At 35.8% G+C, this 144,179-nt stretch overlaps 7 protein-coding genes, 1 non-coding gene and 1 pseudogene across 14 annotated transcripts; 6 read left to right on the top strand and 3 right to left on the bottom strand.

The window, feature by feature from the left end:
* Positions 1-3,338: 3,338 nt before the first annotated feature.
* Positions 3,339-4,904, top strand: LOC131182991 (uncharacterized). Its single transcript, XM_058152578.1, has 3 exons — positions 3,339-3,580; positions 4,157-4,287; positions 4,738-4,904. The coding sequence occupies exons 1-3, from the start codon at positions 3,339-3,341 to the stop codon at positions 4,902-4,904; spliced, it is 540 nt and encodes a 179-aa protein (XP_058008561.1).
* Positions 4,905-18,298: 13,394 nt separating this feature from the next.
* On the top strand, positions 18,299-22,349 carry LOC110644822 (leucine-rich repeat receptor-like protein kinase PEPR1). Its single transcript, XM_058154085.1, has 2 exons — positions 18,299-21,650; positions 21,755-22,349. Exons 1-2 carry the CDS (start codon positions 18,311-18,313, stop codon positions 22,075-22,077), a joined length of 3,663 nt encoding a protein of 1,220 aa, XP_058010068.1. The 5' UTR covers positions 18,299-18,310; the 3' UTR covers positions 22,078-22,349.
* A 24,907-nt stretch (positions 22,350-47,256) lies between these two features.
* Positions 47,257-49,880, bottom strand: LOC110644818 (uncharacterized). The gene is made up of 2 exons (XM_021797769.2): positions 49,687-49,880; positions 47,257-47,771 (listed from the first exon to the last, which is right to left on the bottom strand). Exons 1-2 carry the CDS (start codon positions 49,807-49,809, stop codon positions 47,676-47,678), a joined length of 219 nt encoding a protein of 72 aa, XP_021653461.1. The 5' UTR covers positions 49,810-49,880; the 3' UTR covers positions 47,257-47,675.
* A 182-nt stretch (positions 49,881-50,062) lies between these two features.
* LOC110644819 (GRF1-interacting factor 2) lies at positions 50,063-52,707 on the top strand. The gene is made up of 4 exons (XM_021797771.2): positions 50,063-50,288; positions 51,174-51,250; positions 52,105-52,189; positions 52,274-52,707. The coding sequence occupies exons 1-4, from the start codon at positions 50,220-50,222 to the stop codon at positions 52,457-52,459; spliced, it is 417 nt and encodes a 138-aa protein (XP_021653463.2). The 5' UTR covers positions 50,063-50,219; the 3' UTR covers positions 52,460-52,707.
* A 489-nt stretch (positions 52,708-53,196) lies between these two features.
* On the bottom strand, positions 53,197-62,409 carry LOC110644820 (uncharacterized). 7 transcript variants are annotated; one of them, XM_021797775.2, is made up of 17 exons: positions 62,278-62,409; positions 61,967-62,132; positions 61,701-61,751; positions 61,388-61,624; positions 60,934-61,032; positions 60,793-60,848; positions 60,258-60,369; positions 59,898-60,068; positions 59,365-59,604; positions 55,502-55,714; positions 55,134-55,337; positions 54,920-55,045; positions 54,512-54,808; positions 54,326-54,424; positions 53,869-54,248; positions 53,727-53,759; positions 53,197-53,484 (listed from the first exon to the last, which is right to left on the bottom strand). In XM_021797775.2, coding segments are annotated over exons 2-17 (2,439 nt in total). In that variant the 5' UTR covers positions 62,087-62,132; positions 62,278-62,409; the 3' UTR covers positions 53,197-53,483. The 7 variants fall into 7 exon arrangements, with proteins under 7 accessions (XP_021653467.2, XP_058010067.1, XP_058010065.1 ...); XM_058154084.1 differs by having other exon boundaries at positions 59,898-60,035; XM_058154082.1 differs by having other exon boundaries at positions 61,388-61,618.
* Positions 62,410-65,782: 3,373 nt separating this feature from the next.
* Positions 65,783-72,370, top strand: LOC110644821 (CDPK-related kinase 4). Its single transcript, XM_021797778.2, is given in 12 exon segments — positions 65,783-66,705; positions 66,707-66,767; positions 68,000-68,130; positions 68,353-68,394; positions 68,525-68,633; positions 68,828-68,906; positions 69,581-69,877; positions 70,086-70,195; positions 70,480-70,584; positions 70,705-70,767; positions 71,697-71,864; positions 71,943-72,370. Coding segments are annotated over 12 exon segments (1,749 nt in total). The 5' UTR covers positions 65,783-66,259; the 3' UTR covers positions 72,081-72,370.
* Positions 72,371-76,969: 4,599 nt separating this feature from the next.
* Positions 76,970-77,831, bottom strand: LOC131183326 (auxin-responsive protein SAUR32-like). Its single transcript, XM_058154078.1, has one exon. The coding sequence runs from the start codon at positions 77,521-77,523 to the stop codon at positions 77,146-77,148; it is 378 nt and encodes a 125-aa protein (XP_058010061.1). The 5' UTR covers positions 77,524-77,831; the 3' UTR covers positions 76,970-77,145.
* An 18,079-nt stretch (positions 77,832-95,910) lies between these two features.
* On the top strand, positions 95,911-95,997 carry LOC131183710 (small nucleolar RNA R24). The gene has a single exon (XR_009151747.1). It is a non-coding gene; the product is annotated as a small nucleolar RNA R24 (small nucleolar RNA).
* A 1,708-nt stretch (positions 95,998-97,705) lies between these two features.
* Positions 97,706-100,888, top strand: LOC110644817 (receptor-like protein EIX2; annotated as a pseudogene).
* The last annotated feature ends 43,291 nt before the right edge of the window (positions 100,889-144,179 follow it).

Genomic DNA, 144,179 nt, shown 5'->3' with positions numbered 1-144,179 from the left:
ACAATACTGAATGAAAATAGTTTACCAAAATATTTCAAGCGTGTCAGAATACAAAGATGCTACATTTTGAACAGAGTTTCCATTAGAGCTATTTTAAAGAAAACTCCTTATGAACTATGGAAAGGAAGAAAACCCAATATTGCATATTTTCATGTCTTTGGTTGTAAATGTTACATTTTAAATAACAAAGACAACAATCTCAAGAAATTTGATGCTAAATCTTGTGAAGGAATATTTCTAGGCTATTCAACAAATAGCAAAGCATATAGGATTTTCAATAGAAAAACATTGACCATGGAAGAATCAATGCATATACTTTTTGATGATGCTAACACTTCCTTGCAAAGGAAATATTCTTGTGATGATGAAATTGAGCAGATTCTAAATTCAAAGAATTCAAATAAAGATGAGCTTGATTCAAAACAACTAGTGGAGGATGATCAAAATGACAAAGAAGAAGAACTACCTTGCTCCACAAATGTTGAAATTCAAGAAGACTCCCAACCAAATGTGGAAGAACTACAAATTAAGGAACCTCAACATCAAGATATTCCACAAGAATGGAGGTACCATAGAAATCATTCCAAAGATGACATTCTTAATAGTCCATCACAAAGAATGATGACAAGAGCTCAACTTAGAAGATATTTTGGTAATATTGCTTTTGTTTCTCAATTTGAACCCCAAACATATGATGATGCTCAAAATGATGAAAATTGGCTTTGTGCTATGCAAGAGGAATTAAATCAATTTGAAAGACATAAAGTGTGGACACTTGTTCCTAAACCTAAAAAGCATTTTGTTATTGGAACTAAATGGGTATTTAGGAATAAGATGGATGAAAAAGGACATGTAATTAGAAATAAAGCTAGACTAGTAGCTCAAGGATACAACCAAGAGGAAGGTATTGATTTTGATGAAACCTTTGCTCCGGTTGCTAGAATTGAAGCTATTAGAATGTTATTTGCATTTGCATGTTTTAAGAATTTCATGCTTTATCAAATGGATGTTAAAAGTGCATTCTTAAATGGATATATTGATGAAGAAGTTTATGTGGCTCAACCTCTTGGTTTTGAAGACCCTCATTTTCCAAATCATGTTTATAAGCTTACTAAAGCTCTCTATGGATTAAAGCAAGCTCCTAGAGCATGGTATGAGAGACTTAGTAAATTTTTGCTTCAAAATGATTTTAAAAGAGGAAAAGTGGATACTACTCTTTTCATTAAGAAACTAGGAAAAGACATGCTTATTGTGCAAATCTATGTTGATGATATTATTTTTGGTGCTACTAACCATTCTCTTTGTAAGAAATTTTCCAACATGATGAAAAGTGAATTTGAAATGAGTATGATGGGTGAACTTACTTTCTTCCTTAGATTGAAAATTAAACAAATGAAAGATGGAATTTTTATAAATCAGTCCAAGTACATAAAGGATATGCTAAAGAAGTTCAAAATGGAAGATATGAAAAGTATCGGAACTCCCATGAGCTCAACAATTAAATTGGAGAGAGATGAAAAAGGTAAAGAGGTAGATAACAAACTTTATAGAGGTATGATTGGTTTTTTACTCTATTTGACAGCATCTAGACCAGACATTCATTTTAGTGTATGTTTATGTGCAAGATTTCAATCATGTCCAAAAGAATCTCATCTTATAGCTGTTAAAAGAATTTTTAAGTACCTCATTGGCACTCACAACATTGGCTTGTGGTATCCAAAATGTGAATCATTTGATCTTATTGGTTATAGTGATTCAGATTTTGCTAGTAGTAGACTGGACAGAAAAAGCACTTCTGGAACTTGTCAATTTCTAGGTCATGCATTAGTTTCATGGCACAGTAAAAAGCAAACTTCTGTTGCACTTTCTACTGCAGAAGCTGAATATATTGCAGCTGGAAGTTGTGTTGCACAGATTTTGTGGATGAAACAGCAGCTTGAAGATTTTGAAATTAAATTTGATCACATTCCCATAAGATGTGACAATACTAGTGCTATAAACCTATCAAAAAATCCTGTCCAACACTCTAGAAGCAAGCATATTGAAATTAGACATCATTTTATTAGGGATCATGTTCAAAATGGTGATATTCAAATTGAATTTGTCCCTTCTGAAAAACAGCTTGCGGACATTTTTACAAAGCCACTTAATGAGGAAATTTTCTGCAAAATAAGAAGAGAACTGGGTATGATTGATGCTCTTGATTAAGTTTTGATGCATTCTCATGTTTCTATATGAAAATAAAGTGATATATGTTGGTTTGTAGTGTTAAAAATGCATTCTGATATTTTTGGTGCAATTTGAAAAATTCTGGGTCTTATCAGATATGAGCAGTATTCTGCAGAATTTGATCACAGTGGCATACTAATTTGTTTGCTAATTTTCGTGATTACTAAATGCTTTACCACTGCTCCTAACTTTTCGTTGGCAAACTGGAAGTCAGGTTTGATTGTACTAAAACTCTAAAATTATTCTTACTTTTCGAGCGCCTATTCTGCATGTTTAAAGAGCATATTACTTAAATACCCCTCTATTTAGAGCATTGCATCTTTATGTGATTTAAGGGCAAAATAGACTTTTGACATATAAACTAGCGCGGGACTCAATTTTTCAGAACCATTAATCTTCTCTCTGCTTCTCCACTGGTACACGGTACCCGTCCTCTGCAAATGTCTCCATTTGTGTCTTTTCAGTTTTAAAATTCAAAATTTCTTCTCTTTTTGTTGCATCACCTCCCAAAACCCGAACGAACGCGTCTTCGCTCCATTTGCAAACCCATTTCGCTCGCAACCTTCCAAACCATCGTCTCCCTTCATCTTCCTTAAAAATTTCTGAAACCCATTGGCTGTGAATCAAATCGATTGTTTCAAGTTAGAAAATCCCCAAAATCATTTTATTCATTCCCCGTTATTTGTCTAAATCTGCCGAAAGAAACCACTTCTTGTTGGATTAAAATTTTCTGACGCATTTGGTATCGATTCGCATTCTTTGTTTCTACAAGTCAGGTATTGAATCTAAAACATTAATAGAATCGTGTTTTACATTTTTTTTGAGACTGTTCTATTTTTTTTGCTTTTGCAATGAGCTGTTAATTTTTTTTTTCGAATATTAGCATTACGTAAAAATGTGGTATATAACAAAATCATGAATCGGTTGCCATGGATTCTCAAAAACCCGAGTATCTCTTATTGTTTGTTCTATTTTTTATGACATTGTGCTAAGTTGTGATAGAAATATGTTGATGTGCTTCGAATGATTATATATTGGCTGCTCACATCATTAAATTTGTGAACCCAGTTTTCACTATTCCTACGGCCTAATTTTCTTCTGGGTTGGTCATGGCGCGGGCAAAAGGAAAAGGAAAAGCCAAAATTACTACACCCTCATCATCTTCGGATTCCACTGATGCAAGTGTTCCTGCATCTCCTCCTCCACAAAGAAAAGCTCCTCTGGTAATTGGAAAATCAAAAGAAACGCCCAAGAAAAGAACCAGAGAACCTGTCCAAGAAAAGGGAACCAAAAAGAAAAAGACTTCAAAACCTCCAGTTATGCATATGGAAAGGGCCATTCATGAACCAAGGTACATTCACTGGCCTGCTTTTACTGAAGTCTCTGTTCCTTTACAATCTTTGTTTAAATATCAAAAATAGGACAAATTGTGCTCTAACACTGAAGGAGTATATGTGGACTTAGTGCAAGAATTTTATAAGAATTTAAGAGTTGATGATTCTGAAAGAGATGAGTCTTTTAAGGTAAAAATGAAAGGAAAAGTCTATGAAGTGAAGGTAGATAGATTAGCCAATGCCCTAGGAATCCTAAACAGTGGGAATAAAATTTGTTCTCACAAAGAAGTTTTTGCTGTTGGTGGATTTAATAAAAGAGATTTTGAGACTGAAGTGTTCAAAGGGGAAGTAAAAGATAAGACTAGCATTGCCCATGCTCACCAGCACATCAAAATTTTTCATAGCTTTGTCATCTATGTGCTGAATCCTAGAACTGGCAGTCCAAATTATTTAAGTACTCTGGATCTCTGCATAATTTGGCATATTGTGAATCAAATTGAATTTAATCTTGTCTACTTTATGCTGAAGTAAATTATGAAATGGAAACCACCTTACAAGTTACCCTATGCCCATCTTCTTAATGGTCTGTTTAGAGACTTTGGGATACCTCTGGAAACTGAGAAACTTAGGACAAATATGATCCTAATTACAAGTCTGCAAAAAGATGATGATGGGAGAAAACTTAGATTTGAACAAGGTGCTAGTTCTAAAGATAGTGCAAGCGGTACTGTTAATGTTGAAGGAATTTTGGAAGAAGTAAACAACTTGAGGGAATTTGTTTAAATTGAACTTGGAGAAATACAGAAATTTAGAGGTTTTCAAACTGTTCTTATGAATGCTCTTGACTCTAAAATTGATGGCACTTTGATGTTGATGTATAAAATTATGGAAGAATTATTTAAAATCAAAGTTCATCTGGGTATTTCAAGCACTAAAGTTGGAGAAACCAGTAAGGCTGCTACTGGTTCTGTTCCTCAAAAAGAGAAAGAAGAAGAAGAAGAGGAAGAGGAAGAAAAGGAAACAGAAGAAGAAGAAGAAGAGAAAGAGGAAGAAAAGGAAGAAGAGAAAGAAGAGGAAACTGAAAAAGATGAAGATGATTCTGATGATGAAAATGGAATAGGAGGCAGCAAAGAAGGAAATGGGAAGGATATGAGTGACTCATAATCTGAGACAGAACCACAGACTCCTGCTCCTGTTGCTCCTGCAAAAGAAAAGGCAAAAACAGCTCAAAAGGAACAAAGAAGCAAGCAGAAAGAGGAAACTGGTAAACCATCTGGCAAAAAGGCTAAAACTGGTAAAAAGTTGACAGCAGAATCTGGTACTATCACAGAATCGAGTTAGCAAATGCCTCGTTGTTCCCTTAACACCCGGAACTGAAATGGCTGCTGAAATTCTTCAAACCTTGAGTGATAAACCTGTCAAGCCAAAAAAGGTGAAGATGGCTGCTCTAAGACCAATCAGACGAAGCTCTAGGCTGAAAGGATAAACAACCATACTGCATGTTTACTGATTGAATTTTGTCTAACAGTCTGTCTTTTAATTTGCTACTTAGTTTGCTACTTTTAGTTTTTCTGAACTTTAATAAGTTTGCTATATCAGTTACTGTTTTGACTGTTTATTCACTGCACTTAAACTGAATTTTGATTTATCCACATGTGCATGATTTCTCCCGTTATCTTTTGATGCTGACAAAAAGGGGGAGAAAATGAATGAGTAATCTTGATGGTATAACTTGTGGTTGATATAGTTTGTGATTAGTATATTGTTGATATAACTTTATAGTGTGCATATTGTTGATATGACTTGTGAATGATATATAGTTTGTGATTAGTGTGCATATTGTGCATATTTAGTTAGTATCTTTAGTCACACTTGACTCCTTAAGAAAATACTTATGAATATTTCGTTGAAATTATTAAGGGGGAGTTATTTGTGATTAATTGTTGATATAAGCACATACATAGGGGGAGTTATTCTCACATATACATTCATACATATACTCACACTTATTAATATTTACATGGTGATTCAATTGAGTTTTGTCATCATCAAAAAGGGAGAGATTGTTGACCCCACAAGCTCAAAGGAGCATAGATTTTGATGATACCAAAACTCAACTAGAATCAAACTAAAATTGTTTTAAGTGTTGTGCCTCTCAAAGAAAAAGACACAAGGATTTCATGATGGATTCGTGCTTTTGAAGAAAGGATGACATTCTAAAGATAACACAGGACGAATCAAATGAGATAAAAGAAGAAAAGGTTACCTTCCAAGGCTACATTGAAAATCAGATTTAAAGGTACATATAGTATAAAGAGTCAGTTTTATTTTTAGGATTACTTGTGAAAAGAATTGAGGAGTAAAAGTCAATGATGCTTACTTTTAATCTCTCAAAAGATTTTTTTCTTTTAAATATCATTATTGGCCTAAAAAGTATTTGATTATGATTTGGTGTAAAGTTTTATAGTTTTGAAAGTTATGCAGAAAAGTTTTCCTGGTATGCTAATTGGTTTGCTACTTATTTTAGTATACTAACTGGTTTGTTATTTTCTCCAGTATGGTAACTGTCTCAACTCTGCACAACATCGCAGAAAAAGACAAAATAACAGCTATTTTCTTGAAATTTGTAACTGTAACGTTCAAATGAGTTCTCAAATGGTCAAAAACGTTCCAAAGCTATAAATACACCTACCTTTGGCCATTTTGCACTTAATGAAAGTCTCTCCACTGTTCAAAATCATAAAAGCTTTCATTCAAAGTGCTTAAAGTGTTTTTATTGCTCATCATTGGCTTATTTACTCATCTCTTCTTTATAAATTCTGCTGTATTGAGTGAGAGTGAGTTTTAAACACATTATTATCATTTATGAGAGGTCATTCAAGCACCTATTGAAGCTTGATTGTGAAAAGTGTTTGAGATAACACTTGGTAGAAGTGTGAAGCTACTTGTAAAAGCTTTGGTGAGAAGATTTGTAAAATGTTTTTTGTCTCTTGCCTTTAAAAGAGAAGAATAGTGAAGTAAAGACTCAAAGTAGAATCTTTGAGAGAGTGGATGTAGGCTAGTTGAGCCGAACCACTATAAAATTTCAGTGTTCATTTTCTCAACCCTTGCTCTTTACATTTATGCATTTTAACTTTATGATTGATATGTTTTTGCTGACATGAAAGTTGAGGCCATTTGCTGTTAACCTTGCTGCAAACTGAGAAAATTAGTTTACTGCTAAATCTGCTGATATCTGATTTAATCTACTTGTTGTTTGATCTACTGTCAAGTAGTATATCTGGTATACTGCTCTGGTTACTGTGTTAAAAACTTATCCAGATTACTGATATCTTTACTGAATGCTAATATAATTTGTTAAATCAGTATACTGATTGCATATAGCCTAACTTTGAATCAACTTGTCAATAAAAGCTGTATTATTCATATTTCACATTAGTCAATTGAGTTGAACCTAGCTGCAATTTTTAAAGGTTTTGAGCAAGAACCGAAAATTGTTTTTAGAGTCCAATTCACCCCCCCTCTTGGACATATTTTGGGACATCAAAGTGGCTTGTGTAGTGGGAATTGAAGTAAGTGAAGCTACCCTTGGTGACCTGCAGGACTGAGCATGAGTCCAACAGGTTTGCGCAGCAATAACTAGAGTTGTAGAGGTTCAATTGGTGCAAGGTCAATTGGACATGAAACTAGATACATAATGGCACAGCTTTGGTGAAGAAACCATTCCCAAAAAACCAAACCAAATTGACCTAAAGATTGCCCTAATCCGAGTGACCTGCAATCTGCCTGGGTAAAATGACCAAATAAATAGTTTTTAGTCATTTGGTCATAACTCAGTGTAGAAAGGTCCAATTGACCTAAAATTTTACTAGCAATAAGATGAGATATAGACCTACAACTTTTATTAATAAACCTAACCCAAATTATGACCATAACATATTCAAAACGTGACCTGCAGCCACTGCTCAAAATACTGTAGATTTGGTCAGTCCAGAAAATCTGGAAAATTTGTAATTCGGCCAGTTGTGGTTTTTGGGCCATAACTTGAGTTACAAAACTCCAAATGAAGTGATTCAAAAAAATAAATGTAACTAGACAAAATAAGGAACAACTTTCATGTTGATCACTTTGCCAAATTCGCACTGCAAAAATGACTAATGGAACAGTAAACACAAAGCTTGAAATCTGAAAATTTTGAACAATTAACATTAAGCTTAGAAATGGTATTGGCAATCAATACCAATAATTTTAGAATGCAAAATGTGGTATGTTGGGAGTATTAAAACTAATGTACCTATTGTTTATGCAAAAGTCAACATTTTTTTTTACTAATGGAATGAATAGTAACACCTAAACTTAAATTTCAAGAATTGTATAAATTAAGAGTATAATAAGCCCTAGTACACCTAGTAAGATTGGTTTGGATATGTTGGCATGCCAATAGGGTTCTGTTAACAGTACTGCATATGGCTTCATGCCATTCTGTGTTTTATGGCCTCACGTGCCATTCTGTGACATAATAGCCTTTGGCTATGTTGATTGAGTTGTTATACTCAGGTCTTTATCCCTGATAATAATTACAGCTTATTAGCTGTTCTGTTGCACACCGGGAGACACAATGTGACCGATGGTGTGATGGTCTGAGGTACTTAGTACCTAATGCCAGTTTACCCATTTATCCAGTCTAGTCTACTAGTAGGGACTCGGGCAATGATAATGAATCTTACAAAATTTTAATCAAATGTCAGAAATTAAGTCTACCTACAGTGTGAACATACATTCTGCATATCTATATTATTTTAGTTATTTTATTTTATACTATCACCACTAAGCATAATTGTTTAGTGCGTCGCTTTTGCCACGTGCAGGTACTGGAGACATAGCTGGGGAGTCCAGCAAACCTCATACTAGGTGAGCTTTCAGATCTGCACATAGAGTTCAGAGTCACCTCACATTTGCAGTGCATTTGGTAGGATATTAGGCCACTTTTGGTATTTCGGTATTTTGTATTTTGTAAACTTCTGTAATGTATATTGTAAACTCATGTAATTATGCTTTTGATGTAATTATTTATGAACTATGTTCAGTAATAAATTTATCTTTTATTGAATTGAGTGTGATATGAAGTGAATTGAATTTTGAGATATTGAAGTCGATTGAGAAATTGTGGAAAGTATGTTGGTGGTTGACTGAGATTGAATTTATGATTATATTGGAAGTGTTTTCAACAGATTCATAAGAACTATTTTTCTAAATTACAGCAGGCACTCTGCCGGATTTTCTATAAAAATTGCGAAAAAAATTCAGATTTATCAAAAATTGTAAATAAATAAATAAAAAGGAATAAATTGAAATGGCAATATGAATTGGTGCTCCGGCACACTGAATGGCATATCTTGCTTGGCTACACTGTAGACAGGTAAGAGGTGTCACACATATTCATTTGTACAAATTCATTCATGCTCCATTCTTATAGCAAAATTCTCAAATTTGCATTAATTTACATAATTTGCAACTAATTACATAAGTTTGTCAAGTACAGGATATACAAATAATTTACAATATGCTTAGAATGAACAAAATACATAACATGTGTAATATGAGCCCTATCTACATGCATTGCTGAGGAGGTGACAACCTTGTATACTTCTGACACTTCCGCAGATCTAGACTCCAAAAACCCCAGTCTAATGTCCACTGGGTTGTTATCTTCAGTACCTACGCGAAGGAAACAATCCATCGCGCTAAGCATTGCTTCTTAGTGGTGCAATAATATAACAAGAAAATAATATACAAATAAAGGTAAAAATAAACCATAATTCGAATAATTTAGATCTATAATTAATTTAGTTTCTAATATTAACTATCCTCTATCCTGCCATGTTCTTCTTTGGAGGTGCTCAGTTCAGAAATTTGCATTAATAATGTACCAGATATGAATAATCTAAAATTTAAACTTATACTTATATTCTTATGTAAGTCACATTTGTAATGTTATTTAAGTTATAATTCTTCTACTAGTCTTTTTATCACTTCCTTAATACTTTCTAAATTGTTTACAATCATTTCGTAATATTTAGAATTTTTAGAACTAATCTAATTTACTTCAGACCCTTCTAAAAAACAAATTTTTGGAGCTAATCTAATTTATTTCATAACTTTTTACTAATTTATTTGCTTTCTAGCATTTTTAATTGCTAATATTAGTAACTTATTTTAATAAATTAAACTGCCCAAGTAACCTATGACAGGCTGACTAAACTGGATAACGGGTCGTTGGCACTGGACACCGCAGTGCCTCAGGCCGTCATACCATGGGATGCAGAACGTCAACCACGTATGCAGTTAATATGGCTAAAAAGCCATGATAATACATAATCGAGTATAAAAGCTATGAATGTTGGCATAAAGCCATGAATGCGGGCATAAGCCATGAATATAGGCATAAAGCCTTTCGCAGTACTGCTAAAATAATACCCTATTGGCAGGCCAAACTATCCAATCTGACACACGTGTCTAGGCAATACAAGGGCACATAATATCATTAAATATTAATATATTGTATTTTATGACTTCATTATTTCATGATAAATTTCAATTATAATTTATACATTCATTTGATCATTTATATGATCACAATTCACATCAATTATCCTTTTATACCATTGTACTCAAAGTATTTTTCCTTTCTACAATAATGAGAACTAATGTCTCATTCATACATTAATATGGTTCATTTATTCATTTATTATGTTATTCATATTGATCACAATTCTAAACAATGGTTCACATGTACTATTGTATTCAAAATATTTTTTTCCTTTCTCTCTTGATGGGAACTTAAATCCCAAATAGCACTTTTATCTCATTTATACATTCAACAATCCATTCATGTAAAGAACATTTCATACTTCAAGTTGTTTTGATAATATATCATGAATTCCACTGGTATTGGGAGTATAAATCTCAATTACCTATTCCAAGTAATCCATGAACATTTCATGGATTCCAAATTTCATGCCTTAATTTCCTTTACCAATTTAGTTCTTACACTTTGTATCTTTGTATTACTATTCACCTTACTATTCACTCAAATTGTTGACTTTTTTATACATAATAAATTTATTAAACCTAAATTCACCAAGATACGAAATTTTTCATTATAAAGTTGTTGGTATTTGTTGCCAATACTATTTCAAAGCTTAGTGTTAGTTATTCACAATTTTCAGATTTCAAGCACTAAGTTTACTGTTCCATTGGTCATTTGTACAATAGGAATTTGGCAAAATTGTCTTCATGAAAGTTGTTCCTTTATGTGTCTTCTTTAATTTCCTTTTTGAATCACTCTAATTAGAGTTTTGTAGCTCAAGTTATAGTCATTTTATCATAACTGGTCGGATTGACCTGTACCCAGAATTTCTAGGCAAATTGGTTCTGCTAGATTTGCTGACCTAAGTTTGGTTGGCAATTTGACTAGGTTATGTTTAGAATTTGGATTTGTGTTCTTCATGAAAGTTATAGGTCTATATCTCAGCTTTCTTTTGATAAAATTTTACGTCAATTGGACCTTTCTACACTGAGTTATGATTAAATGAATAAACACTGTTTATTTGGTCATTTTGCCCAGACAGAATGCAAGTCACTCAGATTAGGGTAATTTTTAGGTCAACTTGGCTTGGTTTTCTGAGCAAGGTTTCTTCACCAAAGTTGTGCCATTATATGTCTAGTTTCATGTCCAATTGGCCTTGCACCAATTGAAACCTATACAACTCCATTTATGGCTGCTCAAACCTACTGGACTCACAACCAGTCCTGCAGGTTACCAAGGGCAGCATGCCTAAGTTTAACTCCAACATCCTTACTCACTTCAATTCCTCCTCACACACATTCAAATGGTCACTAATTGACCATTACAATGTTAATATACCATTACATAAGTAAAACTCTAATTTTTCACAAACCCTAATTTTCAAAGTGTCCATTTCATGCTATCCATGCCATCTAACACATCCAATCACAAATACCTACTAAGCAACTCCAATAAACACATTTTATTTCATTTAAATTCATCAATTCCCATAGGTACACATGCTGACCAAAATTCTTCTTCCATCAAACATGAATAATTTCTCAATTTTTTTCTTGTAATTCTTTCCATTTTCATGCTCAAATTTAAGTTTACTAAAAGAATATGGAAGAAAATAGCATTAACCTCTTTTAGCCACTTTCTTGGCTTGTTAAAACTTCAATCTCTGTTCAATTTTCTACTACTTAAAGCTTCCTCAAGGTTTAGGGATAATTTTTTTGTGAAGGAAGCTTAGGGTTTTGGGGTGGAAAGCTTAGGGAAAATTAAGCTTGAGCAAGAGCTTTCATGAAGGTCTTTTGTTCTCTCTCTCTCTCTCTCTCTCTCTTGGTTCAGCTCGTATGAAGAAGAAACTACTAGTTTCTTTTGTTTTTTTTTTTATCTCATTTTAAGTTCATTTTTATCTCTTTTTATTAGTTTGTCAAATGGTGATTGGGTGGGGGCATGTTAATGACATCATGTGATGTCATAATTCATAATTTCTTTCATTTTTCTTTTCTTTTTTTTTCTACTCATTTTTAATTAATTTTTTAGCAATATTTATTAATATTTTATGTCATAATAATTATTTACTTAATTGGACAAGTCGGTCAAAAAGCATCTCTGAAGACGAATGACCAAAATGCCCTCCGTTTGACTTATTGAGCTAAAATCGTCTGTACCAATCGAAAAATTTTTCTAAGCCTTTTCTTGGCATTCTAATGCCATAGAAACCTCAATGACTCTTCTCTGAAGTCCCAGAAATTATTTTATGAATTTTCTCTCAGGTTTAGGGCTTCTAGTTGTGAAGACCGCAACTTCCCACTGGGTTATCCATCACCAGGGCACCGACTCATTTAACTTGGTTGTATTTTATTTCAAAAATTTTTCCTAAATTTTTCTTATTATTATTTGAGTTATTTATGATTGCTTACTCTAGTCTAAATATTTTTCCAAACGTTCTAGCTGTCCAGACCGACATCGGTCACCAGAACAGTAGAATGTACGGAATTGCTACAGTGAGGGTGTTACATACTGTACCTTTGAATTCTGTAGCCCCATATTTCAGTAGTTTGTCATATTGTCTAACTGGAGCCTGAGGTTGCACCACAGGTGACTAAAGTGAAGCTTGAGCAAGCATACTTCCAGCCATCTGTTGGAACATTGCAGCCATCTGCTGGGCAAATTGTGCAGGAAACTGCAGTATTAATGGGGCTGGTGCCACTGATCCACTTACATTTTGAAGAGCTGGGGCTTCCTCTTGTGCCTCAGCCTCTACAGATTGCTCAACTGAGCGGTCCCCTTCTTCCATTTCAAATTGGGGGTAGGATATCACCTGAACAAATAACACAACGAGATTTCTCTCCGTTAATTCATATTTATAATGTAATGCACTCTATGTAACAAATAAGGACATTGAGCAGTTGTAATAATCAAAGAAATAGACAAATTCACAGGTCAAAACAAACTTTAAAAATTTGCTCTGATACCACTAAAACATGTCACACCTTACCCTTCTGTAAGACATAACATAATGCCATAGTATACCTAATGAATTACCGACTCCGTCTACCAATAACCCATTAAATACATTACAAGGGATTTTAAAACAATTTTCTTACTTTTTGAAAGTGGTGAGCTTTTCTAACAGGTATTAAAAATATTTACTTGAAGTTTAAAGATTTGATAAAATTTTTATCCATTTTTATTTTTCCGCAAATTTTAGAAAAATTTCGGCAGAGTGCCAGCTGTATTTGAGAAAACCGAAAATTTTACCTGTAGAAAACACTTCCAATATAACACTTCATCAATTCACAACCACCTTTATAACTCAAATCAACACAATTTCCTCCAAACTCCACAATTCAATCAATATTTCACAACTCAAAATTTAAATTCAATTATTTCCAAAAATAGTAATAATTAATTTCATATGCATTGCATTAAAGAAAAATTAATTTGCATTTATCAGTCTAAAATTTACATCAGAAAATCTAAAATAATATTATTGTAAAATCTGTACAACTGCTCATGACCACTTTACAAATGTACATATAGTCAATTGCATCAAAATAAACATGTACAATCAGGGTATAAAATTATATTCGAGAAAAAGTCCAGAAGTAGCTCTGAAATCTTCAGCAACTAACTCTACTGCTCTACTAGTCTCTCTATCTGCGATAGCAATAAACAGCTATCGCTGAGTACTATGACTCAGTGGTGCACAACATACTAAAATAAAATCTTATGCATAAATCAATTCACGTTTATTCACATATGGTATTGAAAATGAAAAACAAATACAAAACACAATTTATAATTTTAGTTAAAACAGTCTCATTTCGGAAGTCCCAAAACAGATTTCATAAAAACACACAGTTATATCATGCCATCAGTACAATGTTCATCTCAATAGCCGGAGACTTATGAGGAATCTCAAGGCTAGCTAGCTCAAACTATGGGTACCCATTCAATTTCTTCCTCTATTGGCACACACCTCAACACTTCAGCCAGAGAAGGAATTCAAAATTCAAAACTAATTCCTCCCATTAGGCATGCTAGTGAGGCATTCAGATATATGGTTATGACACTGTGGTTTCAAAACTATCTTAACATTTTACTAACCATTTATTGACAATTCAAACATATACAATTAAATTCCAATAATTTAGGTCAAAAGCATGATATTCATTTCATTCACAAATTTGCAATAAAAATAAATCACAATTTATTCATAAAAACAAATTGTTAAGAGAATTTACAGAAAAATTTTATGTTTTGCATAAACCTTATGCGAGTCGCCTCTAGGCCTTGACTTGATGTCTCGAGTTCTTTTCTGGTATTCTTTTCAACTGAAACACATAATTTTATAGTGTTTCAGTATTATAACATATAATAAATTCAATAATAAATTCACAATTACTTATGCCTAGCTCTAATATGCTTAATTTAACGTTCTTTGAATTTTGTATTTTGGGTTTACTATTTACGATACTATTCAAGTCAAATTGTTGACTTTCTTATGTTTAATAGTTATGGGAATTTCAATTTCACCCACATACCACATTTTGGTTGCTTAATTTGTTGATTTTGGTTGCCCCTTCAATTTTTAGGTCTCCTAGGCACAATTTCAAATTTTCAGTTTTAATGTCCTGTTTTGCACTGTTCCATTGATCATGTTGCTGTGGGAATTTGACTAAGTGTTCCTTATAGAAGTTGTTCCTTATTATCTTAGCTTTATTCTCCTTTTTGAATCACTCCATTCGGAGTTTTTTAGCCCAAGATATGGCCATTTGAACATAACTGGCCGGATTGGTTTAACCCAAATTTCTGGGCACCTAATTTGTTTCTGATAATTTTGGACCACTAATTTTAAGTGGCAAAATGATTGGGTTATGGGCAGAATTTGGGTTGGTGTTCTTCATGAAAGTTGTAGTGCTATGTCATACCTTTCCAATGCCACAAAAATCAGGTTATTTGGACCTGTATAGCCCAAGTTATGGCTAAATGAATAAATACTATTCATTTGATCATTTTGGTATAGTGGCAGTGCACAACACTTGGGTTTGACCTAATTGTTCACTATGTTAATGTTATTTTATGGGCATGGTTCCCAAATGAAAAATATGCCATTATGTGTCTATTTTCATTTCCAATTAGCCTCATATCAATTGAGTTGGTAAATTTTCAGTTTTAGTTCCTAAAAGAGACCTAGGTCAAGCTACCAGAATAGTGACCCTAACCAATCTGAATTGCACTTGGTTTCTACCAATTCAAATATACCACAAATGGTCTCAATTGACTATTTCTCACTTCAATTAGGGTCATTTGCACCAATTGACCATTTCCTCAATTTTTCAAGAGGCTTAAGAACCCTAATTACATAATTATGTAATCTAATGCAATTAAAGTGTACAAGTCTTGTTTACATGCTTAATTACACTCAATTACCTCTTTAATTTCATCAAACTCATACCCTTCTAACTCCCTTAAATGCTGGCCGAAAATTCCATTTATCCCTCAATAATTATTTTTGTTTGATTTATCATTAATTCTAAGTTAAATTAACCTAAAACATATGCTTCAACTAAAAATTTCAATTTAAATTACTTACCTCTACCCTTGATTTCTAAGTCTCCAAATCTTCACTTTTCTCATTCCTTTTTCTTCTTCAATCTTCTTTTCTAGTTGAGATAACAAGGTTTTATAGAGAATTTTGGGGGAATTTAGGGTTAATTGATGGAATCAAAAGCTTGAGACCAAGCTTTCATGGAAGAAATAATGGAGGAGGAAGAGAGAGTTTCGGCCAAATTGGGTGGAGAAGAAGAAGTGAATTTCCTTTTTAATTTTTTTATGTATTTTAGGTGTAATTATGTGTATTTGACTTAGGAAAAAAATGTCAGAAAATTAAAATTAATTTCGACATCATATGTGATGTCATCACATGATGTAATAAATCAACTTTGTAATTCTTTTTCTTTTTTCTTTACTTTTTCTTGTTTCTTTAATTTAATTTCCGATTCCGAAATTTTCGTTTCTCCGATTTTATTGGACAGTTAGGTCAGGAGTCCTCTCTAGGGGTGATTTGACTAATTTACCCCTCGCCAGTCTGATCCGGTTTGCAAGTAATTCGATATTTCTTTAGGATCCCTTACCTAATTATTTGACCTGTTTAACAACTCTTTTCTGTGATTTTCTCTTTTCCACTGTGTTCGCAATAGTCCTAAGGACAGCGCGGCATCACATTTTCCGATTCAAAATTCGGGTTAAAACTGACCTCGTAGTCACTTCTTGGGAAAGTCACCCATCGCTGTGACTCCGGCTCATTTAACCTTTTATGTTCTGTTTTTCTTATTTATACTTAACTATCTAGCAATCACTAATTATTTGCATTCAGGGCTTATCTAGATGTTTTAGATGTGGTTCTAATTCTCTTAATTGTCCGGACTGACACCGGTAACCGGAACAGTGAAATATACCAGGTTATACAAATAGGGTTGTTATATAATGTTATACAATTATGCAATAAATATTATTTTTATATTTTAATAAATAATTATAAAATTACTTTAATTAATAAAAATGAAAATTTTTTTTTATCAATTATAGAATAATTTTACCTGAAATATTTTAAAATTATTTATTTACAATTTACTATGCTGATAGGAAGGAACACACCATTAAAATGGCTTGAGTAAAACACTTAATTTCTGTGCATAAAAATTAACCAGAGTATATAATTAATAGTAAATATAAAAAAAAATACTCAATTATTTTAATACTTGATAAAAAGGTTTTTAGACACTTCAAAGTTATTTTTTAAATACTCAATTATAAATATTTTCACACTTTTATTATTAATAACATTATTTTTATTAATTTCCATATATGTCTTCTTCTCATTTTTATGAAACAAAATTTTTTAATTATTTTAATTTTAAAGCATATTAATTTTGCTTCATTTACAAAGTTTTTTTATTTTATTAATATAATTTTCTAACAAAAATACAATATATGAAAAATATTAAAACTTAAAAACTTTTTGGAAAATTTTTTAAAATTTTTTTATAATTAATTGAATACAAAAATTTTATAATTACAGGAGGATATTACAGATAACTTCAAGAATAAAAATTATAACTAAAGAGTCAAAAAAATTTTCGGAGAGAGTCATTATTATTATTATTATTATTATTATTATTATTATTATTAAGAGTATTATATCAAATTAATAGATAAGTGTCAAATATAAGTGAGTATATATGATTTATGTTATATAACAATTATTTATCTATTAAGTGTAACACTCTCAAACTATTTAACACTCCAGCTGATTTAATGCACTCTTATTTTAGGATAAATAAATTTGTGGAAATTTAATTATTTTTTTAAATATTTTTCTCAAAAAGTATTGGAAATATTGTTTGTATCATCCATGTGTCAATGCGAATCTATTAGACTTAAAATTAAAATTAAGAATAATTGTATAAAAAATCATATACATTGCTAAAAATTGATAAAAATATAAAAGTCATGTAAATTGATTAAAAAATATAATTACATGAAAAGATATAACTCTTCTTAATAGTTACATATATGAAGTGATGCAACCATTAGATCAAAAAGTGCCATAACTTATAAAATAGTCAAAATTTTGTTTTTATTAGTGACATAAGAAAAAAAATATAAAACATAAATGTAAGTGAAGTATATGCACTGAGTGGTGGCACATATATTTTTGGTCTTGACATAAAAGACTATTTTTCTATTCATTTATAAAGCAGTTGATTTTTATAAATAAGGTACTGTGAATAAATCTACGTAGTTTATGATATTATATGTAATTACATAGTTAATTAATAAAATAAATATAATAAAAATATTAAGATTGAACATAGATTAGAATCTATATATTTGAATTCATATATTAGGTATTTATATATTTTCTTCATAAATTTTTTTTATTATGACCCTAATGAATTCTAAACACACCAACAAATCAAATGCTCATTGGCAATGGCCCATATGCATATGATTAACCCTTCAACACTCATCAGTGAGTTGTGAGAAACATCACTTCTTCCTCCAGCTTGTAGCAATTCTTGTATCTCAAAAGCTGGACCCATTTTAGTATCTTTTCTTTGAATCCAAGTGACATTTTTTTTTTTCATTATTCAAATCTAAAATGTTTCAGAAAATGACCAAAACTGACCCCTTGGAACTATTCTTTTATTTTATACATCTGGTGCTCAGTACCGTACTGCCATGTCTAAATCCAAAGCACCGCTTCATCAAAAGCAGCAAAAGAAAACAATCAAAATGCAATAGTAGAAAGCAGAAGCAGCACCCAGAAAACCTTCATTTAGAGAATTCAAGTTCAACCCTCAAATGGCAGATGCAAGAAATGATTTCTAAATCAATCAAGAAAAGGAAAACAACATGTCACAGTTTTCTTGCCACTTTTAGCTATATGGCTCTTACCATGTTCTTGCTGTGTCCATATTTTGTTCTCATCTCTCGTATCCCTTTTCTAGCTTCATCACTCTCGTTACCTCCGTCTGCAATTTACCTTCTGCAGTTTCGTGACAGTCTTCCACCAGTTTCTCAGCAGCTCTTGCCATGGAATCTTTCAAATTCAACTTCTTCTCCTTGCAACTGGCCAGGAGTTTCTTGCTATTCCGTCAAGAACTTTCAAGTTAAGGCTTTGAATCTTTCAGGATTCGGTCTATCTGGGATCTTGAACAACTCCATTTCCTATCTCTGCCTCCATAAACATTTGGTCTCTCTTGACCTCAGTGGCAATAATTTCACTGGTGTTATTCCCCAGCTGCTTGGAAATTGTGGCCATCTCAATACCATTCTTCTAAATGACAATGGTTTTGAAGGTTTGATCCCTACTGAGCTTTTTCAATCAAAACTTCTTTTACTGGTGGACTTGGGCTATAATTCTCTCTCTGGTAATATTCCTCCTGAGGTAAGCTTTTGCCCCAATCTTGAATACATAGGATTGTATAACAATTATTTAAGTGGTGAGGTTCCAAGTGAAGTATTTTCACTATCAAAATTGAAGTTCCTGTATCTGAACACAAATAACTTAACTGGGTCATTACCAAATTTCTCACCTTCTTGTGCAATCTATGATCTTTGGATTCATGAGAATGCATTTTCTGGATCTTTGCCTCTTTCTCTTAGTAACTGCCAAAACCTTACCATGTTTATGGCATCTAAAAACAAATTTGAAGGGGTCATTGCACCAGAGATTTTCAAGGGTCTTCAGCAACTTCAAGTTCTTTATCTTGATGAAAACAAACTTAAAGGGGAAATTCCAGAAACTTTGTGGGGTCTTGAAAATTTACAAGAACTTGTTCTTTCGGGGAATAAGCTCAATGGTACCATATCTGAGAGGATAGCTCAGTGCTCTCAGTTAATGGTTATTGCTCTTTCTAGTAATAATCTAGTTGGCCAGATTCCTCAGTCAATTGGAAATCTCAAATATCTGAACAGTCTAATTCTCTTTGATAACAAGCTAAATGGCTCACTGCCTCCTGAGCTTGGAAATTGCAGTTCACTTGCTGAACTTAGGATTCAGAATAACTTTATTCGTGGGCGTATCCCTCCTGAAATTTGTAATCTTGAGAATGTTGAGGTTCTTTTTATGTTCAATAATCGTTTTGGAGGCGAAATTCCCTGGCAGATAGGAAGAATGAGTAACCTTGTCCAATTGGCCATGTATGACAATAATTTATCTGGCAGAATCCCTTCCACAATTACCCATTTGAAAAAAATCAACTTTCTTTCATTAGCTCATAATAACCTTACGGGAGAGTTACCTTCTGACCTTGGGAGAAATTCTCCAGGTCTAGTCAAACTGGATCTAACTGGTAACCACCTCCGTGGATCAATTCCTTCTAGCATATGCAATGGCAATAATCTTTCAGTTCTGGCCCTTGGGAACAACAAGTTTAATGGGAGTTTTCCAACCTTTATTGGAAAATGTTTGTCCCTTAGGAGGGTGATTATTAGTAACAATCTTCTGAAAGGGAGAATACCAGATGATTTGGAAAGGAATTCTGGGATTTCGTTTCTAGAGGTTCGCAGAAACTTGCTTGAAGGGAAGATACCTCCAGTATTTGGTTTTTGGAGCAATCTAACAATGATTGATTTTTCAGAAAATAGACTATCTAGTGCTATACCTCCTGAGCTTGGAAAGCTTACAAATCTTCAAATCTTAAGAGTTGCTTCTAATAGACTAACTGGGAACATTCCCTCTGACCTTGGTCATTGCAGAAAGTTGATTAAAGTGGATCTAAGTAAGAATGATCTCTCAGGGAAAATTCCTACTGAGATCACTTCATTGGTAAAATTGCAAAGCCTTCTCCTTCAAGAGAACAAACTTAGTGGAGTAATTCCCAACATTTTTTCTCCCCTTCAAAATCTCTTTGAGTTACAGCTTTCTAATAACAAGCTTGAAGGTCCTATTCCCTGTAGTTTGAGTAATCTTAACCATTTTAGTTCAGTTCTTAATTTGAGCTATAACAAGCTCTCTGGTCAAATCCCAGGATGCCTTGGCAATCTAGACAAGTTACAGATTCTTGATCTCTCAAGCAACGGTTTCTCTGGTGAGATACCAACAGAACTAAACAACATGATCTCCCTTTACTTTGTGAACATATCGTTCAATCAACTCTCAGGAAAACTCCCAGCTTCATGGATGAAAATAATGGTTTCATATCCAGGGTCTTTTCTTGGAAACCCAGAACTTTGTTTGCTAGGTAGTGATGCAAGATACTGTGGAGAAGTTAGAGATGGCCGTACAAGAAGGTATCACCTGGCTGGTATAGTTGTTGGTGCAGTTGTCTCCGTATCATTGCTTTGTGTTGTGATTTATATTACAGCGGTTCGAGGCCTTCAGCAGAAATACTCCCGCGATCAATCACTTCTTCGTGAATGTCAATCGGTAACAGAAGATTTACCAGAGGATTTGAAATTTGAAGATATAATGCGTGCTACTGAAGGCTGGAGTGACAAGTATGTTATTGGGAGAGGTAAGCATGGGACAGTATACCGGACAAAATCTATGAACTCCAGGAAGCATTGGGCTGTCAAGAAGGTGAATTTATCTGAGACAAACTTTAGCCTTGAAATGAAAACCCTGAGCTTGGTTAGGCACCGGAATGTAATTAGATTGGCAGGTTACTGCATCAAAGATGGATATGGGTTCATTGTTACCGAGTACATGCCTGAAGGGACACTTTTTGATGTCCTGCACAGACAGGAACCTCGCTTGGTTTTGAACTGGGACACTAGATATCGCATTGCTTTTGGAATTGCTCAAGGCCTTTCATACCTTCACCATGACTGTGTGCCACAAATTATTCACAGAGATATCAAGTCAGATAACATTTTGATGGATTGTGAATTGGAACCAAAGATTGGAGATTTTGGGATGGCAAAATTGCTCCTTGGTTCTGATTTGAGCACAACAAGGTCTTCAGTTGTTGGAACATTGGGTTACATAGCACCAGGTATGCAGCATTCTACCATATTGAACTATGCTTTTACTTCATTATGATATATCATGGTAGAAGCTCGAGTTCTAAATTACTTTCCTCTTGCTTCCACAATTCAGAAAACGCATATGCCATCCGATTGACAGAGAAAGTTGATGTGTACAGCTATGGAGTCATTTTATTTGAGCTCCTTAGTAGAAAATTGCCAGTAGACCCCAGCTTTGAGGAAGGTCAGGATATTGCCTCCTGGATGCGGAAGAAACTGCAAGACAATGATGAGTACATTTGCTTCCTCGATGAGCAAATCAGTTTCTGGGAAATAGATGAGCAAAAAAGGGCTTTGAGATTGCTTGAATTGGGGCTTGAATGCACTGAACCACTGCCTGATGTGAGACCCTCCATGAGAAAAGTGGTTGTTTCTCTTATCAAGTTGAACAATTAACATGAAAGAGGTGTAAATAATAGAGAAAAACCAAAGTTTTGGCGGTCACTTAGATGACTCCACTGCAAAACAGGAAGATGAAAGATGACAAATGATGCATTGGTGTAAATAACAGGCCTGGAGATTTTGTAACGGTTGTGTTCTCTTTCTTGATTATTTCAGTTGCCATCTATATAGAAATTTTAGGTTTTTTTTTAATGATTTTTTTTACTCCGATGTGTTTGAACTCGTAATTTCACAGTACTTTGAATGAATAAGCAAGCCTCGCCTAATCTTATGACCTCGGGGATGAATGAGGTATTTGCATGGCTGTGATCTTAGACTTGATGCTTAATCTGTATCAAAATTCAAAGAGAAATGTATTCAGGCTAACTTGAGGCTCCCATTCTTACTTTACAGGATCTTTAAATAATCATGAATGTTTTCTGGGGGTTTGGCACAAGTTACAATTGAATCCATACAATTTCTAAATTTTGCATTTTAATTCTCACACTGCTATAAGCACAACTTAGAATTTAAGAGACTTCTGTGTTTTGTGACATTGAAACCTAAACATACCCATTGCTGTCGACACCATATTTTGGCCGATCACCGAAGTCAATGAACTTTGAAAATCGACCCCCAACTGATATTCTTCAGTTACAAGTAACTTGATTAGGAAATAAACCGATCCCGCATCTAGTCAAATGCTTTCCAATCTCTCAACAAAGGAGATCACACCAATATCAGGTCCCCATGCCATCCAATCTCATTTCCGATCTCTCCTTTATAAATATTGTGGAAAATCGTTTAATAAAGTTAAGGTTTCAGTCTGACTTAATGGTGTTTCCGATCTTAAGTGTTCAAATCAAGTTTCCAGTTTTAATGATCTCAAGTTCTATCCGGTGTTTGGTCTCAGCTTAGGCCGATCTTATGGTTACAATGTTCTTCCGACCTCTTATACCTAGATTAATAATCGCTGTTAAGTTTGATGTCCTAATACGTTCAAACAATCAAGCACTCATATAATTTGGATACTTTCCGATATCATCAAGGAATTGAACAAAAGGGATTTCATTTCATATCAAAATAAAGGTTACAAGTCATTCGGTTGGAGGGTCACCCCCAGCCTGTTCTCCAGGTACAATGACATTTCGCTCAGTCTCTCTCTCTCTCGCGGTTTCCTCCTCACTCTCCTCTTCGTCTTGAGGAGCCAGATCCACCATCCACGAGAAGTCTTCCACTGGGTAATGCCTCTTAAGCTCAGCCAGAAGATCGCTGTGAGCATTCACATAGGCACCAGCTTCTCTCGTCACAGCCTCTTCTTCTTTCGCTCTGATCTCTTCGGTAAGGCGAGCAACGTCAGCAGTTCGAAGCGCCCGAGCTTCCCCAAGTTCACGAGCCTGATCGGCCAACTTATCCTTATAGGATTTCATCCGACCTTCAATTTCAGCAATGTAGTCATGGGCGGATGAAAGTTGGGCTTAGGCAAAAGCTGCGTCCTGGACCGCTTTTAGAATTTCTTGCCTCAGAAGACGAGCCTTTTCCCTGATTATATGCTGGTTCACCAGGCTCTCTACACTCAAACTCATTGTTTGGGCCAGGAGATCGTCAATGCTACTCGGGACCAGCCTGTTCAGATCCTCCTGGAGGCAGATGAAAGCTCTCAGAACCTTGGCTAAGCCCGGATTCTCTCGAACTGATCGGTTCTTCTCTAAGGAATGAATAAGGACCTGGGCACCTCGAGACAAGGTCCTCATAGTAGGTTGGGAAGGCCCACCTTCCGCACTAGAAGGAACAGGTGGAGGTGGTGGCTCTTCTTGTCAAGGGGGAGGAGCTACTTCTACTTCTGAGACCGGTTGCCTCGAAGGTCGGGACGAGTCTCTCGGCACTTCTCCCAAATCTCGCCCTAGCATCTGTGATGCCGTGGCTATCTTCATTTCTCGTACCTTTCGGGAGACTTCTCTTTTCCGCTTGCGGCTCTCCTTTGCGCCTTTGCCTCCAGCCATTTCTGTACAGAAAAACAGTTAGTGAGATTATCTAAACTGGGAGACTAAAGATTTAGGTTATACCGATCCCGGGTCCAAGGTCAGAGAGTTGCAGTTCATAGTTTTCATTGGCGATCATCCGCATCAGCCACCATCTCAGTTCGGCCATAACAGCGTATAGGCACCAATACTTTTGAGTGGCCGCTTGATCCTTTAATTCCATTACCATGGCAACCTCATCCCTACTCAGGGCAATCTTCTTGGGAATTGATGGGCTCATATGCTGCCAGCTATGTGGGAAGCCCTCAAAACCATTTGAAATCTTGCTCCTCAACAATTTTCGGTGAAGAGGGGAGATCGGTAAAAAGCCCACAGTGTGGTTTGGCTTGGAATAACCAATGCTCGTTGTCCTTTCGATGAGTAAGTCTATGCAGCTCAGCAAAAATCTTTGCTGTAGGCTCGAGCTTCTTGGCTTGGCATAAGCCTCTGAAAGCCACCAGAATTCGACATGAGTTCGGATGTACTTGGGCTATACATACGTGGTGGAACTTCAGAACATCCTTGAAGAAGTTGTCAAGAGGAAACTGGAGCCCAGCTTTTAATTGCTCTTCATATATCATGATCGCATCATTTTCTTCAAAGAAATGATCAGCTCGGAGATCGCCATGGCATCTGATAAGCTCGTATGAGTCGATCCGAAGGTTGTACTCTTGACTGATCGACTGCAGATTGGTTTCTTGGAGGATCGACGGTAACTCATCCACGGGAAGATTTTCTCTCCCAGAGGAATGTGTTCGTCTTGATTGTGCCGCTTGACCACGGGCTAAAACAGAGGTCGTATGAGGCTCAGGGCGCCCACTCGACCTAATCACCTCGACTTCATCCAATGACCACGAGACATGGACGGAAGGAGGGCTCGCCGCTCTCTGGCCCTCGGCGCCGCTCATTTTCAAAGAAATGAAAGAAGTTTGACTAAGAGAAAGATTAAAACCCTTACCAAAATGTGATCGGTGTCGAAAAAACTTGAAGAAATGAGAGAATTTTGGAATCGCTCGCAAAGTACTGAAAATGACATAAGGGAGCAACTGACTGACCCTTTCCCTATTTATACCTGTCTGAGCATTCAATGCTCACAGTGTCCCAAGTGACGCATCGGTTAGCAGAATCCGCTCGCTTCCCTGACACGTCGCACGAAGATTCCAGAAACACCATATATAAAATAAAAGGAGATCGGCTGGCTAAGATCGTCAGATTAAGGCGGATGTTCAGAGTTACAGATCGGCTAAGGGTGATTTAGTTAGGAACCAGATCGGATATGCACATCAGAGATCGAAAAATAACCAATGCAATAATTAAATGACAACTGTCAAATAAAATTTCATTTCATTTCCAAAAGGTCAGATTACATCATTTGGGCGGTCTCAAGAGATCGGATTACATCATTAAGAACCTTTAAAGAACAGATTACATCATTTGGGAGATCTCTAAAGATTGGCATTACATCCTACCTAGTAGGGACCTATGTCAAAGCCTAGTCTTGTGGCTGAATCAAAATATGTGTTTGATCAGAAAGCCAGCCATAGGCATCGGCTAGATGTGCAGCTCAGATGGAGTGACTATGACTTTCATGATGATGAGAGGAGTCATCGTCGATGTCATCGACCAGAACCGAGCCGCAGTCGGGACGCCCGATGTGGTGAGGAGCCAAATGAACTTCAAAAGGCGGTCACCAATATTTAGAGGGAAATTAGCAGTCCTCTCGCCTGAAATCAGTTCACCAATTATATCGGTAAACCGATTCGAGATCGGCACGATCGACATTTTCGATCTGGATCGATAAATTAGTCCGGTTCTCTCACTGTCATCAAATGTGGTTCTCATGATTCTCCGATCACCGGGATCATAAATTTTCAGTCGAGGAACAAAGAGAACAATCGGAAAAAGAACAAAAGCGGTCATCATAGCCGGAATTGTTACCGGGGAAACTTGGATAGGAGAAGTGAAAAATGGGAAGAGGAGAAATGGAATGTGGGAGAAATTCCTCGCTGAGGCATATATATAGGGGGTCTGAGCACTTATTACTTGCGGAAACCGAAGCGGATGCATCGGTAACCGAAGAATTAAATGCTTTGACTGAGGCAGCTCGGATAGAGGGAAAGGTTCTAAAATGGGAAAGATCGGGAGAAGGGCCCGATATGAGAGATTAGAAAAGGGTCATAATAGATCGGAAGAAATAAGAGATCGGAATGCACGAAGAGGATAAGATAACTTCCAATAACTCTCAACACAATCAGAGCCGAGGTAGTTAAAGCGTTGCAGGTGTGATCAAATCTTCACCGCACGCCTCATTTGCAGAATCGCCCACATTGCTGACAGACGCCAAAAACAGTTATGACAGTCCTGTACATCACAATCCCCACCGTTGATTATACTTGCAAGGACGAACTCAGAGCCTTGGATAAAAAACAAACGACAGGTCTGGCGCTTTTTATTCCCAGCCCTCAGATCCATCTTGTAAGGCAGGATCCTGAGCCGTTGGATTGGGAAGAGAAAGGACGGATATTTTGGGTAGGATCCCAGCCGTCTGTTTTGATTCCCTTTAATTTTCAAACGTCGGATTATGTCCTTTTAAATCCAAACCTTCCATCTCCCCAAAGGGAGATCTTGACCCCTCATTAGCAGCACCCGTTCCCTATAAATACCTGCATGCAATACTGTAGAGGGGACGGACAAAAAAAAGGTGGTGGTGATTATAGTGGAAAGGCTCTGAAATCTAATTCAGCCTTTCTGCTTTGCCATTCTAAGCTTGCATGAAAATTGAGAAACTTCAGAAACTAGTTTTCTCGATTATCTCCATTGGTAGAGAGTTTTCGAACCCTGAAATCCTTCATTTTCAGTTTGTTCATCACTCTGCTATACCATTTCTGTTCAGTCTTGTCTTCATTACCCTATCACTTACATATTCTTCTCTCAGCTTGACCCCATTCTGACCAGGTAGCCGTAGGTTCGAATTAACTGCATTTCAGCCTGGTTCTCACAATCTCAAAGTAAGCATTGGTCCCGGAACCATTAGCCTTCAATGCAATGATATTTGTGATCTCCAAAGTCAATTTGATAACTTCGATCTCACACAGGTAAGTATCTAGACTGTCACCTTTCCGAACGCTCTCGTTTTACGTTCTCTGCTTTTATTCTCAAAATTCTCATTAAGTTCAGTTATACTAAAAATCTCCATGCGGATCCTTTAGGCCAATAATTACTCTCTTGAGTTTACTCTTTCTATTCTCCAGTTCACGTTATTTATTTGTTTTTAGTTTTTTATTCCCTTCGAATATAGGTGTTCTAGTTACAAGTAGCTTCTAGGTAATTTAGCGAAGTGTTGGTAACAATATCCTAACGTGATAGGGTCTTTTGAAATAAGTAAAATAATCAAAGAATGAATAGGGAATCAGGAACAAAAGTCATGAGGTTGGGCTATTAAGCAAGTCTAGGAAATAGCATAATAAAGCGGGAACCGAAATAAGGTTGGACCTCAGATTAGTAACCGAGAGAGATCGGATGTAGCTACTCAAAGAGTTCGGACAAGGTAGTCATATACGAGATCGGTGAAAGACTCAGTCTTAAGCTGAATACTTTAAAAGGTCGAGAGGAGAGTTCTTACCCAATCCTCATTTAAACAAAAACACGAAGATCGGAGGAGAGTTCTTATTTGAGATCCTTCATTAAAAACCTTAAACCAAATATTTTTAAGATGTCGGGGGAGAGTTCTTACCCAATCCTCATTCAAACAAAACACAGAGATCGGAGGAGAGTTCTTATCCAAGATCCTTCATTAAAAACCTTAAACCAAATATTTTAAGAGGTCGGGGGAGAGTTCTTACCCGATCCTCATTCAAACAAAAACACGGAGATCGGAGGAGAGTTCTTATCCGAGATCCTTCATTAAAAACCTTAAACCAAAAATTTTAAGAGGTCGGGGGAGAGTTCTTACCCGATCCTCATTCAAACAAAAACACGGAGATTGGAGTAGAGTTCTTATCCGAGATCCTTCATTAAAAACCTTAAACCAAATATTTTAAGAGGTCGGGGGAGAGTTCTTACCTGATCCTCATTCAAACAAAAACACGGAGATCGAAGAAGAGTTCTTATCCGAGATCCTTCATCAAAAACCTCAAACCAAATATTTTAAGAGGTCGGAGGAGAGTTCTTACCCGATCCTCATTTAAATAAAAACTCGGAGATCGGAGGAGAGTCCTTATCCGAGATCCTTCATCAAATTTTAAACCAAACACCTTAAGAGATCGAGGGAGAGTTCTTACCTGATTCTCGCTTAAATTAAAACAGGGAGATCGGAGGAGAGTTCTTATCCGAAATGTCCCAACTCTTAATAAATATATCTAAAGATCGGGAGAAGTTCCCCGTCTGAGCTCCCTTAACAAAATTCAAACTAAATGACATAACCCCAATACATAAGACAAAATCACTCAAACACTTATTCACTAAAGGGCCATCTCACGAACTTGTATTCCTGGGCAACCCAAGATAGGTGAAATATCAAATATCCCTTTATTTTGCACAAAGGATTAACATTATCACTATCCTAACCCCCTAATTACCCTTTTGATTTATAAAAGAGCATAACATTAAATCTGTTTACCTTCATTGAGAGACGAGGCGGGGTGCCTAATACCTTTCCCGCCTGTATATGGACCTCGAACCTAGAATCTCTATTTTCGAAGTGGTTTCTTTTAAATTTATTTTCATGAATGGTTTTCTTTAATTTCCCTCAAATTTAAAGTGGCTACTCCTTACTCTTTCTTACTTCGGTGAAGATCTTTCATCTAGGCGACCGCAAAATACCTTGCGACAGCTTAGCGACTCCACTGGGGAATTGTTTTTTTTACCCTGGTTTAGAGGTCCAAGAATAGATTTAGTTATACGCTCATATAAATTGAATTCGTAATTAGGGGGGGTTTAATTTGCAAAATTTGAAATCTCGATATGTTGATTTGTTATTGTTCTAACCATTTTTGCTTGTCTTATTTCCCATAGCAACTTTCGTCCTCACAAAGGGAAGAGGTAAATATGTCCCTTCACACACTGAGTACTGACACAATATCCTCACACACACTTCAGCCCTATACCCAGACTTTCTCACCCTTTAGGAAAGTAGGAGGGAGTCATGTAGCGGTACCCGTGGGTTTTACCCCGTTAGTATCCGTGAAGGCTTCTGCTCAGATTGAAACTCGTTCTATTTACTGTGATACCCGTGGAACTCTCCCGTTAGTATCATGATGATGGAATGGGGCTCTACTGTTTACAGTAGGGGCAATTTGGGAACCTGTGACTTTTAGAAAATTAGACCTTAAGCTAAACTATCACAATAGCTAGAAGCCGTAGCAATCTATGTCATAAGATAGAAATATTCGATTAGATAGCACTTACCCGGTACTAGGATTTTCTCTATTTTAGGACAAAAGGAACATACTTGCTCTCACCCTACTCTTTTTGTGTTTTCTCATATTCTATTTTTAAGGGCAATTTTGAATCATACCGTTAGGAGGATCTGCACATTTTTCTACTTTGATAAATGTGTAGGTATCACCCTACAATATAATTCAAAATTGCCTGAACTTATCCTGCTAACAAGTTTTCTCCACAGGCATCACAGAATCAAGGTCTGTAAAAGAATAATCATCAATTTTGACATGGCATCCTCGAGTCAGTCGGCGGAAAAAGTTCCTAGACCAGAATAGAATGCTAAACCATGGTCTGGACCGCCTCATAGTTCAGTGCCCCCGCAAAGTGATGTCACCAGGGCAGATACTAGCCTGTTACCTCTATTAGACCTAAAGAAAGTTGAGGTCAGAATGACCGGTCTCGAGGTTTTATCTAGTAGTTGGAGGTCGCTTCCCGATCACGTCAAGGCAAAGTTCGAGGAAAAATACGGAAGGATTGCAACCTTGATACGGGTCAAAATCCAAGTTCTGGCACTAAAGGTGATGCTGTCAATTTGGAATCCTAGGTATGGGGTGTTCTCCTTCAATGACATCGATACAACCCCTACTATGAAAGAATATCAGGCGCTGCTAGAAATTCCTTATGTGGCATAGAATCGGATCTACTTACACCTCGAGCATAGGAAGACCTAGAAACGGTTCGCACATATGTTGGGGATTCCCCCGGAAGAAGCAAAGGCAAGAGAAACTATCAAAGGGAACACACACGGGTGATATTGCACCTACCTCAAGAAGCAGTTGGACCTATACATCCGAGATGAACAATGGGAGCAAGCTTCATTAGCACTAGCTTTGGGGATCTATGGCCTGATCTTATTTCCCGGGCCTTTGGGAATTATAACCTGCAGTGTCACGGAGATATTCTGGGTAGTAAAAAAGTTGAAGGTCAACCCAATACCGGCAATCCTTGCGAAGACTCTGTTGACTCTTACTTACTGTAGACAACAAGGCAAGGGATCCATTAAGTGCTGTTCTCAATTGTTACACCTATGGATCATCAGTCACATGTGCCCTATAAAGACAAAGGGGTTGACTTGGTACCCAGACCAGCCTCTTATTGAGAAAATGACCAAATTAGTAATCAATCCAAAGGACGAGCTGCAGTGGCAAGAACGGATTCTAAGCTTCAGTAGTCACAACTACCACTGGAGGAAATTGTGGGCGCTAGGTCTACCTATTTTGTTCAGCACGGGGATTAATTGTTCAGTATCTTTAATCGGAGTAACCGGATATACGAGTTACGTCCCAGCATTGGTAATGAGGCAGTTCGGCTCAACTCAGTCCGCACTCAGTATTGAAGAATACCATCAAGGTCACTTCTACCATGAGCTCGGTAGTGAGGAGGAATTGAAAGTTGCCCGCAAATCCTGGGAGAGCATCACTATGATGGAGAGATTGCCTAAAGGTCCGAGTGCTACGGAAGATTATCTTAAATGGAGGGCCAGCAGGGATCAAGGACACCCAGCTGCCGAGCCAACGGAACTCAAAGGTAACATCCCCCATCGGAACTTCCTTTCAGAAGAAGCTAACGCTCGTTTGGTCGACTCTCTACAAAAGGCAGATACCGAGAACCAGCAATTACAAGAACGGGTAAAGCAGTTGGAGTACCAACAGCAGGTCCTCAAAAGAGAGGTAAAAAGGCTCAGGACTGAAAAAGTAGGGTTTGAGGAGCAGGAAATGCAATGGGAAAGAGAAAAGATCTTTCTCCAAGACACAATAAAGGAAGCAGGAGTTCGGAGTAACGAATTACAAGAAAAAATGAAGTATCAAGAGATACTCATGGAAGAGTATAAACAAGAGGGTAAACAGAAGAAGCTCGAACTGAAGGAGCAAGCACAGCTTATCAATGATATTCTGAAAGAATATGCTAAAGAAAGAAAGGAAAAAGAAAGACAAGCTACTCTCCATCAAGTGCTAAGAGAAAATGTTGGCCAGCTGGAGAAAATGATAGCACAAGGGAAACAAGAGCTCTTGCCAAAATCCGAGTATGCCCTGAAGATATTCGACCCCGCCAGACAAGAAGAAAGGCTTTATGAGTATCTCAAAAGATGTCATTATATTATAAAGAGTCTCCCTGAGCCTAGGCCAATGTAAAGAGTGCTATGTATGAACTATTCGATTAATGAAATAACTTTGGCCCATTGTTTAGCAAAATTGTGAATGAATAGTATGACTCCCGTAGGAACTATCCTCGTTAGGGTTATGCGAAAAGTTGAATGCGCCATATGAACAAGTATCATAGACACGCATTCAATCCAGTCATTCACCGTCAGACTATCGAGCGATGCCATGATAAAATTAATACAATTATCCTTCTACAGATCTCATTCCTGGCTTTCAGATGCCACCGTATCCTTTGTCCAAATCAGGACCTTTAGATTTTAACAAAATTCGAAATTCATTAAAAGACTTTTTTTCTCACACAGGAAATCAACATTGCTTCAAGCAAAGCAAGCCTGACCAAACAAGCAGTTCAACCAAGACGAGTGTACTTAACAAGATCACAAACGAAGAAGCTAATGGAAGACCAGGAACAAGTCCAGAACCTACAGGGATAAGTTTTTGAATTAAGAGACCAAGTCTCAGAGCTCATGAAACTGATGAGGGAAATATGCCAAAATAAACCTGCATCAGAGCCAAACTTGCCACTACCTCCCCCACCTCCTACAACGGTTGATTCTCACCAAGCTTTAACCTCTTTTACTTTTCAACCACTTATTAACCGACAATCACTGTCAATCTGACTCCCCTGAATAATGACCTACCCTTCCCCTACTACCCGGCTGTCTCAAATACCGAGCCATACCCTTCAATCCCAATCCCTTTAGTTCACCTTGCCCCTTATTTCCCAACTGGGAGAATAGCTCATGCAGTAGGAGGAAAAAGTAAAATAAGAGAGAATGAGAAGTTATCTATTCTAGAAGAGAGATTAAGAGCAATAGAGGGACTGAATATGTATGATTCAGTAGATGTATCGTCGCTGAGACTGGTACCAGATGTGGTAGTACCACCCAAGTTCAAGGTTCCGGACTTCGACAAATACATCGAAAACTCAGACCCTCGCATTCACTTAGCTACTTACATTGCCAAGATGTCCGCCCTAACAGAAGATGATAGACTCCTGGTCCACTTCTTCCGTGAGAGTCTCTTCGGAGCAGCCCTGAGATGGTGTATTCAGTTAGACAGGAGCAAACTACACTCCTGGAAAGATTTGGCCGACGCCTTTCTGAAATAGTACAAATTTAACTGTGACGTCGCCCCCACGAGGAGAGACCTCTAAAATCTGATGCAGAGAGAAAGGGAAGGCTTCAAGGAGTATGCCCAGAGGTGGAGAGAGAAAGCAGCGGAGGTCTATCCTCCGGTTACTGACAATGAACTTTGCTCCTTGTTCATTGAGACATTAAAGGCTCTGTATTTCAATCTGATAATTGGAAACACCTCCAACAGCTTCTCAGACATCATTCAAGCTGGCGAGAGAATTGAAGCTAACCTCAGGTTAGGACGATTACAGGAGTTGACTAAGAATCCTGCAAAGAAGACTACCTGTTTTGGCAAAAAGAAAGAAGGTGATGTGCATTCCATCACCCGACAAACCCAACCTTTATTCCCTTAGAATAATTTTCGGCCATGTCCTCCTTCTCATGGCCCGACAATTGCAAACATTCTACCCCCTTTCCCAAGTTATCCTCATCCACGCCCACAATACACAAACAGCTTACCAACCCCGACCACCTCCTCAACCTATTCAATCAAGACCACCTCGAAATAATCCTAGACCATAGAGAAACCCTGATCCACCTCTTCCCCTCCCACTCATCGAAATATACCGATACCTCGTCGGTATAAATCAAATAGTGCCAATCCCCCTTGATCCAATTCAGCCATCATACCCCAGGTGGTATGATGCCAGTGCCCGATGTGAGTATTATGGAAGGGCACTCGAACACTCAACTGATAACTGAGGGCCCTTAGGGGAAGGGTACAGGCCCTGATTAGAAATGAGTGGTTGAAGATTGAAGGGAATGGCTCTCTCCCCAACGTCACTTCAAACCCTCTACCTAATCATGATACAAGCAGTGGTGTGAACATGATAGAGTCCGGGGATGAAAAGTCAACCGCAGAGATGGATCGACTGATTCCTCACTTTGAGGAAATTTTTGTTATGGCAGTGAGGGAAGGCTACCTTTTCCCTTAGGCATCAGGATCATAAAGGGGTACGGGATGTCCTTACCATGGAGGAGCAGCTGACCATGAGCTGCGCGACTGTGAGGGATTCCGGCAAGAGGTCCAGAACTTCCTGTCCCTTAAAATTTTGAGATACCAAACAAGGTCGAAAGTGGAAAATGAAATAAATGCGGCCAAATTCAGCCAGAATGCCTCCACCTCCAATCCCAGATTAACCTTCTCCGCCACCAATCCACCAACACCACCACCACCAGTAACAGTCATCCGAACCCCACCTCAGCTCCCTGTCACAAATACTCATGCTGTACCTTGGAACTACAATTTCCAAGTCTTCACTCAAGAAGCATCTAGCAGTACATCAGCTCCTAACCTTACCTATGCTCCACCCTTGACACCTCCTAAACCGTGCTTCGCCCCTCACGAGCACTTCAGAATGACTTATACCGGACCCTCTGGCAATGCTACTCCTCAATCAAAACCCGAACCTGTCACTACCAGTAACTTCTCCCCACCTGAGCAAGAGGTAGAATTTATAACACGGAGTGGGAGATGTTACGGGAATGACAAGAAGGAAAAGAAAAGAGGAAAAGTAAAAATGGGAGAGCCACAAGAGAGCACAGAAGAGGAGGTTGAGAAAGTTGAGAAAGGGGAACCTGCTGGATCGAGTGGAGAAGAGGAGTTGTTGCTTCAAATAATGAAGCAAAGTGAATATAATATTGTCGATCAACTGAGGAAGACGCCTGCCTGGATTTCATTGTTGTCATTGATCTTAAGCTCGAAAGTAAGCTCGAAAGTACATCGCCAAGCCCTACAAAAGATTCTGGATCAGGCCTTTGTAAACCCTGATATCACACCGGAGTAATTCGAGAAAATAGTGGGACAAATTCAGGCATCCAGTTTCGTCACTTTCTCGGAAGAGGAGATAGACCCGACTGGTTTGAAGCACACCAAGGCTTTGCACGTGACAGTCAAATGCAAGGGGTGCATAGTCACCAAGGTTCTGATTGACAATGGATCTGCGCTTAACGTCTTGCCCAATGCCACCTTGGCAAGGCTACCTGTCAACCGATCAAACATACATCAAAGTGCCATGGTGGTAAGAGCCTTTGACGGCACAAGGAGGGAGGTACTGGGAGACATTGACTTGCTGCTTCAAATCAGGGCATGCACATTCAACGTCACATTCCAAGTGATGGACATTGAACCTACATACACCATGCTGCTAGGGAGACCTTAGATCCATTCAGCAAATGCCGTACCTTCGACCTTGCATTAGAAAATTAAATACATCATGGACAGCAGAATCATCACTGTGAAGGGCGAGGAAGCCATGCTGGTCACCAAGCCGCAATCACTCCCTTATGTGGAAGCAGCTGAAAAGTCCTTGAAAGTCCTTTCCAGGCTCTAGAGTTGCAAGAAACTATCCTGAGGGATGAAGGGGCTACAACTATGGTTGCAAAGGTGATGCTTAAGAGCGGATATGAGATAGGCAAGGGGTTAAGCGCCACATTACAGGGGATTGTTGAACCCATACAGGCTATCCAGAAGATTGGCCGTTTCGGCCTGGGATTTGAGGAAGATGCTCTTATGGATGGGCGATTTTGGAGGAGGAACATCCTTCGGGATTAGAGATTTGACCAGAGAGTCGGGAAAATGAAGGTTGTCTCCAAAATCACAGATGTCTTCACCAAACCAATCCTCGAGAATCCCGAGAAGGGTAAAGAATCACCCGAATAACCATCTATTAATGTCATACAACTGGACTCCCTATATGAAGCCCTGATCTCACCAATTGATGAGGGGCAAGAACTGGATAATTGGGAAGCAGAGGACCTTCCTGTGCTTAATCTCGAGTAAAGTACATTTTGTTATCTTCACTTGATCATTTTGTCCATGGTGACAAGTGCAATGCTGTAAATGGACCATTTTCTTATAATTCAAATATTAATGAATTAATAGCGCATTTTGCATCCTATTCTCATTTCCTTTTTTGAAATCCATTCTTATAATATATTCCACTTTCGTTTCTTCAGGACCATTCATCAATTAACGCCTAATAATTCAATAGACTCAGAAATTCCTCTTGTTAATTTTGAAATTCCCATAACTGCCATTACTTCAAGTGCTTCTGAAGAGGAACTTATAGAAGAAAGGGGTGAAAGAGACGAATCTTCCCTAGTGCCCTGTGGGGACGAAACGCACACCATAAATCTAGGCACAGAAGAAATAAAGAGGAAACTAAAGTTGTGGGAAGTAAAGAATTAGAAGATATGGTCAGTTTGCTCAAAGAATTCCTGGACGTATTTTCATGGAGCTATGACGATATGACCGACTTAGACCCTCACATAGTGACGCACAAAATTCCCCTAATCCCTGGGATAATTGCGATAAAACAGAAGTTAAGAAGAATGAATCCCGACACCCTCCTCAAGGTTAGGGATGAAGTCAAAAAGCAGTATGATGCCGGATTTTTGGAAGTGGTCAAGTACCCTCAGTGGATAGCTAATGTGGTCTCTGTAATGAAGAAGGACGGGAGAGTCAGGGTGTGTATTGATTACAGGGATCTCAATAAAGCAAGCTTGAAGGATGATTTCCCTCTCCCACACATAGACGTGCTAGTAGACAATGCTGCAAGATTAGGTAGATTGTTCGTGTATTGATGGGGCATCCGGATACAACCAGATCCCCATGGATGAAGAAGACAAAGAGAAAACCGCTTTCATCACTCAGTGGGGGGTATTCTGTTATTGGGTCATGCTATTTGGGTTAAAGAATGCTGGGGCTACCTACCAACGCGCTATGGTCACGTTATTCCACGATATAATGCACAAAGAAGTGGAGGTGTACATGGATAACATAATTATCAAATCCAAGGAGGGCGAAAGTCATGTACAAGTGCTGAGGAAAGTATTCGAAAGGCTCATAAAGTATCAACTGAAGTTGAACCAGCCAAATGTGTGTTTGGAGCTAGATCTGGAAAGCTGTTGGGATTCATAGTGAGTGAGAAGGGAATAGAAGTAGATCCAGACAAAGTTCGAGCCATTCAAGAAATGCCATCCCCAAAAATAGAAAGGGAGGTGCGCAGTTTTCTGGGGAAGCTGAACTACATTTCAAGATTTATTTCCAACCTCACTGCTAAAGCTGAACCCATCTTTAGACTACTCAGAAAGAACAACACCTCTCAATGGGATTTAGTTTGTCAAAAGGCTTTCGAGAAAATTAAGTGATACCTGTCAAACCCGCCGATATTGGTCCCTCCAGTAGCGGGAAGGCCGTTGATTCTATACATGGCAGTCTAACAGAATTCAATGGGATGTGTTTTGGGGAAGCATGATGATACAGGGCGAAAGGAGAGGGCCATTTATTACCTAAGCAAGAAATTCAATGATTGCGAGTTAAGGTACTCTTTCCTAGAGAAAACTTGTTGCGCATTGGCCTGGACAGCAAATCGACTTAAACACTACATGTTGAATCATAAGACATGGCTCATCTCCTGGATGGATCCCATCAAGTATGTATTTGAAAGCTCATTTTTGCCAAGTAGGATAGCAAAATGGCAAGTCATACTTTCACAATATGACATTGTCTATATGACCAGGAAAGCAGTAAAAGGTAACGTAATCGCTGATCTCCTAGCAGAAAACCCTATCCAAGATTATGAAGCCCTGGATTTCGAGTTCCCTAATGAGCATGTTAACGAAGTCAACGGTGAGGAAAAAGAACCAGCAGATGTATGGGAAATGTATTTTGACGGAGCTGTCAATTTGTCTGGTAGTGGGATTGGAACGGTGCTGGTATCCCTAACGGAAAACACTTCCCAATAGCTATCAAGTTAAGATTTGACTGCACCAACAACGTCGCAGAATACGAAGCCTGTGTGATGGGTTGACAGGCTGCCATCGAAATGAAAGTCAGGAAGTTGGAGGTATATGGAGATTTGGCCTTGATCATTTATCAAGTCAAAGGAGAATGGCAAACCAAGGACCCGAAGTTGATCCCATATCAGAAGTACCTGATGGAATTGATCAAAAAATTTGAAGAGATTTCTTTCACTCACCTCAGTCGGGACAAGAATCAATTCGCAGATGCTTTAGCCACCCTGGCTGTCATGGCTCAAATAGAAGAGGGGCAGACGACTCAAGTATTGCAGATCAAAGCAAGGGGTGAGCCAGCTTACTGTTTCATGGCCGAGAAAGAAATTGATGGCAAACCCTGGTACCATGATATCCAGGTCTATGTCAAAACCAGGGAATACCCTCCAGGGGCAAGCAGAAACGAAAAGAGAATGATCAGGAGACTAGCTTTGGGATACTTCTCCAGTGGTGAAATTCTGTACAAAAAGAGCTCCAATGGCGAACTGTTGAGATGCGTGGATGCAAAAGAAGCAAAGAAGATCCTTTTTGAGACTCATGAGGGGAATTGTGCAACCCATGCTAATGAACATATGATGGCCAAGCAAATCATGAGACGAGGATACTTCTGGACACCTATGGAGAAAGATTGCATCGAGTACTTTCGGAAATGTCATAAATGTCAAATCTATGCGGATCCGATAAATGTTCCGCCTCACCAATTGTTCAACCTCATCTCGCCATGGCCTTTTGCAATGTAGGGAATCGACGTGATTGGTCTCATTAACCCCAAGGCATCCAATGGGCATAGGTTTGTCCTGGTAGCTATTGACTATTTTTCTAAATGGGTCGAAGCGACGTCATATGCCCACATCACGCAGAACACATTCCTCAAATTCCTCCGAAATAATATCATCTGCCGACACGGCCTCTCCAGTGAAATCATCACTGACAACGCCAAGAATTTGAACGGTTCGAAGGTCCAAAGTTTATGTGACTAATACAAGATCCGACATCTCAATTCTTCACCATACCGTCCCCAGATGAATGGAGAGGTGGAAGCCGCTAACAAAAATCTCAAGAGGATCATCCGAAAAATGACCATTACCTATAGAGATTGGCATGATATGCTTCCCTACGCCCTTCACGCATACCGGACTTCCGTAAGGACATCAACTGGGGCAACTCCATACTCGCTGGTTTATGGAATGAAAGTTGTTTTGCCTATTGAAGTAGAAATTCCTTCCCTGAGGATTCTAAAAGAATCAGGAATTGATGAGTCAGAGTGGATCCAATCAAGGTTGGACCAATTGAATTTACTGGATGAGAAAAGGCTAGCAGCAGCATGTCATGGGCAACTATACCAGAGGAGAATGACTAGGGCATTTAACAAAGGCATTCGCCTGCGTGAATTTCAACCAAGAGATCTGGTCCTGAAAAAGGTGCTCCCGAATCAAAACGATGCCCGGGGTAAATGGTCGCCAACTTATGAAGGACCTTACGTGATTAAAAAGGCATTTTCTGGTGGGGCCTTGATCTTGACCCATATGGACAGAGAAGAATTTCCAAGACCCATGAATGCCGACACTGTCAAAAGGTATTGTACCTAAAAATAAAAAAAAATAAAAAAAGAGGGGGTAGGGGTGAAAACTCGAAAGGGCGCTCCTAGCAAAATATGCAAAAGAAGGCGAAAACCCGGAAGGGCGCTTTCTGTAAAATGAGTGAAGGGTGAAAACTCGAAAAGGCACCCTGAAAAAGCAATAAAAAAACTAGGGGTGAAAACCCGAAAGGGCGCCTTTAGAACCAAAATGGAGAAATAGGAAGGGATACTGGACCAGGGAAGGAAATAAATCGACATGGTATGAATGTTCGTCAATAGAGTACTTAAAATAATGGCAGTTAAGGGACTTCAAAGTCGATTACAAGAAATCTGTGAGATCCATTCTTGTACCTTTTTTTCTTTGAAACTGTACCTTTTTCTCTCAAGCTATAATAAAGTCATCCTTTTACTTTAATCTATCTTCTTCACACATTTGCATTTTAATTTATTGTTTTGCTTACACTCAGATTTATCTTTCTCGTATACTCACACTCTAATGCTGTCTTTTGCACGCTATTAATCTATTAAAATTTTGTCATAAGATTAGGATTTGGATATTGATAACCTCATGTACTTTGCTAAGAGATTTGCAGGGACTGATCGATAGCAAAAAAAAAAAAAAAACTAAGGGTGAAAACCCGCAAGGGCGCTTCTAGTCAAATACGCAGAGGGAAAGTGAAAATCTGCAGGGGCACTTTCTGCAAAATAAGAAGAAAATCGAGAACAGGAAAGTGATCCAAGGAAGTGAATAAAAAGGGGAAGTCGTAGGTCAAGTCTTGAGACTTGTCCTCCATTAATCATTTATCTTCGGGATCCTGTTAAGTACACTTCGTCGCGGAAGAACTTCTCATGTCAGGTTAGGCTTACTTTGTAAGTATTTTAATTTTCAGCATTTAAATTTCCTGTCATCAACCTCTGGTTCCTTGATCCAAGTTGATTTTAATTTTCGCAATTTAAATTCCTGTCATCAACCTCTGGTTCCTTGATCCAAGTTGATTTTAATTTTCGCATTTCAAATTCCTGTCATCAACCTCTGGTTCCTTGATCCAAGTTGATTTTAATTTTCGCATTTTAAATTTCTTGTCATCAACCTCTTGTTCCTTGATCCAAGTTGATTTTAATTTTCGCATTTTAAATTCCTGTCATCAACCTCTAGTTCCTTAATCCAAGTTAATTTTAATTTTCGCATTTCAAATTCTTGTAATCAACCTCTGGTTTCTTGATCCAAGTTGATTTTAATTTTCGCATTTTAAATCTCTGTCATCAACCTCTGGTTCCTTGATCCAAGTTGATTTTAGTTTTCGTGCATTTAAATTTCCGAGTTGATTTTAATTTTCGCATTTAAATTCCTGTATCAACCTCTGGTTCCTTGATCTAAGTTGATTTTAATTCCTAACTTTAACTTCCAAGTCAAATTTAGAGTCTCAACATTTTAATTTTTGATACCCAATCACCCAAAATATGGGTCTGAATCTTTACATAATTCCTATACGGGAAAATTTTAATCCCTTCAATAGAAATTATGTAAAGAGGGGGCAGCTGTCGACACCATATTTTGCCCGATCACCGAAGTCAATGAACTTTGAAAATTGACCCCCAACTGACATTCTTCGGTTACAAGTACCTTGATTAGGAAATAAACCGATCCCGCATCTAGTCAAATGCTTTCCGATCTCTCAACAAAGAAGATCACACCAATATCAGGTCCCCATGCCATCCAATCTCATTTCCGATCTCTCCTTTATAAATATTGTGGAAAATCGTTTAATAAAGTTAATGTTTCAGTCCGACTTAATGGTGTTTTCGATCTTAAGTGTTCAAATCAAGTTTCCAATTTTAATGATCTCAAGTTCTATCCGATGTTTGGTCTCGGCTTAGGCCGATCTCTTGGTTACAATATTCTTCCGACCTCTTATACCTAGATTAATAATCGCTGTTAAGTTTGATGTCCTAATACGTTCGAACAATCAAGTACTCATACAATTTGGATACTTTCCGATCTCATCAAGGAATTGAACAAAAGGGATTTCATTTCATATCAAAATAAAGGTTACAAGTCATTCGACTGGAGGGTCACCCCCAGCCTGTTCTCCAGGTATAATGAAATTTCACTCAGTCTCTCTCTCTCTCTCTCTCTCTCGGTTTCCTCCTCGCTCTCCTCTTCGTCTTGAGGAGCCAGATCCACCATCCACGAGAAGTCTTCCCCGGGGTAACGCCTCTTAAGCTCAGCCAGAAGATCGCTGTGAGCATTCATATAGGCACCAGCTTCCCTCATCACAGCCTCTTCTTCTTTCGCTCTGATCTCTTCGGTAAGGCGAGCAACGTCAGCAGTTCGGAGCGCCCGAGCTTCCCCAAGTTCACAAGCCTGATCGGCCAACTTATCCTCATAGGATTTCATCCGACCTTCGATTTCAGCAATGTAGCCATGGGCAGATGAAAGTTGGGCTTGGGCAGAAGCTGCATCCTGGATTGCTTTTAGAATTTCTTGCCTCAGAAGAAGAGCCTTTTCCCTGATTATATGCTGGTTCACCAGGCTCTTTACACTCAAACTCATCGTCTGGGCCAGGAGATCATCAATGCTACTCAGGAGCAGCCTGTTCCAATCCTCCTGGAGGCAAATGGAAGCTCCCAGAACCTTGGCCAAGCCCGGATTCTCCCAAACTGATCGGTTCTTCTCTAAGGAATGAATAAGGACCTGGGCACCTCGAGACAGGGTCCTCACAGTAAGTTGGGAAGGCCCACCTTCCGCACTAGAAGGAACAGGTGGAGGTGGTGGCTCTTCTTGTCAAGGGAGAGAAGGAGCTACTTTTAATTCTGAGATTGGTTGCCTCGAAGGTCGGGACGAGTCTCCCGAATCCCGCCTTGGCGTCTGTGATGCCGCAGCGATCTTCATTTCTCGTACCTTTCAGGAGACTTCTCTTTTCCGCTTGTGGCTCTCCTTTGCGCCTTCGCCTCCAGCCATTTCTGCATAGAAAAACAGTTAGTGAGATTACCTAAACCGGGAGACTAAAGATTTAGGTTATACCGGTCCCGGGTCCGAGGCCAGAGAGTTGCAGTTCATAGTTTTCATTAGCAATCATCCGCATCAGCCACCATTTCAGTTCAGCCATAACAGCGTATAGGCACTAATACTTTTAAGTGGCCGCCTGATCCTTTAATTCCATTACCATAGCACCCACATCCCTGCTCAGGGCGATCTTCTTGGGAATTGATGGGCCCAGATGCTGCCAGCTACGTGGGAAACTCTCAAAACCATTCGGAATCTTGCTCCTCAATATAAAGAAGCGATTCTTCTAATTTTTTTGTGAAGAGGAGAGATCGGTAAAAAACCCACAGTGCGATTTGGCTTGGAAGAACCAATGCTCATCGTCCTTTCGACGAGTAAGTCTATGCAGCTCAGCAAAAACCTTTGCTATAGGCTCGAGCTTCTTGGCTCGGCATAAGCCTCTGAAAGCCACCAGAATTCGCCATGAGGTCGAATGTACTTGGGCTATACATACGTGGTGGAACTTCAGAATGTCCTTGAAGAAGTTGTCAAGAAGAAACCAGAGCTCGGCTTTTAATTGCTCTTCATATATCATGATCGCATCATTTTCTTCAAAGAAGTGATCGGCTCGGAGATCGCCATGGCATCTGATAAGCTCATATGAGTCGGTCCAAAGGTTGTACTCTTGACTGAACGACTGCAGATTGGTTTCTTGGAGGATCGACGACAACTGATCCACGGGAAGATTTTCTCTCCCAGAGGAATGTGTTCGTCTTGATTGTGCCGCTTGACCACGGGCTGAAACAGAGGTCGTAGGAGGCTCAGGGAGCCCACTCGACCTAATCACCTCGACTTCATCCGATGACCACGAGACATGAACGGAAGGAGGGTTCGCCGCTCTCTGACCCTCGGCGCCGCTCATTTTCAAAGAAATGAAAGAAGTTTGACTAAGAGAAAGATCAAAACCCTTACCGGAATGTGATCAGCGTTGGAAAAACTTGAAGAAATGAGAGAATTTTGGAATCGCTCACAAAGTGCTGAAAATGACATAAGGGAGCAACTGACTGACCCTTCCCCTATTTATACCCATCTGAGCATTCAATGCTCACAGTGTCCCAAGCGACGCATCGGTTACGGAATCCACCCGCTTCCCTAACACGTCGCAGGAAGATTCCAGAAACACCATAAATAAAATAAAAGGAAATCGGCTGGTTAAGATCGTCGGATTAAGGCTGATGTTCAGAGTTACAGATCGGCTAAGGGTGATTTAATTAGGAACTAGATCGGATATGCACATCAGAGATCGAAAAATAACCAATGCAATAATTAAATGACAACTGTCAAATAAAATTTCATTTCATTTCCAAAAGGTCAAATTAAATCATTTAGGCGGTCTCAAGAGATCGGATTACATCATTAAGAACCTTTAAAGAACAGATTACATCATTTGGGCGATCTCTAAAGATCGGCATTACATCCTACCTAGTAGGGACCTATGTCAAAGCCTAGTCTTGTGGCTGAATCAAAAGATGTGTTTGATCAGAAAGCCAGCCATAGGCATCGGATAGATGTGCAACTCAGATGGAGTGACTATGACTCTCATGATGATGAGAGGAGTCATCGTCGATGTCATCGATCAGAACCAAGCCGCAGTCGGGATGCCTGATGTGGTGAGGAGCCAAATGAACTTTAAAAGGCGGTTACCTATATTTAGAGGGAAATTAGCAGTTCTCTCACCCGAAATCAGTTCACCGATTATATCGGTAGATCGATTCGAGATCGGCACGATCGATATTTTTGATCTGGATTGGTAAATTTGTCCGGTTCTCTCACTGTCATCAGATGTTGTTCTCATGATTCTCCGATCACCGGGATCATAAATTTTCAGTCAAGGAACAAAGAGAACAATCGGAAAAAGATCAAAAGCGGTCACCATAGCCGGAATTATTACCGGAGAAACTTGGACAGGAGAAGTGAAAAATGGGAAGAGGAGAAATGGAATGTGGGAGAAATTCCTCGCTAAGGCATATATATAGAGAGTCTGAGCATTTATTACTTGCGGAAACCGAAGCGGATGCATCGGTAACCGAAGAATTAAATGCATTGACTGAGGCAACTCGAATAGAGGGGAAGGTTCTAGAATGGGAAAGATCGGGAGAAGGGCCCGGTAGAAGAGATCGGAAAAGAGTCATTATAGATCGGAAGAAATAAGAGATCGGAATGCACGAAGAGGATAAGATAACTTCCAATAACTCTCCACACAATCAGAGCAGAGGTAGTTAAAGTGTTGCAGGCGTGATCAAATCTTCACCGCACGCCTCATTTGCAGAATCGCCCACATTGCTGACAGACGCCAAAAATAGTTATGACAGTCCTGTACATCACAATCCCCACCGTTGATTATACTTGCAAGGATGAACTCGGAGCCCTTGGATCAAAAACAAACGACAGGTCCGGCGCCTTTTATTCGTAGCCCTCAGATCCATCTTGTAAGGAAGGATCCTAAGCCGTTGGATTGGGAAGAGAAAGGACGGATATTCTGGGTAGGATCCCAGCCGTCCATTTTGATTCCCTTTAATTTTCAAACATCGTATTATGTCCTTTTAAATCCAAACCTTCCGTCTCCCCAAAAGGAGATCTTGACCCTTCATTAGCAGCACCCGTTCCCTATAAATACCTGCATGCAATACTGTAGAGGGGACGGACAAAAAAAAGGTGGTGATTATAGTGGAAAGGCTCTGAAATCTAATTTAGCTTTGCTGCTTTGCCATTCTAAGCTTGCATGAAAATTGAGAAACTTCAGACACTAGTTTTCTCGAGTATCTCCATTGGTAGAGAGTTTTCGAACCATGAAATCCTTCATTTTCAGTTTATTCATCACTCTGCTATACCATTTCTGTTCAGTCTTGTCTTCATTACCCTATCACTTACATATTCTTCTCTCAGCTTGGCCCCATTCTGACCAGGTAGCCGTAGCTTCGACTTAACTGCATTTCAGCCTGGTTCTCGCAATCTCAAAGTAAGCATTGGTCCTGGAACCATCAGCCTTCAACGCAATGATATTTGTGATCTTCAAAGTCAGTTTGATAACTTCGACCTCACACAGGTAAGTATCTAGACTGTCACCTTTCCGAACGCTCTCGTTTTCTTCTCAAAATTCTCGTTAAGTTCAGTTATACTAAAAATCTCCATGCGGATCCTTTAGGCCAATAATTACTCTCTTGAGTTTACTCTTTCTATTCTCCAGTTCACGTTATTTATTTGTTCTTAGTTTTTTATTCCCTTCGAATATAGGTGATCCGGTTACAAGTAGCTTCTAGGTAATTTAGCGAAGTGTTGGTAACAATATCCTAACGTGATAGGGGGTCTTTTGAAATAAGTAAAATAATCAAAGAATGAATAGGAAATCAGGAAAAAAAAGTCATGAGGTTGGGCTATTAAGCAAGTCTAGGAAATAGCATAATAAAGCGGGAACCGAAATAAGGTTGGACCTCAGATTAGTAACCGAGAGAGATCGGATGTAGCTAGCCAAAGAGTTCGGACAAGGTAGTCATATACGAGATCGGTGAAAGACTCAGTCTTAAGCCGAATACTTTAAAAGGTCGGGGGGAGAGTTCTTACCTGATCCTCATTCAAATAAAACACGGAGATCGGAGGGGAGTTCTTATCCGAGATCCTTCATTAAAAACCTTAAACAAAATATTTTAAGAGGTCGGGGGAGAGTTCTTACCCGATTCTCATTCAAACAAAAACACGGAGATTGGAGGAGAGTTCTTATCCGAGATCCTTCATTAAAAACTTTAAACCAAATATTTTAAGAGGTCGGGGGGAGAGTTCTTACTCGATCCTCATTCAAACAAAACACGGAGATTGGAGGAGAGTTCTTATCCAAGATCCTTCATTAAAAACTTTAAATCAAATATTTTAAGAGGTCAGGGGAGAGTTCTTACCCGATCCTCATTCAAACAAAAACACGAAGATCAGAGGAGAGTTCTTATCCGAGATCCTTCATTAAAAACCTTAAACCAAATATTTTAAGAGGTCGGGGGAGAGTTCTTACACGATCCTCATTCAAACAAAAACACGGAGATCGGAGGAGAGTTCTTATCCGAGATCCTTCATTAAAAACCTTAAACCAAATATTTTAAGAGGTCGGGGGAGAGTTCTTACCCGATCCTCATTCAAATAAAAACTCAGAGATCGGAGGAGAGTTTTTATCCGAGATCCTTCATCAAATTTTAAACCAAACACCTTAAGAGATCGGGGGAGAATTCTTACCTGATTCTCGCTTCAATTAAAACAGGGAGATCAGAGGAGAGTTCTTATCCGAAATCTCTCAACTCTTAATAAATATATCTAGAGATCGGGAGAAGTTCCTCTTCCGGGCTCCCTTAACAAAATTCAAACTAAATGACATGACCCCAATACACAAGACAAATTCACTCAAATACTTATTCACTAAAGGGTCATCTCACGAACTTGTGTTCCTAGGCAACCCAAGATAGGTGAAATATCAAATATCCATTTATTTTGCACAAAGGATTAACATTATCACTATCCCAACCCCCTAATTACCCTTTTAATTTATAAAAGAGCATAACATTAAATCTATTTACCTTCATTCAGAGACGAGGCGAGGTGCCTAACACCTTCCCTGCCCGTATATGAACTCCGAACCTAGAATCTCTGTTTTCGAAGTGATTTCTTTTAAATTTATTTTCATGAATGGTTTTTTTTACTTTCACTCAAAATTAAAGTGGCGACTCCTCACTCTTTCCCACTTCGGTGAAGAGTTTTCGTCCAGGCAACCGCAAAATACCTTGCGACAATTGTTAACATGCTTTCCTTTTTTGTTTTAGAGTAATTTGCCATCCATTTCTAAAATTAACTAAAGTATGGTAAAAACTAATGAAAGTGCTGTGTTATTAATAAAACATAAACTCGATTATTAAGACATACTTCCATGGAACAATCATCAGCACAAGTCTCTCAATTTTCCTATTTCCTCTGAAGATTGGAATTAATGGGTGACATATTTTCATGGTTCATCACAAATGAAAGCTCTTGGCTGTGGCACTTGAAAGGATCGTTTAATTAACATTCCTGGCTGTTCCATGTTTCTACAATCACAATAGCATCCAATTGACTGTTCCTTCAGATGCTATATACGCCAAACTACGAACCAGCCATGGCTAAAAATAACTCTTCAATGACATAGTGCATAACTCCTCCCAACTCCAAGGTAATAGCACCAATAACAAACAAATTTGAAAATCATCACATTCTGAATGCAATGTCAGCATTCATCCAACAGAAAATGCAAACTCGGATTTTCAGGTAGATTTGGAGTATATCATTACAGAGAAGTTCAGGTAAAAATTATTTTTTAAAATTGGCTGTGGGGGAGCGGGGGGTAAAACTACATAGAAATTGATTGCATAACTAGAAAAACATGTTTGAAGTGAGAACTAGTAGAATGCCCCAAGACACCTACTCTGTTGCCTGCACAGGTTGAGAAGCTTCAGTTTGTTTCAGCGTTTCCAAAGCAGAGATCCTTGTATCCAGGGACTCATGAAGGCCTTTCACCTGATCAAAGGCACAATAATACAAAATAAATTCCATATTAATACTTCTCCATGCACACAAAAAGACCATCCAGGTCTTCTGACCCGCTAAAATACCTAACCCTATAGCCCTAAGAATGTGGGAACCCCTGAAGGACAGATCAAGGTCCTTGAGAAACATGGTTCAGGTTATGTCAACAGTATGGCATGCTCATAATTCAATTGATCAATGGAAAATCCTGTTCACTAAAGATAACAATAATGTTCTCATAGTTGTTAAAAAAGAAAAAACTAACAAAATTAACGTTTAAACAATAACGGGCTTCCCTTCTCAGTCAATTATCTCACTTTTCATGTAGCATGGAGACATTAAATACTTAGATGCAGTATATTTTGGGGGGCAAGGCTTAAAAACTGCCATCTGGATCAAAAATGTTATATGAATGTTAAACATATAAGGACATGCATTTAAAATTGTAGCATCCACTAGACAGCAGACACGGTTAAAAAAAAAAATTGCAAATAACATTTGGGTACTAATCTAAATGTGCAGCATATAATTCTCATCAAAGAATGCCAGCACTCCATCCTACTAAAGATGTCATATAACTTTGAATGAGCAACATCAAGAGATAAACACTCACATGATTATGGATGGATATATAAGAAATAAAAGAGATGCAACTTTGGATCTGTCACCCTAAATAAATAAAGCTACCTTGTAAAATTATGCAATGGGATTACAGTTATACTGTTCTGTGAGTCTTCCATGTGCTTCTTTTCAACAAGTGTTGCTGCTTGTTTTAAATGCAATCTCAATAATGAAAAAAGATTGACCATGGAAAGAGGCAAATTTTCTTACACAATCACTAGGAAAGCAATAAAACTGGTCCACATTTTCATTGCTAACCTCACAAGCACAAAGAAACCGGTATTGCTAAATTCGTCCCGGTCACAATGCCACATTCAAATTGATTTGTCAAAGATAAAGTATACTCATGTGTCTTTGCCTATAACTAACTCTAAAAATTTTATGATGAAAAAGAATTAGAGACAAACCAAATTGTCCCATAAAAGATTCAGGGTTACATTTGTAGTAATTAAACCAAGCAAAAGATGGATTATAACTATAAGAATTTTTGTAAGCCGCGGTAAGGAACACCATGGGACATTTAAGTCAGAAAACAAGATTGCAGCAAGAAGAAGAACCGCAACTTAGGTGTATGAACTCCACAGAAAAAAAGGGGGAAAAATAAACTTAAAAATCATTGGCAAGCATCCCAAACGCAAATAACGCAAAGCAGGATTTGAGCATAGATATTTCACATTTAATTTAACTTGAAAGCTATGGATTTTCTATTCAGACCTAAAAAGCAAAGAAGATCAAGCAATGTGGCTTACAAAAATTCCACAAAACAGTCCATTTTAGTTGAGGCTTCTCAAATCTCCACATTCCTTCACCAAATCCATCAAATTCCTCCAATCCAAATAATAAAGAGCTCCCTAACCTAAAGCCAAGCCTCTCATTTCAGCTGGCTAGACGTGCATAAGGCAAGGATCACTCCAAATAGGAATAACTCAAATGTCTATACCATACTATTAGGGGAAAAATTAACTAAAAAAGAAAAAGAAAAACTACCATTATAATTCTGGGTTTACCTTAACTTGTTGAATCAATACAAATGAAGCCTTCTAGCGAATTAAATGGCTCTCCAGAAATTGAAAATCCATAGATAACCCAACAAAATTGACAAGTTAATTTCAGATTACAAGGCAAAATTACTGTCTTTTGTTCTCAAACGCGAAACTAAAAACAAAAATCCTAAAACCCCACATCTTAAATATCAATCTATTAATGTTTTCAATGCAAGATGTTTGAGGCTTCAAAAAATGCAGAGAGAACATGGATTTTTCCGTTTTTCTTCTTGGGTACTAACCTGTTGAGAAATGGATTCATGGGCAACCTTGTAATCCTTATAAAGAACGTAGAATCCCAGAAGCGACGCCGTCGCTGCTCCGGCGAAGAATGACGCCAATCTCACCCTCAATACGTAACCCATCTCTCTCGACACTCCCTCTGTCTCTGTCTCTCTTCTCTTCGATTAAGAAATGGTTAAGCTTCCGCATGGTTTCACTATTACTTTACTTCTTCCAAATACGACGTCGCACAAGTTCAAAAATGTGTAATAGCTCCTGACAAACGGTGTCGTTCTACCTTTCTTTCATTTGTTTCCTTAACTGAAACGGTGTCGTTTTAAACCATCTGGCATGCATTTCTGATCTTTTGTTAACTTGCGCCAGTCTTGCTAGTATCGCATATAGTCACAGTGTACTAGTCTCTATCTGATTCTATCTATCCATACGTTTCTTTTCCTCTCTGTGTAGTCTTTCTTCTTCCTCATTCGCAGAACAGAGAAGGGTAGGGTTAGGGTTTTAGTGGGTTTTGAGTTTTAGTTTGTGAAGGTTAAGAATGCAACAGACACCACAGCCAGAGATGATGAACCCTTCACTCAACATTACAACTGAGCAGATTCAAAAGGTAACATTCACGTTTCTCATTTGCTGTGTAATGGGTTTTATCTTATACACATAGAGAGATTTTGTGTTTGGTTATATTGTATAATGGGTTTCGCTTTTGCATGCATTGTAGTGGGATCCCTTTATTGTGTTTAGATTTTGTTTTTAAATCAGTGGACTTTTTATTTTTTTAACCTTGATTATCTTCTGATTGGAACTTTCAATGCCTTTAATCCACTAAATTCCTGATTCTTTGTTGTTGAACGTTTAGATTTTTTTTTTTTAAAGGAATAACTTTTATTGTAATCCAATTTGCAAAGGAAAAAAAATCTGTTTAGACTTGTGAAAAACAAATATCAATTATGTTCTTCTGATTAAGGGTTTGTTTGATTGAAATGGAGCATCTGAATCTGATGGTAATACTCTTTGAATATTGTTAAAAATGTAGGAAGCAAGTTTTGCCTAGGAATGTAGGTTCCCATGGATTCAATATTTCTTATTCCTTTGTTAGGGGGCTGGCTTCTCAACTTTTGGTTTTGGGTTTTAATTTAATTGTGTGGTGTGCCCTTATTACATATGATGAGGAATGGGTCTCAATTACATTTTACTAATATGTCACACCACTGCTTACAAGCTGTTGGTGTTTGCCAAATTGTTTTGCTTTTTGAATAGCTTGAATTATGAACTGGCTTTATCATGAAAACAGTGATTCAGTTCTAAAAGCTAAAATTTTCTCTTAGTATGATTTTGTTAATTCATTTATTCAAGAAAGTAGTTGATTTTGAACGCTTTGAACAGTGCCACTCTAATATTGGAGATAATGTAAATCACAATTTTTTTGAGAAGTGTATATCACAAATTTGATTATTACTTTAAGATGATGATGTTTTATTTATGATTTATGCAGTACCTGGACGAGAATAAGCAGTTAATTATGGCTATACTGGAGAATCAAAATATGGGAAAGTTTGCTGAATGTGCTTCGTGAGTGACGAACCAACTAGAATGCTCACTTTTCTTTGTTTCCATTATGGTACCCAATGGTGTGATTTGCATAATGACTTTATTTTATGTGAAGTTGATGTTTGTAGTTTTGTTTCCATTATTAAAAATGTTAATTAGTTTATTTTTAATATTTCTCCTGTTTTCCATCACGTCTGATATTTTTCATCATCTTCTCCTTTGTGCATGAGAAAACAATTCCCTAATCATATGAGCCTTTCAATACGTGCTTTAATTAACTTAGCAAGTGATTTGCATGACTTATCCATCAAGCATGAGGAACTTCATACAACAGATCAGTCACTAGTTAGTGTTCATCCTATATGCTTCCTGATTTAGTCACTTCTCTCTCTCTCTCTCTCTCTCTCTCTCTCTATGTATAGGGGGAATAATCAGGGATTGTATTCCAAAAATGGCATATGGTAGATTGTGCAAGAACATGCGTTAAACTCATTAGTTCAGTGATTGTTTGCAGTATTCTCGTATTTTGAAGATAATATTATTTTGGGTTTGAAATGATGACTTGCTCATGATATGATATGAGCAAAAGTGCTTATTTGAGATATTCAATTTAGGTATTATATCAATATTCATTTAGTTGTTCCAAAACAAAAATACTAAGGGGAAGAGTAGTTGAATGAATAATATGTAAGAGACGGCAATTCTACAGAATCTGTCAGCTGCAAGCTCATGAAATTAAGCATGCTAACATTCTTTCTTGCTTAGAAAGATCTAAAGTCCATTTTAAAATCAGAAAAATATTGTTAGCATTTATTCTGCAATTTCATTGTACCTTTACATGGTTTTTGGCCATATGACATTGCAAAATGATTCAGTTATCAAGCGCAGCTACAGCAGAACCTGATGTACCTAGCTAGAATAGCTGATGCCCAACCACAAGGGACACCAATGCCTTCACAGGTGAAAATGCTGACAAATGTACCCCAAAAACTCTTTTTTCTTTCTTTTTGATGTTGGAACATTTGCTTCTGTTGAAAATTGCAGACATCCCCTCAGTCCACAGTGCAACAAGAGCATTACATTCAACCATCTCAAGTTGCAATGTCTCAGCAACCAATATATTTCACTCCAAAACTACCTTTCCAGATTAATGATCAGCAGCAGCTGCCACTGCACCTCCAGCAGCAGCACCTCACCCAGCGGCAAATGAGAGAGACCCAGCATGAATAATGGATGTACTGACGGGTGAAAACAGATGATACCAACTCATGTAGCCATTTAGGCCATTGGACTTAAAGTACTGATACATCTTTGTAGGCTAGTTGTTTTCTGTTCATGTGAAAAGGCAGCTTATTTTTACCCCTAATGTCCAAGCATGATCTCACTGGAGACATGCTTAAGCTGCCATATTGTAAGCAACAAACCTAAATATAGTTGCCGTCCATAATCCTACTTTTCTGGACAAGGCATTAGTTTTCTATGTGCTTTTTCATTTTTTTTTTTTTTATTAAAAAGAAAAAGAAAAATTCAAGTTCTTGCCTGTGCAAGTCAATTTTTTGTTCATCCAATAATTAGAAAATAAAATATTAACTCAAATAGTGAAAATTATATTTGATTTTGTAATTAAAATAGTTTTATTGCCTTTATACGTATAAATTATTTTAAATTATTAAATAGATTAAAATCGTTATTAATACATAAAATTGATAAAATCAAAAGAAAAGGATACATTTGCAGAAAACGCAATTTTCTTTTTCATTTAAGCCTAATAATTTTGTTCAATAAACATAAATATTTTGTATTTACGATGAATTAAGTCTAAATGAGAGAAAAATCATATGAAATGCTATTTGCTAGGCGCTTCAAGGAAAAAGAATAAGAAAAGCTACGCCAGTTCAGCAGAAAATCACTTCCATTGAACAATCGGCCAAAATTAAAAAAAAAAAAAAAAAAAAAAAAAAAAGAGCTATCAGATGCACAGATGCAATTTTGTGCATGAATATCACTGCAGAGAGTCCAATGTTCCATTTTGGATCACAAAACACACTAAACAAATGTTTTCTTTTTCCCAAAAAAACATAAAATTAAAAGAGAATCAACTGAGCAGTCCAATAGATAATTTCTATAAGCAAAAGCTGACTGGCGATTTCGATCAGCAATAAACACATTCCATCGCGGATTATCCCTATATATGCTCCATCACAACCCCTGTTAACATCCATTTTATATTTATCTATATGATTCCACATTTCCTCCTGTCGCACAAATTACACAGTTGATTAGTTCTAATCGATTGAGCTGAGAAATCCATAACAACAAAAAAAAAAAAAAAAAAAAAAAAAAAAAAAAAAAGCAGCTACTAGCAACAGACGCATTTACAGCTACCCTAAATGATGAATGACGCAAAAATTGGAAAATATGTTTAATTATTGATTAGATAACGAGAAATATAATGAAAATGCCAAATTCATGCGTGCAAGTAATTTAATAAACTTACTATCTTCCAGATGTTAATGCAGCTCCAGTTGTCCTGCAATAATTCAATAGCGTTAAGCTCAATAATCCCTTTAGCCACTGCTACATGAAACTACATGCCCATTCAATAACAGTTCCAGTATTTGGAAAGAATGAAACCATACCTGCCCTGCTGCTTTCCAGCAAAATTCAAGTTAGACCTCCCATGCATTGACCCCTTGCTCTGGTTGCTAGATATGCTTGATCTATCAAAATCTGCTCCATTCATTTCCTGAGAATCTTTCAATTTACTCAAAATTTTTACATTTGAGATACCCCCAGCAGTATCAAAACTAACACCATTAGGCTGTTTTGAATCAATTGATGGAACTTTCTTGAGTCGGTGAGACTGTGCCATTGGAGTAACAGCCACAGAAGGAAAAAATGATGAGTATGGAGGAGATGCTGCTGCTGCTGCTGCAACTTTAGCAACCGCTGCTGTAGCAGCTATCATTTCTTGAGCTCCTTCTCGAAGTTGAATGTAGTCGCCCTCAATAAAAAATAACTGAAATCACATGGAATTCTCAGATATGACAATGAGAAAATCTATGTAACATACAATTGCAAATTCCAGAAACTCACTTCTGGGTGACCAGCCACAAACTCATCAAGCTTTCCATACTTTTTCTTGTAATCATGCCAGTGTAAAGGTGCAAGCATCTTGCCCAGCCTATTAGGTAGCTGTATTTAGACACCAAGTAACTACTTCAATTCTTGAAGGATATGAAAAGGGTTAGGATGGACAATTTATTATTTACAGACACAAACCGTTGAATTGATCCGAATTCTACCGCCAGCTGGAATTGTGCGAACCATGCAAGCCAACAGAGATCTTTCATCAAGAAGGGCAGTCTCTGAAGTTTTCCCTACGGTCACCATATTTGTCTGCCCAGTTGAGATCAATGATTCAGATAATACTACAGTACCATTATTGATAGTGCCTTCACTGGCATTAACTGAATGCATTGATGTTTCGGACAATGATGCACTGACAGAACTTTGTTGTTCGTCTGTCAAAACTTGGCCATCTAATCCCTGATCACTAAAGCTCAAAACATTTTGCTCCTGCAACATTTCAAGTTCATCCTGAGTTAGGTCTCCGAGCAACTCACAAGCTGCTTTCTAATTAGACAAGCAACCAATGGTATCAGAAAAGCAGAAGGATATTGAGCAAACCTTTGCTTCACTGTTTTGATCAAGAGAATTCAGTCTTAAGGAATCACTAAATTGGGAAGAAATCTGTTGCAAGCTCTGCTCAGGTTGGGAGGAAACCACGTAACTTCTATCCATCGACTCAAGGACCTGCAAAAGAAAGCATTTTAGTATACCCCGTCAATGATGATTGCAAAAATATATCACAGGTAGATAGCAACATGTAAATATGCAAAACCTGTGCTTCCCCAGTAGACGATGAAATTACAGGATCAGGCTCCGTCCCTTGACTGTTGTGAATGTCCAGATAACCAGGATGAAATCCTTGTCCATTAACAGACACTTCATACTCATACTTTGCATCTGATCTCATAAGGTTGTGATCAGTTTGGGATGAAGTCAGTTGATTCGGTGTAGATAATTGAGCACCCTCTGATGCAGCCTGAGAAAGATGAGAAACGAAAAATATTCTTAACATTACCACAGATGGACAACTTACTTGAGATTGCATATTCATCAGATAAGAAATGGAAAAGAATACATATTATGATACCACAAAGTCATATATAAAAGGTGGACACAAAGGATATTTCAATCTGGTAATACCTGCTGGTTCTGCCACTGTGGAAGGGATGACATTGCTGGTATCGAGTTAAAATGCCCAACATGAGATTGAGGAACATGTGATGGCATAGAATGAGGAATCCCCTGTTGATGCAGAATGAATGGATGCAGTGCAGTCACCTGTCCAGGCGGAAGGTAGGTAGGCATCCCAAGTAAAGACGACGGTGCAATGGGGACTCCGGCAACATGGTTGGTCTAATGAAGAACACAACAATATTGGAAATCATTAATACAGCATTAGAATAGGGATTTTCTTTGCTACTCAAAAATTAGTCTATCAAATAATAAAACAATGCTTTTCACTTGTCCATGTAATATTGTTTGCTGATCGTCCAGGACTTAAGCAAACAAGCATTACAAGAAGCCACTCAGAATATGCTAAGTTGTCACCTAACAAATTTCTTGATTGGATTCTCCACTTAATAATTTCAGTTTGTATTTTCTACTTAAGAAACAATAAAATGCCCCTACATATTCTTTTTAACCAAAAGGTCACCAGAAACAATAGCTACATCCTAAGAACCACCCTATGGAAAAGTAGGATACTTTAATGTGATAAATTAGTAACATTTCTTACGTTTCCTAATCACTTTGTCCCTCTATTATTTAAAATTTAGATAAGCCATTATCCAAATTTATATTGCCCATCTCCTCCCTCCTCCCTCCCACAACCAACCCCCCCCCCCCTCTCTCTCTCTCTCTCTCTCTCTCTCTCTCTCTTCACACTTGCATTCCTCATATTTGACCAATTAACTCCCTGCATGTCTTTCTATTTATCTACGGCCCATCTCTCTCTATCTCCAACTTGCAACCCTCATATTTTGATCAAATTAACCCCTTCATATCTATCATCCATCTATCAATTGGTTTACAAAAAGAACGTGCAAACACAAAAGTGTCGGAAACAAGGCGTTAGTTTAACAGATTTAAAGAAGTTAACACCACTACAACAACTAAGCCTTAATCCCAAACTAGTTGGGATCGGCTATATGGATCCTTTTTCACCATTCAACTTTATTTGAGACCAATTCCACATTAATATTAAAAAATTATAAATATTTTGATACTACTTCCCTATAACGTCATTTTAGGTCTCCCCCTTTTTTTCTCTCTCCTTCTACCACTAATTTATCACATGTATATACTGAAGCATTTGATTTTCTACATGGGACATAATAAGTTAACACCATGACTCATTAATTATTTCCCATCATCCACACTCACAACCATGCCATAATTCATAACTTGTAGAACTCTTCCAACCCATCACCAATCTCTTCCTAAAGCTGTGTTGCATGTACACTAGATTAACCATTAGTTCCACTTCTTGTATACCAGATAGCCTACTCAACTCAACTAAGCCTTTATCCCAAAAATTTAGAGTCGGCTATATGGATTCGCTTTCTCCACTCTAAACGATTTTGAGTTAATCCTCATAAATGTGTAATGTTTCTAGGTCATGTTGTACTACTCTCTTCCAAGTCAATTTAGGTCTACCCCTTTTTTTCTTTCTATCCTCTAACCTAATATGCTCTACTTGTCTAATTGCAGTCTCCGTATGTCTACGCTTCACATGACCAAACCACCTCAATCTCCCTTCTCTCAACTTATCTTCAATTGGCATCACTCCTACCTTTTCTCTAATACTCTCATTACGGACTTTATCTAGTCTAGTATGGCCACTCATCCACCATAACATTCTCATCTCTGCAACTCTTATCATAGACTCATACGACTCTTTCAGTGCCAACACTCACTACCAAATAACATAGCTGGTCGTATGGCTGTACAGTAAAATTTTCCTTTCATCTTATTAGGAATCTTACGATCACATAAAACTCCCGTGGCACGTCTCCACTTCAACCATCCGGCTTTAATCTTATAACTAACATCCTCCTCACATCCCCCATCTACTTGAAGGATTGAGCCTAGATATTTAAAGTGATTACTTTGGGACAGTACCACTCCATTCAAACTAACTCCTTCCCTATCACCAGATTGGCCTTCACTGAACTTGCAATGCATGAAGCATGTATAATAAAGCAAAAACAACTAAGTTTACAATTTAAACTATGTCTACCTCACATTAAGCTATCCAAAAATCTCATTAAAGTATATTAAATCACTAAGGCTCCGTTTGTTTCACGGAAAATAAAAATTGTTTGTGGAGAATATTTTCCAAGATAACATTTTTTGAGAAAATAACTTATCTTCTATTGTTTGGTCACAATCCTAAAAAATGTCTTAGTGTTCCCTTTGATCAGTAAAATATTTTCCCAATTTTCCTAAATAACCCAAGTGCCAAAACATGCAACAAATTTTTTCTAATAAATATTTTGTCAAACAAACAAAGCTTAAAACATAATAAAATTCAAATACTCTAATATACAAGTAATATTTGTGCAATCACCCATTCATATACATAAGTATAGAAGTTCTAGACTTGTTATCCATAAAAACTTGAAACATGAGGCACCATGTGACACTTGCCTGAGAATAAGCCTCATGCACAATGTGACCGTACTTAAAACTATCAAAGGTTTGAGCTAAAACAGAAATGAGGAAACTAATCTCCATGTTTAAAAAGCCCAACCAAACTTATAATATTTCACGAAGCAACAACAATTACATATTCATTTCTATGGCTTAGCTTATGGGTTGGAGGCAACTAATATGAGTGAATGGTCTAAGAAGGTAAGGCAACTATTTTATTTTATTTTATTTTTTTTTTTGGGGGGGAGAGAGAGAGAGAGAGAGAGAGAGAGAGAGAGAGACATGTAGTAATGCAATTTGCTTGAGTGAAGATAAAATAACAAGATTTGATATTGTTCACAAGCCCCGACATACAATAAGTGATGGCAAATCATGGGAAGGTTAATTTATGCTCAAATGAGGAACAACCATGAACCTCATTAAAAGCAATTATGGAAGACTTAAAAACCAATGTCACAAGGCATAACAAGAAGAAATTAAACTAGAAAAACTACTCTAAAATTATTCATTATTGAAAAATAGCAAGTGGCACAAAATTTTATAATGAGCAATTAACCGCTAGACATAAAATAAGTGTCATTAGACAAATCCTTTGGAATATTCATTACCATTATAGTTATTACCACAGATGATTTGAACTTAGTGAACCCAACACAAGAACAAGTGAGAACCCCACCCACTCCAACAGCTAAGCAAAACCACATGAGGTCAGTGATTTGTTGCAATGTGGGGAACATAACTTTAATGTAGAGTGTACTTAAGGTACTGTTGCAATTGAATTTGGAAGTTCCCCACCAAAAGTTTTCTCCTTCAATGGTCAATAAGACACCCAAAGCATCCAAAGTACAATCTTCCTGGAAGACAACTAAAGCGTCTTTTGGCCTGCAGTCCAAGCCCAGCCCCAGTCATTCAATCAACTGGACTAATATTGGTGATGCTCTTTTTGTCACTTTATCTGGTTTTCGTATCAATTATTGTAACACCTCACTAATCTTATCCACCATTCTCTCTCTCTCTCTCTCTCTCTCTCTCTCTCTCTCTCTCTCTCTTTGACATTTTGCCAAAATCCACAAATTAAATAGCACCCATAACAAATTTATTAAGAGGCTAAAGTTATAGTTGAGCAACACAACATGCATGGCAAGGCAACCAGCTAATAAAAAAATCTATGGAATGCATTGAAATGTTGCCAATATATCATAATCATGTTTAGTAGAAGAGGAGAGCTATTCACAGTGTATATCCATAATAAATGGCAATGATTATTAAAATTTTCACAGAAGCTCATACTGACATTGATATCAGATACTTCTTTTCAGTGATAAAATAACCACAATGAAAAGCAATCCTACCTGGTTTGAAGCATTATCTGCATTCCCATTTGGAAGTGGTCCATTGTCAGCACTTGTTGCACCATTTGCATTAACATCTAATTGGTTTACATTGCTTTGACCAAACTTTGATATATCCTTTGAGCTTGTCTGGGATATGCGCGACTCTTCAGGGTAGGTTCCACTCCTTTCTTTTGCATCAGCTAGCTCAAGATGAAGCTGTTGTACAGTATGCAAATGAAGTCTCTCCATTTCTGCTAACTGACATCAATAACCCAAAGGGGCAAATAAATCAAACTTTGGCAAGAAGACTAGCAGCATCACATTGTTTATCAAGTAGCAAGTACTAATCAGATCTATACTGCATGAGTTTAAGTATACCAAGGATTAAAACAAATATCAGAAGCAAAATGAAGAAACTGATTTGCCAGCCAAGAAAAAGATGAAACCGTTGCCACTTATAGACATACAGATTGAAGCAAGCATACAGGGCACACAAATGTAATATAAAGCCAACATCTGATTAATGCCAAAAGAATCCATTGCAAATCAACCTGTCTTTGACAACCGAGCCATAGTTGATTATATTGCTCTGTGCGTTCTCGTAATTCAACTTGTAATGAGTGGTTTGTAGTAGATTGCAAGGCATCCATCTCCTGAACGCGTGCAATCCATACTTTCAATTGTTCATCCTTCAAAAATATGGCCTCCTGATTAGCTCTATGCTGAAAGATGAGATCAATATCAGACCTCCTGATTCTCACATTGATAAATAATTTAATTGATCAGCAATTTGATAAAGGAAGAATCTAAGAAGAATACAAATTGCTATTCTATTAGTTAAAATTTTCAATAAACACCACAAATTATACTCTTAATGGAGAACCAGATATGTAAACTTCCAATCAATAGACCTGTTCCTGCAATTCAAGAATCTGCCTCTCTTTATCTTGAACAAGTTCTTGAAGGTCACGTATTTGCTGTATATGCTGTGCCCTTTCAGCTTCAGAATGATCCCGCTCTCTTCTGCAGAAAAAACAGTCCCAGTTGATTCATACAAGATTAAAACAAGTTTATTACCAGATTGGCTATTAACGACCCCTATTCGCTGCCTTTGTGACCATATGAAAGTAATGCAGTAACAAAATAATGGGGGGCCTCCATAATCCATATGTGAGAATTTAGAAAATTGAAATTTTATTGTGTAGCTTTGAACCAAGTAGACAATAAAAATAAAAATAAAATGCAACCAACGATAGAAGACATAAAAGCATAAAATAACAGCGCCTAAATATAGAGATGCATGGCCTTCTTGGGAACCTTTGTTTTGGCCATATTGTTTCTATATTAGGATCTCTAACAGAAGATGGGGATTGCATCAATCATAAAAAATGAAGTAGTGTTACTTTAATAGAAACAACTTGAAGTTGGAATTCCACTTACGCATACCTAAATGTTGCCAATTCTTTATTTTGCTCTCTGAGAAGATCTTCCTTGGCCCAGGCCTGCAAAAAATAAGACAAGAGACAATAGTGCACATAGTTCACCAAAAACACTTTCTCTAAAATCACAACAAACCCATGAACAAACCGCTTCATTATCCAATTTAATGGCATGCAATTCTCTATCTTTCTCTTCCATTCTGCTTTCTAATTCATGTATGGCTTGTTCCCTTTCAAGAAGTTGTTCCTGCAAAAAAAAAAAAAAACACAACTGTAGGGTGAATGTCATATGAAACAGAAACAATCAAGTTGTCACAAAATTTCATGCATAATGTACCTCATTGGCATGATGCTACAAAATTACATGCAGCAAACCATACAGATTTAGTGGATATGGAGCCAAATTCACACATCTGATCTAAGGGTTTATGTCAATACAGCATTATTACTTTAATTTAATACCTTATTATTACTTTAATTTAATACCTTTCTCCTCAAGTAAAAATTACTCCAATTAACTCCACAAAATGACAGGTTTTAATTGCTCAATACAATTTTGTATGAACATACAACTTGGAAATTGAAACTCAAAAAGTTTCAACCTTATGTTTTGCAGCAGCATCTTCATACTCTTTGATTTGAGCATCAAATCTGTTCCGCATTTCCATGATCTCAGATCTTGAGATCAGCTGAGCTTTAAGTTCAATCTCCATATGTTGTAACTCTTCTCTTTGCCTGGTAATACTATGAATTCGCTGCTGCATAATGTCATTGTCCAAACTACCATCCACATTGATCGAACAGAAGTCAACATCAGCAGGGGCTCTTCCATGCTGCACCTTGATAAACATAAAAATCAAGTTCACTTTCCATTACCATCAAACCAAAATCCTGTTGAAAGCAACAATATATTACCTCATATATTGTTCTCTCATCCGATTGCCCCAAATTTGGCCGTTCCAATTCCTGTAATTAACCAGTCATTAAGTTAATGACCAAGAAATCAACACATGTTACACATCCTAACATTGTTATTAGTTACCCAGAAAATGCCAAAAAAAATAAAGAAATCGAACTAAAGATTTGAATATCAATTTTATTGGCTAGTTGATCATAAATACAAAAGGAGAACATTCACTAAAATGAATTTAAAACATTACGTAGCAAAATTAGTAAAGTACCACCTCATCACCGGCGTTCCGAACGGAATGGTGGTCGGAAACGACACGCCACTCCTTCCTAGACGATGGCATCGACAGAGAAGCACCGCGTGGGGCGACGACACCGGTCGCAGCCTCCATTAAATCGACAGAAGTCTACGATAATGCTCCAATTCTCCTCCAGTATCTAAGCACGCAGCAGAAAAAAGAAAAAACCCTAGGTTGTATGAAAAGATCAAACGAAACCCTAAAATTATAGAAATTTACAATAAAAGGAGCAATGGAGAGAAATAGAAATTAAAATGGGATATAGAAGGAGGCATAGACAGTACCGTAGGTGAAAATTTGGGGGTTTTGTATAATTGGAGGGTTTTGCAGGGGCTGGGAGTGTAAATGGTTAAAAGTTGACGATAGAGAGAGAGAAAATGAGAGATGAATGGGAGAGAAATTTCGATGCATGGGAGGCTCCCGCCATTTATAGGGCAACTTCATCTCTAAGACATGATAGTTTCACGCGCTGTACTTCCGCGTTTATCTCACATTTTCTGTTTTCAGTTTCGCTTGCTCGCCGGTCCTGGGTCAAACTTAAGTCTTTCTACTTGAGCTTGATTTTGTTTTGGAAAGTACCAAATACATGATTTGATTATTATTTACAGGCACCATTGCTAAAATAGTACCTTAATAATAGATCATGAAAATTTATCTTTTTAATTTTAAAAATTAAAAAAATATTTTAATTATAATCAATCAAATGATATAATTATTTTATATTTAATATTTAATTTAATAATTATTTTTATTAAATATTTTTACTTTAATTCATTATATAAATAATTAATTATTAATGGTTAATATCTAATAATTAATTATTAATAAAATAATTAATAATTATTAAAATAACTCTATTAAAATAATTAATGACTATTAAAATAATTAATATTATTTAATAAAGTTATTAATAAAAATATATTTATTTATATAGATTGCTAATTAAAATATATAAATCTAAACATACTCAGAAATTATTTGAATAATAATAATTATTATATTTGAGATCAATTTGATTAAATTATAATGAATTTTAATTGAGTTTGGAGTTAATATGAGTATTATAAATATCAATATGTTCATATACGTGATTTTTATAGATATTTACTTATTGTAATTTAATATGTTTTTTAATAAATTAATTTTTAATTGATGAAGAAAATACTTATTTGAAATAAAAAAAAAAAAACTTATTTAAAAAATTATTATGCTATTTTAAAAGTGTTATGATTAAGGAGTTCCCAAAACGTAGCAAACACCGCAATAACAAGGTAAGACTAACCGTGGTATAGGTCTTTCATGTATGTCCTCATTCTCGCTTAACTTCGATACTCGCGAGCCACGTGCAACGACCACAATTTATCTCACAAAAAAATAACAATTTATATTTTTTTTTATTTAATTTTTCTTCATCATAGAGCTTCCAATCACGGCTAGGATGTCTCTCATTGACAATAAATTCTTACAACATGAGCATGCTGTAATTGAGACGTATCTTACTACTTTACATACTGATAATGTAGTATTGATATTTTTCTCAAATTATAATTTCTTTTCTTGAGAGATCCTCATCATAGCACACAGCTTTAAAGGTTAAAATCTAATTCATAGACGTAACATAAGTAACATCATTTATGATGACGGTAAATCTAGATTTAAATATTTTTTATTTTATATAATAAAAATTTTATTTTTTAATAAAATAATTTTTTGTAATAGTTCATAATAAAATAAAAAATTTACATGTGTTGAAAATACGGATAACCTTTTTTTAATTGTGAACTGAATTACGAACATATCAATAACACATATGATTTCAATATAAAATAATTGTATACTGATATGGTTTATCTTCTTAAACGATTGGCAAAAAAAAAAAGAAAAAAACTTATAAAATAAAATAATTGGTGAAAAAAAAAAACTTAATTTTTTATTGGATTTCCTAACTCTAATATCATGCGCTTCGTTAGAATCTCTACTCGTTCAACTTTTGTGAAATTAAAAAAGAACTTAACCACTTGAGAATATTTGAAAGGAAACTTTTGTATTAAAAGATAAATTCGTGCTTGAAAAGTAAATTAATTATTATAAAAATATAAATATTATATTGAAAAGATAAATAGAGCATTTTGTTGAAAATTAAATATATGTATTAAAAAATAAATTAATCATTTTATAGAAAAATAATTTGATCACTTAAAAAATATAAATATGTCTCGTAAGAGAATTAAATTATTATTTATAAAGTAAATTATGCCATGAAAATCAAATGAAATGATTATTTGAATAGCAAATATGTGCAGAAATTATAAACTAACATTGGAAACTAAAAGTAAATTCGCAAGAATTAAAATATTGGCAAGAAAGCTATAAATGGTATTGAAAATAAAAAAGATTAATCACATGAATTAATGTTTACACAAAACATATAAATTATTTGCTTAAATTAAAAATAAAATATTAAAATTGAAACTGCTACTACACTGAAACATAAAAAATTATTTAAAAATTATATAAAAATTATTGAAATTAGAGAAAATTTGAACTGTCTATTAAATATTGATCAATTTATTATTATTTTTTGAAAGTTAGCACGTCAATTTATAAATAATAGCATGTTTGATAGCTAAGTTTGATCGTTATCGCTTCCACCACTTGCCACACTTTTATCTCTACTAACCCACTTCTTGAAATCTCCTATAACCACCAACAACCATCCATTATCTCTTACAACCATCTACTAACATCACTTTGCCACTTTCTCACAACTCCATTTTATACTTATTTTATTCGGTAGATGTTTTAAATATTAAATATCTATAATTATTAATAAATAATACCTATCTATATGAATAATTATTTAATTAATCTAATTGTACATAATTAATATTCGTTGATGTAATCTTTTACCGGCTTAAATTATGGGGAAAGTTACATTAAACAGATAATTTAATTTAATATTTTAAATGCATAAATCAATTGTGGCTTAAAAATATTAAATAAAATTATAGTGTAAACATACTAAAACAAATTATTTTCTCATAAAATATTTTTCGCATTTAAGTTATTTCTTGAGATACAGACAAACCAGAGAAACAAAATTGAGAAGGCTTTTTTTTTTTTTTTTGGTTAGATTTTGACATGGATTGGCAGATATGGCCGGTCCGATTTTGATCAAAATAAAACTGATTAAAATTAAATTATAATCGATTAAATTTAAATTTAACATTTATTTCATGAAAAAAAAATTCGTGATAATATTTTTTATATTTTCTAATATTTTGAATACTTATGAAAGTGATTAACAAAAAATATTTTATTGATTAAAGAAAAATTAAGTCAAATATTTTTAAAAGAATGAATCATTTTTTAATTTATAAAATTTAATAATCTCATTAAAATGTAAAATATTTATACATATATAATGTAAATACATACTATAACTTAATGTTATAACTTTTTTTTTAGGGGAGAGAGGGGATCGAACCAAGTATATAACTCCAGGTTCATAATGTCCTTACTATTGGCCAAAAGCCAAGCAGGCTTTTAACGCTATAATTAAACAATAAAAATATATTTTTTATATATAACTCATTTTTCATAAAATAAATGAAATCCATTGAAATTGAATTAAATCGATTTTGATTAATTCAACTTCAATTTGGATTAAAAATCAGATTTTTTTTTTACTTTTAAATTTAATTATAAGATTTGTCAAACTAGATAATGTTGAAGGCATGCCAATTTGGACATTGTTGTACCAAAGCATTTTCTAGGCTTTCGAATGTGAATATGTGATTATCGATCGCAATACGGCTAGAATAATTAGTCAAATATTGGGATTCCTTTCATTTCAGCAAACAATGGATGAGGATGACCCACCCATCCTCTACCACCAGCGATGACTTCAAAGAGGAATGTGGCCACCTTCAACGGCAATCTCTGTGTCGTTTCTTGCTTAAAAGATCCCAAGCGATTGGGGTTTCCCTTGGCCAGTCAATGTGCGTTATTCCTTGTAACGCTAGCTTTATTTCCTTCTCAAGCTTAGCGAAGCGAACCAGCCCGCGTCTTCAAATATTTCTCTCATCTTCTGCTTCTCTCTTCTCTATGGCTATTGATTTTTTCGCCGGTACAAATACTTGGATTGTAAAATGTGTCTAAGCTAAATTCTTCACCGTCCGATGATCTTACTTTTTTTAATTTACTCGATCAAACTAACTAACTAATTAACTAACATTACCACCACCTCCGTCTCCATATCCGACGATGGGCCTTTGCTGTAGCAAAGACGTATCCGCAGTCAAAAATGATGGAATCACACCCGCCACCCACTTTAAACCGCCGTCGTCTTCACCTCCAACTGAACGTCCGGTGGAGACACCGTCTTCCACTGATTGTAACCCATTCGCGGCTAGCCCATTCCAAAGTCCTCTTCCGGCTGGAGTTCCGCCGTCTCCTTCCGAGGCGGGTACTCCAGGAAGAAAGTTCAGGTGGCCTTTGCCGCCTCCGTCTCCGGCTAAGCCGATCATGGCGATTATGAGGCGGCGAGGGCAGACTAAGCCGCCCAAGGAGGTGCCAATACCAGAGGATGGAGAGGGAGGTGAGGGCGAGAGGCAGCTGGATAAGAGTTTTGGCTACGCGAATAATTTTCCGGCCAAGTTCGAGTTGGGGAGGGAGGTTGGGCGAGGGCATTTTGGTTACACTTGCTGGGCTATGGGAAGAGAGGGAGCTCAGGGGACAGCCAGTCGCCGTCAAGATCATTTCCAAAGCCAAGGTGCATGTGCTACTATTTGCTATTACTACACCTTTTCCCCCTAGTTTGCGGAATTGAACGAGCTAGTCAATGGAGTGTTACGTAGTTTCTAGTTAATTTCAATGATTTCTAGCCAAAATGATTGACCTTACATTGGGATTTATTTTCTCACACTACCACTAAAAATTCCTGTTTTGTTAAATTCTCAAGAATATTGAGAAGTTTCGCTTGTTGCAACTTGTTGGAAATTGACGTTGGTGACAAATCGTCGAAGGGTTGTCTTGTAGAGTATTAAAGCACATGGCTTGTGGTGGAGCTTTCCATAATTGTTGGGTAGTGTTACTGTAATTTATTCTGCTGAAGATAATGCGCACTACCCGAATGCAGAGTTTGCTGAAACTGTATAACTTAGCATAGTGGATTCCACAGAGAATGACAAATGACAGGAATACCTAATAATTCATTCCTAAGTAATATTAGTTTTTAAAGAAAGCTAAAAAAATCACCAATTATTATGGACACTTAGATACTTCCGTGTTGATTGGGGAAATTGTTACATGTGAGACAATTATTATGATGATATTTAGGCTCCATTTATTTTATGGAAATAAATTATCAGGATTTTTTTTGCTGTTTTTGAGAAAATTAACTTGTAATTTTTTTTTTGACAAAAATGAATTATATTTTCTTGTTTGATTGGAATATTGAAGTCAATGGTAAATTATTTTTTTGGTGTTCGATATATACAAAAAAATAATTTTCTATTGAACAATTTTATACACTTCAAACGCTAGTCCATGAAACAAATGAAACCTGAGATCAGAATGCGGGTATGGAATTTTCTATCTCTATTGAATGTTTTTTGTGAAGAAAATGTTGTTACTCCTCTAATGCAGTCCAAAAATTTTAATAAGGTTGCTTGTGAACTTGTAACTTCATTCCTAAGATATAAGGGAAATGTGATGGCTGTTGAATAGAATGCACTAATTGATATCATATCTGCTTGCCAGAATGATGCAGTGTCCTACAAGCATGGACTGACATTTTAATGCAAAATGCTTTTTGGCAATGCTGATTATGTTGTTGAAGTTTGCATCGTACTGTGATAAAGCTTCCAAGTATTCTTTATCTTAGTGGAGCTAACTGTATTTTTTTACTGCCTCATTAATACCAGTAATTGGCTATCTCAATAAGTGGATTGCCATGAGTTTCACTTTATGGTGTTTTGGTAATTAAATGAGTGTGAAATGCAGATGACAACAGCAATATCCATTGAAGATGTTCGTCGGGAGATAAAAATAATGAAAGCTCTATCGGGGCATAAGCATATGATCAAATTTCATGATGCTTTTGAGGATGCCAATAATGTCTACATGGTCATGGAGTATGTATATATTTATTGGACTTATTTTTATCAGTAACTTCTTGTGTTCTTTTCCTCATTTTAACATCTTAGAATGGTTTTGTTTAGATTTTTGTTGTTATTTTATATTTTCTACAGATGAAGTTGATAGTGATAATGAGCTCTCCATTATATGCTTGCTTTCTACATCATAAGAAAACATGAAAATATATTCTGAAGTATTACAAATCTTGTTATTTGCAGATTGTGCGAAGGTGGAGAACTACTAGACAGAATTTTATCAAGGTAATACAGGAATATGTAGCGTCACCTCCCTGAGAACAGGAATATATTTATTCTCTAATACTGGCGTGATTTATCATTTAACTGTTGAATTGTGTGTTTGATACTAATCTCGGTGACTTACTTGTTGTAGAGGTGGAAGATACACAGAGGAAGATGCTAAATCTATTGTTGTGCAAATCCTAAGTGTAGTTGCCTTTTGTCATCTTCAAGGTGTTGTGCACCGGGATCTTAAGCCTGAGGTATAGCAGAATAAACATGTGCACACATATGTATGCTCGTACATAATCATATTCACATATGTGCATATGCTGTTACGTTTAGAAATTATATGTTATGGAATGATAAAGCCAGATTTATGTCTTCTTCAAGTTGCCATGATTGTGTCTCCAACTTTGATTCTAACTTTTAACAAGTAACCTGTGCCTACTTGCAGAATTTCCTTTTTACCACAAGAGATGACGATGCTCCCATGAAGATTATTGATTTTGGGTTATCAGATTTTATTAGGCCAGGTAATGTGTGTTATTCATAAGCCTGTTTTTGGGTCTGGTGGTTATGAATAATGTGATGTCTAAAAATCCCATTAAACCAGTTAGATTTTCATCTTTTATATGGGTTGACCAAGTACTTCATACGCTGTATATGGTTTTACTCTGGCTTATCATTATGACATTCAAATGTATGTTGAATTTGATCATTGGATAATGAGGTTGAATTTTCTTTAGAATATTGTTGTCATATATTGTGCTTGTGGCATAATATATGCACAGTACGCACATGCATTTGGACACACATATGTAGATATATTTGTTAAAACATGGATTTTTGTTTCTGATATGCACATTTGCTAACTGAAGAATTTTTAACAACCAGGTTTTAGAACTCCATGATGCCAAAACGTTTCAATATTAGCCTTATTATTTACTCTCTTTGTCTAGATTTAGCCATCAGTTGGCTGATGGTTAACCCTTGCAGTCTACCATTCATGCGAACACACAAAAAGATTTGGTTGTTGCTTTAGGGAAACAAGGAAATGATAATTTTTTTAGTCCAATTTCTATTGAAAATTTGCAACAATTCATTTTTAATTATGTACTCCTTGACATTCAATTTTCTTTAATTCATGATTGCTGTATATTCAACTGTATGTTTGTGAACAATATATTCAGCTATTTTATATGTGCAGATCAACGTCTCAATGATATTGTTGGCAGTGCATATTATGTTGCACCAGAAGTGCTCCATAGATCATACAGTGTTGAAGCTGATATGTGGAGTATTGGTGTCATAACATATATATTGTTATGTGGAAGTAGACCTTTTTGGGCTCAGACTGAATCAGGAATTTTTCATTCTGTGTTAAGAGCTGATCCTAATTTTGATGACTCACCTTGGCCTGTGGTATCGGCAGAAGCTAAAGCTTTTGTGAAAAGGCTTCTGAGCAAGGACCACAGGAAGAGAATGACTGCTGCCCAAGCTTTGAGTAAGTTACTTATAAATATTTCAGATACATCATTTCTTCAACATTCAACTATTGAAAGTTTGAATGCTCTCTCCCTTTCTCTCTCTCTCTCTCTCTCTCTCTCTCTCTCTCTCTGGAATTTACAAATAAATAAAATGGTACATCCTATTTGCTGATGATGATACTTTATAGCTGTTGTTGGTGATGATAATTACATGTATATCTGCAGCTCACCCATGGTTGCGAGATGAAAATCGACCTGTGCCTTTGGATATTTTGATATACAAGTCGGTTAAGTCATATGTTCGTGCCACACCATTGAAGCGTGCAGCACTGAAGGTATACACAAATATACTTGTAAAAATAGGTGTCTTTTCCCACCCTTCCAAAATAGAAAGGGAAAAGAAATGAAATTCATCGTGACAATCTACTTCATTGGCTGATATGTGCAAAGTATTAATTAATAGATATGGGTTGGCGTACCTTTTTTGGGCATTCATTCATTGAGCAAAATGATGGATATGGTGATTGAGACTAGTTAGCTTTCCACATGATAATAATTATGTAGGACTGAGGATAATCCTCTGTAATATTATTCTTTGATATTTTTATTATGGTTGCAGGCTCTTTCAAAAGCTATTCCAGAAGATGAGTTTTTCTATCTCAAGGCTCAATTTAGTCTTTTGGAACCAAAAGATGGATTTCTTTCTCTTAATAGTTTTAAAGCGGTTAGTGAATATAATTTTTTGAACATTTATTTTTCTCTACAAATTTTCTAAAGAACTGCCTATCATTTGTCATGTGATATAACATCTCTTGACCTTCAAATGTGTGGTAAATAAGTGCAGGTGTTAACGAGACATTTTACTGATGCCATGAAGGAGTCAAGGGTTATTGACATTTTCAATGTGGTGAGGTTTCTTGATCTATCTTATGGATAGGATATCTTTAGCAATGTAATTTGACAAATTTGGTACTCAATTGCGAACCAAAAAAGAAAAAAAGAAGTGATAATTCCATAATTCAGCATTTCAGTTTGGATTATCTTTAGTACATAATTCTTTCCTTATTAAGCTCTTGTGAGTGTTCCTGTTCTTTGTGGTGTTGAACAAGTCAGTTTAATTGTCACTTAAGGGGAACATTTAACCAACCTGTTTCTTTTGAAGGAGTTAACTTTTCTATTATTGTTTATTCTTTGTGAAGATAGGAATACAAAGTACAAATAGAAGATATACATTATAATCAATTACAATGCCAAACTATATTTGTATAATGCAAAGTAATCAAATAAACAACCAGATAACCTCTTGATTCCCTATATCTTATCCTTGAATAATGCATCCTTTGCCACACCACAAGACCAAGGCCTTAATAGTAGTTGCTTCAACTCTTCACTATACCTTAAGTTCCAGTATTAGAGAAGGATATTTGGAAATGGATGACACTTGGACACTTAAAAATAGTGAGAATATCTGTAAAAATATACCCTACTCAATATACTTGCATGTGAGTCCAAGAAACATTGGAAGTTAGATTAGATTGTTGACTATTCTCAGACTTCTAGATATTGTCCTAATATTTTTCACCATCACTCAATTAGCTGCTCTAATAACTTTAATTGCTTTGCTGCTTGAAGTTGGCATGTAATATGAGATAATGGAGATCTTATCTTTTTTTGTTTTGGAGGACCATAAAACATACTTGTATTTACCTTTACTATTCTCTTGTTTCCTCTGCTGATGGCTTTGATATCAAATTGGATGATTTAAGAGCTGCAAATGATATGATTTGCATGAGGCATTGTGATACTTTAGCCCCTAAAAGTTAATGCTATTTTCAGATGGAACCGCTCTCCTATGAAAAAATGGGGTTTGAGGAGTTCTGTGCTGCTTCAATAAATACATATCAACTTGAGGTCCTTGAAGACTGGGAAGATATTGCACATACAGCGTTTGAGTACTTTGAAGAAGAAGGAAACCGGGTCATTTCAGTGCAGGAATTGGCTCTGGTATGTGCATCTACTGTTTGGAAATTAACCTATGGTTAAGTTCAGTTTCTAATAACCTCATCATGATGATCTGTGTAGGAAATGAATTTGGGTCCTACAGCCCATTCTTTAGTCAATGATTGGATTAGAAGTTCTGATGGAAAATTGAGCTTCCTTGGATATATCAAATTTTTACATGGTGTGACTCTTCGTAGTTGTAATACAAGACAACGATAGCATAGTCAGAGATACAGAATAGTGGACAATATCTTTTTATTTTTTGGGTTAATGTTACAATTTTTTTCCCTTCCAAAATCTGATTAGCAGTGTAAAATGGAAGGTCTAGACGGTATACATTGTTGAGAGTCTGATATTCACTTCAATATGTTGACCTTTTATGTTAATATGTCAGCTTGATCATTGAACACATGTGAAAGAAGATCACCATAACCTTATTTGGAAAGATGTATGTGTATACTTTACATGTTCAAATCTTCAATACAAAATGCAAGTTAGATTCTTGATTTCTTTCTAGCTTAATTTCTGCTCAAAGTTGTTATATAATATTATTCTAATAATTTTATGGCCTATAATTTATCCAAAGCTTGGCTTTGACTTGCTGGATATTAATTTAGTGGAGTTTGTTAAATCTGCAATCTCAGAAGATCATGATTGGGGGTTTTAATGTATCATAATTTTTTGAACTCTCATCTCATAGATGGCATTTGAACTTGAAAACCCTTTGCTCGTTACTCTCTTTACACTCTGTTTGGAAGGAGTTTGAGGAGGTATTTTTTAAAGATAATGGAAGGTATGGTGTGATAATCTACTCAATCCACCAAAAAAGTAGGAATTTCTAAAGTTTTGAAACCACAAAAAAAAAATCTTAACACTCCTAGAAAATTTTGCTCCCAAACAAGTCTCTCATATACAAATTATTTTAAAAATCAATGCCTTATTTCCAAAAACTCTATGAGTGGTAAGGTGTGAACTAAACTTGACCAATGGCCGGTTTGGTTGGTTTCAGGTTAAAACCATCAGTTTTGATCCCTGAAACCAGATCGTAGAGTCCATTGAGTCACATATTTTGATTTTAATTTGATCTGATTTGATGAGCCAAATCAGCTTGATTTAAGAGATTAAAAAAATCAATTTCAGTTCGATTTGGACCCTTGAAGTTTCGGTTCCATTTTTAGTTAGGTTTGAATCAATTTCTTAGTGATTGAGCCCCATAGTGGACTATGGCCGTGTCTAGTGTGAGCAGACCAATCCAATTACGGTTGATTGGCAGGTCATTGTAAAATTGTTTAATGGTTGAGTCACATAGCAAAAGTAGTTAGTTTCATTTAAAGATGGGACTTTGAAGCCGCAGTTTGAAAGAAAGTAAGATTGTTTCCACTAGCCAAGTTGATAATATCATACGTATGAATGGATTAGTCAAAGCAATTTTCTATTGTGTTTTGGTAATGTGGATGAGAAGCACGCTTAATTAATACCAGTTAATTTCCCTTGCAAATTGCCCTTTCAGGATAGGGGAAGATGTGTAAATATATACATCTGTTTGAATAATGAAATTTGAATAACTGTTTTTTTAATATATATTATTGTAATGATGTTGAGAGATTCGAGGATGGTCCCCTTAACAGCCCAATTTGCATACCAATTGCCATGTCCAATGCCTTGGTACATGGTGTTCCCTCATAGAGCTTTGCACTATTCAATTCATCTGATAGTAAATTATAAGTCTAATTTACTTTGTTTTATAATTAAGATTAGAAATAGCAACGGTTGGATTTAGGGCTGAGCAGAATTCGGTTCAAACCGAAAAATCGAATCTAATTGAGTCAATTTGGTTCAATCGGTTCGGTTTTAAAATTTAATCGGTTCGGTTCGGTTTAATTTATTAAAATTTCGGTTATTTCGGTTCGGTTCGATTTTAAAGAGAAAAAAATCAGTTAAACCGAACCGAACCGAATAGTGATTTATATAATCAAATCGAACCGAATCGATTTTTGAATTAATTTATTTTTATGGAAAATTTATGAATTATATTTAATTTTATATATATTAATTGTTTAATTTCATTGATTAATGGTTATTAGGTTCAAACCAAAGTTAAAATTAGACCAAATAACTTGAAAATCAAATCTAAATTAAAAAATCAATCAAAAATCAAATCGATAGGTTTAAACCTAATCGAACCGAAATAAAGCGATTCGGTTCGATTCTGTTTTTCACCAATTTCGATTCGATTTCTAAAAATGACGATTTGATTTTTATAATTTAATTTGGTTCGATTCGATTTGAACCGATTGCTCACCCCTAGATTGAATTAGTGGCAGGATTGCTCTCCCGTCCCATTCCATAAGAGTTTGGATTCAGGATGTAAATTTTTTCATCAGAGAATAGAGTGGGATGAGGCAAATTTTTTTTGAAATTTGGTTTAATTTTTTATTTTAATTTATTATTATATAATATAAATTTATTTATTAAAAATAAATTAGAAATTAAAAATATAAGGTTTAAATATAACTTTAATAATATATTTATTTTTTAATTATAATATTTAAATACATAAAATATATAAATAAATTATTTTTTAATAAAAAATAGTAACATATTATTATGTGAGACGGATTATGGAGATTCAGGTTGGAGAGAAGGTTTTTCCGTATCTGCTTTGCTTAATATCAAGATTAGAGCGAAATTAAGAAAAATTAATTGAGTTCAAAGCAGATCAAATCAAGTTCAGAAAATAATTACTATTTTAATTAAGATTTATTTTTCAAATAAATAACAATCTATTTTTCCGTTGACCATCATCTGGATATTAATATTATTATGAGAAAACCTTCTTAATTTTAATAATATAATTTTTATTAGAAAATTATTTTAACCATTTCAAAATTAAATCAACTCTAATTATCACAAACTAATTGTTAATTGAAATTCGAAAAATGAACCATTAATCTGGACTTGAATAAAACTGAATGGTCAATAATTGAGATCCTTTTGTCAAATTTAAGTATTTTTTTTTTATAAATCAAAATTATTAATTTCAATTAAAAACTCAAAATCCAACCAAAGAGAGAGTGGAGAATGTGAGGGACACATTTTCTCAAACAATATGATTACTTTTAATAGTGAGGACCCCGTGTGGTTCTTGTGGCTTTTGCCTTTCACATTTAAGATCTAATCGAAACCAAAATCTAATGAGAATTTTACATTTTTCCTTTTATCAAATTAAATTATTTAATGTGTATTTGATATTATGTAATTGAAATAGTATAATCAAATAAGATTTCAGAAGAAAAATAAAATAAATATTCATAATATTATATTATATACATTGTGAATTTAAAATTGATTGAAAATGTATGTTATTTATTAGGTAGATTATTATATAAAATCAGACTTATATATGTATAGTAAGGTATTTTAGACTAAGTTATTGTGATTGTTGCTATTTGCCCTAATAACGAATCATTCGTTTAATTGAATAATAAAATGAACAGTTAAATAAAATATATGGACTCTTTTGTTGGCCCCTTTCTAAAGGATTCGAGCCATAGTGAGATATCACTATGAAAGAGCTAGAATTATGACCTTTAAAGCCCTACATACCCTACATTTGGAGGATTTGTGAATCCTTCCTAGTCCCAAGGGATAGAAGAAGCTAAGTTAGTCGAAAGATGATTATCTCAACATGATATACATGTATTTTATTTCTATTACTATGAAAGTTATAAATAAAGTAGTTAATAAATGAAATAATTAATAATAGATTACTATTATCCCTTTTATAGTGACAAATATAGAGGGACCATTTCATTTTTGTATGTTGGTCCGATCTATTTCTCTTCTTTTTTGCCTATTTTGCTATAGGGGTTCGTTCACAGGTACAACCATTGTAATCTTATGCTATACCCTTGGATATTCAGCAAAACTCCATTTATTTTATGAAAAATATTTTATAATTTTATATTTTTTAATATTTGGAGCGCTCAAGAAATAAGTTAATAAAAAATATTTTTCTAATCGAAGAAAAAATTAAGTCATTTTAAAAGTAAATGACTTTTAAAAAAAAATTATTTTCATTATTTAAATTTTAATAATCTTAATAAAATATAAAAACACTTATGTGTGTGATATAAATACATATTATTAATTTAATATTATAAATAAATAATAAAAAATATTTTTATAAAATTTTTTTAAAAAATATTTTTCATATATAAATTATTTTCTGCAAAATAGAGTTCAAAGTTAAGTTTTTTTCTCAAGTTGTTTTAACAATGTACTCCTTGAATCATTCTAGTGTATAAAAAATATATAATCTTGAAGTACTCTTATTGTAAAATTAAATCTTAGATTGATAAAGAATGTAATTTCATCCTTATCAACTGAATTAGACTCACGTCTTTTAATAAAATGAGCAATTAATAAATATAATTTTTTTTTAAATTTCCCTTTAAGGGCTCAAAATTTTGAATATAATGTATAGCCTATCTAACAACAATGAAATTAATAACTAGATAAAATGAGATTAGAGTAGAACTAAACCACTCCACTTCGCATGGTTAATTAAAATTCATAGAAATCGATGTGGAAAATGAAGATCTAATAAATGAAAGCATTTTATTAATTACTTAAATTAAGAAGAAAGTTTCCAAGAATTTAGGAAGAAACTATTTTAAGTCCACCAAACAAGAACCACTTCGTTGGTGTAGCTAAAACATCCACACCCCACCTAACCATATATAGCCTTCCACATTCACCCAACACAAAAAAAAAAAAAAAAAAAAAAAAAATATATATATATATATATATATATATATATATATATATATTTACATAAAATTTATTTATTAATTTTTTTATAAAATAAATATTCAATAAATTCATTCTAATCAAAATTTCTTTCAGACAGAATAGAATTAAATAACGCCCAAAAAATCTAAAATTGAGGCAATCCCTGTACTCGTGATGGTTCATAACAGTTCATATCATTACCTCTAGAGTAAGGAAACGCTTTGCCTCCTTCCATGTTCCAAACGTGTTCTACACGTTCACAGCTTCACACACTACTTTATTATGTTCGCATTACAAGAAAGTTGGAGAACAAGTAAACACAATGATAATCTTTTCTTTTCTTTTCTTTTCTTTTTCCCATTCAATCATTCTTCGTTATCATTTACAATATAATATTAAAAGAAAAAATTTAACAAACAATTTAAAAAAAAAAAAAAGAAGAATAAAGGGATGAATTAACAGCAAACTTTACACAATCACATGATAAACATCAAATCCTAAAGCATAAAAGATGGTGATGGTGGTGGTGGTGGGTGTTTTCCCTGTCGATCATGCCTTGAACGTTGCGAAACTCCTCGACATGACAAGGAATAGTGATGGGGCCTTTTTGATCAAATCCATACTCTTCTTCAGCTTCTTTGAGGAGCTGAATGAAAAGTGGATGATTTATGTAAATCACAGGGATAACAAACCTCTGTTGCTCCTCACCTTGTCCCACCAAGATCGCCAAGCACCCTTTTGGAATATCTTTCAAATCTTTCTTGCTTCCTCCGTGGTGATGATGATGATGATTATGAAAGTGAAGAAGATGTGGCAAATTAGCATTGGAATTCAAGTGATGGTTGTTTCTATCTCCAGTACTCCCCATATCTACAACTATCAATACAAAACAAGAAAATCAAGAATCAAGAAACAAGAAAATCAAGAAAAGGTGGGTTTTGTTGTGAAATATTAGAGAAGAAGAGGGAAAGGCCAAGGGTCAGAGGCAGAAATGGCTAGAGAGAAGAGGGCAAAGGAAGAATCTGTGAGAGAAGTGGGTATATTGCTCATTTTATTAGAAGATAAACAAACACAAACAACATAAGCACAAGAAGAAGATCAAGAAATGAAAGAATGAGAGATCGTTGGGTCGAGGAAATTGGGGTATATATAGGGAGATTTCAGAGGTTGGATCTAAGACCTAAGCTGGGTTTGCTTAGTTAAAACTCAAAAGGAGGTTTTAGTTTTGGTTTTGGTTTTGTCCTTGACCCAGAAGAAACAGTCATATCTTGGCTCGGCTTCTTTATATATATATATATATATATAAATTAATTCATTAATTGAATTTTTTGATTGGTTTAGTATTTAATTACTTATTCAGAATTGGCTGAGATATATAGTAAAATAAGATAAGCTTTCTATTTTTATTAATATTTATTTTCAATTTTGGATTAAATGGAAATTTTTTTTATATCTTGGAAGTGGTTATTACCATAATTAGTGAAGATTAATGTAAATGAGAATTTCAACATTATTTATCATTAAAAAAAAGAAAATTCTTGGTCAAATTAATAAATATGTGAATGGATTTATATGTTATTTTTTTATAATTTTTAATAAAATGTGTTTTTTTTTTTTAATTTAAGAGAAGAATCCAAATATCAAATTTGCGAACTGAATATCCAATTTTGACAAAATTATATATATTTATTTTTTAGTATTTATTGTCAGAGATATTTTAGATTTATTTTCACATATCAAAATTAAATTTTTTATTTCTATATTGATTTTGTATATTTAAAATAAATAAATTTATAATAATTTTTAGCAAAATTAATTTATGATTTTTATCATTTAAATTAATTTAATTAAATATTTTAATGATATTATATTTCTCTAAATATATATTAACAATAATCTTGATTAAAGAGAATAATTAAAAAATTTAGAACTTATATTTAATTATATATAATTAATCCATTTCAAATTGATCGATTTTTAATTATTTATTTAGGGTATTTAATTATTTATTTTATTAGAAAAATTCAATATCACGCATTTGAAAAAAAAAAATTTATGAGCAAATTTGGAAGAAGATAAAGATGAATTAATCGTTGATAAAAAAAAAAATTGAATTGCTCAAAGTAAAATCGCACGAGGAAATTACGATTCAAAGTTTGCTTATCGGTTAAGACACGTGGGTAACGAGTGGTAAAACGCTCGTACACGTGGGCGGACGTGGGTCCCATGAGTGATTAACCGGACCGATAAAAAGGAGATGTCACGATGACGCCATCATACGGTCGATCAATAGAGAAAACAGTCACAATTTTTAAGAAAATAAAAATCGGTAATATTAATAAAACAATCTAAATGGGGAATCAAAGAGGAAAATTGTAAATCAAGATCAGGGCAAGAGAGAGAAAAGATGAGGTGGTATACCGATTTTGCCCTTAAATTTTGTTTGTAATTGCGGATGGGACCCATGGCTTGGCTGGCCGAGTCGAGGTCCGATTCAAGGGCGGATCTTGTGGCACACGAGAAATGAAATGAAATGAAAATGTGAGGAACGTGTTTCCACTCTTGTTTGAGCTGTTCAAGTCATGGAATTCCCATTTTTTTGGATATAATAAGGTAAAGGTTGGGATTTGAATTCCTTAATGCTGTGTGGATTTTGAATTATCAATTAATTGATCATGATTTATTATTTTTTTTTTATGAAAGTTTAATATATTAAATAATAATTAATAAATTACATAATAAGAAAGAATATTTTTTATTATAAAATAATTAATTTAGTATTGAATAAATGATCTATTTAAAATTAAAATCTTTTAACTTTCTGCATCATATATATGATAAGTACTTTACTCTTTTAGTTAATAAAATTTATTTTTTAATTAGTGAATAATATATTTCTTTTTTATATATAAATAGTGGTACAATATTTATAATAAAATTGAAATAGGGCAAGACTCCCTGTAATGAAAGAATGAAGCTTGCTTAGAAATTCAAATGTCACTTGCCAATGGGACCATAACAATACTTTCCAGAAAGAAATTTTGTAGAGAATCTCCTTCCATAATTTAACGTTACATTTTGGGGTCCAATGGATTCCTACAAATTAGCTTTTTTTTTTTTCAAATTAAATTAGAAAATGAAAAGGAGTGGGTCCCACATGTTTTGTTTTTTTTTTTTCAAATAGCCCAAGGAATTCCCATTCAAAACGACACACCATCATGACACGACTTAGCATCAGAATGCCACTTATTTCCTACTAACTATAGCAAACTATTTCTCTCATGGAATCTCTTCCAAGTTTTCTTGAGAGAAGAAAAGTTTAAGCTAACTGATCAACCCATATGTGTCCTTAAGATCCTGAAATATCAATTTAGATTATTGATTGCTTTATAATGAAGCTTACTTTAAGCTTTTAATAATAATAATAATAATAATAATAATAATAATAATAATAATAGTGAACATTTCAATTGTTTTATTGATGTGAGGTTTTTGGGTGGTCGGTGGTAATCTTTGCTTTTATTTTTTATCTTTCTTCATAATTTTTAGATTTATATTCTTTTGAAATGATTTGTATTTATCATTAGTCTATTCTTATTAATGAATATAAGTTTTGGCACCTTATTTAAAAGAATTTGATGTCTTCTTTTCTATAATGATTTGTTATTTTCTTATGTTATTTTCTTCATTATAGGATTTTTATTTTTATATCATGGAATTAGGTATTTTATTTTATTATTTAAGTAAAAGTGAAATAATAAAAAATATAAATTTTATCTTCACGAGAATATCAAAATTTAATGATTTTTAAATCAGATTTATAAAAATACTGTAAAGTCGAATAGTGATAGATTATCATTGAATAGAGTGTATTTCCCACTGAACGGTCAAATTAAATTCTCTGGCAATGCAATTAAAATTTTCAAATAAAGATAATTGTTATCATATTTTGTATAAGTGATTTAACTTAAATTTTCTTATGTAAAATTGTAATAATATGAAATTTTGTATTTCAGAATTATATTATGTTTCTATTTAATAAAAGTTTTATCTTTTTTTTTTAAATATTATTTTATTTATTAACTTTAATATAATTTAGATTAACATACATGATACAACATCTAATTAACTTTGAAATTAAATTAAAAATAAAGAATAAAATATCCCAAAGTTTTTATGAGATTTCTGTAACTTTTTATTTTCATTATTTTTTCAATAAAAAATTGAAAAAATGTGTTCTTTGAGGGATGCATTTTTTTTGCCCTTCACTTATTATATGTCTTTATTTTTTTCCAATACACAAAATTAACATGTAAAAGGAAATCATAAAAGTGGATTTTATTTTCTTCATTTCATTTTTAATCAATCATTTCTCTTCTTTAATTTATAAATCTCACCAAAAACATATTCCTTACATCGCTCTATTTGTCTTTACCTTTGGCCAATCTCATGAGAATAATTTTAATTTTCTAGACAATTACAATATCACTTATATATTTTTTATCCTTCTTTATATACAAAATATTGCTTAATTTAATTTCAATTGAGTTCGAATTAAAAATTTTATGATTTTAAAAATGATTTTGATATTATTAATTTATATAAAAAAAACTTATGACTAATAAAAACGCTACATTAAATAAGAAAATTAGTTGATAAAAAAATAACATTTTTCTTTTGTAAATTATGTAAAAATTTGGAATTTTAATTCGAAATACATGACTTAAGTATATCATTCATTTGATAAATCTATGTTGGAGTTTTATTTTTCATTCCTTCTATATAAAAAGAAAAAAAGAATTTGAATTAAAAAAAATGAGTGAGATAAAATCATATATGATTAATTAATATATGTAATAAATTAATGGTGTAGACAACATAATGAATGGAAGGTTGGGGTTGTGATATGTGGAAATTAATGGATGCTATTTAATATAAGTTTCAATTTATATAAAATTAATTTTAATAGTTATTAAATTAAATATTTATATTGAGATTTTTTTTATTATTCAAATTATATTTATTTTAATTAATTTTATATACATTTTAATATAAAATATTTAATTTAAAAATTATTAAATTTATTTTTATTGATACTATCATATGAATCTCAATAAGTATAAATCTGTAAAATAAGAGATTATCGGGTATGTTAGTTAATCACTACTAATATGGGAATCAAGAATGAGAGAAGACTTGAGAGAATAAGGTTATTTGCCGCGTACTTGTCAATCCCCTTATCCATTAGTTAGACTCTTATTGAAATAATGACTGTTACATTGTGATAGGGAATTAATCTCCTGATATCTCAGACTATATTGTTTATAGAGTCTATATTAATCTAGTAATTATCTTCGTATTAGAACTCTAAATCATCAAGGGAATACTTCAGAGTCATGTCTGAAGAGAGAAAGATCTCTTATTTCTTAATTATATGTCCGAATGCCCATTTCAACTGTTAGGCAATGGGTGGATCACTTATTGGGGGGAATGTAGTTGGATGAACGTTACCTAAGCGAGTATCATTACCTGAGCGAGTATCATTCATTCAAGTGAGTAGCATCACTTATATAAAATTAAATTTAATTAATTTTATATTAATTTTTTTAAATATAATTGATCATATTTATGAATCATAAAATTTAGCCAGACAAATTTTAATTACTGAATGTATATTGCTCATATGATATATTTAATTTGAGTTTCACAACTTTATGTTAAAAAAAATAAAATTTATGATTCATAAAACTATATATAACCGTTAATTGTGGCCCACAAGATTGGAATTAATGGTTTCAAATGGGTCCTTTTTAATTTTGGTCAGAAAAAGAAAGGTATCTAATGGTAATATCCCATTTGGAAACCAACACTACCTGCCTCCTTCTCCTCCTCCTCCTTCTTCTTATATATATATATATATATATATATATATATATATATATATATATCTTATTTTCTATTTTGGCCTTTTCTTATCTTTACTTTCCAGATAAGGGTCTGCTCATGAGTGACACCTTCCCCGGGTAGTAGGTAACGTAAACAAAATTATTTCCCAAGAAAATTTCAGAAAATATCATGTATTTTTTTAGCTTCAAAATATCATATGATTTAGATTTTTGATAATGCTTGATTACTTCTCTTTTTCATTTTATTTTGAATGTCAATGACAAATCTTTATAAATATATAAATTTAAAAGTAAAATTAAATCTTTAATTAATATAAATTTAAATTTTAATAGAATAAAATATTATTAAAGTGAAATATTTAAAATCCAAGTGGATCTAGCGTAACGGTAAACAAGCGTTACACTCCATAAATTGATTAAGTGTTCAATTTGTAAACAATCTAAGAATGTCTCACTTTGCACGTTGAGGGGTTAGCCTTCTATTAAAAGAAATATGAAAATTACTTTTGAAAATGTCTTAGGGTAGAAATTTTCTTTTGAGGTAAATTTAAAAATTCATCATGTATTTACCAATATTAATTGCTATTAAATTTAAGATTTCACATTTTTAAATATTATTCATTTAAAGTTTATATATTTGATATTAAATATTAATGAGCTTGATATTAGTTGTAAGAGTGTAATATTGAACTTTTGGAAACCACATATCATGATTTCCATTTTATGGTTGCTATTTTTAAGTTGGTTTCTATTTTTTTCTTGTCCCTCATTTTAAACATTTATTATTTTTTATTCCATTTGTTATTTTTTAATTTTTTTTGTCAAGACTTTATTTCTTAATTTTTAATTTAAAAATTTTATATTTATGTGATTGTAAAATCTCTTCAAAGAAATTACGAGATTAATATCTTATAATTATTAATTGATTTTGATGACAATGAGTAATTTACGATTTGATTTTTGGTGATTTATAGTGTCTTTTTTTTTATAAAAAATTAATGTATTATGGAAATTTTTTATTTCTTACAAGATAAAAGATCTATTTAGACCCTTTAAGTTATTTTAAATAATCACATGAGCTCTTAAAGTGTTGTTGGGTTTAATTAAGTACTTCAACTTTTAAAAAAGAGCAAGTAAGTATTTTGAATTTTTAAAAATAGATAAAATAAGTTATTGGCACAAATAAGCTCTTTAACTTCCAAAAACAGATAAAAAAACTTAACTATAATTTGCATCTAATTTAAATCCAATCAAAGTTATGAATAAAGATCTTTTAGTGCATGAAATCTTTATCAGTAATTTTTTTTATTTAATTTACAATATCCTAACAAAAATCTACTGTATCTTAGAGTAGATTAAAAAGTTATTTTTTATTGAATAGTTTGAAAAACTTGTCTATAAAAACTACAACAAAATGATTGAACACCCCTAATTTTTAAATTTATTATTTTTGGGTAAATATTGATATTTTATTTTATTTGAATTTTAGGAAATTATTTGAAATTTTTCCAATTTTAGATATTGGATTCGATTTTCTGAAAATATAAACTTTGATGATTTTTAAAAATTAATTTAAAGACCACGTGGTAAAATTAAAAATATATTTAGAGTCTACAAATTTTTCTGAGTTTTCTAGAATTTTTTCGAAATTTTTGGACCTCGTTTTCGGTCCCAAGGCAGAGTAAAAATTTAAAATTTTGTATCCTGAATCGAACCGGCCGAATCGAACCGGACCGGATTGGACTGGCCGAATCGGGCCGGCTCCTTTTTCTTCTTCTTCTCCTCTTCCTGCGCGCGTTCTCCTTCCTCTCTCTCTCTCTCTTCCGTTTTCTCTCTCCTCCCACCTCCTCGCCCAGGCCCGCCTCCCAGCCACCCGGCCCGTCGGTGGCGCTCTCCCACCACCCATTTCGGCGCGCTGGGCAGCAAGCGTCATGCGACACGCGTAGCCGTCTTCAGGCCAATCCGGCCACCATTTGGGCCGGGTCTTGTGTCTAAACTCATCTACACCTCGAGAGCTTTCCATAGACACTAAGAACACCAAAATCCATCGAGCCGTTTGTCCAATTTTTGTCCGGGAAGTTTTAGCCCATTTTGACCTTTTATGCTAAATTTCTCACAAACCGTGAATCTCACGAGAAAACTGAGAGTACCAGAGCGCTCCACTCGTCGAGAGCTTCGCGGCAATATAAATTTCAAAATTTTCTGACATCATTTTTCGGTGGGTCCCACGGAACTTCATAGTATTTTTTCGAGCATTAAATGAGCTTAGAAAATTCCGTAAATTTATGTACTAACCCTCATGTTGTGGGCTTCGTGTAGGTATCTTCAATTCGCGGAAATTCAACGATTGTTTGGGTCTGTGAATTTCCGGCCAGATAGACCGGCTACCGAAAAGGTCTCCGAATTGGATCGAGATTTTGGTTACCCCACCATTTTCAGACGTCCCGAGCGTGTCCTTGAAGTCGGAATAGGCATAGGTAAACCCGAACCTTACTTTTTCGAAATTTTCTAGTACTTAAATGGGATTAAAAATCCATAAAATATTCGTGGTAGCTCAGAAAATTATGATTCTTTTTGCAATTAGCCTAGTAATATTGCTAAGGACCGCGGGGCAAAGATTTAGAATTTTTAGAGCTTATTTGGGCAGTTTTTGCAAAAATGATCAATTATAAGGACTAAACTGTAAATTTATATATTGTGATTGAGGACTGTTTGGATGAGCCCAGGAGGGGCTGTGTGATGTGATTGAGTTGTGAGTGTATGAATTGTGAATATAGAAGTGCGTTTTAAGCCCTTTTGCAGGTTGGGTAGGTCCTAGGTATAGGGGAGACTCTGCCAGATTTTCAGCACGACTTAGGATGTATTTGATCTTTTCTTAGTTTGTATTGAGTCAAATTTATTAAATAATTGTAATAAAATTGTCAGGTGAGCCGGGACAGCTTTCTTCCTTCGCCCAGCCGCCACAGTGATTGCTGTCAAGTCTGTGAGTAAAATATTAATTTTAATTGTAATTTCGATATTATTATATGTTTAAACATGCCCATGCATCACTTATATGTATGTATCTATGTAGTTAAACTCTAGGCACGTTTTATGTTGCATTCACAACTATTAAAGTGCCATGAATGTTGTTGTGGTAATTTGGAGCAGTGTGCGTGCGTTGGCGTGCGTGTGATATGGTGTTGACTATGGATAGGACGGGTAGACACGGCTTGAGTTCTTCGCTGGGACCTCGATTTGGTTATTTAAGTGGAAGTCCGAGCTGAGTTCTTTGCTGGCACAGGTTGGATTAAGAGAGTTGTATAGGGGATCAGCTCCCATATATATATTGTTTGACATTATCGGGTGTGCGAGTGCTCCAAATTACCTTTTTTCTGTTATGAGGCGAAAATATTGCTGATGTTGCATTTCACTCTACAGGGTGCATTAGTTTTAGATAGTTATAGAGATTATGGTTAAAATTGATATTTTACTCTCTGAGTCGAACGCTCACTCCTGTTCTTTATTTTTCAGGCTACATGAGGATTTTATTGTGGTTAACCTGCTTTTCTCTTTCGCAGGTTATTTATTAATATTTGTGTAATTTTATTAACTCCTAGAATTTTCGCATGTATTAGAAGTATTTATTTGATTTGGGTCTGTAATATTATTATCATGTTGGACCAGTAAACGTATAATTACATGCATGTTTGATGGACTGGATGAGGAAGCTGAGTTCCCATTTATTTTTATAACATTGAGTATGTGGAGGGTGAGCTGAGCTCCCCAATTGAATATATATTTTGTTTACTGGTTGGGTGAGTAAAAAACTCTCCGTTGAAAGGTCCATTTTATGGCCGGACTCTGTCCGGTTGAATTCTTGAAATTGGGCCCAAATGGACCTTAGAGTTGGATTGAGGAATAGTTAGGTTTACTACTGGCCTCGGGGGCTTTAGGCTGGCCCAGGTCCTAGTGCCCGTCTGGCTCATAGGTTGGGTCATGACAAATATGGTATCAGAGCTTAGGTTCTAGATTCTTAGGGAATGTTTGTCTAAAGTGTTGGGAAGAGTCTACTAGGAGTTACATGTGGAAAATAGGGTCCACATTCGTCTTGTATTGTCATCTTTGCTTCTGGTTTCTGCTTCATATAATTATGTATAAATACAAGTCTATAGAGCTGTGTAACACGCTGTTTTGAATTTTGTGGGCTAATGCTGCTGAATTTCAAGAAAATGCAAAGAAGTAGGAGAGCTGCCACTGCACCAAAACCAGATGTGTCTGACGAGGTGTCAGCACAGGATGAGGCGCCTGCCCCGAGAAGGCGGGGTAGGAGGCCTAGAGCTGCTCAAGTAAAGGAGCAGCCACCACCAATTCAAGATCAGTCTTTTATGGCATAGGGTCCCATGGACCCAATGGTAGCTACTCTAGCTGGTTTGCAGAGGATCATTGATATGATGGAGCAGTATATGATTCACCCCCCACAGCAGCAGCAGTCCACCGCACCAAGAGAGGAGTCTTACAAACAGATAATCAATTTCAAGAAATTGGTGCCTGGTACTTATGATATGTCAGACGATGCCCATCGGTTTTTGGATTCCTATAGACAAGCAGAAATAGAGTTGCAGTTGACTGATAGGAGACTTTTAGAGTGTATGCAGCATATCATGGGGCCTATGCCTAAACAATGGATGAATGACTACACATTACCTCAGATGGAGGGTTTGTCGTGGACTCAATTTGTGGAATTGTTCATCAATCGATTTGTGCCAGAAAGCTTCAGAGATCAAAAGCAGTGGGCCTTTGAGGCCTTAAGACAGAATGGCAGGTCTGTAGATTAATATACTACATAATTTCTGGAATTGAGCAGGTATGCCCCTACAGCAGTAGCTACCGAAACTATGAAGGTAAAGAGGTTCCTAAAGGGGCTTGACAGGAGGTATGCAAACCTGGCCATGATGTGTGATCAGTCTTTTGATGTGGTGGTTGATCGAATCAGACAGATTGAGATTAGCTATGTTGTGGATGACAGCGGAAGGGCAAAGAAAAATAGAGCAGAGGGTTCTTCAGGTGTTCCCCACATGGGTGCTCCGGATAGTGGTGGCCAAACTAATTACAGAGGAAGAAGCAGAAATGAGAGGAGTGGTTTTAGACACAAATCTCGAGGGTTCAGACTAGTGCGGATCAGCGGTGGTCACGGTTCGAGTACTGATAGTTACAGTGCAGTTCAGGATCCTCCTTGGCACCTTGTGCATAGTGTGGGAGAGGACATTCAGGACCTTGTATGATGGGTTCAGGAGTATGCTTCAGATGTGGCCAACAAGGTCACTTTGCTAGGGAATACCCCGTGTTCAGTGAGCCACAGATGGGGTCACAGGATTCTGTTGCAAATGTTCCTCGTTAGTTGTATCCTGGTGCTTCGGCATGGCGGCGATCAGTCGATGTGGGGCGAGGATAAGGAGGACATGGATTTGGAGGCAGATCAGGAGGTAGAAGTCAGTATCAGGGTTCTGCCACTCAGAGTTAAGCTCGGGTTTTCACCCTCACCCACCAGGATGCTTAGGCTCCCAATGCAGTTGTAGCAGGTATTCTTCTAGTTTGTTCTTATGAGGCTCGTGTTTTGATAGATCCGGGTGCTACGCACTCATTTGTCTCCCCTGTGTTTGCCATGAGATTGGGTAGAAATCGTACAACTTTAGAATGCCCTTTGTCTGTAGCTACCCCACTTAGTGACAACATAGATGTAGATATGTTTTTTCCGGGTAGCCCAGTAGTAGTGGATAGAAAGATCCTCCCAGCAGACTTGGTTCCTCTACCAGTAATAGATTTCGATGTAATCTTGGGGATGGATTGGTTGGCAACTCATTATGCCACTTTAGACTGCAGGAACAAAAAGGTGTATTTCCACATACCTGGTGTGGAAGAGTTTAGTTTTGATGGTGACAGGAGCGTGGCTCCATATAATTTGGTATCAGCAATTAGTGCTAGAAAAATGTTGAGGCGTGGATGTCAAGGGTATTTGGCATTGGTGAGAGATACATCTGTAGAAGGTGTCAATATAGAAAATGTTCTTATTGTCAGAGAATTCATGGATGTCTTCCATGAGGAGCTTCCTGGGTTGCCACCAGAAAGGAAAATAGAGTTCTGCAATGATATTATTTCGGGTACAAACCCCATATCAATGCTGCCTTATAGGATAGCGCTAGCAGAATTGAAAGAGCTAAAGGAGCAACTACAGGAGCTTTTGGACAAGGGTTTTATATGTCCGAGCACTTCACCCTGGGGCGCTCCTGTTCTATTTGTGAGAAAGAAAGATGGGTCATTGAGGTTGTGTATTGACTATAGACAGCTGAACAAGGTGACTGTGAAGAACAAGTATCCACTTCCTCGGATCGATGATCTGTTTGATCAGCTCCAAGGGGCTAGATTCTTTTCCAAGATAGACCTGCGATCAGGCTACCATCAGTTGAGAATCAGGAATGAGGATGTGTCCAAAATGGCATTTAGGACAAGATATGGTCATTATGAGTTCTTGGTGATGTCTTTTGGACTCACTAATGCACCAGCAGCCTTCATGGACTTGATGAACAGGGTGTTCAGGCCATTCTTGGACCGTTTTGTCATCGTATTCATAGATGACATTTTGGTATACTCTCGGACCGAGGAAGAACACGTGTGGCACTTGAGGATGGTGTTGCAGACTTTGAGGGAGCACCAGCTATATGCCAAATTTTCAAAATATGAATTTTAGCTAGAAAGCATCTCATTCTTGGGACACATGGTTTCTAGTGAAGGTATTCAAGTGGATCCTAAGAAAATTAAAGCTGTAACTGATTGGCTTAGGCCTACAACAGTCACTGAGGTGCGAAGTTTTCTGGGTCTAGCTGGCTACTATAGGCGTTTTGTGCAAGATTTTTCCAGGATAGTAGCTCCCCTAACTAAGTTAAGTCGGAAGAATGTTCCATTCATTTGGACAGATGACTGTGAGGAGAGTTTCCAAAAGCTTAAAGAGTGTCTAACCACCACCCCGGTGTTGACACTACCGATGAGTGGTGAAGGATATACCGTGTACTGTGACGCCTCCAAAGTTGGCTTAGGGTGTGTTTTGATGCAGAATGGAAAAGTAGTGGCTTATGCTTCAAGGTAGCTAAAGAGGCATGAGCAGAACTACCCCACCCATGATTTGGAAATGGCGGCTGTAGTATTTGCACTAAAAATCTGGAGACACTATCTGTATGGTGAAGTGTGCGAGATATACACTGACCACAAGAGCTTGAAGTACATCTTCCAACAGAGGGATTTAAACTTGAGACAAAGGAGATGGATGGAGCTTCTAAAGGACTATGATTGCACCATCCAGTACCACCCTGGGAAGGCCAATGTAGTAGCAGATGCTTTGAGCAGAAAATCTTCTGGCAGTTTGGTGCACATTTCAGCAGAGAAGAGACCGTTGATTCAGGAAGTACATGAGTTGATGGATCAAGGTTTAATCCTAGATCTTTTCAGATGAGGGGGTATTGTTGGCTCATTTTTCAGTGAGGCCAGACTTGCGAGACAGAGTTAGAGTTTCCCAGCACAAAGACCAACAATTGATGAAGATCATAGAAAGAGTACCGCAGGGTGAAGGTGGTGAGTTTGGATTTGCCAATGATGGCGCCCTAGTGCAAGGTTCTAGGATATGTGTGCCCGATGTGGATAATCTCAGAAATGAAATCATGCGAGAGGCACACTATACACTATACAATGTCCACCCAGGCTCCACTAAGATATACCATGATGTGAAAGATAGCTATTGGTGAAATGGCATGAAGAAAGACATAGCAGACTTTGTGTCCAAGTGCTTGACTTGTCAGAAGGTGAAGTTTGAACACCAGAGACCGTCAGGGAAGCTGCAAGAGCTCCCTATCCCAGAATGGAAGTGGGAAATGATTACTATAGATTTTGTGACTGGGTTGCCTCGTACCATGCGAGGATATGACTCGATATGGGTAATTGTAGACCACCTAACTAAATCAGCTCATTTCTTGCTTGTGAAGACTACATATTTTATGGCACAGTACGCCCGACTCTACATTCAAGAGATAGTCAGATTGCATGGAGTTCCTACTTTCATAATATCTGACAGAGGGCCCTAGTTCACTTCTCAGTTTTGGAGAAAGTTGCAGGAGGCACTTGGCACACAGTTGAACTTTAGTACTGCTTTCCACCCTCGCATGCATTTAACAAATTGAAGGACAATCCAAACACTGGAAGACATGCTTCGCATGAGTGTTTTGGATTTTGGAGGTCAATGGGATGATCAGCTAGCTTTGGTGGAGTTTGCCTACAACAGCAGTTACCATTCCAGCATAGGGATGGCACCCTATGAAGCACCATATGGAAGAAAGTGTAGGTCTCCTCTGTGTTGGACGGAAATGGGAGAAGCGAAGGTGTATGATATAGACCTAGTGCAGTACACTTCAAAGATAGTTCCTTTAATCAGGGAACGATTGAAAACAGCTTTCAGTAGGCAGAAAAGTTATGCAGACCCCAGACAGAGGGATGTAGAGTTTGCAGTAGGCGACTACGTATTCCTGAAGGGAGTAATGAGATTTGGAAAGAAGGGCAAGTTGGCACCTCAGTGTATTGGATCTTTTGAGGTTACTAATAGAGTTGGAGCAGTTGCCTACAGGTTGGAGCTACCACCCAACCTTTCTCATGTTCATCCTGTGTTTCACATCTCCATGCTCAGGAAATACATTCCTGATCCTTCTCATGTACTACAGCCGGATGTAATAGAGCTAAAAGAAAACTTGACGTTTGAGGAGCAACCTATAGCCATAGTGGACTACCAAGTGAGGCAGCTAAGATCAAAACAGATCCCTATGGTTAAGGTTTTGTGGATGAGACAGTCAGTGGAAGAGTGCACCTGGGAGTCAGAACGGGACATGCGTATCAAGTACCCTTATCTATTCAATGTGTAATCTTGTACTTTACTCTGCCTTATGTAAAAATTCGAGGACGAATTTTCTGTAAGGGGGGGAAGAATGTAACACCCCTAATTTTTAAATTTATTATTTTGGGTAAATATTGATATTTTATTTTATTTGAATTTTAGGAAATTATTTGAAATTTTTCGGATTTTAGAAATCGGGTTTGATTTTCCGAAAATATAAACTTTGATGATTTTTAAAAATTAATTTAAAGACCACGTGGTAAAATTAAAAATATATTTGGATTCTACAAATTTTTCTGAGTTTTCTAGAATTTTTTCGAAATTTTTAGACCTCGTTTTTGGTCCCAAGGCAGAGTAAAAATTTAAGATTTTATATCCTGAATCGAACCGGCCGAATCGAACCGGACCGGATCGGACCGGCCGAATCGGGCCAGCTCCTTTTCTTCTTCTTCTCCTCTTCCCGCGCGCGTTCTCCTTCCTCTCTCTCTCTCTCTCTCTCTCCCATTTTCTCTCTCCTCCCACCTCCCTTCACGGCCAAAGGCCTCCCAGCCACCCACCGCGGTCGCCTCCTAGCCACCCACTCACCGCGCTGGAACGCCGTGAACGTTGCGAAGCGATGCGACGCACGGCGCCGCACCGCCGTCTTCCACCATTTGGGCGGCCACCATTTGTGTCTAAACCCATCTACACCTCGAGAGCTTTCCATAAACACCAAGAACACCAAAATCCATCTAGCGGTTTGTCCAATTTTTGTCCGGGAAGTTTTAGCCCATTTTGACTTTTGGGCTAGATTTCTCACAAACCGTGAACCCCACGAGAAAACCGAGAGTACAGAGCACTCCACTCGTCGAGAACTTCGCGGCAATATAAATTTCAAAATTTTCCAACACCGTTTTTCGATGGGTCCCACGAAACTTCGTAGTATTTTTTCGAGCATTAAATAAGCTTAGAAAATTTCATAAATTTATGTGCTAACCCCCTTGTTGTGGGATTCGTGTACGTATCTTTAATTCTCGGAAATTCGACGATTGTCCGGGTCTGTGAATTTCCGGCCAGACAGACCGGCTACCGAAAAGGTCTTCGAATTGGATCGAGATTTTGGCTACCCCACCATTTTCAGATGTCCCGAGCGCGTCTCCGAAGTCGGAATCGGCATAGGTAAACCCGAACCTTACTTTTTCAAAATTTTCTAGTACTTAAATGGGATTAAAAATCCATAAAATATTCATAGTAGCTTAGAAAATTATGATTCTTTTTGCAATAGCCTAGTAATATTACTAAATGGGCAAAGTTTTAAAATTTTTAGAGCTTATTTGGGCAGTTTTTGCAAAAATAATCAATTATAAGGACTAAACTGTAAATTTACATATTGTGATTGAGGACTGTTTGGATGGGCCCAGGAGAGACTGTGTGATGTGATTGAGTTGTGAGTGTATGAATTGTGAATATAGAAGTGCGTTTTGAGCCCTTTTACAGGTTGGATAGGTCCTAGGTATAGGGGAGACTCTGCCGGATTTTCGGCATGACTTAGGACGTATTTGGTCTTTTCTTAGTTTGTATTGAGTCAAATTTATTAAATGATTGTAATAAAATTGTCAGGTGAGCTGAGACAGCCTTCTTCCTACACCCAGCCGCCACAGTGATTGCTATCAAGTCTGTGCGTAAAATATTAATTTTAATTGTAATTTCGATATTATTATATGTTTAAGCATGCCCATGCATCACTTATACGTATGTATCGATGTAGTTAAACTCTAGGCACGTTTTATGTTGCATTCACAACTGTTAAAGTGCCATGAATGTTGTTGTGGTAATTTGGAGCAGTGTGCGTGCGTTGGCGTGCGCGTGATGTGGTGTTGATTATGGATAGGACGGGTAGACACGGCTTGAGATCTTCGCTGGGACCCGGTCCTTCGGGGTAGACACGGCTTGAGTTCTTCGCTGGGACTCCGATTTGGTTATTTAAGTGGAAGTCCGAGCTGAGTTCTTTGCTGGCACAGGTTGGATTAAGTGAGCTGTATGAGGGATCAGCTCCCATATATGTATTGTTTGACATTATCGGGTGTGTGAGTACTCCAAATTACCTTTTTACTGTTATGAGGTGAAAATATTGCTGATATTGCATTTCACTCTACAGGGTGCATTAATTTTAGATAGTTATAAAGATTATGGTTAAAATTGATATTTTACTCTCTGAGTCGAATGCTCACTCCTGTTCATTATTTTTCAGGCTACAGGAGGATTTTATTGTGGTTAACCTGCTTTTCTCCTTCGATAGGTTATTTATTAATATTTGTGTAATTTTATTAACTCCTAGAATTTTCGCATGTGTTAGAAGTATTTATTTGATTTGGGTCTGTAATATTATTATCATGTTGGACCTGTAAGCGTATAATTACATGCATGTTTGATGGACTGGATGAGGGAGCTGAGCTCCCATTTATTTTTATGACATTGAGTATGTGGAGGGTGAGCTGAGCTCCCCAATTGAATATATATTTTGTTTACAGGTCGGGTGAGTCAAAAACTCCCCGTTGAAAGGTCCATTTTATGGCCGGACTCTGTCCGGTTGAATTCTTGAAATTGGGCCCAAATGGGCCTTAGAGTTGGATTGAGGAATAGTTAGGCTTACTACTAGCCTCGGGGGCTTTAGGCTGGCTTAGGTCCTAGTGCCGGTCCAGCCCATAGGTTGGGTCGTGACAATGATGAACCCATAATGAAGTTTTTTAAATCATTGGTAAAGAAAAACTTATCAATAAGCTCCTAAAGAAAGTTTGGGCACAATTAGGCTCCCATAATTTTTAAATGAAACTTCTAAACCCCTATACTATTAAAAATAGGCAATTAGAATCAATTTTTGAGTCACGTGAGCACGTGACCCAAACAGCTGTTAGTAACTGTTAAACCATTGCCACTTCCATTAAAAGAGAGCAGAGCCATGGTGGGTGAGCAACAACTTGTCAAAGAGCTACAACTTCTTCCTTTGGCAATGATATGCTTGTCGAAGAGGTTTGAGTTCATTGTTCTTGATTCTTGAATTATGTATGAGATTCTCCATTTCTTAACTTCATATAAGGAGGAAGTTCTTCACTTTTTATATGAACTTGGATGGGTATTCTAGTTGAGGAAAATGTCTTTTATGTTTGGTTCAAGATTATTCACTTCATTGATTCAAGTTTTGGCTCATTTTCTCAATTGAAAGAGACTATTGTATGTTGGACAAAACAATTTTTGACATGATGGTAGAAAGAAATTTGGATGTGAGAAGGCTATTTATAAAGTCATTAGAGATCATGTATGAGATTTAGCTTGAGAACCAAGCTATCAAAAAGAGATGTAGGAAAATGGTGAACTTGTTTATCCATTATTTGATTAATATTAGTGATGTTTTCTCTTAAAAAAAATACATTTTCCTATCAAGTCTTATTGGAACTTATTGTATCACATCTATACAATTGGCTGTTTGCACTTTAGGTTCTAATTATTTAATTGATGCTTTGACAAATGACCTACAAGAGGTAATTATTCTTTCATCTTCTTATTTTTCCTTTCTCTTTTCTTTTTTGGCTTTGTTGTTTCAGGGTGGGGATTAGTTAGAAGAGGAATCAAAGCATCGGCTAAACAAGAGGATCCTTCAATTAGTGAAAAAGAGTTGAAAAATGAGAAAGGCAGACAAATGGATAATATTAGCACTCAAGGTACTTCTATGGCAAAGGAGGAATAGAGTTTGCACATAAGGTGTTTGATGAAATGCAAGAAATAATTCTATTTCATGAAGTGGTGATTAAGGGATTGAGCTTTGTTATGTCAGGCACACAAATTTAAGACATATACACAAATCACACAATCACACAATATAGAAAAGAGAAGAAGAATAACACCGGATTTAAAATGGTTTGACCGTAAGATTTACATCTACGGATAAGATAAGAGAAAAAGTTTTACTATGATGAAAAAGCAAATACAATCACTTAGAACTCTCAAACCCTAACCCTAGTGTGCTTCCTGAATATTTCACAACTCTACCACAAAAGGCATAATATTACAATATTTATACTAGTCCATACTGCGGGACTAAGTTTTTATCCTAATCGGGTCACAGCGCGAAGCCTTTGGGTTGGATTATAATTCGAGTTTATGAAAACAAATTCAAAATTCAAGCCACATAAAAATAACAAGCTTGTTACTTGGTAAATATGTTTCAAGTAATGCTATGGATTTCAACTTATGCTACTGATTGGTTACTTATTTAAATATTTTTGGCTCATTTTTTGTAAGATTTTGTAACCTTTTCCTATGGTTTACTTGTATCTACTTGTTTCCATATGTATCTATGGCATCTGATTGTATTGGAAGTTTCATAAAATACTAGATTTTGAATAAATCAAATATAATACATTTCTTGAGTTCATATGAACAAATCATGTTAAGTTTCCTCTAAGGTGAAGAGCTATTAACATGCAAGACTCTTGAACATTGAATTTCCTCAATGAAATATGCTTGTTATGTTTGACTTCTAATCTTCTTTTGAATAGTTCTAACAGAAGATAAACTCTGTTAATTTTGAGTTTATTAGATTCATTTAAAAACATTGAGGGTTCAATTACACCAAATTTTCTTTAAAGGTTTAATTGTACTTTTGAATATACTTTATGGGCTAATTTGAACCTTTGGCTTTTAATTATTTTTAAAAGTTAAAGTGATTATTTTCTCCAAAATACTAAAAAGGTTTATATGGCCTATTTTTAAAATTTGATTTTTTTTTTAAATTTTGAAGGTTTATTTAGATTCATAAATACTTTTAGTACTTAACTATTAACCCATAATTTAAAAGTTAAAGTAAATCTTTTTTTTTTTGTTTTATAAATTGTCTACATTATTCATAGCATAATTAGTAAATCGTTTTCTAAAATATGGAGACCAAATCAATAAACAGTTTTTATTTTTGAGAAATGAAAAACAGTAATTAAAAAATCAAAGAGACCCTTAAATTTCAATGACTTTGTTCCCAAATCATATTTGAAAATGCACCTGACAACTTAAAATACAAATTTTAACTAATTAGAACAATTAATTAACGAAAATTAAAATTTGTTTTACATTAGCAACTAATATTGAGAAAAATATTTTTAAAATATATTAATTAAAAATATTAAGAAATAATTTAAAATCAATAAATTTTAATAATAAAAATAAAAAATAAAATAGTTTTTTAAAATATTTTTTTAGTAATATTTAAAATGATTTTTTTATTAAAAAATAAATTTAGCCCTTTAACCACAATATCAATCAGACACTTATTATTTAGTCTAATTTAATTTAATAACTAAAGATTTATAATTCACTGATAGATTTATATTTAGTCTTTACTCCCCAATTTCTTAAAAAAAAAAAAAAAATTCAGGATTAAGATATGATATTTTTTTTCTAATTTTGTTTCCTTCTTTTTGTCAATTTTGAAGATAAGAATAAAGGAGAAAAAGGTAAAAACACATATCACCTTGGATTATAATTGATAAGGATAGGGTAAATATTAAATAATAAAAATCAGACAAAATGTCATTTCAAATAAATGCCAAAGAAAGCTACAAACCAACTAAAGAAATAGATTATTTGCAAATCTCAGGTAAATGATCCATTGCTGAAAAGAATGTGACGGGATAAATTAGTATTTTTCTTCCACATACTATGCCATCTTTATATACAGAAGTATAATTTTTTTATAATTATTAATAATATCAACCATATTAATTCTGTCTAAAAATTTAGTAAATATTTAAAAACAAATAATAGAAAAACCAAATTTTCATGTCCTCCCCTTTTAAATATATTTTATGTAAATTTTTTTACATACTTATTTATCATAAATTTAAAATATAACATATAAATTTTCTTATGTATTTTATTTTTTAAATTTATAACAAATTAAATTTAGATAAATTTTTTTTATGTGAATTTTTTATCATTGAAGTTTATACTGTGGTGGCAATTTGAGAATGATAACATATTCCCTTCAAATTTGAAATTGAAAAGCTGAATATATAATTGATAAAATTAAAAAAATTCACTATAACTTATAAATATTTTATTAAAGTTTTATTTAAAAAAAATTATAAAAGGTTTTATTTTTAAACTAACCCTAATTAAAGAGTTTTAAATAAAATTATTAGAAATCAAATCCAACTTTCAAGAGTAATTGAAAGTTTCCAACATTGAGAGTTTTTCTTGTTGAGAGCAATGGAATTCATCCCAGCAAAGTTGACAGCAACTGGAATAATTTATGCCTTAATTGGAAATTTGGCACCAAAGGCATTGCATGACTTCAATTTCTAAGTCTACAGGGATGAATATTTCAAAGTCTATTATCTGTAAGGGCCAAGAAACTTGCCCCAAGTCTTGTGTAGTCAATGGAGCGATGATGGAGGGGATACATTCGAATAAATAATTCTCATGTAGACCATTCAGCTGAATTTTTCTGTGGGCATTCTAAGTGGGGAAGTTGCAAGGAAAGTGTTACACCATTCTTGACTTTGCTGGACACTATACCAGTTGTTAATCGATTGGAGACTCAGTGCTTCTGTAGAAGATATCCCAGCAATAAGTTTATGTAATAGCTATTAATTAGTATCTAAAATCTAATAGAATAAGTTTCTTTCTTTGAATTGAGAAGTGATGGGAACATCAGCTGTCACAGTTGTTAAGATTCTTGCCATGCTTATTCTACTTCAAAGCGCTTTGTTCTGCTGCAGTGGAGCTAATTTCAATGGAAGCTGTATCAAGATTGAAAGAGAAGCTCTTGTCAAGTTCAAGGCAAGCCTCGCCATCGACAGTTGAAACTCGTTGCTGTCATGGGTCGGAGATGACTGCTGCAGATGGGAAAGAGTCATTTGCGAGAACATAACAGGTCATGTCGTTAAGCTTGACCTTTCCCGGGCCTCCTTCCAGGGAAAGGTTTCCCTTCATCTTGGAAACCTTTCAAGCTTGCAGTATCTTGATCTCAGTGCGAATAATGAATTGGCAATTGACAGTCTCCATTTTGCGTCTTCTTTGAAATACTTGAACATGGAGGGTGTGCTCCTGGACAAGTGTGACAATTGGTTGCAGTCAATAAACATGCTTCCTTCTCTACTAGAATTATTTTTATCTAATTGTCAGCTTTCCATCACTGGTCATGTTTCACATGTCAATCTTACATCTCTTGAGGTTCTCTACCTTAGAGGGAACAACTTTAATTCCACAATCCCCAGCTGGTTATTTAATGTCCCCAACCTTCAACATCTTTATCTGAGTTATAGTTCTTTCCGAGGCTCTCTTTCAACTGAGATCTGTAATCTTAATTCTCTTGCTTTCCTTGATCTGTCTTATAATTCTCTGGAAGGCAACATACCCAAAACGTTGAACAAGCTTTGCAATTTGAGTGAGCTACACTTGGAATCCAACAAGTTCAGCGGTGAGATTTCCGGACCTTTCGGCAACTCATCCAGTTGCATCCAGAATAGTTTACAGTATCTGTATCTTTTGAACAATTCATTTTCTGGTAGTCTTCCAAATAACTTGGGACAATTTAAATGCCTCAAATTTCTTCTACTTTCTCACAACTCTTTCTGGGGTCCAATTCCTGTATCAATTGGACAGCTTTACAACCTAGAAATATTAGATTTCAGTCAGAATTCATTGCATGGGAAAGTTTCTGAACTTCACTTGTTAAAAATTAGGGGCTTGAGTGAGTTGATTATGAGTGGGAATTCTTTAGTTTTTGACATTGATCTCAAATGGGTGCCTCCTTTCCAACTTTCCTCGATTGATTTATCATCGTGCAAATTAGGGCCTTGGTTTCCTCAGTGGCTCAAGACACAAAAGTGCATCGCATATTTACTAATGTCTAATGCAAGCATCTCAGACAGCATCCCTGACTGGTTTGAAAACATTTCTTCCAATATTATAGGATTGGATCTATCTTATAATCAGATTTTTGGAACCTTACCAAAATTGAGAAAATTAAACACATCTTATGATGCATATTATAGGTTTATATTATTGAAATCTAACATGTTTGAGGGTTCTTTAACCCATTTTCATTCTGATGCAAGCATATTGGATATATCCAGCAACTTGCTCCGCGGCCAGATTCCCCAGAAGACCAGCAAAATAATGCCAAGACTGCGATTGTTATCCCTCTCCAGCAACAATTTGAATGGTACCATTCCAGCTTCTTTATGCAGGATTGAATCTTTAGACATTCTCCATCTTTCGAAAAATCTTCTGCCAGGACGAATACCTTCATGTTGGGGAAATTTGCAACGTTTAACGGTGATTGATCTTTCAAGTAATATCCTGAATGGCCGTGTTCCAATGTCTTTGGGTTCCCAACAGTTTCTTATTTCCCAGCATTTGCAAAACAATAATCTTCAAGGACAGATCCCAATTTCGTTACGGAATCTAGAATACTTGGAGACTCTTGATCTTAGTATGAATGCTTTTAATGGTTTTATGCCTTCATGGATAGGTGAAAGCCTATCTTCTTTGAAAGTACTCAGTGTTCACTCCAATAAATTTCAAGGTGAGATTCCTCAGCAGCTTTGCTACCTTGCTTCTCTTCGCATATTGAACTTGGCAAACAACATGATGACTGGAACCATTCCTACTTGTTTTGGCAATTTTACTGCAATTGCTATGCCTGAAAACAAAGGACTATGGGACTATTACCCTAGAGTGCCTTTTGAAGAAGATGGCTATAGTGAGAATGTTCTGGTTTATGTCAAAGGAATAGAGCGTGAATATACTAGTACACTTCGATTTCTCTATTCCATTGACCTTTCAGGAAATAAGTTTGCTGGAAACATTCCAAAGGAGTTGATGACTCTTTCAGGTTTACAAAACCTGAATCTATCAGAAAACAAATTAGGTGGGCATATCCCTTGGAACATTGGCAAGTTAAAATCACTAGAATCGCTTGACTTGTCTAAAAATGATCTTTTTGGCTCTATTCCATCCAGCATTTCTAATTTGAACTTTTTAAGTTACATGAATTTGTCATTTAATCACTTATCTGGACGAATTCCTTTTGGAAATCAACTTCAGACTTTGGATGACAAATCTATTTACATTGGCAACAATGGACTTCGTGGATTTCCATTGAATAATTGTTCAGGGGATGAATTGCCTAGAGGAGCTGAAAAGGTTGGCAATACGAGGAAACATGACTTCGAAATGCTATGGTTCTATAGTGGTTTAGGAATGGGTTTTGTGGCCGGATTTGTTGGAGTTTGTAGCATTTTGTATTTTAAAGACTCATGGAGGTATGCTTGTTTTCAATTAGTTGACAGAGTCTACAACAAGCTTTGGTAACAGTTGCAATTAAGGCAAATCAACTGAAGAGAAAGCTTCACAGAAACAAATTTGAAGGGAATGCATGAGAAGGTTAGTTCTCTCTCTAATCACTCATTAATTATTCATGAATGCTCTCATTGGCAAACTTAAACATTAATTATGTAAGCTAATATGAAAATTAATATGCTTCATTGTTTTAGAGATGTGAATGACTTGAAATTTCTATTACATGATCTCAATGCTTTCTATGTTAATTCTTGATTATAGTTTTCAATGCAGGATTCAAAGTTGCTAGAGACTGCAGCAGATGTTAAGCAAAATTTAAAAAAGGCCCAGTCAAGGTTGGATGAATGGAAGGCTGATGATATGAATTTCTTGATGATTTTCTTTGAAGGGTATAATATTTTTATGTTTTTGTGTAATTGTTTCCAGAATTAGATAGTCTCCTTCTGCTAGGCATGAATAGTCTCCTTCTGTGAGGCATGAAATGTTGGGGATTGTGTAATAAGGTTATATTTAGTAAGACATAATAAAAGATAATATTTATTATATAGTTTATAAAATAATTTTAATATAAAGTAAAAATTAAGTATTTGAACAATTTTAAAAGATAAAAATTAAATAATTTACATAGAATCTCTAAATTTTTTCTAAGCAAACACATATTTTGCTATAAATTTGTAACTCTTATATTTTGCTATAAGACATAACTATTTAAAATATATGTGTGGCCCATGAGATTGGAATTAATGGCTTCAAATGGTTGCCCCGAGGAATGATTTCATATACCCAATCAATCAAAACCACAACACATCAGTGTCTATAACAAAATGAGAAAATATAAAAGGTAACTGTTAAGTTTACGAGGGAGTTTTTAACTTAGCAATGCAGTTTTAATATATATAATGTGTTGTGATTTTGTTGGTTGAGTTTATCAAATCACCTTGTGACGTGATACTCCAAAATATTAAGGCCAAGCTTCCTAGTCTTTTGGTAAAAAAAAGACAGGTATCAAATAGTAATATTCCAATTGGAATTTGGAAAATACCACAACCTAACTTTTTTTTTTATTCCATTTATCTTATTTTCTATTATTGCTTTTTCATACCTTTAATAATTTATGCTTTGATTGAAAATTTGGTACAAAAGCATTAGTTGACTTGAATTTCTAAGTCTACAAAGGTGAATATTTCATTTTCTATATAACTTACCCCAAGCTATACTCTCAAGTCTTATGTAGTCTATGGAGTGTTGGAAGAGATATATTTAAATAAATATATCCTCAAGTAGACCATTCTAGTGATTTCTTTTTTTTCTTGTTGACAGTTTTTTTTTTTTTTTTTTTTTTGTCGACATTCTTAGTGAAGAAGTTGCTAGGAAAGCTTATGCCATGGGTGAAAGAAGTTGCTAACTAGGAAAGTTTATATGCCATGGGTGAAGAAGTTGCTGGACAGTAAAGCAATTGTTAACCGATTGGAGATTCTGTAACACCCCTTACCCGATCTACAGTGTAGCCGAGTAAAGAATACTACATTCTGTGTTGGAGCACCTTATTATATCTTACTTTATTCATTATTCATTTTGAGTTTATCTTTATTTAAATCGGATTTTTTTAAGCGGATAAACTGTCAGAGTTTCCCCTGTTTTATTGATATTTGACCTGTTAAAATGTTTACCTATTTAAAAATTGCTCAATAATAGGCAATACAAATTGCGTTCTCAATCATAATTTCCAATCATAGTTTTATAATGATCCATATGATCATTTCATACTCATTCACATCATCAAACATCAATTGGATTTATTTACAAAGGTACATATTTATTTACAACTCAAAAATTAATTTACAACTATGTATTTAATTATTTACAATTCAAAAATTAAATTACACACTTAGTATCTAATTACAAAAATGTGATCATGCATGTGGAGGCCCTTGTAGTATACCAATATGATAGAGCGGAGGTGACAATGACTCTACTACAGATCTATGCCCAACAGTCCCTGTCAATCTCTACTGGGCCTTATTGTTTAGACTTGCGCAAGGAGAAACTATCGCGCTACGAATTTTTACTTAGTGGTACAATAATAAAATGAAAATATACTATACAAATAAAAATAAATATTTCATGTTTGTAGTAACATAAGACTAATGCGTTTCCCATTTAATTATGAATCTTTTCACATTTTGTTGATCTTTGAAAGTGTCACACTTTACCCTTCTGTAAGGCATAACATGATCTCATAGTATAATTAATGAATTACCGACTCCGTCTATCGATAACCCATGAAATACACTACAAGGGATTTTAAAATAATTTTTTTTTTACTTTTTGAAAGTGGTGAGCTTTTCTAGTAGGTATTAAAATATTTACTTGAAATTTAAAGATTTGATAAAATTTTTATCTATTTTTATTTTTTTCGTAAATTTTGAAAAAATTTCAGCAAAGTACTGGCTGTATTTGAGGAAACCGAAAATTTTACATGTAGAAAACACTTCTAATATAATACTTCATCAAATCTCAATCACCATTTCAACTCAAATCGACACAAATTAGCTCAACTCTCATAATTCAAATCAAAATATCAAAACTCAAAATTTCAATTCAAATATTTTTGAAAATAGTAATAATTAGTTTCATACATATTTCATTAAAGAAAAATTAAGTTACATTCATCAGTCCAGAAATTTCATCTGAAAATCTAAAATAATAATATTACAAAATCTATACAACTGCTCATGACCAATTTACAAATGTACATATAGTTAATTACATCAAAATAAACATGTACAATCAGGGTATAAGATTATATCTGACAAAAAGTCCAGAAATAGTTATGAAATCCTTAGCAGCTCACTCCGCTGCTCTACTAGTTTCTCTATCTGCGACAGCAATGAAAAATTATCGCTGCGTACAATGACTCAATGGTGCACAACATAACAGAAATACAATTTTATGTGTAAATCAAATCACATTTATTCAATTATGGTACTGAAAAGGAAATGTAGATACAAAACACAATTTATACTTTTAGTCAAACATTCTCATTCGGAAGTCACAAAACAATTTCATAAAAATACACAATTATATCATGCCATCAGTATAAGGTTCATCTCAATAGCCAGAGGCTTATAAGGAATCTCAAGGCTAGCTAGCTAAATCTATGGGTACCCATTCAATTTCTTCCTCTACTGGCACACACCTCAACACTTCAGTCAGAGAGAGAATTAAAATTCAAAACTAATTCCTCCCACTAGGCATGCTAGTGAGGCATTTAGATATATGGTCATGACACTGTGGTTTCAAAACTATCTTAACATTTTACTAAATATTTATTGACAATTCAAACACACATAATTTTACAGTGTTTTAGTATCATAACGTATAATAAATTCAACAATAATTTCACAATTACTTATTTCTAACCCTAAGATGCTTAAATTGACATTCTTAAAAATTTGCAGTTTGGGGTTACTATTCATGATACTATTCAAGTCAAAATGTTGACTTTCTTATACTTAATAAGTATGAGAATTTCAATTACACCCACATACCACATTTTAGGGGCCTAACTTGTTGGTTTTGATTATTTCTTCAAATTTTAAGTCTCCTAAGCACAATTTCAAATTTTTAATTTTGATGTCCTATTTTGCACTATTCCATTGGTCATGTTGCTGTGGAAATTTGACAAAGTTTTCTTCATAAAAGTTATTCCTTATTGTCTTATCTTTAATTCCATTTTTGAATCACTCTATTTGGAGTTTTGTAGCCCAAGTTATGGCTATTTGAACATGGTTGGCCCGATTGGTCTAACCCGGATTTCTAGGCACCTACTTTGGTTCTGGGAGTTTTAGATCTCTAATTTTGGGTGGACAATTGAATTAGTTATGGGCAGAATTTGGGTTAGTGTTCTTCATAAAAGTTGTAGTTCTCTGTCATAGCTTTCCAATGCCACCAAAATCAGGTCATTTGGGCCTGTATAGCCCAAGTTATGGCTAAATGAACAAACACTGTTTATTTGGTCATTTTGATACAATGGCAGTGCACTACACTCGGGTTTGACCTAATTGTTCACTATATTAATGTCATTTTCTGGGCATGGTTCCTAAATGAAAAATGTGCCATTATGTGTCTATTTTCATTCTCAATTGGCCTCACACCAATTAGGTTGGTAAATTTTTAGTTTTAGTCCCTGAAAGAAACCTAGGTCAAGCTACTAAAATAGTGACCCTAAGCAATCCGAATTGCACTTAGTTTCTACCAATTCAAACATACCACAAATGGTCCCAATTGACCATTTCTCACTTCAATTAGGGTCATTTGCACCAATTTACCATTTCTTCAATTTTTCCCAAATTTTCAAGAGGGTTAAGAACCCTAATTACACAATTTTGAAATCTAATGCAATTAAAGTAATTATTCAACATCTACCCATATATTTCAACTCAATTATGCTTTTTAATTCATCAAAATTATGCAATCTCTACTCCCTTAAGGGCTGGCCGAAATTCACAATTGGTCCTCCATATTTGATATGTTTTATTTTATACAATTCTAACTTAAGGGAAGTGCCTAAGCATGATCATGAGAAAGAGTGAAAGAATTCTTACTAACCTCTTGTAGCTTTTCAAATCTTCACTTTTCTACTTCCCTTTTTAAATTCTTCCTTCACCAATCTTCTTACCGAGGTCAAATTTCAAGTTTTAATTAGGAGAACTGAGGGTTTTAGGGCTAGTTTAGGGGGTTGCTCAAGCTCAAGATTGAGCTTTAATGGAGTTTGGGAGTGAGAGAGGAAAGAGATGAGAGAGATAAGATAGGTGTGTGGGACGACCAAGAAAGAAGATCACTTTTTAAATTTCTTTTTTTTTTCTTTTATTAATGATTATCTCATTTTTTTCTAATTTTAATAATTTGACTTTATTGCATCATCCATGACATCATAATTTATATATATTTTTTCTTTTCTTTTCTTTCCATAACCTCTTTAATTTAAATCCATCTTTCATAATTTTAATTTCTCATATTTTATTAGACATTTAGGTCATGAGTCACCTCTAGGGGTGAATTGACCAAATTGCCCCTCACTGGTCTGATCCAGTTTACAAGTTATTCGATATTCCTTTTGGATCCCTGACCTAATTATTTGACCTGCTTAATAATTCTTTTCTGTGATTTTCTCTTTTTCACTGTGTTCACAATAGTCCTTAGGACTACGGTGTCATATTTTTCGGTTCAAAATTCGGGTTAAGACTAACCTCGCAGTCACTTCCCGAGAAGGTCACCCATCGCTGTGACTCCCGGCTCATTTAACCTTTTATGTTATGTTTTTCTTATTTATACTTAACTATCTGGCAATCACTAATTATTTGTATTCAGGGCTTATCTAGGTGTCTTAGATATGGTTCTAATCCCCTTAATTATCCGGACTGACACCAGTCGCCGAAACAGTGAAATATATCAGGCTATGTATATAGAGGTATTACAATTCTCCCCCCCCCTTAAAATAAATTTCGTCTCGAAATTTTTACCTGGTTTTAGTCTCTGAGTAGCTATGGGTTGCCTCCTTATGTCCTCCTCACATTCCCAAGTAGCTTCTTGGCCCGAATGATGGTTGCACAGCACTTTCACTGACGGTATTTGCTTGTTCCGTAGCTACTTCACCTCATAAGCCAAAATCTCTATGGGTTCTTCTTCATATGTGAGGTCTGGATTTACTTCAATCTCTTCTACTGGTAGTACATGAGATGGGTCTGATCTGTACCTCCTCAACATAGACACATGGAAGACATTATGTATTTTCTCCAACTCTGGAGGTAGTGCCAAACGGTATGCTAAAGGACCCACTCTTTCCAGAACCTCATATGGCCTAATGAAACGAGGACTCAGTTTTCCCTTTCTGCCAAATCTCATAATTTTCTTCCAAGGGGAAACCTTGAGGAATACTTTCTCGCCCACTGTATACTCAATATCCCTTCTCTTTAGATCAATATAGGACTTTTGACAATCTGATGCAGCTTTGAGTCAATCTCTGATTAATATGATTTTCTCCTTAGTCTGCTGAATAATTTCGGGCCCAATCATCTTTCTTTCACCCACTTCATCTCAACACAGGGGAGTTCTACACTTCCTGCCATTAAAAGCTTCATATGGAGGCATCCCAATGCTTGATTGGTAGCAGTTGTTATAAGCAAACTCAATAAGAGGCAAGTGTGTGTCCCAACTGCCCTCAAACTCAATCACATAAGCCCGTAGCATGTCCTCCAAGATCTGAAGTACCCTCTCGGTCGCCATCCATCTGTGGGTGGAATGTCATCAAGTTCAATCTAGTTCCTAGGACTCTCTGAAGACTGTCCCAGAATCTAGAAGTGAACCTAGGATCTCTATCAGATACAATAGATACTAGTACTCCATGCAGTCTTACTATCTCATTAATGTACAACTTGGCCAATCTTTCTAAACTTATAACATCCTCACTTTAGCTAGTCCGTACAGTCTACTGTTTCGATGATCAGTGTCGGTTCGGACAGTTAGAATGTTCGAAAAAATATTTAAACTAAAGTGAGGAACCATAAATAACTCAAATATTAATAAGAAAAATTTAGGAAAAATTTTAGAAATAAAATACAACCAAGTTAAATGAGCCGGTGCCCTAGCGATGGGTAACCTAGTGAGAAGTTGCGGTTCTCGCAACTAGGAGCCCTAGACCCAGGGAAAAAATTATAAAATAATTATTGGGACTCCAGAGAAGGGTTATTGAGGTTCTTATAGCATTAGAATGCCAAGAAAATACTTAGAAAAATTTTTCAATCGGTACAAACAATTTTGGCCCGTTAAGCCAAACGGAGGGCATTTTGGTAATTTCGTCTTCAGAGATGATTTTTGACCAACTTGTCCAGTTAAATAAATAATTTATATAACATAAAATATGACTAAATGTTGTTAAAAATTTAATTGAAATTAATTAGATAAGAAATGGAGAAGAAATGAAAGAAAATAGCATTATGACATCATAATGATGTCATTAAAGTTTTCTCACCCAATCTAACATTGACACATGGCATAAACTTGTTTAAAAGAGACCAAATGGGCTGGAAAACAAAAGAAAATCAGAATTCTTCTTCCTCATTTCTTCCTTGCCGTAAACCTATCCACCATTGCCAACCATAGCAAGTTTTTTCAAAGCTTGATTTCCTTAGCTCTCACCCCACTAAACCCTATACTCCCAATACAAAAAAGTGTCCTTACCCCTTGGTGATTATTTTGGGAGCAAAAATAAGAAGAAAACAAAAGTTTAAGCAAGTGGAAAAAATCTCACTCCATAGAGGTTAGTGACTTAAACTTGAATTTCACTTTAAATTCATGTTTAATAATTATGAATGAGTGCAAATGACAAGGAAATTGATGGAATACCATTTGTATGTAAACCCTAAGTTTTGGCAGCCATGGTTAGGGTTTGATTGTGTTGAGTTTAATGAAGTTAAAAGGCTATTATGGCTGCCCACAATATGTATCTACTAAGTGGATAGATGAAATGAAGTAAAAATGCATGTGTGGTAATGTTTGAGTTAGGGTTTGGGGTGGAGAAATGGCACTTTGACCATATGATGATGTAAATAGGTATTAATGGTCAATTAGTGACCATTTAGTTCTGTTTAAATAAAAAATGAAGTGAGTTGAGTGATGGGATTTGGATTTGGTGTGGCTGCCCTAGATGACCTGCAGAATTGGACATGAGTCCAGCAGGTTTGGATAGCCATAACTTGAATTGTAGAGGTTTAATTGGTGCAAGGCTAATTGAAAATGAAACTAGACACATAATGGCACAACTTTGGTGAAGAAACCATGCCCATAAAACCAAACCAAGTGGACCAAAAGCTTGCCCTAATTCGGGTGACCAGCAGTCTGCCTGGGCAAAATGACCAAATGAACAGTGTTTGGTCATTTAGCTATAAATCAGTGTAGAAAGGTCCAATTGACCTGAAATTTTACCAGCAACAAGCTGAGATATAGACCAACAACTTTCATGAAGAAACCTAACCCAAATTATGACAAGAACCTATTCAAAAGGTGAGTTGCAGTCACTATTTATTGCACTATAGATATGGTTAGTCCAGAAATTCTTGACAAAATTTCAATCCGGTCAGTTGTGGTTTTTGGACCATAACTTGAGCTACAAAACTTCAAATGGAGTGATTCAAAAAAGGAAATGCAACTAGACAAAATAAGGAACAACTTTTATGTTGATCAGTTTGCCAAATTCCCACTGCAAAATTGAAAAATGGAATAGTAAAAACAAGTCATAAAAAGTGAAAATTTTGCCCAACTAACATTAAGCTTAGAAATGGTATTGGCAACCAATACCAACAAATTTTGAATGCAAAATGTGATATGTTGATGATATTAAAACCAATGTACCTATTGCCTATGCAAAAGTCAACATTTTTGTTGACCAATGAATGGAATAGTAACACTAAAACTTAAATTCTAAAAATTGTGAAACTTAAAAGTGTGAAATGCCCTAGTATACCTAACAAGATTGGTTTGGATAGCTTGGCATGCCAATAGGGTTCTGTTAGCAGTACTGCATATGGCTTCATGCCATTTTGTGTTTCATGGCTTCCCATGCCATTCTGTGACATAATAGCCTTTAGCTATGTTATTTGAATTATTACACTTGGGTTTTAACCCCGATAATTATTACAGCTTATTAGCTGTTTTGTTGCACACCAAGAGACACAATGTGACTGATGGTGTGATGGTCCGAGGTACTTAGTACCCAGTGCCAGTTTACCCATTTATCCAGTCCAGTCAATTAGTATGGGTTACTCGGGCAATGATAATAAACTTTACAGAATTTTAAATGGATAATACTGCAATTAATAGCAGAAATTAAGTTTACCCAAAAATGTAAACATACATTATGTATATTTATTTTTATTTCATTTTATTTTGTTTTATATTATCACCACTAAGTAGAATTGCTTAGCGCGTCGCTTTTGCCACGAGTAGGTACTGGAGACCTAGCTGGGGAGCCCAGCAGACATCAGACAGGGTGAGCATTCAAAGCTGCATCCGGAGTCCAGAGTCACCTCACATTTGCACTGCATATGGTAGGACATTAGGATTTTGGGTAGCATTTTATATTTTGCATTTTGTATTAGCTTTGGGTTGTAACTATAAACTCTTGTAATTATGTAATGATGTAAATATATGAAATTTCATATTATTGGAATTTTCTGTATCTTATGTTGAGAAATATTTATGAATGTGCTTCCAGCAATGAAGTGAAAAGAAATATTTCTGAAAATAGTGTTGTGATTTGAGATTGAAATTTTGAGATTGACTTGAATGTTTATAATGGAGTTTAGATTTGAAAATTATATTGGAAGTGTTTTTAAATAGGTTTAGAAGAACTGCTTTTCCAATTTACAGCCGGCACTCTGCCGGATTTTCTATAAAATTTGCAGAAAAATTCAGATTTATCAAAACAATTGTAAATAAATAAATTAAAGGGGATAAATTGTAATTAGAAATATAAATTGGTGCTCCGGCACACTGAGTGGCATAACTTGCTCGACTACACTGTATACGGTAAGGGGTGTCACATTTAGTAGTATCAGAGCATCGGTTTAGGCATTTCTGGGCCTAGATAGAGTGCATACCATTGCATTGCATTTGTAAGTGTTGAGGTGACACTGATGCAGATCTGTTTGTTTTCTTATTTTGAATAGGATATGGATCCTGCTTTGCAAAGAGTAGTTGAGGAAGAGGTGGAGAGTCGTGCTCCACCAAGAGCTGAATCTGGGGGCAGGGGAGAATCCGCTCCACCAGCAGCTGAGGCACCTGCCTAACCTCAGTTTGCTCTATTTTGGCAAATGACTGAAATCTACCGGCAAATGATGGGGGCAATACCACCACCACAACCACAACCACAACCTCTACCAGCACCACAGAAATCTCATTTGGAGAAATTGAGAAAGCATGGTGCTATAGACTTCTTTGGGAAGAGGGAGGATGATCCCATTACTGCAGAAAACTGGTTGGATAAAACCATCAGAGTGCTGAAACAGCTAAACTGCACCCCCGAGCAGAACCTAGCGGGTGTTGTGTCCCTACTTTAGGATGACGCATATCAGTGTTGGGACACAGTAACCAGTGAGGTGCAACCTGAACGGATCACCTGGAAATTCTTCCTTACAGAGTTCAGGAAGAAATATGTGAGCAAAGTGTATTTAGAAGAGTGAAGAAGAGAATTTATCAGTCTGAGACAGAGACAGTTGTCAGTGGCTGAGTATGAGCGTGAGTTTGTTAGACTAAGCCGATATGGGAGGGAGATAGTCCCTACAGAGGCAGAGAGGTGCAGACAGTTTGAAGAAGGACTTAATGATAATATCAAAGTCATGATCACAGTCTTGGAGATTACTGATTTTGCTAAGCTAGTTGATGCTGCATCAAAAGTGGAAAGAGTCCGAATCAATGAGCAAACTAGAAGAGAAAGATAGCAGAAGAGGGTCTGGTCAGTCCCAGACTTTTTGCTCCCAAAGAAGAAGAGTAAGGGTCCTCCCGATCGAGTTCGTGACCACCACAGGTCGTGGTCGGGCCTCGGGCCTGGACCACGCTCACACCTAGGAGAGGCCAGTCCACACCATCAGTGGGTAGCTCTCCAAGGACGGTGTTAAGGGGACCAGCCCCAGCATCTTCTGCTTGTCAGTACTATCAAAAGTGGCATAAAGGGGATTGTTGGCGAGTGACCGGTGCATGCTTACGGTGTGGATCGACAGAACACTAGATCAAGAATTGTCCGAAGAGGACTACTACTATTGCTCCAACACAAACTGATAGACCTGCTTCTGCACCACAAAGGGGTAGGAAGCTCGGTAAACCTGAGACAGCTGGTCTATCACTGAGGCCTGCATCCGAGTCAGCTGAGAGGCCAGATACTAGAGTACCTGCCAAGGCCTATGCCATCAGAGCTCAGGAGGAGCAAGATGCCTCGGATGTCATCAGGGGTACGTTTTCCCTCTACAACACTCTTGTGCATGCATTGGTGGATCCAGGATCCACTCATTCCTACATTTGCATCAAATTACCCAGCGAGAGGGGAGTTCCAGTAAAGGACAGTGATCATGTAACACCCCGTTTGCATAGCCTGGTAGATTTCACTGTTCCGGTGACCGGTGTCGATCCGAATAATTAAGGGGATTAGAACTACACTTAAGACAATTAGAGAAGCCATAAACACAAATAATTAGTAATGTTCAATTAGTTAAGTATAAATAAGAAAAACAAAACATAAGAAGTTAAACGAGCCGATAGTCACATCGATGGGTGACCTCCTTGGGAACGACTGCGAAGTCATTTTAAACTCAAATTTCGAACCGTAAAAAGTGACGCTGGGGTCCTTAGGACCCTTATGGACACAGTGAAAAAGAGAAAATCACGAAAAAGAACTGTTAAGTTAGTCAAATAATTAGGTCAGGAAACCGAAAGAAATAGGGAATTATTTGCAAACCGGGATGAACCGGCGAGGGGCAATTTGGTCAATTGACCCCGAGAGCTAACTCCTGACCTAACTGTCAAATAAAATTGGAGAAAAGAAAATTTCGGAATCGAGAATTAAATTAAAGAACTAATAGAAAAATAAATATATAAAAAAAAAGAGAAGAAGAAGATGGAAAAATCAAAGGTGATGACATCATGTAAGATGTCATAAAGAAATTAATTAATTTATTTAGTAATTAGGATTTTTGGTCTTCAAAAAGGGATAATTACTAACAATTAAAAAGCAAAAAGAGAAAAGAAAAAAAATTTGTCTTCTTCTTTAACTTCAAGCCGTCCACTCTCTCTCATATCCCTTCCATTTACTTCATGAAAACCTCCATTGAAGCCACCTAAAGCTTCCTTTAAACCCTAAATCTTGCCATGAAATCTTTACATCCCATAACTAAAACTTGTGTTTGAACTTTGATAAGAAGGTTGGGAGTAAATAAATCAAGCAAAGTTTGAAGAATTGGATAGACAAATTCTGCTTACTTAAGGTAAGCTAATCCAACTTTTCTTTTAGTATATATGATGGATTTAGGGTAGAAATGAATGAGATTATATGAAGAAATTGAAAAATATTGCATGATTAGGAAGAGAGGGAATTTTCGGCTAGCCATGGATGTATGAGAGTGGATGTATTTTAAATGAATTAAAGGTGTTAGTAAACTTGCATGAGTATGGTAGTAAGGTGGAAAAGCACAAATGTGATTAATTGTAACAATTAAGTGAGATTAGGGTTTGGAGGCTTAGGGTTTTGAGGCAAATTTTGGAGAAATGCATAAATGATGACTTTGGTCTATTGTGAGATGAAAAATGGTCAATAATGACCAAAAGAGATGTGTGGAAATTGTGAGAATGGAAGTTAAATTCGTAGGGCAAATGGTCATGCTGCTGGCAGTAGATTTGTGAAGGGATTCTCCATGTTGGCATCTCCATTGACCAAGCTGCTTAGAAAAGATGTGAAATTTCAGTGGACGGACAAATGCCAGCAGAGTTTTGATGAATTGAAGAGATGTTTGACTGAAGCTCCAGTCCTGACTTTACCTACTCCGGGTAAAGAATATACAGTATATAGTGATGCTTCTCACAATGGGTTAGGCTGTGTATTGATGCAAGATCGAAATGTCATTGCCTATGCATCACGCCAGCTAAAACCGCATGAGAGGAATTATCCAACACATGATTTGGAGCTTGCAGCTATTGTGTTTGCTCTTAAGATCTAGAGACACTATTTGTATGGGGAAAAGTGTTACATCTATACAGATCATAAGAGTTTGAAGTATTTGGGTACCCAGAAAGAGTTGAATTTGAGACAGAGGAGATGGTTAAAGTTGATAAAAGACTATGATTGTCTGATAGACTATCAGCCAGGGAAAGCTAATGTTGTGGCTGATGCCTTAAGTCGCAAGACTATGGCAAGTCTACGGGTTACTCCTTTGTCTTTGGTACATGAGTTGAGATCATTGCATGCCAGCTTAGAGATTAATGATGATGGGCAGACAACAGTTGCATGGCATGTACAGCCAGTGTTGATTGATCAGATTAGAATGGTCGCCGTAATGATCAAGTATCGAAGTTGATGGAAGAAGTCGGACAGGGCAAGAAATCAGAATTCTCAATCAGGGATGACGGTCTACTGCTACACCAGGGCAGAATATGTGTTCCCAATGATGTTGAATTGAGGAAGATCATTTTGAAGGAATCACATGAGTCTCCTTTTGCCATGCACCCTGGTGGCACAAAAATGTATAGGGGGCTAAAGGAGCATTACTGGTGGATGGGTATGAAAAGAGATGTGGCAGAGTTTGTATCCAAATGCCTAACTTGTCAGCAAGTGAAGGCAGAGCATCAAGTACCTACTGGGTTGTTACATCCACTACCAGTACCAGAATGGAAATGGGAAAGAATAACGATGGATTTTGTGATGGGACTTCCGAGGACACAGAAGAGTTATGATGCAGTATGGGTCATTGCCGGGCACTAACTAAGTCCGCTCATTTTCTCGCCACCGATGGATTATAGTTTGGAAAGATTGGCCAAGTTATACATCGATGAGATTGTGAGATCGCATGGAGTGCCGATCCATCGTGTCGCAGAGATCCTAGGTTCACTTCTAGATTCTCGGGTAGTCTTGAGAGCTCTAGGAACTAGATTGAACTTCGCATCAAGATTCCATCCACGCATGCATGGCCACCGAGAGGGTAATTCAGATCTTGGAGGACATGCTACGGGCTTGTGTGAGTGAGTTTGAGGGTAGTTGGGATACACACTTGCATTTGATTGAGTTTGCTTACAACAACAGCTACCAATCAAGCATTAGGATGCCTCCATATGAAGCTTTGTATGGCAGGAAATGTAGAACCCCGTTGTGTTAGGATGACGTGGGTGAAAGAAAGATGATTGGACTCAAATCGCTCAAAGAAATCAAGAGAAAATCGTGGTGATTAGAGGTCGACTTAAACCGCATCGCATCGTCAAGTCCTACATTGATTTGAAAAGAAGGGATATTCAGTATGCAGTGGGTGAGAAAGTTTTCCTCAAGGTTTCTCCTTGGGAGAGAATTATGAGATTCGGCAGAAAGGGGAAACTGAGTCCTCGTTTCATTGGGCCATATGAGGTTCTGGAAAGAGTGGGTCCTTTGGCATATCGGTTGGCACTACCTCCCGAGTTGGAAAAGATACATAATGTCTTCCATGTGTCTATGTTGAGGAGGTATCGATCAGACCCATCTCATGTACTACCAGTAGAGGAAATTGAAGTAAATCCAGACCTCACATATGAAGAAGAACCCATAGAGATTCTAGCTTATGAGGTGAAGCAGCTATGAAACAAGCAGATACCGTTGGTAAAAGTGCTGTGGAACCATCATTCGGTCCAGGAGGCTACTTGGGAACGAGAGGAGGACATGAGGAGAAAGCACCCATAGCTGTTCAGAGATTGATACCAGGTAAAATTTCGAGACGAAATTTATTTTAAGGGGGGGAGAACTGTAACACCCCGTTTGCATGGCCTGGTAGATTTCACTGTTCCGGTGACCGGTGTCGGTCCGGATAATTAAGGGGATTATAACCACACTTAAGACAATTAGAGAAGCCATAAACACAAATAATTAGTAATGTTCAATTAGTTAAGTATAAATAAGAAAAACAAAACATAAGAAGTTAAACGAGCCGAGAGTCACAACGATGGGTGACCTCCTCGGGAACGACTGCGAAGTCATTTTAAACTCAAATTTCGAACCGTAAAAAGTGATGCTGCGGTCCTTAGGACCCTTATGGACACAGTGGAAAAGAGAAAATCACGAAAAAGAACTGTTAAGTCAGTCAAATAATTAGGTCAGAGAACCGAAAGAAATAGGGAATTATTCGCAAACCGGGATGAACCGGCGAGGGGCAATTTGGTCAATTAACCCCGAGAGTTGACTCCTGACCTAACTGTCAAATAAAATTGGAGAAAAGAAAATTTCGGAATCGAGAATTAAATTAAAGAACTAATAGAAAAATAAATAAATAAATAAAAAAGAGAAGAAGAAGATGGATAAATCAAAGGTGATGACATCATGTAAGATGTCATAAAGAAATTAATTAATTTATTTAGTAATTAGGATTTTTGGTCTTCAAAAAGGGATAATTACTAACAATTAAAAAGCAAAAAGAGAAAAGAAAAAAATTTGTCTTCTTCTTTAACTTCAAGCCGTCCACTCTCTCTCCCATCCCTTCCATTTACTTCATGAAAACGTCCATTGAAGCCACCTAAAGCTTCCTTTAAACCCTAAATCTTGCCATGAAATCTTTACATCCCATACCTAAAACTTGTGTTTGAACTTTGATAAGAAGGTTGGGAGTAAATAAATCAAGCAAAGTTTGAAGAATTGGATAGACAAATTCTACTCACTTAAGGTAAGCTAATCCAACTTTTCTTTTAGTATATATGATGGATTTAGGGTAGAAATGAATGAGATTATATGAAGAAATTGAAAAATATTGCATGATTAGGAAGAGAGGGAATTTTCGGCCAGCCATGGATGTATGAGAGTGGATGTATTTTAAATGAATTAAAGGTGTTAGTAAACTTGCATGAGTATGGTAGTAAGGTGGAAAAGCATAAATGTGATTAATTGTAACAATTAAGTGAGATTAGGGTTTGGAGGCCTAGGGTTTTGAGGCAAATTTTGGAGAAATGCATAAATGATGACTTTGGTCTATTGTGAGATGAAAAATGGTCAATAATGACTAAAAGAGATGTGTGGAAATTGTGAGAATGGAAGTTAAATTCGTAGGGCAAATGGTCATGCTGCTGGCAGCATGACCAAGCCAACTTTGAAGGACTAAAACGGAAATTTTACAAGTCCAATTGATATGCCACCAATTGGGGATGAAAATAGACATAAAATAGCACAATTTTCATTGAGGAATCATGGCCAAAAACTGACCAAAACATAGTGAACCAATTGACCAAAGTGAAATGAGAGCAGGCTACCACTGCACAAACTCACCAAATGAACAGTAATTGTTCATTTGGTCATAACTCGAGCTAGGAAGGTCAAAATGACCTGAAATTTTACCAGTAATTAGATAAGATATAGATCTAAAACTTTCATAAAGAATACCAACTCAAATTATGCCATTAACCTAATCAAATGATTGAGCAAAGTTGAGTTACTGAACCTGCAAAACTGCAGATTTCCATTTGAACAGTAAAGTTCCAATGGCTATAACTCTCTCTAGAAAACTCTGATTTAGGCGATTCTTGAACCGATGGAAACCTAAGACATAGTAGAACATTTCATATGAAGGAAATTAGACCAAATTATGGACTTAACTTGATCGAATTATTGAATGAAGTTGGATCAAAAATCTGCCAGAACCAAAATTGCAGCATGAACAGTGCACGTGAACAGTAATTGTATTTTGGCTATAACTTGAGCTACAAAACTCCAATTGAGATGATCCAAAAATGAAGACAATAAGGAACATTTTCTATGAAGGAAGTTTTGCCAAATTCCAACAGTAAAAGGGCCAATGGAACAGTGCAACTTGGAGCACCAAAACTGAAAATTTGACAATTTGGCCAAAAGGATTTAAGCTTTGAGAAAATGACCAAAACCAACAAATTTAATGACCAAAATGTGGTATGTGGGTGAAGTTGGAGTTCCCATACCTATTAAGCCTTAGAAAGTCAACTATTTGACTTAAATAGTGTAGTGAATAGTAACCCGAAACACAAAAATTTCGAGAACGTCGAATTTAACACGTTAGAACTAGGTAAATGTGAAGCTAAATTTATTTTGGATTTGTGTTAAGTTCTAGTACTGAAACATTGTAAAATTGTGTGTTTCAGTTGAAAAGAATATCGGGAAGGAACCCGAGGAACCGAGTCGAGGCTAAGGGACGACTCGCTTGAGGTTTGTGCACAACATTTCCATGCTTTAAAATTCATTGATAAAGTGAACGAAATTTGTATTTTACTTGTGCTTTGGAATTGTTGAAAGTTTAATTGTGACATTATTTATGATGTTTTGATTTAAACTGTGAAAGTTATTGTGTATATTTGGAATGACAATGTTTAGCAAATTGTTAAGATAAGTTTTGAAGCCACAGTGTCATGACCATATATTTGAACACCTCACTAGCACGACTAGTGGGGGTAATTAGTTTCGAATTTTGATTCCTTCTCTGGAGAAGTGTTGAGGTGTGCCAGTAGAAGAGGATGTGAATGGATATCCATATATTTGAGCTACCTAGCCTTGTGATGTGATTTCTCTTTAGCCTCTGGCTATTGAGATTCTATTTGTTTCGAATGGCATGATTTAACTGTGGGTTTTATGAAATGTGTTTTGATACTTTGAAATGAACGTGGTTTGCATTTAAATCTCATAATTCATGTTTTGTGTTTAATGCTCATGTTTAGTCAAATTTTTGAATAAATATGATTTTATTTTTGCATAAAGATTATTTTAGTATATTGTGCACCACTGAGTCCTAGTACTCAGCGATAGCTTTTATCTTTGCATGCAGATACAGATTTAGAGGAGCAGCAGATCGAAATGCTAAAGATTGAGGATCATTCAGCCTAAAGTCTTCGGGTATAATTTATACCCTAATTGTAAATATTTCTTTTGATGTATATATTGCACATAAATGTATGGACATGTAAAAATGGGTCTTGAGCAGTTGTATAAAATTAGTATAAAGTTGTAATATATATATTGTAGTTTGAAATTCTCTTAATGTAAATTTTGTAATGATCTATTTAAATTGTTTTGTTTCTAATGAAATATGAATGGAACTATTTTATTTAATTTGAATGAAATGGATTGTTAGTATTTTGATGATCATTGGATACTGGATTTGAAATTGAAAGTTGATAAATGTGTTGAGAAATTGTTTGAGATTGAGTTTGAAATTGAGGCAGTTGTTGAGAAAATTTTTAGAAGTGCTTTTTACAGGTATTTGAAGAACTGTTTTCTCAAAAGACAAAGGGAACTCAGTCAAAATTTTTATAAAATTTGCGGAAAAATAAAATGGGCTAAAATTTCCAACTAGCTTTCAACTTAATTACATGTTTAAAATATTTATTAGGAATGCTCACCACTTATCAAAAATAAAAAAATTGTTTTAAAATCCCTTGTAGGGTACTTAATGAGTTATCGGTAGGTGAAGTTCGGTAGTTCATTAGGTATTCTACGGGATCATGTTATGCCTTACAGAGGGGTAAGGTGTGACAGATCAAGACATTCTGGTCACAAATCCACTAGGCCATAGCGTGGTAGTGAATAAAGTGTATATGGGTTGCCCGTTGAGGATTCAGGGGTATGAATTCTCGGCAGACCTAATTGAGTTGCCCTTCCACGAGTTTGACGTGATTTTGGAAATGGATTGGTTGTCACGTCATCAGGCAATAGTTGAATGCAAATTGAAGAGGATTTCTCTGAAAACTTTTGAGGGTAATGAGATTACTGTTGTGGGTGAAAGGACAGATTTCCTATCCAATGTTATCTCAGCCACAGTTGTAAGAAGATTGATGAAAAAAGTCTGTGAAGCTTACCTAGCACATGTGGTTGATACTAGGCAGGCTAAGCCGAACTTGTGTGATAAACCCAAAGTAAGAGACTTCCCAGATGTGTTTCCTGAAGAGTTGCCTAGTTTACCACCAGAAAGGGAGGTCGAGTGGCTGTTGGTTGCTTTTTCTTTTCATAACAACACTTAAATAGCTAGGTTAACACATGTCACCCTTGCCACATGTCACCCTTTGATTAGCTCTAGGTTTAAGTGACCCAATCACATTGTGCCAAGTGTCAAACCTATATTTAATCTTGATTTTAATCATCTTTCATGATTAAAAAATATTTGGCAAGCTTATGTGTAATCCCATGTGTCACCATCTCATGGTGCCACGTGTCACACTGTGAAATGACCAAAATGCCCCTGTGTCTTAATTTTGAGTTCTTAACCCAAAATAATTATTTTTCTTCTTCTAATTAATTTATAACAAATATAAATTAATTAATTAATCTCTATTAATTAATTTCTCATTAATTAAATTCATATTTAAACACTTTAAATATAAATTTAATTTATACTACACATCCAATAATCTAGATTTGGTTTCAAGTAATGCTAGGGACTTTGCAATTTAATTGCAAACCAAACCTATTTAATTAATCAATTAAACTCTTTAATTAATTGATTAAATCATATTTAAATAGGTGATAACTTGTGTATGTGTGTCACTTACTAGGCTCATCACTAATTGGCAATGAGACATGATATCAACTCTTAATATCATCAGAACTCTTTCTTACCATAAATAATTTCTCTAAATTATTTTATGAACCTCATAGACCATGGTTAACACCTAGCATAGCATGCCATGACCACCCAATTAGTAATAAGGTTTACCTTAAATGAACCTATAATCATATGTTACCATGCACTAGAATCTCTCTGCATAAAATCCCAACTCAAGTTGAGTCATGGTTTATGTCACACTCCATTTGCTATGAATATTATGTTCTCTTTTAATTCCAGTTCTTGATTAAAAGATTTTCTCATCAAAAACTCTTTTCTGAATTAATCTATCTGTCCTGGCCAGGAACTTGAAACATCAAGAGCAATTAAATGAACATAGGATTTTATCTCTATTTACTTAGAGGAACAGATTCCATCTTGATCAACACCTACCTCCATATATAACTAGTAGGAGCCAACAGATGCCCATATACCCATACACAGTACAAGTATGAAAGCAGTATCAAACTCAAACTACTTATATACAAGATAACTATGCTATCTCAGGTCTAAAGATTATATGCACTGATATGATTTATGACAAAACATTGACAAGAGTAAACTCCATGTGCTTGTCATAAGTGTCACTGGTTCGGCCTACTTATCATTTATAAGTGCCTATCATGTTTGTTATATGGCATGAGACTCACCATTCCATCTTATTTATATCTCATATAAATAACTTGGGAACAAACATGAATACAATCTTTCTGGATAAGTCATGTCCTTATTATGAAGTATCCTCGATTGTGAACCTATTTATGATACTTTGTGCTAGAAATATTGTCACTCATATTCTTAATAACTTAAGAATAATATTTCTAACAAAATATCAATGAACCTTTTCTATTACACATAAATATATTATGTAAACGGAAAAGTGGAAATGCCTTTTATTAATAAAAATATGTACAAGATACATACTAAATGATATGCTCTAGGGCATACTACTAACAATCTCCCACTAGCACTAGAGCCATTCATTACAATATCTTGGACCTATCTTCTCAAGATGTCGGTCTAACTGAGTCTGTGACATAGGCTTAGTGAATGGATCAGCTAGATTTTCAGCTGATGCTATTTTCTGCATTGCTACATCGCCTTGCCCAACTATTTCTCTGATAATGTGGTAGCGCCTTTCTTTGTGTTTGGATTTCTGGTGAGACATTGGTTCCTTAGCCTGTATGACTGCTCCATTATTGTCACAGTGTAGTGGAACTGCTGACTCAATGGAAGGAACTACTGTAAGTTCTGTCACGAACTTCTTTATCCAAACAGCTTCCTTTACAAGATTCGATGCAAGAATATACTCACCTGTAGTGGAATCTGCAATGTGCTCATTTGGAACTCTTTCAACCGATCGCACCTCCATTACAAATGAACACATATCCAGAGGTAGACTTTCTATCATCGATATCCGATTGGAAATCGAATCGATAACCATCCAATTGTAAGTCTCCACCTCCATAAATCAAGAATAAATCCTTAGTTCTTCTCAAGTACTTAAGGATATTCTTGACAGCTATCCAGTTTTCCAAACCTAGATTGGATTGATACCTGCTAGTCAAACTAACAGCATATGCAATATCCGGCCTAGTACACAACATTGCATACATTAAACTTCCAATAGCCGAAGTATATGGAATCCTGGCCATCTTATCTCTTTCTTCAGGTGTCTTTGGAGACTTCTCTTTAGAAAGGTGGATACCATATCTCACTGGTAACAATCCTCTCTTGGAATCAAGCATTTTAAACCTCTTTAACACCTTTTCTAAGTATAGACTTTGAGATAAACCAATTATTCTTTTCGCTGTATCTCTATAGATGCGAATCCCAAGAATATAGGTTGCCTCCCCTAAGTCTTTCATGGAGAATGTATTTGACAACCATACCTTTATAGTCGTCAACATACCTGCGTCATTACCCGTCAACAGTATGTCATCCACATATAAGACAAGGAAAGTGATAGCACTGTCACTAACCTTCTTATATACACATGGTTCATCCTCATTTTTGATAAAACCAAAGGATTTAATGGCTTCATCAAAACGGATGTTCTAACTCCTCGAAGCTTGTTTCAACCCATAAATGGTTGTTCCATCTTGGCATACCTTGGAACCATCTTGGGATTCAAAACCCCTAGGTTGTTCCATGAAAATGTTTTCTTCAATGTATCCATTGAGAAAAGCTGTTTTGACATCCATCTGCCAAATCTCATAATCATAGTATGCAGCTATTGCTAATAAAATCCTAATTGATTTAAGCATGGCAACAGGCGAGAAAGTCTCCTCATAGTCGATTCCTTGCCTTTGGCGAAACCCTTTCGCTACTAGCCTTGCCTTATAGGTCTCTACCTTTCCATCAGAACCAATTTTCTTCTTGAAAACCCATTTGTTCCCTATAGGTACAATACCTTCAGGTGGGTCAACAAGATCCCAAACTTGATTCTTATACATGGAATCAATCTCGGATTTCATAGCATCAATCCATTTTGAAGAGTCTATATCTGATATAGCTTCTTCATAAGTAAGTGGATCATCTCCATGATTTACTTCTTCATGAGTAGACAACTCTTGTTCTTCTTCATGAAGAAAAGCATATCTCACTGGTGGGTGAGATACCCTGGTTGTTCTACGAGGAACAGCTGTAGATGTTTCATTAACGGGTATAGGTTGACTAGATGGATCTATATCCATTTGATCTGTTGGTTGGTCAGAATTCTCCAATTCTAACTCTATTTGCCTTCCTTTGCCTCCTTCTTGAACAAACTGTTGTTCAAGAAATGTGGCATCTCTACTTGTCACAACCTTTTGTGAAGTAGGCAAATAAAAATAATATCCAAAACTATCTTTTGGATATCCAACAAATCGACCTTTTTCTGATCTGGTCTCCAATTTATCAGTGTTCAGCTTTTTGATATAAGCTGGACAACCCCAAATCTTAACATGCTTAAGACTTGGTTTTCTTCCATGCCATATCTCATAAGGTGTGGAAGAAACTGATTTTGATGGAATCCTATTCAGAATATACAAAGCTGATTCTAATGCAAATCCCCAAAAGAAGATTGGCATATCAGTATAGCTCATCATACTACGTACCATATCCAATAGGGTACGATTTTCTCCTTTCAGACACACCATTCAGTTGTGGCGTTCCTGGAGGAGTCAGTTGAGAAACAATGCCATGCTCTCTCAAGTATTCATCAAATTCAGTACTCAAATATTCACTTCCACGATCTGATCGAAGAGCTTTAATACTCTTTCCTGTTTGATTTTCTACTTCAGATTTCAATTCTTTGAACTTTTCAAAAGATTCATGTTTGTATTTCATCAAATACAAATACCCAAACCTTGATTTATCATCAGTAAAGGTAATAAAATAATGAAAACCCCCTCTAGCCATTTCTTTAAATGGACCACATACATCACTATGTATTAGCTCTAAAATATTTTCAGCTCTTAGCCCTTGTCCAACAAAGGGTGATCTAGTCATTTTGCCCTGAAGGCAAGATTCACAAGTTGGAGTAGGCTCAGAGCCCAATGAGGATAGAATCCCCATTTTCTCCAGTTTTGCAATCCTATCTTCTGCAACATGACATAACCTTAAGTGCCAAATATATTTTGAACTTGAGTCGGTTTTCACCATGGCATTGCATTCTTTTAGATCTCTTGCATTTAATTTGTGTTTGTCATTATTATCCAAATAATAAAGACCATCATTCATATAAGCCGAACTAACATATTTATTTCCAAAATAAATATTACAAACATCATCTGTGAACTGAAATTCATAGCCATTTCTAGTCAAACTAGATATAGAAATGATGTTCTTAAAAGCATTAGGTACATATAAAATATTATCTAAACACAAAACATGTCCAAACATGCACAAGGATATAGATCCTATGGCTAAAGCTTAACAGTTGAGCCATTGCCAATCCGGACTCTAATATCTTGAGAACGCAAGCTGCTACTATTTGCTAGTTCCTGCATATCATTAGAAATGTGAGAACTGGCACCAGTATCTAAAACCCAAGCTATAGATGAACTATAAGTATCATCAGAATCTAAATAACAAGATATGGACATACCTTCCGAAGGTGTATCCTTCTTGTCCTTCAGAGAAACAAGATACTCTGGGCAATTTCTTTTCCAGTGCCCATCCTTTTGGCAGTGGAAACACTTTCCTTTGCCTCCATCAGCTTTAGTCTTCCTTTTCTGTTTAGCTATTTTCTTAGAAGGACCAAGAATCTGAGGTTTCTTTTTCTTATTGCCCTTCTTCTTGTTGGACTTTCCAGCAGAAGAAGATGCAATCAAAGCTACCTCTTTTCCTTTATTGCCAGGCATATTCTTTTGGGCAATAACCAGCATGTTGAGTAAACCAGCTAAGGTGCATTCCTGTTTAGTCATATGAAAATTTGTCACAAAATTCCCAAAAGACTCAGGAAGGGACTGAAGGATCAAATCCGTTTGTAGTTGGAAATCCATGTTGAAGTCAGGATGTTCCAACTGCTCAATCAGCCAAATCATCTTGTGGACATGATCCCCAACATTCTGTCCCTCAGACATCCTCATACGGAATAGCTGTCTAGATATCTCATACCTAGCATTCCTGCTGTGCTCACCATACAACTCTTGTAGGTGAAGGAGGATCTCACTCGCACTCTGCATATTCTCATGTTGCTTCTGTAACTCATTACTGTAACGATCGGGAACCAGCCACTAGAGGAATTGTCCGCTTTGGCCATAAGCCTCACGGTTTTGTCCCATAGGTGGAATGGAGAACTTCCCAGGAGGTCACCCATCCTAGGATTTCTCTCAAACGAGCACGTTTAACCCCGAGTTCTTCCAACTCTCCAGGCCATTCCACCAAAAGGCGCCTCTAGTGATTAGTTCCCCCATCTTATATATCATTACTTTTGAACCCAAGACCATCTCCGTGCTTTGCCGATGTGGGATTTGCCTAAGGGATCATCCTTTCGCGCCCAAGAGGACACGCGAGCGGCTCTGATACCAATTGTAACGATCGGGAACCAGCCACTAGAGGAATTGTCCGCTTTGGCCATAAGCCTCACGGTTTTGTCCTATAGGTGGAATGGAGAACTTCCCAGGAGGTCACCCATCCTAGGATTTCTCTCAAACGAGCACGTTTAACCCTGGAGTTCTTCCAACTCTCCAGGCCATTCCACCAAAAGGCGCCTCTAGTGATTAGTTCCCCCATCTTATATATCATTACTTTTGAGCCCAAGACCATCTCCGTGCTTTGCCGATGTGGGATTTGCCTAAGGGATCATCCTTTCGCAGGACCTATACTCACAAGGTACTGTAGCTCAATTGGTAAGAGGCGAAGCAAACCCGTGAGGTGATAAGGGTTCGAATCCTAGCTCTGCAGGGCGAAGGGATTGAACTCCACTAAAGCGGACAGTACCTTGTGAGTCGCATCGCCAGGCCTCTAGGGGGGTACGCCGGCAAGATGGCCACCCAATGAGGGGCTTGAGCTGGGGCCCGCTAAGCCGGGGTGTGACAATTACTCATGGAAGCAAGCATGTAACACTTAGCTCTCATATCATGCTCCTTCCACTTGTCCAAAGTTTCATGTTCCTCTTGTGTGGCCTCTGGAGGTAAGAGACCAGGAACATTTGAATCTAGAACATATCCTATATGTTCAAGGTTTAGGACAAGTTTCAAATTTCTTAGCCAATCAGACAGATTAGGTCCTGTCAACCTATTGTGATCAGGTGTGCTTGCAAGGATATTGGATGGTAGTGATTGTTTTGTGCTTATTTTTATCAGAAAATTAACTGCAGAAAATAACCAGATTAATTAGCAAATGTATCATGTAATTAACCCAAATGATTATGGTCTTTTAATCAAATTGGTCCTCCCACTAACTTAGCGAATCCTACACTTCCAAAGCAGAAAACGGAAATCCTAGTTGGATGGATTTCTAGTGGGTGATTGAATTCTTATAATTCTATTGATCATCCTCAGGTACATCCATTATTGGAATTACAATAAACTATAAGTGAGCAACTCCTTGCCCATCACATCTCATGTGAGGTTCAATCCTTTACCTGGCCCCTAATGCTCAAAATCTCAGGTACATCCATTATTGACTTATCTTGCATTAGTTAAGTTGATCCCATTGAGCCAGTAATTATGCAAATAATTTTAATGTCCTCAGGTACATCCAATATTGGCCACCAAACCATTTACATATTTACAACATCTCATGCTTAACAATTATTCTTAAGAAAATCTCTTAAATTAATTACATCTTATGCAACTATTTAAAATTTTTTAAAATAATTGCCCCAATGGAGGGCCTATGTTGTAATTACTTTAATTATAGCATTTCCAACTTAATCATTTGTTTGGAAGATTTTATGGTCATTTTAATTACTATTAAGGTTTCACTTTGCACATTATCCAATTAGCATGCATATATCATATAATAGCATACATTCCCATACATCTCATGCATTCATGGATAAGCAATAAATATGGTATGATCATGGACTTTCTAAGGAAATCAATTCTGAGCCACCAAGAATTGAATCAGGGCATTCCTAGGTGCATTTCATTCATTCATTCATTTTACAAGAGTTGCTGAAAGAGTACATAATCAATACTTGATCTTGAATTCCTCCCACTGGTCCCACCAATGCTCTTGACCTCCTTGAACTTCTTGCAATCCAATATTACATGGTAATCCTTGGCATACCAAGGCAAATTTACAAGAACTTAAATAAATGAAATTACAACCCAAAAATTATTACAAACTTAATAATACATGCCCAAAATAAATTAAAATAAATAAATTAATTTACAATCCCAAAGAAACATAAAAGAAATAAATCCAATCACATTGGTCTTTTATAGTTAATGATCATCCATCATGCATATCACTATTTAACAATTAAATAAAACATACATACTCAAATTAAATTGAATATCTCATATTCAACTTAAAAATCCAGATTTGAATATGATTCAAATAAATTTAAAAATTCAGATTTGAATCTCATTCAAACAAATTTAAAAATTCAGATTTGAATCACATTCAAACAACTTTAAAAATTCAGATTTGAATCACATTCAAACATTTAAAAAAAAAACAGATTTGAATCACATTCAAACATTTTTTAAAAAATCAGATCTGAATTTTATTTAAACAATTTTAAAAAATCAGATTTAAATATGATTCAAACAACTTTAAAAATTCAGATTTGAATCACATTCAAACAACTTTTAAAATTCAGATTTGAATCACATTCAAAGAATTTTTAAAATTCTGATTTGAATCATAATTTAATTGTGTGATTAAAATTCTAATTAAACAATTTAATTAGACATAGGATGAGCTTTTAGATCATACAACAATTATAAATTAAAAAGCAAACCTTGCGCCACCTTGAAGAACCATTGTTGCCGCCACCAATGGTGGCTTCACCTTGTGTGCCGCCACACATGCATTGCAACCAGCAATGGATCAATCATCTCATGATCAAATCACACAATTAAATCATATAATCAACAATCTAAATGGCAAATATAGTGGCTCTGATACCAATTGAAGGAACAGAAGCGTGCAAAACACAAGTTTATACCATTGAATTAAAAAATTTTCACCTAGGGTCACATGCATCATGCAAGATTTATTTTTATCTATTTGATTTCAATGATAAACAATATATTAAAACTCTTTTAATATGTTTTTGGATCTGTATTTGCCATTTAAGATTTTAAAATTAATCAGATTAATTTTAGAACCCTAGATTAAATCAAGAACAATTACACTAACCTCTTGATGCACTGCAGCGTGTCTGCGCCTTTGAGATTCGTCTTCAGGACACCAGATGTTGTCCCTCTAGCTCGTGCACACCAAGAATACCTATGGCAGCCCTTGAACAGCTTCTAAAGCTTTTTCTATTAATTAGAAATTCAAGTTCTACCTTTTAAGAGATTAGAGATGTAAACAGGACACTAGAAATAATTTCTAGTGTTCTTAATTCAAGAGATTGATGGCTAATCTCTTTGAATTGATGAGAGATGAAGAAGAATGGATAACAAGCCTCAAAGTGGCGTGACAAAGGAGAGGAGTGGCTTCTGGTTGCTTTTTCTTTTCATAACAACACTTAAATAGCTAGGTTAACACATGTCACCCTTGCCACATGTCACCCTTTGATTAGCTCTAGGTTTAAGTGACCCAATCACATTGTGCCAAGTGTCAAACCTATATTTAATCTTGATTTTAATCATCTTTCATGATTAAAAAACATTTGGCAAGCTTATGTGTAATCCCATGTGTCACCATCTCATGGTGCCACGTGTCACACTGTGAAATGACCAAAATGCCCCTGTATCTTAATTTTGAGTTCTTAACCCAAAATAATTATTTTTCTTCTTCTAATTAATTTATATCAAATATAAATTAATTAATTAATCTCTATTAATTAATTTGTCATTAATTAAATTTATATTTAAACACTTTAAATATAAATTTAATTTATACTACACATCCAATAATCTAGATTTGGTTTCAAGTCATGCTAGGGACTTTGCAATTTAATTGCAAACCAAACCTATTTAATTAATCAATTAAACTCTTTAATTAATTAATTAAATCATATTTAAATAGGTGATAACTTGTGTATGTGTGTGACTTACTAGGCTCATTACTAATTGGCAATGAGACATGATATCAACTCTTAATATCATCAGAACTCTTTCTTACCATAAATGATTTCTCTAAATCATTTTATGAACCTCATAGACCATGGTTAACACCTAGCATAGCATACCATGGCCACCCAATTAGTAATAAGGTTTACCTTAAATGAACCTATAATCATATGTTACCATGCACTAAAATCTCTCTGTTATAAAATCCCAACTCAAGCTGGAGTCATAGTTTATGTCAAACTCCATTTGTTATGAATATTATGTTCTCTTTTAATTCCAGTTCTTGATTAAAAGATTTTCTCATCAGAAACTCTTTTCTGAATAAATCTATCTGTCCTGGCTAGGAACTTGAAACATTAAGAGCAATTAAATGAACATAGGATTTTATCTCTATTTACTTAGAGGAACAGATTCCATCTTGATCAACACCTACCTCCATATATAACTAGTAGGAGCCAACAGATGCCCATATACCCATACACAGTACAAGTATGAGAGCATTATCAAACTCAAACTACCTATATACAAGATAACTGTGCTATCTCAGGTCTAAAGATTATATGCACTAATATGATTTATGACAAAACATTGACAAGAGTAAACTCCATGTGCTTGTCATAAGTGTCACTGATTCGGCCTACTTATCATTTATAAGTGCCTATCATGTTTGTTATATGGCATGAGACTCACCATTCCATCTTATTTATATCTCATATAAATAACTTGGGAACAAACATGAATACAATCTTTCTAGATAAGTCATGTCCTTATTATGAAGTATCCTCGATTGTGAACCTATTTATGATACTTTGTGCTAGAAATATTGTCACTCATATTTTTAACAACTTAAGAATAATATTTCTAACAAAATATCAATGGACCTTTTCTATTACACGTAAATATATTATGTAAACGGAAAAGTGGAAATGCCTTTTATTAATAAAAATATGTACAAGATACATACTAAATGATATGCTCTAGGGCATACTACTAACAGGAAGAACATGATGAACATTTGAAGATTATTCTGTAAGCCCTGCGAGAAAAGAAGCTGTATGCTAAGCTGTCCATGTGTGACTTCTGGATGAGTGAGACCTCTTTCCTTGGACACATAGTATCAGTAGAGGGGATTAGAGTGGATCCCAAAAAGATAGAAGCAATGATGGAATGGAAGTCTCCTAGAAATACAACTGAGGTCAAAAGTTTCTTGGGGCTAGCTGGGTATTACAGAAGATTTGTGAAGGGGTTCTCTCTTATAACTGCTCCAATGACCAAGTTGTTGCACAAGAATGTGAAATTTGGCTGGAACGACAAGTGCCAAGCCAGTTTTGAGAGGCTAAAGGCTATGTTGTATAGCACCAGTGTTAACACAGCCAGTGTCAGGAAAAGACTTTGTGGTCTACAGTGATGCCTTGCATAATGGGCTAGGGTGTGTGTTGATGCAAGAGGGGAAAGTGATAGCCTATGCTTCCAGGCAGTTAAGGCCACATGAACAGAATTATTCTACCCATGATCTAGAACTTGCAACAATTATCTTCGCACTGAAGATATGGAGGCACTACTTGTATGGTGAAAAATGCTACATCTATACAGACCACAAGAGTCTAAAATATTTGCCAACACAGAAGGAGCTCAATCTTAGACAGAGGCAATGGATTGAGTTCCTAAAGGACTATGATTGTGTGATAGATTATCATCCTGGGAAGGCAAATGTAGTTGCTGATGCCTTGAGCAGAAAGTCTATCACAGCTTTAAGATCACTAAATGCCTGTCTGTCCTTAGCTCAAGATGGAGCTATTTTGGCTGAGTTGCAAGTGAGGCCAACCCTGCTACAGCAGATACAAGATGGGCAGAGGGCAGATGAAAAATTAATGGCCATTGTGGGTAAAATTCTAGAGGGGAAGGAAACTGAATATGAGGTGAAAGCAGATGGCTATCTGTCCTACAGAGGAAGAGTGTGTGCACCAGATGATGGGGAACTGAAGACGAGTATTCTGAAAGAAGCACACACTAGTGTTTATGCTATGCACCTAGGAAGCACGAAAATGTATAATGATTTGAAGCCTCATTATTGGTGGCCTGGTATGAAGAGGGATATAGCTGACTATGTGACTAAGTGTTTGACATGTCAGCAAGTTAAAGTAGAACATCAAGTTCCATCAGGATTGCTACAGCCTATAAGCATACCTAAATGGAAATGGGACCGGATCACTATGAATTTTGTTAGTGGTCTACCTCTCATCCAAAGGAAGCATGATGCAGTGTAGGTGATAGTGGATAGATTAACGAAGTCAGCACATTTTCTGCTAGTTAGGACTGACTACTCACTGGAGAAGCTAGCAGAATTGTATATCAGTGAGATAGTTAGACTGTATGGAATCCCACTTTCCATCATATCTGACCGAGACCCAAGGTTTAAATCGAGATTCTAGAAAAAGTTACAAGAAGCCTTGGGCACACAACTCCGCTTTAGCACGGCTTTTCATCCCTAGACAGATGGACAGTCAGAACAAGTAATCCAGGTAAACCCAAGAACTAATTGAATTTTCGCAATTAATAAATTGAAATTATAGTAACAATGTGAATTATGTGATAGATCCTGGAGGATATGCTAAGGAGTTGTGTCATTGAGTTTGAGGGGAGCTGGGATAGATACCTCCCACTGGCAGAATTCGCATATAACAATAGCTACCAAGCTAGCATTCAAATGGCTCCGTATGAGGCATTGTATGGGAGGAAATGTAAAACCCCAGTGTGTTGGACTGAATTGGGCGAAGATAAGTTGGTAGGACCAGACCTGGTGAAACAAACCAAGGAGAAAGTGAAGATAATCAAAGCTAACTTGAAGGTTGCCTCAGATAGACAGAAATCTTATGCCGGCTTGAAGAGAAAAGAGATAGAGTATGCAGTTGGTGATAAAGTGTTTCTCAAAGTCTCACCGTGGAAGAAAGTACTGAGGTTTGGGAGAAAGGGTAAGTTAAGCCCTAGGTTTATTGGCCCATATGAAGTCATTGAACGTGTGGGACCAGTGGCCTATCGGCTAGCTTTATCACCAGAACTTGATAAAATTCACAATGTATTCTATGTTTCTATGCTGAGAAGATATCGCTCAGACCCTTCACATGTCATTTCCATGGAAGAGATTGAAATACAACTGGACTTGACGTATACAGAAGAACCTATACAGATCCTAGCTCAGGAAGTGAAGGAACTGAGAAATAAACAAATTCCACTGGTGAAAGTGCTTTGGAGGCACCACAACACTGAAGAAGCAACTTGGGAAAGTGAAGAGACGATGAGGCAATAGTTCCCTCAACTGTTTGCATCAGGTAAATTTCGAGGACGAAATTTTTCTTAGAGGGAAAGAGTTGTAACATCCTCACTTTAGCTAGTTCGTACAGTCTACTGTTCCGGTGATCAGTATCGGACCGGACAGCTAGAATGTCCGGAAAAATATTTAAACTAAAGTGAGGAATCATAAATAACTCAAATATTAATAAGAAAAATTTAGGAAAAATTTTAGAAATAAAATACAACCAAGTTAAATGAGCCGGTGCCCTAGAGATGGGTAACCTAGTGAGAAGTTGCGGTTCTCACAACTAGGAGCCCTAGACTCGGGGGGAAAATTATAAAATAATTATTGGGACTCTAGAGAAGGGTTATTAAGGTTCTTATGGCATTAGAATGCCAAGAAAATACTTAAAAAAAATTTTTCAATCGATACAGACAATTTTGGCCCGTAAAGCCAAACGGAGGGCATTTTGGTCATTTCATCTTCAGAGATGATTTTTGGCCAACTTGTCCAGTTAAATAAATAATTTATATAACATAAAATATGACCAAATATTGTTAAAAATTTATTTGAAATTAATTAGATAAGAAATGGAGAAGAAATGAAAGAAAATAGTATTATGACATCATAATGACGTCATTAAAGTTCTCCCACCCAATCTAACATTGACATATGGCATAAACTTGTTTAAAAGAGACCAAATGGGCTGAAAAACAAAAGAAAATCAGAATTCTTCTTCCTCATTTCTTTCTTGCCGTAAACCTATCCACCATTGCCAACCATAGCAAGCTTTTTAAAAGCTTGATTTCCTTAGCTCTCACCCCACTAAACCCTATACTCTCAACACAAAAAAGTGTTCTTACCCCTTGGTGATTCTTTTGGGAGCTAAAAGAAGAAGAAAACAAAAAGTTTAAGCAAGTGGGAAAAATCTCATTAAACTTGAATTTCACTTTAAATTCATGTTTAATAATTATGAATGAGTGCAAATGACAAGGAAATTGATGGAATACAATTTGTATGTAAACCCTAAGTTTTGGTAGCCATGGTTAGGGTTTAATTGTGTTGAGTTTAATGAAGTTAAAAGGCTATTATGGCTGCCCACAATATGTATCTACTAAGTGGATTGATAAAATAAAGTAAAAATGCATGTGTGGTAATGTTTGAGTTGGGTTTGGGGTGGAGAAATGGGACTTTGACTATGTGATGATGTAAATAGGTATTAATGGTTAATTAATGACCATTTAGTTCTGTTTAAATAAAAAATGAAGTGAGTTGAGTGATGGTATTTGGGTTTGGTGTGACTGCCTTAGATGACCTGCAGAATTAGACATGAGTCCAGCAGGTTTGGATAGCCATAACTTGAATTGTAGAGGTTCAATTGGTGCAAGGCCAATTGGACATGAAACTAGACACATAATGGCACAACTTTGGTGAAGAAACCATGCCCATAAAACCAAACCAAGTGGACCAAAAGCTTGCCCTAATTTGGGTGACCTGTAGTCTGCCTGGGCAAAATGACCAAATGAACAGTATTTGTTCATTTAGCAATAAATCAGTGTAGAAAGGTCCAATTGACCTAAAATTTTACCAGCAATAAGCTGAGATATAGACGAACAACTTTCATGAAGAAATCTAACCCAAATTATGACCAGAACCTATTCAAAAGGTGAGTTACAGTTACTGTTCATTGCATTGTAGATACGGTCATTCCAGAAATTCTGGACAAAATTTCAATCCGGCCAGTTGTGGTTTTTGGACCATAAATTGAGCTACAAAACTCCAAATGGAGTGATTCAAAAAAGGAAATGCAATTGACAAAATAAGGAACAACTTTCATGTTGATCAGTTTGCCAAATTCCCACTGCAAAATTGACCAATGGAACAGTAAAGACAAGGCATAAAAAGTGAAAATTCTGCCCAACTAACATTAAGCTTAGAAATGGTATTGGCAACCAATACCAACAAATTTTGAATGCAAAATGTGGTATATTGATGATATTAAAACTAATGTATCTATTGCCTATGCAAAAGTCAACATTTTTGTTGACCAATGAATAGAATAGTAACACTAAAACTTAAATTTCAAAAATTGTAAAACTTAAAAGTGTGAAATGCCTTAGTATACCTAGCAAGATTGGTTTGGATAGCTTGGCATGCCAATAGGATTCTGTTAGCAGTACTACATATGGCTTCATGCCATTCTGTGTTTCATGGCTTCCCATGCCATTCTGTGACATAATAGCCTTTGGCTATGTTATTTGAATTATTACACTTGGGTTTTAACCCCGATAATTATTACAGCTTATTAGCTGTTCTGTTGCATACCAGGAGAGACAATGTGACCAATGGTGTGATGGTCCGAGGTACTTAGTACCCAGTGCCAGTTTACCCATTTATCCAGTCAGTCAATTAGTATGGGTTATTCAGGCAATGATAATAAACTTTACAGAATTTTAAATGGATAATACTGTAATTAATAGTAAAAATTAAGTCTACCTAAAAATGTAAACATACATTCTGCATATTTATTTTTATTTCATTTTATTTTATTTTATATTGTCACCACTAAGTAGAATTGCTTAGCGCGTCACTTTTGCCACGCGCAGGTACTGGAGACCTAGCTGGGGAGCCCAGCAGACATCAGACAGGGTGAGCATTCAGAGCTACATTCGGAGTCCAGAGTCACCTCACATCTGCACTGCATATGGTAGGACATTAGGATTTTGGGTAGCATTTTATATTTTGCATTTTGTATTAGCTTTGGGTTGTAACTATAAACTCTTGTAATTATGTAATGATGTAAATATATGAAAATTCATGTTATTGGAATTTTCTGTATATTATGTTGAGAAATATTTATGAATGTGCTTCCAGCAATGACGTGAAAAGAAATATTTCTGAAAATAGTGTTGTGATTTGAGATTGAGATTTTGAGATTGACTTGAATGTGTATAATGGAGTTTAGATTTGAAAATTATATTGGAAGTGTTTTTAAACAGGTTCAGAAGAACTGTTTTTCCAATTTATAGCCGGCACTCTGTCGGATTTTCTATAAAATTTGAGGAAAAATTCAGATTTATCAAAAAAATTGTAAATAAATAAATTAAAAGGGATAAATTGTAATTAAAAATATAAATTGGTGCTCCGGCACACTGAGTGGCATAACTTGCTCGGCTACACTGTAGACGGTAAGGGGTGTCACAAAACTGTAGTCCATCCGGACAGGCAGAAAGTGAGCAGACTTGGTCAGTCTGTCCACTATAACCCATACTGCATCATGACTCTTCTATGTCCTCGAAAGTCCCATCACAAAATTCATTGTTAGTCGTTCCCGTTTCCATTTCGGTACTGGTAATGGATGTAACAAACCAGCTGGTACTTGATGTTCTGCCTTCACTTGCTGACAAGTTAGGCATTTAGAGACAAAATCAGCTACATTCCTTTTTATACCCATCCACCAGTAATGCTCCTTTAGCCCTCTATACATTTTAGTACCACTAGGGTGCATAGCAAAAGGAGACTCATGTGCTTCCTTCATAATGATCTGTCTCAAGTCAACATTATTAGGAATGCACATTCTGCCCTGGTGTAGTAGGAGACCATCATTCCTCACTGAAAATTCTGGTTTCTTGCCCTGTCGGACTTCTTCTAATAGCTTATGATATTTCTCATCATTCTATGCAGCCGTTCTGATCTGATCAATTAAAATTAGCTATACATGCCATGCAATTGCTGTATGCCCCTCATCATTAATCTCTAAGCTGGCATGTAATGATCTCAACTCATGTACCATAGGCAAAGGAGAAACTCTCAGACTTACCATAGTCTTGTGACTTAAGGTGTCAGCCACAATATTAGCTTTACCTAGCTGATAGTCTATCAGATAATCATAATCTTTAATTAGTTCTAACCATCTCCTCTGTCTCAAATTTAACTCTTTTTGAGTGCTCAGATACTTCAAACTCTTATGATCTGTGTAGATGTAACACTTTTTCTCATATAAGTAGTGTCTCCAGATCTTAAGAGCAAATACAATAGCTGCAAACTCGAAGTCATGTATTAGATAATTCCTCTCATGTGGTTTCAGCTGGCGTGATGCATAAGTAATGACATTTCGATCTTGTATCAGTACACAGCCTAACCTATTGTGAGAAGCATCATTGTAAACTGTGTATTCTTTACCTGGGGTAGGTAAAGTGAGGACTATAGCTTCAGTCAAACACCTCTTCAATTCATCAAAACTCTACTGGCATTTGTCAATCCACTGAAATTTCACATCTTTCCGAAGTAGCTTAGTCAGTGGAGAAGCCAATATGGAAAACCCTTTCACAAAACGGCGGTAGTATCTAGCTAAACCCAAAAAATTGAGAATTTCTATGATATTTCTGGGTGGCTTCCAATTAAGGACAACTTCTATCTTGCTGTGATCTACCTTAATGCCTTCTGTCGATACTATATGTCCCAAGAAAACAATCTCTTTTAGCCAAAATTCATATTTCGACAATTTGGCGTATAGCTGTTTCTCCCTTAAGGTCTGCAGTATAATCCGCAGATGTCTATCATGCTCCTCTGCACTCCTCGAATACACCAAAATGTCATCAATAAATACCACCACAAACTGATCTAAGTATGGTATGAAGAAAGTGTTCATCAGATCCATAAAAGCAGCCGGAGCATTAGTTAACCCGAATGGCATGACCATGAACTCATAATGGCCATATCAAGTTCTAAAAGTAGTTTTAGGGATACTCTGCTCTTGCACCTTCAGCTGATAATAACCCGTTCTCGGGTCAATCTTAGAAAACACAACTGCACCCCTCAACTGATCAAACAAGTCATCAATGCAGGGCAATGGATATCTATTCTTTATTGCCACCTTATTCAACTGCCAATAGTCAATACATAAGCAGAGAGTGCCATCTTTCTTCTTAACAAACAACACTGGCGCTCCCCAAGGTGACAAACTAGGGCAAATGAAGCCCTTGTTAAGCAGCTATTGCAACTGCACTTTCAATTCTTTCAATTCTGCTGGTGCCATTCTGTATGTTGTTATGGAGATTGGGTCTACACCAGGCATAACATCAATCTCAAACTGCACCTCTCTTTTTGGAGTTAATCCTAGTAACTCATCAGGGAACACATCCAGAAAGTCACATACTGTAGGGATGTCTCTCAATGCTGAACTCCCCTCTTGGGTGTCTATCACATGTGCCAAGTATGCTTCACACCCTTTTCTGATCATCTTCCTGGCTAGTGCAGCCGAAATGATGTTGGATAGCAATAACTGCCTCTCCCCGTGTATTACCACATCATCGTACAGAGAGAGACCAAAAGTGACTATCTTCAATCTACAGTCAATCATGGCGTGATGCGTGGCTAACCAATCCATGCCTAAGATGATATCATAATCTTTGAAGGGCATTTCAATCAAATCTGACAGAAAAATATGTCCTTAGATCACCAAAGGACAATCTCTATACATTATGTTGACCCGGACCTCTTATCCTAATGGACTAGTTACTAACACTTCAAAGACCATCTTGACACACATAACAGAAAGGAAACTGACTATGCTAGCACTAACATATGAGTGGGTAGAACCTAAATTAAATAACATAAATACCTCTTGTTCAGAGATAGAAAATGTACTGGCCACAATATCTGAAGTTTCTGCCTCTTCTCGCTGTCTCATGGTGTAGACTCTGGCTGAAGCACTCCCTTGTTCTGACTGATTAACGGTACCCTGATTGCCAGAAGCATTGCCTCTACCTCTACCTCTTCCTCTGCTAACAGGTTGTGAACCTCTGGTAGCAGAACTCTGAATGGATCCTTCTGCAGTGGTAGTAGTTGGTCCAAATCTACGGGCACTGGTGCAGTCCTTAGCAAGATGACCTGTGCCTCCACAGTTAAAACAAGCTCTTGTAGCCCAATAACAAACACCACTATGGGTCTTGCCACATGTCTCATAAGGGCGGGGAGGGTGAGAACTCCTAGACGTCTGCTGACCAGACCAAGGGGGTCTCTGCCCAGAAAATCTACCTCTACCAGACCTTCCACCTCTGCCTGATCCCTTAAATTTCTTTCTTTTTCCAATATTGCCACTGGAACTTTGATCCACTGCCTTTCCACTTTTCTCTTTTTCTGATTTCTCTATTTTCTCTGTTTTCTCTTTCACTGGTGCCCCTTCTGACTCAATTCTTTCTAACTCAAGTGCTTGAGAGATGATCTCAGAGAAGTTATTATGTCTGAATCCAACCACTTGCATCCTCAGACTGGGCTTCAAATCGGTCTCAAACCTCTTACATCTTTCTCTGCTGGTAGAAAAAAGACTTCCAGCATAGTGGCTCAGGCGGGAGAACTCCCTCTCATACTCTGCCACTGATCTATTGCCTTGCTTCAGACTTAAAAATTCTTGCAATTTCTGGTCCACATATGCATCTGGGACATATTTCTGTCTGAACTCTCTGATGAAGTCGTCCTAGGTCAGTACTGGTGGTTCCACCAAGCTGTGGGGAATGGTCTTCCACCAATCATAGGCATCCCCTTACAGCAATGACACTGAATACTCAAACTTCAATTCATCCGGGCAGTGCAGTTTCTTGAATACTTTATCCATTCTCTCCAGCCACTGCTCTACTGTACCCTTGAATTCTGTTGCCCCATATTTCAATAGCTTGTCATATTGTCTGGTTGAAGCCTAAAGTTGCACCATAGGTGACTGAAGTGGAGCTTGAATAGGCATACTTCCAGCCATCTGTTGGAACATAACAGCCATCTGCTAGGCGAATTGTGCAGGAAACTGCGACATTTGTGGGGTCGGTACCACTGAACCACTACCATTTTGAAGAGCTGGGGCTTCCTCTTATGCCTCAGCCTCTACAGATTACTCAACTGAGCAGTCCCCTTCTTCCATTTCAAATCGGGGGTAGGATATCTCATGGACAAATAACACAAGAAGATTTCTCTCCGTTAGTTCATATTTATAATGTAATGCACTGTGTGTATCAAATAAGGACATTGAGTAGTTGTACTTATGAAAGAAAATATACAAATTTACAAGTCAAAACATACTTTAAAAGTTTGCTTTGATACCACTAAAACATGTCACACCTTACCTCTCTGTAAAGTATAATATGATCCCGTAGTATACCTAATCAATTATCGACTCCGTCTACCGATAACCTATTAAATGCACTACAAGGGATTTAAAACAATTTTTTTTTTTTACTTTTTGAAAGTGGTGAGCTTTTCTAGCAGGTATTAAAAACATTTACTTTAAGTTTAAAGATTTGATAAAATTTTTTTCCATTTTTATTTTTTCCATAAATTTCGAAAAATTTTCGGCAGAGTGCCGGCTATATTTGAGGAAACCGAAAAATTTTACCTGTAGAAAACACTTCCAATATAACATTTCATCAAATCTCAACTACCATTTCAACTCAAATCGACACAAATTAGCTCAACTCCCATAATTCAAATCAAAATTTCACAACTCAAAATTTCAATTCAAATATTTTCGAAAATAGTAATAATTAGTTTCATACATATTTCATTAAAGAAAAATTAAGTTACATTCATCAGTCCAGAAATTTCATTTGAAAATCTAAAATAATAATATTACAAAATCTGTACAACTGTCCATGACCAATTTACAAGTGTATATACAGTTAATTATATCAAAATAAACATGTACATTCAGGGTATAAAATTATACTCGATAAAAGGTCCATAAGTAGCTCTGAAATCCTTAGCAGCTTACTCTGCTACTCTACTAGTTTCTCTATCTGCGACAGCAATGAAAAGCTATCGCTGAGTACAATGACTCAGTGGTGCACAACATAACAGAAATACAATTTTATATGTAAATCAAATCACATTTATTCAATTATGGTACTGAAAAGGAAAAGCAGATAAAAAATATAATTTATACTTTTAGTCAAACATTCTCATTTCGGAAGTCACAAAACAATTTCATAAAAACACACTGTTATATCATGCCATCAGTACAATGTTCATCTCAATAGCTAGAGGCTTATGAGGAATCTTAAGGCTAGCTAGCTAAATCTTTGGTATCCATTCAATTTCTTCCTCTACTGACACATACCTCAATACTTCAGCCAGAGAGGGAATCAAAATTCAAAACTAATTCCTTCCACTAGGCATGCTAGTGAGGCATTCAGATATATGGTCATGACACTGTGGTTTCAAAACTATCTTAACATTTTACTAAACATTTATTGACAATTCAAACACATATAATTGAATTTTCAATAATTTAGGTCAAAAGCATAATATTCATTTCAGTCAAAAATTTGCAATAAAGATAAATCATAATTTATTCATCAAAACAAATAGTCAAAAAGAATTTACAAAAAAAATTTATGTTGTGTACAAACCTTGTGCGAGTCGCCTCTAGGCCTTGACTCGATGTCTCGAGTTCTTTCCCGGTATTTTTTTCAACTGAAACACATAATTTTATAGTGTTTTAGTATCATAACGTATAATAAATTCAACAATAATTTCACAATTACTTATTTCTTACCCTAAGATGCTTAAATTGATGTTCTTAAAAATTTACAGTTTCGGGTTACTATTCATGGCACTATTCAAGTAAAAAATTTGACTTTCTTATACTTAATAGGTATGGGAATTTCAATTACACCCACATACCACATTTTAGGGGCCTAACTTGTTGGTTTTGATTGTTTCTTCAAATTTTAAGTCTCCTAAGCATAATTTTAAATTTTTAGTTTTGATGTCCTATTTTGCACTGTTCCATTGGTCATATTGCTGTAGAAATTTAGCGAAGTGTTCTTTATAAAAGTTGTTCCTTATAAAAGTTGTTCCTTATTGTCTTATCTTTAATTCCCTTTTTGAATCACTCCATTTGGAGTTTTGTAGCCCAAGTTATGGCCATTTGAACATGGCTGGCCGGATTGGTCTAACCCAGATTTCTGGGTATCTACTTTGGTTCTGACAGTTTTGGATCTCTAACTTTGGGTGGCAAGATGACGTAGTTATGGGCAGAATTTGGGTTGGTATTCTTCATGAAAGTTGTAGTGGTTTGTCACACCTTTCCAATGCCACAAAAATCAGGTTATTTGGACTTGTATAGCCCAAGTTATGGCCAAATCATCAATCACTGTTTATTTGGTCATTTTGGTACAGTGATAGTGCACTACACCCGGGTTTGACCTAATTGTTCACTATGTTAATGTCATTTAATAGGCATAGTTCCGAATGAAAAATGTGCCATTATGTGTCTATTTTCATTCCCAATTGGCCTCACACCAATTGGGTTGGTAAATTTTCAGTTTTAGTCCCTGAAAGAGACCTAGGTCAAGCTGCTAGAATAGTGACCCTAACCAATCCGAATTGCACTTGGTTTCTACCAATTCAAACATACCACAAATGGTCCCAATTGACCATTTCTCACTTCAATAAGTGTCATTTGCACCAATTGACCATTTCCTCAAATTTTCCCAAATTTTCAAGAGGGTTAAGAACCCTAATTACATAATTTTGAAATCTAATGCAATTAAAGTCATTATTCAACATCTACCCATATATTTCAACTCAATTATGCTTTTTAATTCATCAAAATCATGCAATCTCTACTCCCTTATGGGCTGGCTGAAATTCACAATTGGTCCTCCATATTTGATTTGTTTTATTTTATACAATTCTAACTTAAGGGAAGTGCCTAAGCATGATCATGAGAAAGAGTGAATGAATTCTTACTAATCTCTTGTAGCTTTTCAAATCTTCACTTTTCTACTTCCCTTTTTAAATTTTTCCTTCACCAATCTTCTTACCAAGGTCAAATTTCAAGTTTTAATTAGGAGAACTAAGGGTTTTAGGGCTAGTTTAGGGGGTTGCTCAAGCTCAAGATTGAGCTTTAATGGAGTTTGGGAGTGAGAGAGATAAGAAAGGTGTGTGACACCCCTTACCCGACTACAGTGTAGCCAAGCAAGTTATGCCGCTCAGTGTGCCGGAGCACTCTATTTTATCTGATTTCATTACAGTCCTTGATTTATTTATTCAAAAACTTTGTTGAAGATTTAGGCTATTTTTACTTTTATCAAAATCTAACTAAGTTGGAAATTTCAAAAATTTTAACGATAATCCGACAAAGTGTCGGCTGTAATTTGGACTATGATTCTTCCGAACTGCCAAAGACAATTTTAATATATACTCAATTTCTCAAACTTAATAGTCTCAAAATTTTCAAACATAATGTATCTCAATGCGATTATCCAGATTTCTCGAAATCTCATTAGATTTTCAATATCTCAATATTCACAAGTATAATCTCATTATAACTCAAATTCAATTCACATACTAAAATACTTACTTTGAATAGCATCCATAATTCATAGGTTAATTACATGAGTTTATTTTGTACAAGATATACAAATAATTTACAATGTGCTAGGAATGAACAATATACATAACATGTATAAAATGAGCCCTATCTACACGCATTCTTGAGGAGGTGACAATCTTGAACTCTTCGACACTTCGCAGATCCGACTCCAAAAATCTCGATCGGCAGTCTCTGGTTTTACCTTGATTACTGCGCGAGGAAGCAATTCCATCGCGCTAAGCATTTCTGCTTAGTGGTGCAATAATATAACCGAAATAATATATACAAGTAAAGAAAGAAATAAATGATAATTCAGATACTCAAGAATCAATTTAATTTGGTATGGTATTTCTAGTATCAACGATCTTATATACTAGTTTGTTCCTCTTTGGAAGTGCTTAGTTTATAACTTTTCAATAATACTAGCAGGTATATAATTTATTCTATCGTATTGTATATCAAGTCATGCAGTTACGCAATTTATATTTTTGTTATGTTTCATTTGCTAATCTGTTTTGCTTATTCATTAAATACTTAATTTAATTGTAATGGAGTTTCAATATAGATAACATAACTTAGCTGCATGAATTGAATAATAGTTTAATTGATCGCCAAGTAACCTATACTAGACGATCGGATCGATAACGTCGTTGGCTGGACACCGCGGTGCCTCGGGCAATCATACCATGGGACGCAGAACGTCAACCATGTATGCAGTCAGTATGGCTAAAAAGCCATGATTTCACATAATCGGGCATAAAAGCCATGCATACGGGCATAAAAGCCATGAATACGGGCATAAAGCCATAAAGCCTTTCGCAGTACTGCTAAAACAATACCCTATTGGCATGCCAAACTATCCAAACCAATCTTGTTAGGTATACTAGGGCATTTGATACTTTAAAATATTAATATATTGTGCTTTATGGCTTCATTATTTCATGATAAATTTCAATCATAATTCATACATTCATTTGATTATTTATATGATCACAATTCACATCAATTATCCTTTTATACCATTGTACTCAAAATACTTCTCCTCTTTACAATAATGAGAACTAATGTCTCATTCATACATTAATATGGTTTATTTATCCATTCATTATGTTATTCATATTGATCCCAATTCTAAACAATGGTTCACATGTACCATTGTATTCAAAACATTTTTCCTTTCTCATTTATACATTCAAGAGTCTACTTATGTAATTACAAATTTTATATTTCAAGTTGAGTTACTAATATTTTATGAATTCCATTTGTGATGGGCATATATGCCCTAACTATCTATTCACATCAATTAGGTGACTTATTTTTCATGTTTCAAGTAATCCATGAATATTTCATGGATTTCAAATTTATGGCCTAAATTTCTTTTTAACAATTTTGACTAGGATGCATAGTCCATATTTGTCATACAATTCTAAGCATTTAAGCTTAGAATTGGTTCTAGGTCTTCATCTTAATTCACTAATCATTTTGATTACTATTTACCATACTAGTCAACCAAAATGTTGACCTTTTTATACTTAATGGATATATTAATTCTAATTACACCAAGATCCCACATTTTGAGTTTTACATTTACTAGTATTAATTGCCAATTGCAATTTAAAGTCCCCTAGATGCATTTCTAATTTCAAATTTTGAATTTCAAGTTTTGGTGTCACTATTCACCTCATTGGTCAACAAAAA

The sequence above is a fragment of the Hevea brasiliensis genome, chromosome 9, assembly GCF_030052815.1.
Source record: "Hevea brasiliensis isolate MT/VB/25A 57/8 chromosome 9, ASM3005281v1, whole genome shotgun sequence".
NCBI lineage: Eukaryota > Viridiplantae > Streptophyta > Magnoliopsida > Malpighiales > Euphorbiaceae > Hevea > Hevea brasiliensis.
The sequence above is the reverse complement of the archived record's forward strand: the minus strand, read 5'-3'. Positions and strand labels throughout refer to the sequence as shown.

Coding starts and splice junctions, on each gene's coding strand:
- LOC110644822 (XM_058154085.1), top strand. CDS start 18,311: ATGTTTCAGAAAATGACCAAAACTGACCCCTTGGAACTATTCTTTTAT. Junction 21,651..21,754: donor ATTGGGTTACATAGCACCAG/GTATGCAGCATT, acceptor TCCACAATTCAG/AAAACGCATATGCCATCCGA.
- LOC110644820 (XM_021797775.2), bottom strand. CDS start 62,086: ATGGAGGCTGCGACCGGTGTCGTCGCCCCACGCGGTGCTTCTCTGTCG. Junction 61,752..61,966: donor GGAACGCCGGTGATGAGGTG/GTACTTTACTAA, acceptor GGTTAATTACAG/GAATTGGAACGGCCAAATTT. Junction 55,715..59,364: donor CAGATAATGCTTCAAACCAG/GTAGGATTGCTT, acceptor GTTCTTCATTAG/ACCAACCATGTTGCCGGAGT.
- LOC110644819 (XM_021797771.2), top strand. CDS start 50,220: ATGCAACAGACACCACAGCCAGAGATGATGAACCCTTCACTCAACATT. Junction 50,289..51,173: donor CAACTGAGCAGATTCAAAAG/GTAACATTCACG, acceptor TGATTTATGCAG/TACCTGGACGAGAATAAGCA. Junction 51,251..52,104: donor AAGTTTGCTGAATGTGCTTC/GTGAGTGACGAA, acceptor AAAATGATTCAG/TTATCAAGCGCAGCTACAGC.
- LOC131182991 (XM_058152578.1), top strand. CDS start 3,339: ATGGCGCGGGCAAAAGGAAAAGGAAAAGCCAAAATTACTACACCCTCA. Junction 3,581..4,156: donor AGGGCCATTCATGAACCAAG/GTACATTCACTG, acceptor TGGTCTGTTTAG/AGACTTTGGGATACCTCTGG. Junction 4,288..4,737: donor TTCTAAAGATAGTGCAAGCG/GTACTGTTAATG, acceptor AATCTGAGACAG/AACCACAGACTCCTGCTCCT.
- LOC131183326 (XM_058154078.1), bottom strand. CDS start 77,523: ATGGGGAGTACTGGAGATAGAAACAACCATCACTTGAATTCCAATGCT.
- LOC110644818 (XM_021797769.2), bottom strand. CDS start 49,809: ATGGGTTACGTATTGAGGGTGAGATTGGCGTCATTCTTCGCCGGAGCA. Junction 47,772..49,686: donor ATGAATCCATTTCTCAACAG/GTTAGTACCCAA, acceptor GCCTTTGATCAG/GTGAAAGGCCTTCATGAGTC.